The sequence below is a fragment of the Myzus persicae genome, unplaced genomic scaffold, assembly GCF_001856785.1.
Source record: "Myzus persicae strain clone G006 unplaced genomic scaffold, MPER_G0061.0, whole genome shotgun sequence".
In the NCBI taxonomy this organism is placed as follows: Eukaryota; Metazoa; Arthropoda; class Insecta; order Hemiptera; family Aphididae; genus Myzus; species Myzus persicae.
In genome coordinates this window covers 57,817-201,995 of record NW_019101513.1, presented here as the reverse complement: position 1 = coordinate 201,995, position 144,179 = coordinate 57,817, and the positions used below count along the sequence as shown (strand labels likewise).

Below are 144,179 nucleotides of genomic sequence, written 5' to 3'. Positions count from 1 at the left end.
TACTTTTGGGTTCAAAATATAAAAACTATTGTAACTTTAAAAAATTTTAAGCTACCCCAAACTACCAAAGCATAACCTGCCAAGAGCCAACCCTTGAATGGCTATTATTTGGAGTGTTTAAAAAAATTGTTATTGTTGATAACTCTAAAGCAAAACAATTTTAAAATATTTCTTGTTTAATTTAAGCTCGTGATTTTACACAATAATTTATCTAACACCAAATAAATGGATAATTCTAATAACGAACGTGGAAATAAACAATCATATTATAAACAATTTTTATTGACATATTATTATAAAAATAAATTAAGATATCTCAAAACTAGTAATTGTGACGATGAATATTACTTAATGAACAAAATAAGACAATTGCAAATTTTGTACTCATTATTAACTTAACCTTAGTCAAATTAAGAGATCAAAAAAAAAAAATAATAATAATAATATCAAACAGTTTTATTGTAATGGTTTTTTTTTTTTTTATTAAATAGCTTACTCTTTGTACATCTATCAATCATTTGTTTGGCTTTAAGACGATGTTATAGGAACAAAACATCAAAACTGTTTTTCCATGCATTAAACACAATCAGAGTTTAATACCCAACAGCCAACAATAATAATAAAAAAAACATTGATCATTTTGTCCCTAACATAAATCACAAAAGGGAAAGTAACTTAAACATAATACTTTCCTGGTCTATAATAATAATTAATTATTAATTTGAGGTTGTTTGGGTTTTAATAAAAGGCCATAAGAGTCGGTCAAAAATTATTTAAACATTTTAGAATATATAATCAACAATTGAAAGAATATTGTGCCTAACCAATTGATTAAAAAAAATTGTACAAAACAAAAAAAAAATAATTATAAAAAAACTTAATTCTATTGATGAAATATGAATAAATTATATTTTTTGAAAGACTCTTATCATACAAATTTTAAATCGCTCATTGGAAAATCATTTTGTTTACAAGTGAGAAATATTGAATGTAATTATACATAATAGTACAAAAAATAGTAGCTAACATTTTTGTTCTAAAGTGAGTAATGAATTAAGTACAAGGTAGGAGATTTTAATTTGTGTAACTTGCTCTATAGTTATTCAATTAGATTTGAGAAAAATATAAATTTCAACCAATAATGTAAGTTTTACATTCTTTAAACTTTAAGGAAATTTGAAAATGTAGCATATAAAAAGGGTCATTCAAAAATTATCTAATATACAAATAAATTTTAAAACTTAATAAAAACTGTTGATCTCATATAAATTCATACAATTTCATTATTAAAAAAATATATTGTTTTATTTTATTTATATATTCATTCAATTAAAAAATGTATATACCTGATTAAAGTGCTATTAATTAAATTTTTATATACATACTTTTATAATTGAGGAAAAACTAATTTCAAGATAGGGAATGGACAATTATACATTAAAAAAAAAAATAATTTACATAATTTTTGAATGACACCAAATAAAATTAACTTTTTGGTATCACAGATTTAATAACAAATTTGACAAAAAATCTGAGGTACAAAAAGTACAATACAGAAAATTTTTTTATTAAACTATGAGAAATTTAACTATATTGCTAATAATAATTCTATTTGTACGAGTTTTATGCTTCAAACAAAAACAAAACTATTGAAAAAAAATAGAAAATAAGTCATTTTTCAAGGAATAATGCATATGGGACATAAAGCTTTTAGTACTTTTTGGTTAGAGAATAAATAATTTAGAAAAAATATTAAAGCAGTCTGTTAATATGTACAACATTTGGTTAGTATGTACATACATATAAACAAAGACTATATTAAGTTTTTTTTTCAAAATTAAAAAATAAAAATTGTATACTCCAAATTCCTTTTCTCCAAATGTTCATATCATATCACATGTTGTAAGGGCACAGATAATCCTTTTGTATTCGTGGACTTTATTCTAAGAATTTTTTTAGTGTAGGACTATTTGAAAACACATTATTTTCAATTTAATTCTCTATCTTCCAGATATTTATACTCGAACGTGAAGCCTTCTTTTTTTCGTTGACCCCATTTCTCATAGTCAAAATAAATGTATGTGCCCTAGGTAAATAATAAATAATAAGAAAACAGTTTTAAACAGAAAATAAAAACATATATTAATTTTATCATCAAACCTGTTCATATTCTTCATTAATTAATTTAGGTTCTTCGTGTCGTTGAAACCACATCATATATTTGGTATGGAATCTCCAACTTTGTTTTTTTAACGCCTTGGCAGCTAAATACTGTGCTTTAGACCCCTCCATATAATAGAATATAAAAAAGAGGGATTCTGTTGAAAGCCTCTGGAAAAATTCTAAACTGTCAGAATGGGGAAGAGGTCCCTAAAAACATAAAAATAAATAAATGTTAATAATTATTATAGCAATTTTTTTATCAGTTAATTACTTGATTATAATAATGAGGCGTTGAACATGGATTTCGAGGTAAATATAATTTTATTCGTTCAGAATCTGATGGATGAGGTAAATGTACAAATGCGGATTCAAGCATTGTGAATTGAAATTGATGGTCCTTAGAAAGTGGCACTGGACCCAGTGGAGCTACTCCTAATAAAGGAGAAATATTAGCTTCAAACAAAGCAGGTGGCTGTTGTGTTGGTTGTTGCTGTAAGCTTAGATGACTACTTGAATTTTGAACTATATTTGAACTCAAACCTTTAAAATAAAAATTATAAAATTAGATTACAATAAATAGTTTATTTAAGTATACTATAGTGATAATTTAAGATGTTAATACTATTTACATATTTGTAATTAATATAACATAATACCTTACCGATTTTATGAGTTAAGTTAAGCTAATTCATGGATAATTTTAACAGTTGAAAACTTAAAAAGGTAATGTTGCAGGTTGGCTAGTAAAACTTTTTTTTATATTTGAATATGCCATAGACACATTTACAAAATTGGTCTTATTTCTTGTTTTTTTAGAAATATAGTTGCTATTAGAAAAACATTTATGAAAACTATGAAGAACAAAATTCAGGCTTATCTTGGTAATATTTTTAGTAATTTGTATTGCATGTTTGAATTAATGAAAATTAAATAAACCAATATGACAACTACGGTATTGAGGGTAAATAAGTGTTTTGGATTTTACAAAAAAAAAATCTCAGAAATTAAATTGAACATTATATCCAATCAATAACAGTCAAATTCCCCCTCCCTGTATCTGAATTGAACACAATAAAATACACTGAACTGAATTTTACTCTAACAGACACTTATATCAAAATACACTGGGCGCCATATCCAATCCACCATAGATACCCAAATTCAGTTCAAACTTCCATTTTTTACATACACAAAAACCAAGACATGCAAATAAGAGTACCAAATAATTAGTGTATTAACATAAAAGGTTAATTTATAATGTAAATTAACTGGATTTCTAAATCATAATTTAAAAAATATAAATTTATAGTTACTTCTAGTATCAGTAGACTGTTGTGATATATCAATCCCAGCTTGATCAATAGCTTTTTGGGCTATAGTCTTTAATGATGACAGGGCTGTGTTAGAATCCACTTGTACTGGTGATGTTGTAGAACTTAATGACGAAGGTGTAGTAGACACACAATTAACCACACTATCAGAATTATTCACATTTCCTTGTGCAGTTGGCACATTAGTATGGTAAGATGATGGAGAAGTAGGTATTGATGTAACAGATGTATTTTCAACAGATTGTGCTTCTATGTAAATAACAGTTCAAAAATCAAACAATACTCTAAGCAATCATTCAAAAATACTGTTATAGCAAATACAAATAATTGAGAGGAAAAATTAAATTAAATACCTAGAATTGAACAGATATTTTAATTGTTGCCCGAAATAAGCATTCTAATAACTTATAATTATAATTAATAAATTTAAATATTTAAATATATTATAAGTGTTTAACGAAGAAAATCATTATTTAATTGGTTAAGGAAAATTAACTTAGAATTTAAATATCATTATATAGTACATTATTGCGATAAAATCTAACTTGATAAAATACTGTAATTCAGTCGGATTATAAAAATAAATCGAAAACATGATATTTAACACGTTGACTGCGTATGTATTTTTGCATTTCTCGCCCAGTGCGTTAAGGTACATATTTTTACGTACCAAAGGAACTGCTCCTATATGGTCATACATCCAAACGGTGTACGAATACATATTTTAAAACGTGCGTTTAATCACGCTAAATAATACAAAACCACATTCAGCCATGCTTAACGAGTAATAAACCATTTACTTTTAATATATTGTGGACGCCATTTAGCGTCAAACACATTGCTGATTGATACTCATTACGCCATTTGGCGTCAGTACGCAGTCAACGTGTTAAGAAAATAAGTTTTCATAATATATTAATTCATTAATTGTGCTATTTATATTTATATTAAATTAAGACTTACGTGTATGCTTATTGTGAATATTTGAAGCCGCTACAGTTGCAAAATTACCAACAGTAGTAGTACTTGTTTGAGTAGTTATAGATTGAGACACAGTAGACACACTAGATGTTGTGGTGGTATGATTATTAACAGATGATTTAACAACTGCAGCTATAGTTGGGCCTTTACTGTTCACCGTAGAATTAGTATTATTTGAAGGATTTGCTTTCACAGGCGTAGGTTTAATTGCATTCTAAATTGAACATAATTTTAGACTGATAGTAAATTATTGTTTTCTAATAATAATATTATAGTGTGTACAAACTTTAGTGGTTTCTTCTTTTTTCTTACGAACTGGTGCTGCAACAATAGAAGCTGGAGTAGCAATAGTTACAACCGTAGATACTGTAGAGATCATTGGAATTGATTCACTAATTGTAGCGATAGTTGTTATTGATACTGGTGTAGAAGTTGTTATTACAGCCACTGAAACTGGCTCTTCAATGGAATGATTGTGTGACATTGGAGCAGGAGATGCTGGACAAGAACCACTAAGACTTGCAGTTTGGCTAGTTGGTGATCCTATAAGTATAAGTTCAATGATATATAAAAATACAATATATATATATGAATGTATAAATGATCATTGATCATACATTAAGTTCAAGGAGAAAAATTTCTTTTTAAATCTGATCTTATATATATAGTTGACAATTATTATTACATAAAAACTTAAACATTTTATTATTATTATTTTGACAATCACTATAATTGTTACCATTGGCTTCTGCGGAATTATTTGCAGCAACCCCTAATTCAAGTTCAGCTAACCCAATTATTTCATCATACAAATCATCACTATGCATAAAATCTTCTTCATGTGATGCTTCAATATAATATTCTACATCATCTTTTATCGACCGAATCTACAAATAAACTCATTATATAATTTGTTTAGAGAATTATATAATCAATAGTTTTATGATACCTTTTTGACTTCCACTGACATATTATCTAACATTCTTAGCACAGTCTCTAATTTTCGTATATGGAACCTATGTCGTACTACTCTTGCTTTTAGTTCATCTAGTTTTTCTTGTTTATCTTTGTCCAACCTTTTTTTCTTCCCAACAAGTAATGACTCCATTTCACACTCATATTGGTCAATCTATAATTTAACATTTTGAAACTAATAATTAAATACAATCCACAAAAAAAATATATGAATTAAAAACTATAAAGGTGCTGTCAGCACACTAGTTTTTCTCTCTTTGACTGACAAGCTACATAGCAAATAAACATTTAGCAAAATTAACCCTGTGTTTGTAAAATTAATAGTAGAGTGAATTCATCTATTAAAAAAACTCAGTTATAAGCATTAGAGTTATAAACATTCCCTAATATTAGGTCCCTATATTGGGCTATTTTATGATCATTTGATTTTTATGTAAGATATGAGCAAATATTATTACAATTTAAAAATGCTTTTAAATTATATACGAATTAAAATATTGTATAACAGGCAACATAGGGACATAGGTTCTTAGTTTTAAGTTTTGTAATAGGTGAATTCTTTCTAGTATTAAAAGTAACAACACAGGATTGGTTCTGCTTAACATAAACTTGTTATGTTGTGTGTGGATCAGAGAGAAAACAAATGAGTGTTGACATCCTCTGAGTTAAATAGAAAATTGTTATCATAACATTATAGTAGAAGAGGGAAATAATAATAAAGGTAATTAAAATCTTAGGTATGTAATGTAAATATATCTTTTATAAAATAATGAGATTTAAAAAAGCACCTAACTAAAAACCTAACCTGAGTTTTCAATTCATTAGACCAAAATCATTAATTACTTGAATATTGAGCGACTCAATTGATTGTGTTAACCATGCACTTATTTCTTCTCTTTCTTTTTGAGCGGGATCTAGTTTTTGGGCAGCACCCAACCCTTCTTTAGAATAAGCTTTAGTCTTTGTTTCTCGTTCGACTACTTTAAACCTTTCCATTTGCTACAAATAAAAATGAACATGGTTTAACATTTAAATACTAAACTATGTTTTTAAATGTACTAACAGTTTCTATAAGTTTGCGGTAATCAAGTAATGCACTTTTATCCTTAATTTCTGCGGACGCAATCCAGCTTTTGATTTGATCGCGTAACCTTTGCAATTTCTTGATTTCCTTTTTGAGGTCAGCCTCATATTTTTCTTTTTGATTACTATTTGTAGCATTGTGAACTTTTTGCCAAATATCCTCAAATGTTTCAACACCTTCGGTAACTTTCTTAAGGCACCGATCAATTTCACCTAAAAATTATATACAAGTTATTGGATTATTGTTCTTGAGTAACTACACTTTAAGTAGAAAAAAATATAAGTTTATTAATATAAAATGGATAATCAAAGTCATAATTGACTGTTTCATATTTGTTGCTGATACAAAATAAATTAATTTTCTATTTAAAATATGTAAAATTATTTGACTAACGTACATGTATTTAGTAATGATAATTAACATTTTACACTATAATAATTGTATTGAGAATGCAGTTATTTTATAAATTCTTCACAAATAAGAACAACTTAACTAAATTATTTTTCATAGGTAATTCCCCTAATAATGTTTTTTTCAACAGTTTTTGAGTATATAAGTGAACAATAATAAAATGTGCATTTATGATATTTACCTTGAAGTTTTCTAGAAGCAGCCATAACTAAGAAAACATTTCAAATACGAATATCAACATAACATTATTTAAACTAAATAGAATATAAAAATTTGTCACAATTTTGGACTAAAAAATTAATAAAAAAAATTACAATTTTTATCATACAAATTTCACCACTACCACTGTTTGTGTTTGTGTGTAAACGCTTTGTTCAAGATGGCTACTGATAATTTTCAGGTTATTCAAAATTGGACAAACGACTAAACGAGTACGGTCAAAATCTAATTAAATTCAATATTTCAGAATTTAATTTTTATGAACTTGAAATGAAAAAACTACTTCAGTTTATAAGAATTAAGATCATTCATTTTTTTTAAAGATATTTTAACAAACATAAACATGAGTATTTTAAATATTATTTATTTTGTTGTTGTCTGAATACGTTTTGCTGATGCACGGTTTTAATGAAAACAGCTGTTCCATACGTTATCTATTATCACAATACACAGATTATATAACGAGATGTCAGAAGACGAGAAGATTTTAAGGTATTAAACATAAATACAATTTGTAGTTGCTAGAAAATAAGTATCAACGTCAACTACACATAACAATTATTTAATAGATATTGAGTATTAGATCCTTAGAAGATATCTCATTTTTCAGGTACTTTTAGAATTAAATTAGAGTATATGTGGTATAGTATAGGCATTCATAGTAGTGAAAACAAAATACTTTATTATCAATGTGTATTCAGCAAATATTTTACTACATATTACTTTCGTCTGCATTTATTTAAAATTATACTTGTTAAGCAATAAAAAAATGTATCATTGTAGTTTAAATCTAATTAACAATTATGATATAATTAAGCTACTTTATTAGTATCATTTTTAATATCTAAAAGGTAGTATGCTATAAAATTTGTATTTTTTTATAAAGTGAATACATGTTATAAGTAGTGTGTTAAATAATAGTTAATTTTATTCATTAAAATATACTACCTTTCATATTGTGTTTTATTGACTTGTACATGGTTTAGAATCATTTATCACGTTTTTGATTACTGTGCTTCGGAAAGTTTTATTGATAACAATCACTATTTATATTTCATGTATATATCGTATTGCGAAATTTAATTTTTTTTATATATTGTTTGTTTCTATAGACTTGCTATTTTTTATTTTTATACTTTCGAATGAAATATTTTAAGAACTACCATTTATCAATAGATTTTATTTTTATTTTACGGTTACTGTTAAACATTCTTGATTGTAATATTTCATGGAAGTTTCATACTTTTTAAAATAAATTGTTGTAATTTTATTATTATTCACAATACGAAATCTATTTTAAAATTCTTGTGGGAATTCTTTAATATTAATAGAATTTCTGGTTCTGGAATTGATAACCTCAATCTTAGAAACAAGGGTAATCATTTATAGTTGTATAGTTATTAGTTACTAATTTCTCATATTACAGTATTGTACCATTGATCGTTGATGTGATAAATGACAGGTTTTTTATTTGTATGATAGTATTTGAGAGCCGCTAGGGGTCGTTGGACTGTTTTAGTAAAACTAATTATTAATGATTCACACAACTCTATAGAGAAAGTATCTCCTCTACGCTGTGGAGATACGTATAAAAAATACTACTGGTGAACTGTCGTAGTCCAGCGACGACAAAATATAAACCAACGGTATCGTAGGTAATGAGTATCTACCGAAACGTCGAAACGATCATAGTTGGAAGAGATATTAACGAATCAGATATCTACCCATGTTTAATTTATGCACAAAGATAATTTATTGTATGGATTATGTTAATGTCCACGTTTCTATCGTGCGGACTTTCGTATCTAGTCTCACGAAATGTCGCACGCGAATCGTAAACTCGTCTACCGGGTGACGAAACACGGTCAATATCATTAGTCGTTTGCACTCGCACGATTAGTAGGCAGGATTTTTTTTGCATTTTTGTCTGACGACTAAGGGACGTCGAACGGGTCGCACAGCGTCCTGGTATACTGGGTTGACTGTTGACTCGACCGGAACACACATTGAAAAACATCGCGGGTCGGAGCGATTGGACTCCGTGCCGTAACAATTCTGGCTGCGCGTCGGGGGTATATTATATTATTTTATTGTTAATATTTTAATTATTATAGGTCTGTCGCAGGCCACAGCTTTGGTCCGTGCCCGCGTTCAGGCGTTCTGTAGGTAGTTTTATAATTGTGTCGATATTATTGCGACTGCGAGTGCGTGCGTGCGTATATCCCGTAGTTGGTAGTGGTGCGAGCAGCTATGTAATATATTATTTTCTATGCTGCGAGCGGCGAGCCTCATCACTTTCGTGTCTGTGTCGAAGTCTTGTGTGTGTATGTGTGTGTCTGTTTTGTATTTGTGTGTTTCTGTGTGCAATGTGTATGTTGGCTGCATTCTATCTTCCATAGTTCCATAGTGAAGTCGCTACTTTTAAACAAAAGGCCTTAAAATTAGTTTTTAACTATTTCCGTGCGTATACCTACGGAATTGTTATTCATTTCTGTTTTGTCTGGTTTGGCGCAATAGAGCAACGACGACAGATCAGAAGACTACGCGAGGAACGCGGAAGATATTTTTTCCTTCCTTTTTGAAAATCATTAAACGGATCACCCGCCGCAGTAGCGTTGGTGTAGTGGAGGTGGGTAGTGTGGACTACGTGACATTTTAGAAATGTGGGATGGACGTCCATCGACTCCATCGTTCAAAACGCAATGCTTCTTGACTCTTTAAAATGCAACGTACATTTTCAATTTTTAACATTCGATAATTTTATATTGCAAGTGTTTTAATCTCTGTTAAAGTAAGTAATTATAATTGTCTTTATATATATTCGTATATATTACCTTTATATCATAGCCTAATATTAAAATGAGTGTAAAAAGAGATGTAAAGTGTAAACTTGAAATTGATGAACCAAAACAAAAAGAATGTCCTGAAGGAAAATTTATTGATCCTGTCAGTCTTATGGAAAAAGGCAAATTCGTTTTCAAGGTTCCTCCGGAAGCTCCAGTTTTTGAACCTACTGCAGAAGAATTTAAAGATCCATTGAAATATATTGCTAAAATTAGAAGTGAAGCTCAAAAACATGGAATTTGTAAAATTAAACCTCCATCTAATTGGCATCCTCCATTTTGTGTTGATGTCGATAACTTTAAATTTACACCAAGGATTCAAAAACTAAATGAACTCGATGCAAGTACTAGAGTTAAACTCAATTTCTTGGAAAAAATTGCCAAATATTGGCATTTACAAGGGATTCGTATTAAAATACCAGTATTAGAACAAAGAGCTGTAGATTTATATTCTCTTTATAAAATTGTAGAATTTGAAGGAGGTTTTGATGAAGTATGTTTGGCAAAAAAATGGGGAAAAGTGGCGAGTCGTATGGGTTATGTTTGTGAAAAATCTTCTGGTACAGTTTTAAAAAGTCATCATGAGAGGTGGCTTAATCCTTTTTCACTTTTTCATGCCACCATTAAAGATGAAATTTATAACAAACCAATTAAAAGAGAGAATAAAGTTGTAAATATTAAAGAAGAAAGTTCATCTGTTTCAAATTCACCTACTAAACGAGCTAGACTCAGCCCAGATGATGAAAATGAATCTGATGATTACATAAAGGATCCATTTTATCTAATGGAAAATAAAGAATTAAGAAAATTACAATTTTTTGGTGCTGGACCTAAGATGGCCGGTTTCAGTTCCAAGTGTAGAATAGGACATTTAAAGACAAAAGATTCTAAAAAGTCGAAAAGAAAAACTAAACCTGCTGTAGATTATTTGGATAAATATTACTGTCAAAAATGTGGAAGTGGTAAATCTGAAGAGACTATTTTAATTTGTGATGGCTGTGATTTAAGTTTCCACATGCACTGTTTAATTATACCATTAACTACTATTCCCAAGGGTGAATGGAGATGTCATAAATGTGTGATCAATGAAGTGATCAAACCTAGTGATGCTTTTGGATTTGAACAAGCCCAGCGTGAGTACACACTTCAACAATTTGGAGAAATGGCTGACCAATTTAAATCCAAATATTTTAACATGCCTGTTCATCTTGTGCCTACCAGCAAAGTCGAACAGGAGTATTGGAAAATCGTTTCATCTATTGACTCTACAGTAATTGCAGAATATGGTGCTGATTTACATACTATGGATCATGGATCAGGATTCCCTACAGGTCTAGCACTTTGTGGAAATGAAGATAATACTTTTTACAAGTCATATATAGAAGACCATTGGAATTTAAATAATATACCAATACTCAAAGACTCTGTTCTTAGTTTTATTAATGCTGATATATCTGGTATGAAAATTCCATGGATGTATGTTGGTATGTGTTTTTCCACATTTTGCTGGCATAATGAAGATCATTGGAGCTATTCGATCAACTATTTACATTGGGGTGAACCAAAAACATGGTATGGAGTTCCAGGAGCTTCTGCTGAAGCGTTTGAAGAAGTTATGAAGGAGACTACACCAGAATTATTTCATTCTCAGCCAGACCTCTTACATCAGTTGGTTACTATTCTGAATCCAAATATATTGATGAAAGCAAATGTCCCAATTTATCGAACTGATCAGAATGCTGGAGAATTTGTTGTTACTTTTCCGAGATCTTACCATACTGGATTTAATCAAGGATATAATTTTGCTGAAGCTGTGAATTTTGCTCCTGCTGATTGGATTTCAATAGGTCGTGAATGTGTTAATCATTATTCATCTCTCAAACGAATATGTGTATTTTCCCATGATGAACTTATATGCAAAATGGTGAATTCTTGTGATGACTTGGCACCAAAAGCAGCTGAACTTGTATATGATGATTTGAATGAAATGGTGAAGTTTGAAAGAGTTCAACGTAAAGCACTTTTAGATTGGGGTGTTACTGAAGCAGATTTTGTTGAATTTGAACACCAGGTAGATGACCTTAGACAATGTATGATTTGTAATACCACTCTATATATATCTGCTGTATCCTGTTTATGTGATCCAAAAAGACTGGCATGTCTTCGGCATTTTAAGCAACTTTGTGATTGTCCTGCACAAATGCACGTGTTCAAATATAGGTACACCCTTGATGAATTTCCACCTCTATTGCGAAAGGTCAAAGCTAAAGCTGAACAAGCTTGATCATTGAAAACATTAATGTATATTCTTTTTAAGGTAAAAACCATTTAAGCAGTTATTGACAAATATAACCAAAATGTGAAAATAAAGAAACATAAAACTAGGTATAGTATAAAAATATGTTAAAAAACTATATTTTTGCATCTCATAATTATGTTTATATATTTAAGTCTTCTTAGTCTAGAATTGATTGCTTACCTATATATTAAAGACAATTAAGTATTTTATAATCTAATTTAAAAAATAATATTACATTATTAAATATTGTACAGAGTTTGAATATATTTGTGTATTCTAGATCCCATAAAATAGTTGTATCTTTTTTTTCTCGCTGAATTATTTGTGTAACATTTCTATTGATTTAATTTTATATAATATATTTTAATGAACTTAGTATTATCTTTAAGTATCTGCTAGATAGGTTCTAATTATTAGAAATTGATATTCTAACATTATAAATTGCTATGTTAATGTTGATTTTAAAATATGCTTATTATTATTATTATATAAATTAAAGTGTATATTTAATAATTATAAATGTTAACAACCTAATAGTATATTTAATTTATTACCTAGAAATATATGAATAAAAATCATTGCCAGACATCACCAAATATATTTTTTTAATACACAAACTGCTGATACAATTATTTAAATTGGCCCATTAATTGATCTCTTCAGTAATATTATCTTGTTTAGTATGTTAATGTTTGATTGTGTGATTTTTTTTCAAAGTTAGAATTTTAAGTTCCTATATAAATATTAACCTTTTTTTATACATCAATCTGTCATCTTCCTGGATTTTAATTTTAGTTTTTTCTCCTATGTATGATTATGTAATTATAATGTTATTGTTCATATAATATATCATATTTTATTGATTTATTATGCCTATAATATTTTTATTTTAATTAGTATTAATCTCAATTGTATTTTAGCTATTATGTATTAGATAATTTCTTTGTGCAAATATAATTCTGTAAAAGTTATCAAGATCAAGTCGATATTTTATCTCGTTAAATTACATGTTTATTTTACCTTAACTTTCATTATAATTTTAAAATAATATACACTTAAGTATATAAATATTAATCTGAACAAATTTATATTTTTTCTAAAAAATAGAGCTGTAATAATTTTTAAAGGTAATTATACAATCAGTTTATTCATTTTGTGTGTATTATATATAATTTTATGGAAATTAATTATTGAGAAAAGAATTATATTTTAAATGAAAAACAACTTAATTTACTTTTTTGATTTTTAAAGTGTATTTAATAAGTTTACACATCTTCGTAAGTGTATAGCATACAATGTAGTACAAAATATTTTATTTTTACTTTTACGTGTAGTTATAATTAATATTAACTTGTACCGACTTTAATTTGTGTGTACTTAATGTTTATGTCACTGTTGAGGATTAACTAATAAAAATACTTAAAAACACTGTTTGAAACTCTAAATCATGCATTACTCATTTTCAATTGCCTGGAAGAAAATATTTTAATGACCAGGGGTAGTAAGTTAATGCTCTAAATAATACTTGTGTATTATTTATTCACCCATATTTCTAAAAATAATCAAACGTGTACCAAAATTGTGCATTAATGCTTCAATAAAAACAACTATAAAAAACAAAAATTGTATTAATTATTTTTTGATATATCAACAATACCTAACTAAACCTAAATAATTCTTTTATGAATATTTTTATTTTGTTAATTAATTTGTTTTTAGTTGTTTTTATTGGTTTTCTGGGTCGACCATTATTTGGAAACATTTTATTTTTAATCATTAAACTGTTAAACCATCTTCTGTATTATAATATATTGATAATATTTTTAAAGTTTTCAAACAAATTTTGATGTTCAAAATAATTTTTTCATCTTAAAATAAAAAAAAAATCCACTATTAAGCAAAAGTTGATGCTGAAACAAACAACACCCTTGAAATCAAAAAAATGTCTGTTCACTTGTATTTTGCGAGATTGGTCTGCAAAAGCACAAACTATGAGCCCAGGCAAATTACATAACATAATATCTAGTTATAATTTATTTGACAATAACTAACTTTAAAATGGGAAGAGATTTTGATGTATTATTTTAATATATACTATTGTACACACTATTCTCATTAAAAATATAAATTTACACAAACATAGGTTTAGGTAACCTATGTATTGTATTGTGAAATATTTTAGTTTATTTTAATTAATTATGTAGATTGTAAGCATAGCCACTACTGCCTGTAATATTATTGAGTAATCTACCTCTACGAGCACAGGATAGAAAACTCATTATTTAACAACAATACATTTCATAGTGTACCTCCCAAATTCCAGTTTGGGCAAGTTTATTAATATATTTGACATTTTCATTATATATTGTCATTACAGACTTAATTTTGGTTCTAACTAATAAAACTGAAGGTTGAAATATTCAAATTTGTTTTTTTTTACAAAGTTCTTATTGAAGAACTCCATATTAATCTTTTCTTATAGTAATAAATCTTACAAGTTACAATATCTGTCATGATTTGGTTCATACTAAATGCACTAGTTAACTTTTTTGCAGACCCAAATTGATGTTAATATTAATTAAGCATCAATTTTTGACCATGGACTAATTAGCTTATTAGTTATTACAGATACAGATATGAAATATACAAATATATTTCAATAATTCTTGAGGGGTGGTGGTAGTTAGGGCATATATGTAAGTATGTAACACATGAATATTTGAAATGTTGAAAAAATAGTTGTATTAAATCATTTCCTATTGAAAATATTATAGTTTATTTAGACCATAAGACTTTTAAAATTGATTATGAAATGTTGTAAACTATATTATATATTCCATATAATTGGGTGATATCAGACATTCTTAGTATATTTTAATTGGAAATTCGCCAAAATAAATTACATGTCTATATTTATAATAAAGTCGCTTCAATCGACATTGTTCCTTATGAACTACCTTGAAAAGTTGAAAGTCATACTAAGTTATCCCATAAACTGGCCAAAATTGGATACGCACTAGTTATAGTTGAAAAAATTTAAAATTTAAAAAACCTATCTTTAGGAAAATCAAAAATTTAATACATTAGTGATAGTTAACATTTTTTCTTTGGTTTTCTCACTTATTGTATCAGTTACTTTTCTTACAAGATCTTTTTGATAACTCTGAAACAAATTTAAAATTAATTAATTTTTTTTTGTATTACTAACAGCAATAACATGGCAATTTAATTAAAAGATTTATCAAAAACCCATGCCAAAGACAGTAATTTATTTAAAATACAAATGTGGAATATAGTAATACTTAGTCCAGAAATTGATGATTACATAGTGTGAAGCGGTATTTTCAAGCAAGTTATAAATTATACAACTTAGTAGAACATTTATGAAAACATCAATTTTTTAAAATAAATAAATAAATAAGCTATCCTAGTTTCAAGATAGTTGCTTTAAATTCATTTCTGTTGTGTTATATTTATTTTATCTTATAAAAGAAAAACTTCAAGATACCTTCAAATCACGGACTAATCTTAGTCTGTGCTTTAAATATATTGCTTTTATTAATTTGTATATGTGAGCTTAACACTTTTTGAAAGGCAGAGTTATCTTTGTATCATTAAATTACAAGCCTGGGCATAAATGAGTTAATGCAATTTAACTTTAATTTATTTTTATTGATTCAGTGAAGTTAATTTATAAAAAATTATAGTAAATATAATAAAATTATTATTAATGATGCATATTGCGTAAACATTCACTAAAAGAGAAAATTTAATAAAATTTAATTCTGTTTTCACTAACCAGAATTGTTCAATAAAAATAACTTATACCATACCATACCTAAACTATAAGCGACCGCGGCTCTCAAATAGCGCACAGCGATAACATGAGATCTACGGTTGGTAGGGGCCAAAACCTGGTAGTCCTAGTGTCTTAAGTTTTTAAATTAAAAATAATTAGGTAATGCTCATATATATATATAAAGCGTTTAGATTTATAAACAGCCAATATTGTCATTAACATTTATGATTTTTATTATTTTAAACCATATTACTGACTATTTAAATATATTTAAAAAAATATTTAGGACAACTATTAACTTTAAACTTTTGAAAATGTTTTCTATCAATAACTTAACTCATTTAAAAATTATGATTAATTGCCCAGACTTATTAAATTATTATTCAATCAATTATTTAATACTATTACTAAATTTATATATTTATATCAAATTATACAAGATAAAGTAAAGTTAAATTACCTGAATAAATTTATAACATTGAAACATGGAAGCACCAGTATAAAGTGTTGATAATTGAATTTGTTTCTCTTGAAGTTTATTAATGAAAGGTATAACAGAAGAGAGAAATTGATGAGGACCGTGTCTGGTTTTAAAAATGATAATTTTTGTTGTTGGATTACAATACCGAACTGAAAAAAATTAAAAACACTAAAATAATAAACTTTAAACAAAAATTAATGACAATTACCATTCACATGTTCAATAATTTTATCAGGTGTATAACTTATTCTAAAGTAAAAGTACTAAACATACTGATACAAGTTCTAAGAAAATGTATAATAACTGTCACTAATAGTAGGTAATTAGTAATTGTGATATTAAACAGATGTAATTTAATAACCAAGAGGGAGCAGTTACTCATATAGTATTCAAAGAGATTAAATGAATATATTATGAAAGATATTAGATTATGAAGATATATTGAGAATTTTTTTAAGAATGTTATAAAATTTTCAATGAATTGAGGTTTTAGATCACAAGTCAATAGTCTTAATAGTTTGTAATAAATATTTTTTTCTGCTAAAAGTTATAGCAATGGTTTATGTACAGCTCCGGATAGCCCGAATAGGTTAAGTACCGGACCACAAAGTTGTAGAATCTTAATTACCTTTGCCTTTACTGAAATGGGTTATAACAGTTAAGTTTAATACTTATTATACAAAAATATTGCCCAGTCCACAGTGTTTAACTCATTGGTTCTATCCTGACCTTGTTATGTACCATAGAACTGAATCAATGCAAGTTATTACAGGAGAAAGTGTGAGTTTATTAAAGTTTTACTCAAGGCGTAGAATTTGAAGTTAAGCTCTTAGATTAATTTCTGAGTTAATTTATTTACTGATTCATACTGATGTTTAATAAATGTTAAAAAGAACATTATATATTTAGTTTATTCTAATTTCAACTGTTAATTGTATGGGAAATAAAACAAATTGTATTTACCTTTAAAACATGTTTTAATAGCTCCAGCTCCAAAATCTCCATGTAATGATTTAATCATGTTCAATACTGTTATTTGTAATTCTCTATCAGAAATTTTAAAATCTAAATTATCATCTTCCAATGTTCTTAATTGGACAACCATGTAACTAAAAACGAGATATATGTTTTATGAAAAAAAATAGATACTTATAAAACATAAGGAAAATGTGTATATTTTTTTTTCTCTATTAATTAAGCATCACAGGTTATTAGATTACAAGTGTTCATTTTAACATAAAATGTATATTATATTAGAACTAGGTAGGTTATATTATATAAAGGTACATTTATATTAGAGACCAAGCAAAAATTACAAGCGATTGCTATTGAACAAACCAATGTAAACAGTCTAGCCGAACACGAATAAATGCATTTGTTCACATTTGGAAGTGTTCGGCTCAGGGGAAATCTGATAAAAATGATGAATATGTGTTGCACTGTGTTTGAATTAGTTTGGTAGCATTTGCTTGCATTTGTTCGTGTTCAGCCTCAAATGTAAACAGACCTCAAAGTGTACCTACTAGATGAGTCAGTCCAACTGTAATAACTATCAACCACTCTTTAATGTAGGTAAAACATTTTATAGTTAACAGCTGGACGGTTTACCTACAATACAATATAGGGTAATCATATTATTTTGATCTGTGAATGATGAAACAGCAATTGACAAATAATAGACTACACAACAATTATTTGAAGTCTTGATCTAGGATTTTATGTTGATATTAGTTATAATCTGATATATAAGTAGGTTGCTATGTACTAACCATATTTTCTACATTCTATTACAGGGGTAGGTATTCAACCATAGTGAATTTGAATATTTGATTCAGTATTCTTATGGTAATTAACTTAAAAAAAACTGATTTTCATGTATATCAAAACCTGACTAATTTTTATTTAATTGATTATTTTGATAATTCTAATTGCTTTTCAGCCTACTAGTTGAAAAATATTGCTTTTGTAGATGAATTTAAAAATTTAGAAAAAAAAATTCTTAAAATTAAATTTTAAAATTAATAGTAATAAGCTTTAACTTGGTTATATTCCAACAATTCAAAAGTTGATTAAGTAAACGCTGTTGATACTTAATAATTGTTTTCATAATTACCGGTTTTTATATCGTACCATCCTTAATTCTGGTTAAAAATAAACAACACTCATAATTATTAAGCAACAAAATTAAAACATTTTGACATTTGGTCCAGTTATCACTTATCATGTTATCAATGTATATTAATTTAATAAAAATAATAAAAATCGTATCATGATCTGATGATCAGTTAAAATTTGAAATTAAATTTTATGATGGTCTAAAATGTAACTTAAAATTTATCTTCGAACGACTGGAACGCCTGAACTATTGTTTATTACATTGTCTGAACTCAGAAAAATAGTTTTTGAAGTTTTTATTAAAATCATAATATTGGGATAATTTGCTAAATGTTAAGGGACGAGGACCTCTTTTTTTTACTGAAATCACGTAAAATAATAACCCTCATAGATGGCGTTGTTTCAAAATATTTTATTGGTTAACAATTTCGTGAAGAATTTGAAGTACATAATATGCTTTTTATTTGTTAATATTAAAGTGTTAAGTCGAAGATAGTTAAAACCTTAAGTACTTCCGATGTTAGATGATTACTATTTACTGATTTGAATGCATTTATGAATTTACCAGTATTTTATCTAGGTTGTGCAAAAAAAATATTCTTATATTTTAAATTCTGAGTGGAACGATGAATGTATTGATTTAACAATGAAGTATAGTAAAGTAAGATAATGCATCGCAGAAAATAAGGCAACGGAAAAAAGCTCAGAAAAAATTAAATATAAATGTGAACACATGATGTTCCTACACTCATGTCTCATACATAATTAGTACCTAATTAGTAATTACCATGTGGCGTGTACCTATAACAAAATATAATATATTATAATGAAAAGAATGTCATAAGTTATTATCATATGCAATTTTTATATAAATGTAGTGTATTTATACCTAAGATGTTAATGTTATACTTATAGCCCTGATATTTTTTGATTTATAACTTAACACTGTATATTATGTATAGATCAGTTCAAATTTATGTTTAAATTTTTTTTTTTATTAAAAGTTGTTTTCTACATATAATTAATAGTTAGGCATAAGCCATATTCGGACATAAAATTATTTATATTCGAAAATCTCCATTGAATAAATAGGTAAAAAAAAGTTTCTTATTAATTGAGTCTTCGCATATAAAATTACCTATATTGGCTGTAATAATTTATGGATTATGAATTACTAATTAAAACTAGGGTATACAGATTACAGGTAGATACATGTGGTCACAATCAAATTATTTTTCTGGGCTTTTTTTCCGCCTACCAAATTAATCAAATTCAATAATATTTAGACGAAAATGATCCAGATGGTCAAAGACGTGTGGAGTTAATAAATTCATTTTATTTTTCAAAAATACTATTCAGATACAACAATTGTTATGAATAAAATTCATGTTATTTTTTTTAAGGGGCCTCAACACTAACATTTATTAAGGAAAATTATATAGGCAATCTCTAAACTTCTGTTGTGGATGTGTTAGGAATTGTATACTCGTAAATGGGACATTAGGGTTAGTAAGTCAATTTAGATGGTTTCTGGGTACGACGCGTCGACGGCGCGACCCCGAAAACAAGATAAGATAATATTATTACGTCCCAATATATTACAGATTCTAAATGTTAAAGGAATCATCAAACATTTTTATTTATTAATTTTTATACTTACCTGCAGACTTTACCGTAATAATAAACTGCTTGATACCTAGTAAGTTATGGTGTGAACTTGCTGTGTCCATGGGCACCCACAGGTAACATTTTTGGGGGGGGGGTCAAAATAAAAAAATTCGGTAATAAAGCAATATTGTGGTAATATTTATTGAGCTACAAGTTCATAATATTTTTTTCCAGGGGTGGGACAAGTGCCCTGTCTTCCTCCCCCCCCCCCCCGGGCGCCCATGGCTGTGTCTGATAATCATAATATCACTTGACAGCGGCGATGGCCAGGCTGANTTTATTGAGCTACAAGTTCATAATATTTTTTTCCGGGGGGGGGGGGCAAGTGCCCTGTCCTTCCCCCCCCCCCCAATGGGCGCCCATGGCTGTGTCTGATAATCATAATATCACTTGACAGCGGCGATGGCCAGGCTGACAATGAGTTTAATACATTTTATTATTTCATTATATTTGTAATTGAAAATTGGAACTTATTGTTCATATAAAGAACCTTGTTCAATTGTAATTATAATATGTTTATTGATTATGCAGATTATGAATTATGATTTATTACAACTAATTGGCATTAGTTCAAATATAAGCAACCGAACATCATATTTATAACATAATATTTGAATAAATACAATTAAACATAAATTGAAATATAAATATAAATATAAAAAAGTAGAACAGAAAAAAATCTAAATATTTATACTAATTCCACATTTTTTTCTTTCTTCTGTTTTGCTTCCAAAATATAAGTAGGATTTCTAATCTGCATGCTTCTGGAATGTCTCGGATCAACTAGTTCTGGTAAAAGACCGTTAAAGAAAAAAATTTTGCAGCTTCGGAAACATATTATTTTCCCAAAATTGATCATCATTTTCAATAGTTTCGTATTTAATACCTTTTTTCCTCGTATATTAATATATTTATTTTGATATAGCACGACGACGTGATGGTTGAGAATGCTGCGTGGGGTCACTTTATGCACTTGCGAGTCGCAGGCACATGTCAAAAAGCTTGTTCGAAATAAATGAAAAGTAAAAATTTAGCTCTAAAGACAGGATTCTACTTTTAACAGTACGCTCCTATAAATACTCCGATTTAAGTTTTGAAAAAACTTATAAATTCTTAATAACATTTTCAAGGCATCGCTCGTGATACAATTTAAAAAATATTTGTAATTATTTAATTATTTTGACTTGAAAAGTTACAATTTTTTAAGTTTTGTAATCATTTAAAAAATAATATTGACAATAAAAATTCAAAATGTATCCCGACCGATGCATCAACCAAGTATTGAAAAATCTAAATCCGTTTTCAAAACTTATGGTTAAATTTACAATGTGTTATTTTCAATCAAAAACGGGCTGGTGCATGTAGAGGCCCCTTTAGTAGGTATTAGGTACTAGCCTAAAAATGTGGACAAATTTAGTAATATAAACAGTTAAAAGTGGCTTGGCTGCTACCAGTCGTGGAATGCCTAATAACCTAACCTATGTAACGGCCACAGCTACTAGCTCCCGGATGGGTGACCACCCGGGTTCATAGTAGTTAAAAACCTTGCCACACATACACGTATTTGCTACCTACCGTAACAACCCAAAACAAACGTAAAAACAACCTACAGTACCAACCTTACCCCTACCACAGTTCATAACCCTTACAACAGCTAATGGCCTTAGTCGCCGGGCTTAAGTTCAATAATAATAAAAAAAAAAAACAGTTAAAATATTTTCTGTCCCCTCACTCCTGCCAAGACGGTCTAGTACCGCCTATGGTCGCGGTAACTTAAGTCGGATTCAAAGCTCAGCGTCGCGACTGCAAAGGGGTTACAGACGTGGCTTACACAATCTATGGGACCAAAACTCCAAACAGACGATCAGGTTTTGCCGGCCGGTCGCCGTGTTCCTCCTAGCGCAGTAAATATGCCCCTGAGGAGGTGCACTGGGTGAACTGACCCTATGTATCAGAAACCGGACGGCACATGCCGGTCTACAAAAATCCAGTCGATTGTTTGAACCACTTTCTTTGGTGCCTAATAAATAAGTCTACAACGCGATTGAGCAAATTTGTCGGCAAATAAGAAGATGCACCTATATAGCATATAGAAATACAAATGAAAACATACACAATTGAGCATATGAGAAACTCCGTGATTCTCTTCTTTTTTAATTGCTGGTGTGAAATAGATAATAATAATAATAAATTAAATTGATATACATATACCTATATCATAATATCTGTTTCCAAGTTGGTTTAAATAAAATATACTATAGAGTAGAGATCTCGTATTCTTACACGATTTGGAAATTGGTGGAAAGCTTTTTTCGTAAAATTTTAAGTTTTTTGGTAATATTTTCAATAAAGCCGAGCTTGAATCACAGCTCTTGGCTCGTTAAGGTTTGATAACCTTTTTTTTTTTTTTTTCGAGGATTAGAGGAGGAACTATGGTGCCAGTACTTCTCCTTCAGTCTCCAAAAGGTTTGATAACCTAATAATTGGTGTAATTATATTTGAAAATAATAAATAAGTTATACTATTTTGGCAACGTCGTATATAATATTCTATGCTCAATCGTATGTTGCAAAAATGGTATATCGTACTTTACCTATCAACTTGTTTTATCTTTGTATAACAATAATAAATTCATTTCAATTTCAATATTTTTTTTATTTTAATGTTCAAACTCTATATTGTGCCTTGATGAACCTTTTTTTCATACCCCCTGTAAAGAAATTTTTACTTTATCCGCACGTACTATTGCAACACGTACGATTTTTTTTATTAAAATATATTACCTACATTATATTTTATTAGCTATAGGTACCTATAATAATGTGCTTTATTCATAATGCTGTATTGTCTTGTGTATTTTGAGTTTAATCTTAAGTTATATGTTACTACTAATTAATTATAAAGACTTTTTTATTATACTTTCTCCAATTAAATACATTGTTGGACTCAGACTACGTGGCCTGACCTAACCCGGAAAATGATCGGTCGCCGGTCAGCAACGAAAACTCACGCCATTGTAATAATATTATAATAGTACGGTGGATTTTATAATAAAAATTTCAATGAGAGCATAATAAGTAGGTAGATGAATAATCAATGTATTGCGACTTGCGAGTGAACTCCTCGGTGAAGGATTCTTAATCATAACAGTGAATCCAACAACTTGCGCCACACGAACTAGTGTAGGTATAGGTCAAGTATAAGTACCTACGACTAATTTTTTTATAAAATCAGTGACAAATTTGTTTGGTGCATAATGTACATATTGGAATATTATTATGATTTATGAACATATTGTAGTTCGTTATAACTAATACTTAATAGTGAGATACGGCAATAGCATATTGATATTAGATGCATAGACATTAGACAGTATATTATAGACCCATAAAGAAAGGAACTTATCTTTATAGGTCTATGATTTTGAAGAAGTTGTAGGTATATATATGCTGATATATTATTTCTGATATCTCTGATTCCGCTTCTGTTTATACTTTATCCGACCATCCATGTTTTTTGATTTACATAATTTTTTTTTAATGTTTATGGGCATATGTTACCTATATGGTTAATAATTTGAAATTTGAATTATTGTTATTAATTATAATAAATTCAATATTTTCTTTATTGATGGTAGAGTGAAATGGATGAGTATACGCATTGCAGCAATGGTACAATTCATGTCTAGAGAGAAAAATTCTTGAATGTAGGTACCACCAAACAAAGAACTATAAAATGAACCCTATTTTTATTTAACCAAATGGAAATTGCACTTGTGGCTGCATCTATATACAGTTATATTATAATAAATTTAAATATAAAATAATATATAGGTACCACCAATTTACAAAAAAAAACTCTCGTATGAGGAATCGAAGTCTAAATAAATAGCTACAAAGTAGAAGATAATAGTATATACAATTTTACATACAATTATAAAAAAAAGGAAAATATCATATGAACACCTTTTAAAAATGCATTTTTTTTTTTTGTTTTCTCAATGCATCTAATAAATTGTTTAATTGATCTTTACGGCTTAACGTGTCTTGTGAATACGTATTTTGGTTGTAGGATTTATTCGAATAATTAGTATCAAATCCTACATCATTCTGCTGTCAACTGCTTTGTATAAAATTATGTGCATTTCTAAAACATACAACATTAATTTAATATATAATTTATAAAGTACATAATCTAAAGTTTGATTTTCGAGTTTATTGGATGGGAAAATATGATCAATTAAAAATATTAATATTATATAAATAATATATATAACTAGAAGTAAATCTGCTATAACTAGATGATTTGATAATATATAACTACATAATAATCACATATTCACATCTTAATCATTATAACAAAGTTATGAATACAAAATAGATTGGTACTTTAAAAAGTAAAGATTTTTATACAACCAATTTATATACAAATATTATATATGATACCAACCTACTTGTTTTATATACAAGTCGTGTGATGCCATAATGAGTAATGAGTATATGTACAGCAATTTTACAACTTCTCATTAAAAAAAAACGATAATTATCTTACTTGCTTCCTTGACTATTTTTCAATAGATACGTATAAGAAGAAGCTAACACGACGCCGATTACCTGAAAAATATTAAGTTTTTAAATTTTAAGTATATATAAAGCTAATAGCTATACACTATAATTGTATTTCAGTTTCATACATAGCTATATTCTACATTACATAATTTCATATCATACTATATGTAAATAATACACTATACAAATATATAATTTTGTTTATCGATTTATTCATTCATTCTCAATATGAGAAACTATAAAGAAAATTGTAGGAGATTTATCTTTATTTTATTTATTAAAATAGTTAAGCTTACAGTTAAAAACGTTTGAGAAAACAAATGTTATAACTAAAGTATTTTTAAGCTGTTTAAATTGCCCATCACTAAAAACAGCACCTATTTCACACTATAGTCTATAATATTAGCTTTTTATGAAAAATGTGTAAAAAATTGATTTTTTTTAAAGATAGGTCTTATAAATATTGATACTTCTATTTTAACTAAAAAAAATAAGCGGAAAAGTAGATTACTGCTGTACAGTAGACGTCGAGTGTACCATGCAATGGTGGTTAAATGATTTTGTCAGGAGAGGGGGTATGTCACTGATTTTTTAACATACACCATTCATATTTAATTTATGGTTAGTGTTTTATAAAAATAAATTTGGTTTAATATAAATCAACTATATAATATACTTGTATTAAGTATTACGACTTATGACGAATAACTTTATATTTTATATCTTACCAATCGAATAGCATAGGTAACCAACAAGTAACTACTGAAAAAGGATGCAAAAAGTTCTAAAGTAATTTATTTTTATATGTATAGCCGTATACCTATGTAATAGCTTAATTATAATATAATACATAGGCGTAGGTTTATTATTTCTATAGTCATTATTACCTATGGGCTATGATTGGAACTGATAAAGAATTTTTCAATGTTTTATTTAAAAAATGGATTTCAATCTTCACGAGTAGTCGCTAAATGCCAAAATATAAAACACTATTTATTTAAGATTTTAGAGTTTAAACATAAACAATTTACTAAAACAAACGTAATTTATATTCAAATCGAATATAGTTTTCTAGTTTTCTATAAATTATTGTAGGTACTAAGAACATTTTAATTACCTGGAAAAGACCAAATGCCAAAGCAACATACATTATAATGGTTAATCTAGTTTTCACTCGATTGTTTAATCCATTATAGCATCCTTTTTGATAAATTATTCTTTCGTCAAACAAATTCCTGCATAATGCACCTAATTCAACTGGTAAATTTTGACAACATGAAACAGGAACTAGATTTTCTGGGAATATAATAGACCAATCTCTAGGTGCGTCTACACCACAACATTCTAGCTGTATTAAATCATATTAAACTTAAATTACACATGGTTGTTACATAGGTACCCAAATATTGTTTGAAATAAATTATGTTCCAAACGGTTCAATTTTCAAAAACGAACTGAAAATTGAAAGCATTCAAACCAAATCAATCGTCAAATCAATCAATTGAACTAAATTTCTTATGTATAGTTTACCTTCACTATTACCTCATGCCTAATCCAATTCAATTCAATTATGTTCACTATTTATTTTAATAGATTAATTTATTATTTAAATGTATACATGTAATTAAGTGATCGAATTGAAAATAATGCATATAAATTATGTAAAATGTTGTATAGTAACATAAGTTTTGAATTTCGATTCAAGTTTGAACAATCATTTAAAGTTTGGTAAACATAAGGTTCTTACTCTAACATTAAGATTCAAAACATTACTATTTAATAATTAAATGTATGAACATACTTTTCGTTGAATCGTAGACCACGACTGTCGATCAGTTTCATCAAATGAATATTTTCCCATGGACGTTTTTAGAGAATATCTTAAATTATTATTAAAATTGTCTTTAGATACTGATGACATAATAGATAATAATACTTCAATTACCAGAACCGATAGTAAAATTAATGTAAACTATAAACAAATATAACATTTAATTACTCAATAATATTCAATATACGTTTATATTATTATGGTTATTGAAATAGGTATCCCTACCACCACTGATAAATTGAAATTTTGTTTGTTAATACAATAAAATCCAAATATACATGTTGCTATAATACAGAAACCCAATATAATAAACAATATTGGAGGAGCCATAATTGAAGCACTTAAATAATTTGAAAAACGTCCCAAATCTACAATAACTATGATGCCAATTACTATTAAAGCCACTCCTGTAATCTAAACATTTAAATAGAAATTTTAAATATAGTAAATATTAGAAAACAAAGGTATCTACATATACTTTATTCAGTATTTTAAATATAGATTTACCCCATATATCACATTAAAGATGAGTAACAAATATTTTACAATATTAATACTTCCAGATTCCATTATATTATCTTAACAAATTGTGTATGTGTTCCTGAAATTGATTAACATATTATTCATTAACATAATTGTACCTACGTATAATATACGTAAAGAAATACATACAATTCTTTGTGTGCCTATGTGTGAACTACTAAATAAAAATAATGTGTACTTTTATGTGAATAATATTTTTAAGTAAGTTCTAGTAATGTACATTAAATATTTAAATCATACCAATAAAAATGTAAAAAAGGTAGTAAAAAATGATTTATAATTATATCTTATTCTCCGCGTCGTGTTGCTATTCAATTTAACAATACAAGTACCTATGCCTAGTTCAAACGACAATATTCGAATAGTGTACAAACAAAAATAAATTCGACGAAACAAAATATAAAGTACATCGGCACGTAGGCAGTTATAGCCACCAGGTGATTGACACATTTTTGATGTGTTAATATATGTATAACATATTATAAGCCTATAAAGGCTATACTAAACATTTATTATTCTTTTTTAACAACAGTTGTCTAGGTGATAGTAACTATACACACGTATGTAACAAAAATACCTACGTTAAAAAGAAAAATGGAAGTCAATAATATTAAGCTGAGTAATAATGTTATGTAAAAAAAGGTCAACACTTTTAAATTATTTTCTTCGGTAGGTAGGTAAGTGCTCTGTAAACTGCAAAGAGTATTACCTATCTTAAAATAACAGTTACGAGTTACCTATAATGTTCGAAATAGAGTATATAAAGCCAAATATTAGATGCCATGTGTATTTAAATATTTTGTAAGAATTTAGAGGTAAGAATGGCTAATAGTTTGGGAAAGCAGGTATAAAAAGAAGAACAGGATTAATTGACGAAAGTCGATGAACAACACGATAAAAAGATATTCCTTACTGTAGCGTGCAGCCCAAAAATACAAATGTTAAAATTATGTGACTACCTAGTTCAAAGTGAAAAATGTGAGACTTGTATAAATGCGTACGAATTTCACAAAAGATATTTTTAACTTCGCCCTTCTCGGCCACCCCACGTTTTATGTTTGACTATGAATATAATATACTACCTACATAGTGTATACAAAAGTGTACGGGAAGAGCGAATTTAAAAAAAAGTACACACGACATACGTGTATTTCTAATGAATTTTTAACTTTGACTGTGATTAAAATAATAAACCGAACTTGACTAGCAGATCGATACCTAATAATTAAGAAAAACAATTCCTATACCTATTGCCTATATAGGTAACCAAGAAACATATTAAACGAAGTATAGCGCGTCCTCCTTGTTTTCAGGCACAATTTACCCTTCCCTTTAGCCTTCACTTAATAGGTTCTCATTCCCTCTTCGACCACTGACAATTATCGGCCAGTACAGTTTTCTTTAAAATTAAAACAATTTAACTTAACAGTTTTTATATTTAATTAAACATGATTGTATCCAAAAGTGTAATTTTTAAAAAAATTTTGGCATTACTCTATACGACTATACTATAATACTATATACTACTATATATACTACTATATACTTTGGAGTGTTTGGACACATCAGTACAACTAATTGAGTGGCGTTCTACAATATATTATATAAAACAAGGAACAATAATTGTTTGTCTTCATTTCCAAAAAAACAACTATGAATGAAATCAAACTTAGGTACATTGAATAGTAAAGACTATAAATTAGGTAGTAACATTTTTCAAACAAAAATTAATTTTTAATTTGACTAACGTAGTAAGATAATATGTTAAATCATTTTATTAATTTCTCTTTCAAGCAAGTTGTAAATACCTAATAATTTTTATTAAAAAAATCACAACTTTGAGTACAATTAAATTTAATTAAATTGTTAAGTTTAGTTGTTATAATTGAAAATTTTAAAGAAAACTGCACTAACCGAAAAGGGGGCACACCCAAAATATAAATAAAGATGAGTTTATTTTTCACTTTAACGGACAACTCGAATGCCAACCATAGGTATCAACGATTGCTATGCTTTTCTTTCTGATTCAGACAAAGTATTCTAATCTTTCACGTGTTAAAGGTTAAGACATATTGTAGATTCCAAGCGGACTGTAATGATTTTATATAATGTGTTTCTGGTTTTTTTAATTTTTTCTGTCTGTACATGATAAGTAGTCGAAATAATGCTTTGATGTTCAACTTCTGCATCTTTTCCGATGGAAAGTGAATTTAGTTAGTGCATTTGGGCGGAGGTCAAAATGTTTAAAATTCCCAGTATACTGGGATATAATTTATTTATTCAAAAAGGCCCAGGAAAAATAAAAAAAATTTAGTAAAACTGGAATTTTTAAGCAAAATTGGATTTCAGTTTCTTCGTAACTCTAAAACCATTACTGTAAATAAATGCAATTTTCCGTGAATGTTTATATTAACATTTTCTCTACATAATGAGATTTCCAAAATTGTGTTGTTAAGCTATGTATAGGCATATGAATTTTTTGATCAATAATAGTTTTTTTTTAAATTAATGTTGATCAAAAAAAGTACGCCTTGTAAAAAAAATAAAAATTGAAAATTTAATATAAGGTTCCTCGTAAGTTTTTCTACCATTATTAATAAAAATGTCTACTGGAAAGTCAAATTTAATTTGTATGAGTGTTAAAGTTCAAATGTTCGCAACATTTGGATATTTACTCAACTTTTCGTGGAGTGATTTCCTTATTTCGTTGTAATTTAAAAACAAACAACCGGAGGAACTCGACACTTGCAATTTACAGTATATGTTTATTTTATAATTTTCTATGCTTTAAAAATAATAAAAATAAATAAGCAAGATTTATTTTGTATAATTATTTAAAGTTCAAGTGTTGACAAAATATATCAAATTTAAAATTTAAAACATGGCGTGGCCACATAAGTAATTTATTTTGTAACCCAAAAAGTATATACAAATACAGGTTTTTATAGTTATCTTCAGTTAAAAATTAGCCGAAATTACATATTAAAACATAGAATAACGATCTTACCATTTTCACAATGTGTTTTTAATTTTTAATTTTTTTGTGTATGTACACAATTAGTAGTCGAAATAATGCTTCAATTTTAAATTAACTTATCTGATAGGAAAGTGATTCTAGTTGATCGTTGGTGCACTCGGGAGTCAACATTCTCAGTAATTTTTAAAAACCATGGGGAAAAAAGCGGCTTAGTGGATTTTACTTTGATGTACATTATAGGTGTCTAGAAGGTCGCTGTAATGGACGTTATTTAATTTTAATTCAATGATATGGTACAATAGTATACGAAAAACGATTCTGATCGGAGACGGTATATCAGTCTAGAAATGATATATTGTTATACACTTATACCTATTATTATTAAGGCGGAAGCCTGTAAGATTAAGAACGACAAAAATCGTTATTTTTGTGTTAGTATGTAATTTCGTCCATAAATTCATTTTATGTCCATCAACAGCTTAAAACGAGTATTATTAAACGAGATTATAATTTAATTTTTAAAATTTTATCAAGTATATGAATTGATGAAATAAACATAATATGATGGTGTAAATTTCAAGTGTCTACAGTAAGTCGTTTTTGAATTACAATAAAATAAGAAAATCGCTACATAAGAAATCTAGTGAATCCAATGTTGTAAAAGTATAAAAACTTAATATGATTATAAAAATGAAATTTTAACTTCCAGTAGACATTTTTTTTATTTGATATAGGTGAGCAAACTTATAAGGAATCTTGTATTACATTTTTAAATTTTAGATATAAAAAGAAAAATTTTCATGAATTTCTAACTCAAAATAATTTACAAATTTTCGTGATTCTTACCTATTATATCGAAATTTGAATTACGGGCGCTCATAAAAAATTATTGTGGGCTAAACTCAACTTTTTTTAAAATATTTATTAACAATACTTTCGAGGAACCTTGTATTATATCTATATGTTAAAGTTTTTATTGAATTTAGTTTAAAAAAAAAACAAATAATAATCGAAAATTTCATATGCCTATAAATAGTTCAACACGAGTCAAAATATTTTGAAAGTTGTAAGGTGTACAGAAAATGGTAACACCAACATCAGTGAAAATTGCATGTATCTAGAGTCATTTTCTTTAGAGATTAGTAGTTATACTGAAAAACAAAATCAATTTTTTCGAAAACTAGTTTTGCGTAAAAGTTCAGGTTTTCCATAAATTTTTGTTTGTTTTTCCTGTCGCTCTGTAAAAATATTGGGAATTCCAAATTTCGGCCACCCAACAAGATTCACTTTCTTACCAGAAAAGTTGCCGTTGAAGAAAATAGAAGCACTTTTACTGCCCCAAATCGTGTAACAACAGACACACAAAAAAAAACATAAATCATTGTAAAATCAATACATTCATCGCTCCGCTCAGAATCTAAGAAAACAGTTTTATACACAAAATAAATTTTTGACAATAACGTTTTGTTTTTTGGTACCTATAACTATAAAAAAATTAACCCTAGCTATTTGTATTTATAGAATATTTTTATTTGTTTTTCTTTAATTATTGTCGATAAAATATTTTCTCTCGGCCGAAACACTTGAAAATGTAATACAAGATTCCACATAAATTGTTGTAAGTGAAAATTAAAAAAAATTCTCAAAATGACGAAAATTTGGAAATTATTTTAAATTAAAATTTCATGAAATTGTTTTATGTAGGTATAACCAAGATTTAAAAATGTAATATACGGTTTAATACAAGTTTTTATACAACTACCAAAAAAAAAATGTTTACCGTAGTCAACTTGATGTACTATGAGCGTTTAGAGTTAGGCATTTGATAATCTCCTGTAAATAAACATATTCTCAGAACAATTTTCTTATTTGTTGTAATACTTACAAAAAATCTGTCTGGGTGCTTTAGTGGCCAGGCTCACTGGTTATCCTATTCAGTGGTACCTACCCTACCCTTTTCGAAATTTTTTATGTACCAGTATAAGACAGGTTTAAAATGGTAATATTGCTTGCACCTATGGGGGGTTTTGAGGCTTCAGAAATACGTCTATGTGCGATTTGAGCCAAACAAAATATTTAAATATGTACTTACTATAATATAAATATAATATATATAATACACAAATACTGCACAATTTAAAGTTGAGTTTATACCTCAATTCCTCCCCCATCCACTAATAAAAGGGCCAGGGAAGTCTTTTGGTCTAGGTACCTAAATATAGTATCAAAAATAGATGCTGCCATTTATAAAAGCACTATTCAGTTGGTACAAGCATATTAGTTGTTTACATTTAAATATTTTAAATGTTCTGCTAAATATGTACCTACTTAGGTAAGTAGTAAGTACTCCATAACTTGTCAAAATATTCCGATTCAATGAAACAGAATTAGTCCATGATACTTAATGTTGTCTGAAAAAAATATTCTTAGTGTACATACTCGTAATCACTGCATATAGTAATTACAAAAAAATGCATAGGTACAATTTGCAGATGGAGATTAAATTGAGAAAGAAGACACTTTAAAATTTAATTCCAAAATATAACATAATTTTTACATCAAAAAAAATAAATAAATTTAAACTTAAATATGTTTATACTAACCTGACAAATGACAATATATATAATAAAGTAAAATTGAATTATATGATGTAATATTAATTAAGTTATAATGAAAGAAGTTGCCAGTTTGTGTATACATTTTATTAATATCAGCATGCTTATACTTAATATTATACATTTAAATAGATACCATTTGAAGATATTACAATATTTGAATGCAACTGAATTTGATTATAAAGATAAATTATTTATTAACTTAAAAATTATAATTTTTGTATTTTTATACTTATTTGTTCATCTGGTACTGTAATCAAATCTAATGCAATTTTAACTGGTTTCATTGTTTCTATATTATATCTTTTGATGCACTATATTAAAAAATACACAGATTATTTTATAGATTATAATATATTTATGCTAAATAAAAATATTTTGAATAAAAGTTTAGAGAACTTTATTGATGTTATGATAAATTGTGTTATTTTTTTTATTGTGTACACATGCCATGTAACCTATGTATTTCACTATAAAAAAATATAAATCTATTATAACAAAAATAAGATGTAATATTTTATAGTTGTAACTACTTGTATGTACTGTACTGTCCAATCTTAAATGATAAGCTCATAAACAGTCTATATACTACAGATGAATCTAGGACGTCCTCCTCCCCTCAAACAAAAAACAGAAATATTTCAACGATTTCAATAAATATATTAGTATAAATATGATATAAGTAAATAATACAAATAAAACATAACGTAACTTATACTTTTTATTCTGATAATATAGCTCACAGAAATTAAAAAAATCATCATTTGAAAAACTTTTACATAACTTTTTTTAACCTGTCTTCTTTATCTAAATTATAACAAAAAACTCCTACTCTATGATTTAAAATGTTTATTGATGCACTTGAGTTAATCATCTGTAAAGCTTCAATAAAAACATGAAAGATGATAGTCAATATATATGATGATTATATATTTCGGGTAAAACCATAGAACCAATTTTCCAACCTACTATATTTATACGTTTCATGTGTAAAAAAAAAATATATATATATTGATTTAAGTTGTAAACGTCTTTGTCTGAGGGGAAAAGTCCAGTAACGCTAAAATTTACCAGTGGGGGGAGGCACGGGTGGAAACGTCCCAATACCACTACAGATATAGCATGATGGAGTAAATATTGTTTATTAGATAATAAATATAATATAATTTTTCTCCATACAAAATACTACCACTTTTTACATTCAAAAACTACTATACTTCGCTTTGTATCCAGTTTAATCTATTCAGTATTTAATTCTTGACAATAATTTATTTCAGTTCAATATTGATTAATACATTCAAAATGTATTATGTTAAAATTAAAATTCAAGTTTCAGGCAGGAAAACAATTTCAAGTGCGTCATTTAATATACCTCTCTACTTAAACAATTTAACAATAGTAATTAGCTTTTTTTATGAAAAACATCAACAATATTATTGTTAATTATATTAATGTTAATTTAATTATTATAATTTTATAGCGTTCATTAAACTGTCAAAGAATAATGTAGTAACATTCTTTTTTTCGTAATTTTGATAGGATATATGCCTACCAATATATATATTGAGAGGACGATAGACTTGCATGTGTTAGATTTGTCTTGCAAACATACTACAATATATCAAATTTGTGTTCAGAAATTCTTATTTTGTGCAAAAACTTTTAATTCTAGAAAAAACTTGACCTATTTTCAAAAACTTTAAAGTGAAAACATTATCTATGCTTTCTCGCAGGTATTTTAAAAGATAAATAACCAAATTAGAAAAATGTACAATATTAGTTTAAAATTTCTTATGATTCACTCATAAATGAAAATATTATAAGAAAACCATGAGAAATACAGATTATCTTCTTATCGTAAAAGGCTTATAATAAATCAATTCACTCTTTGTTTACTACACAAAATTAGAACTGCTGAATACACATTTTCTAGGTTCTATATTAAATAAGTGTGTTTTCAGTTTTGGTTTACCTCTGCCAGTGTTAGACACATCTGAATATGTGCCATTTTTTGTCCAATGCACGACCTTGCACCAAATCCATAAGGAAGGGTTGCAAATGGCTCATTTACACCATTATATTTATTACTTTTTAGGCGGTTCCAGCGATCTGGTATAAATTCATTAGGGCTATTAAAATATTTTCCATTTCTACTACTTGTGAACATAGACATAACGACTAAACTCTAAAATCAAAAGCAAAAGCAAAATCAAAATAATTATATACATTCATAAAATAAAAGTGTTTTTACATTGACATACATTTGCAGGTATTATGTGATCTGTTAAATATGTATCACTCGGAAGAATCCTTGCAAGAAAAGGTGCCAAGGGATACATTCTTAGAACTTCTTTTAAAATATTATTTAGATAATCACATTCCAAGAAATCAGTTTCTATTAGAGTATGTCTTAAATTATTTTGTATACTCTTATGAAGCCCTAGAGTATATAAAGACCATTGAGTTGAATAAGCAGTCTATAAATACACAATTAACATTTTCTATTAGTAAATAATAATTTAATAGATTATAAATAATTAAATACTACATCATTTTGTTAAGGCCTTACAGTATCACCAGCTGCGATTATAAAATCAACTATAAGCCTCTTGATCATATCACTAGGTATGTCATGAGCATTTAGTAGAGAATTTAATAAGCCATCGCTATTAAAGCTCATTAATTTTGATACTAAATTATTTGCTAAAAAAAAAATATATATATTATTACTAACTGCACTCAGTGTGGTTAACTGGAATTGTTTAATTGTGGTGATTTGTATTGCAATACTGCCATTAATATAATTGTTTTTATGTACAATAACTTTTAAGAAGTAAAACGTTCTCGATCATGAATTTCTTTAGTTTTAATACATCACATACAAATCACAATATTACAGTCTGTTATGGCAAGTTTCACTGTAAAACATCTCTAATTAAAAAATAATAAATTCTTACCACTTTCAATTGAATTATCAACAGCAAGTACAAAATCATTCCAAATATTCAGTTTTAATAATTTAGAAGTTTTAGCAGGAATAACTGTAAATTTGACAGTAGACTGAAATACTTTTTGTATAGATTGTGCTAAACAATTAACATCATTTGATATGTCGTGTTTACAATCATCATAAACTCCTCCAACTAAATGTGCCACCATAACTGTAAACCATTCAATCAATTAACTGAATATTTCTGTATTAAATATTTTCATAACTATTAAAATTTAACTAAGATTAAAGAATTTAATATAAAATATGGATACCCTTACACAAATACAGTTCAGATGATACATAACATGCAACAGATCCTCAATATCTCTGAATGACAAATAAAAGCATTTTTTTTTTATCTATTTATAAGTTTTTTCTCATAAAATTATAACTTATTTTTATTCAATTACTATTTGCAGTGCCAGATAGGCAAGGTACCCGCCCACCGAGTTTTACGATTATAACTGGCCCTAAAAAAGTTGATGGCCCATTTTTCAATAAGATAGTCATTAACAGCTATCCATATTTTAAGAATAACATCATATATCATATAATATAAGTTATACATATATTAATAAGCAGTTGACATAGATAAATAATAAATATACTACTAAGCCGGTGCAAATGTTAAGCGGCCCATAGAGTTCAACTCGATAACTCGGCGGCTCTATCCCGGCATGATTATTTGTAAAATATTTTTATTTCATTGTTATCTGTAAATACACAAAGAATAGGAAACATATAAAAATGATCAACGCAATGAAATTAAGTAGGCCCGAGACCTTAGTAATATAAAGTAGTATTTAGTTATGTAGTATGTCCTGATGCAAATATTGAATTCTTTATAGAAAACCATATTTTATACCAAATTGTTTTCAGTAAAATGAAATGACTGAGATTTAAGTTATATAATTATGATTTGGTGTTAATGCTTTTTATTTGTTTTATTATATTTAACTAATGTAAACAACATTTTAACATGTATAACTAATTAATTAAAAATTAACACTAAAAGCTTACACGATATTGAAATTTTGTATAAATCTGCAATAAGATTTGGAACCACTTGTTCATTACTCAATTCCCATTCATTTAATAAATCATTAATTACAATTTTATAAGATTTGATAAAATTTACATTCAAATCTTTTAACAAAACTTTATTAAATATCTGTCTATATTTCCACCATTCTTTACCATCCCTGAAAACAAATAAAATATGACATTAAAATTAATAAAGAGTTATAGATTAGAAATAATATTTTAATTTATATCTATGTAATATCTGTTCAAAAAACTATATTATTTAAGTTGTGGATTTTTATATAATATATTAATGTACTTAATAATAATTATTGATTTTATAAGTTACCATATAAAGTTATTAAAATTATAATAATTTACATAAAATAAAGTCCACGTTGTTGGCCATATGTGTCATTGTAAAGTAACCATGCCTCTGGTAAAATATGTTTGGGAAATTTTCCTTCTTGTGCAAATAATAATTTCATATCCAAAGGGTCACTAATCCAAATTGCATCAATAGGACCAAGTTTTTCTCTAAATACTGAACCATATTGTTGATGGCGTTTGTCAATATATTCATGTAATTTACGACCACCACCAGCAGCCAAAATTGAAAACATTGTACCAACTACTGGTAAACCCTTAACAACGGGTATTTCTTTTTTTGATTCAGTTCTTAAATTTTTTGAATTTGATGTGGACATAAATCTTGTTTTAGTAAAATTTACTAAACCTAATAAGCAACACCGATTAGCCATTTTAAAAATACTTTCAAATGGTGTAGGCTATAATTCTGCTAGTATCTAATCAAGAAAAAAACAATGTTTTAACTTTGAAATTAAATTAATCGGATAATTGCATTAATATAAACTACACAATTAGTGAGCAATGACAATATTTATCCTGATTGGTACCTGTGTAAGAACATATGATTTAAATCACATAATAAAAAAAATATTTACATAATATCTATGAAATGTGAATTATAGCATTGAGTATAGATAGGACAGTTGTAACTTGTAGTCATTGAACTCTATATATATATGACACTCTATCAATGGTTGGAGCACAGGCTATAGTCAGTGGTTGTAGTATTATTATACTAACATAGTACTTTACATATATCTATACTCAATATCACAGTGATTATGGTTACAATCACGAATTGAAGATATATAATATCTAACATTTATGCGACTTAATTTGTGGTTTCAAATTACAAAATTGGCTTGTGCTGGAGAAAAATTTAATGCAGATATGTGTAGGGGGAAATGCAGCCAGTGCAATTCCAGTGTTACCTCCCTACCTAGATTCATCACATAAACTAGACAATGAAAATAGGTAGCGCTAGATTCGCACTTACTGTATTTCCCCTCGCACAAGCCAGAACTTGTTCATTGTTCAAACTTGTGAAATGATATTGAAACTGAGTACCGATTATGCTTTTGTTTCCATTTTTTGAGTCCACTCTATCTTAATCCGTACTTCGTGATCATAAATCATAATATTACCAGTAGCATACAATATAATATAGGACAAAGCATTAAAGGAGCAGTTGCAGTAGTCACGGACTATTTTAATATTATGCATCAAGCCGTAGATTCTATAATACTATCCACAGTTAATTTATTAGAGGTTAGATATATTAACCGTGGATTCTAACCACATCGTGCACGAATGCAGCATGCACTATAGGCAGTATAGTCAACATTTTAATTAATTATTTTATAAGAATTTCAATTACCAACACTGTTTTGATTTTTATCACAATATTATCATATGATTTATTTTGTCAGGTGAGGGAAAATGGGTGTTATCTGGTTATCATGTGATTGCAAAGTGCAAATTGCAATTCATAAAGTATAATAATAATATCTAATACATAGTACAAACTACAAAGTTCATTTCGGTTTTCGATTTTTATTTAACCTATTTTATAGCTTTTTATGGAATGGTTGAGTTCTCATTTTTATGTTTAATTGTTGGTAAACAGTGATTTATATTTTACAGTAACAACTATGAATTTATAAATTTAACAATGTTTAAGATACATGGAAACCATTTAGCTTTTATTGGTGTAACTGGAGCTGGATTAGCATTAGTAGCCTATGTATTATTTGGTCCTTCAAATAAACCAAAATCAACGAGAAAAAGTTAGTTAACATAAATTAGTTTAAATATTTTAATAAAATGGATTGTGATAGTTGTATAAAAATGCACATAATGACTACCAATAAAAAAAAGTATAGAAAAAAAATTTCTTCATATTGATTTTTATTAGTACATTTTAAACAGTATTAAGAATGTATTGAATACAACATTTTACTAAGTATAAACTTAGTGTATTAACTGTTAAATTTAATCATACTTATAAGAGACAAAATAATATTACCTTCTTTCATATTACTTAAATGTAGTTCATGTAAGTTTTATTTTGATTTGTTTAAATTATGCAAAAATTGTAATTATGTTTATTTGACATGGCAATTATAATTAGAATAACTCTTTTTGTTTTACTATGTGAATAAGCATAACATAGTAAACACTTAAAAGACAGTGGCCTATATTATTATTTATTTTTGTCGAGTGTTACTGCTGGGTTAGCTACTCTCACGCTTTCACAGCCACCTTGTAATCCAACTTATATGCTCATCGTAACCACTATTACAGATTGTATATTGCCTAATAAATGTTTAAAATAAAAAATAAATTTATTTTTGTTACATTATTGTAGTACATATTTAATATTCTTACTATTATATTTGATGATTGATTTACTTTATTATCAAAAATGACGGAAAGAAGCAAAACCATTTTTGTGCATTCTATACCTAATTTTCAGTTTATTATTATTATTTTATGTTATGACTGTTATGTATAACCATGTAAGACAGTCAAATTTCAGGTATCACATTATCTTTGCTTAAAATAATATGCAATTTTATAAAATTAATAATTTTTGTTTACAGGTGGTTTTTGTGGATTACAAAATTTAGGAACTACTTGCTATTTAAATACTTTATTACAATCGCTTGCCTCTTGTCCTATGTTTGTCGAGTGGCTTGATCAACAATCTAAGTCTTCAACTGTGTCCTACACATTGAATAAAACACTTAAATGTAAGGTTTTTGAGTATTAAATTTGTGTTAAGCTAGTTTTATAAAAATATGTTTTCAATAATAAAAATGAAGAAACAATACAAACTAAATTTGAGTACTAAATTAAATATTATATAGTTGCATTATATGTATACTTTGATTTATTTTATAGTATAACCAAGCACCCAATTGTATAGAAATAAAATTAAAATTGTATTGTTAAATATAATGTTTTTGATCATATTCAAATATTATTTGTATTTTATGTAATATTTTTATGGAGCTTAATAAAGCTAATAAATATTTTGATAAACCTAGATTTTCTCATCCATTATAAATGCTTTTCTGTGTCTATACATTATTCAACTATAATAATTAGTTATTAAATTTTATTTTCAATATTAAGTTTTAACAGGAGCTAGGTACAATGATGATGGTATACTTTCTCCAATAGAATTAGTAACTATATTGACAAAAGTTGGATTTCATTTTAAACCAAACCTTCAAGCTGATGTTCATGAATTGTTTATTCATTTATTTTCTGTGATTGAAGATGAAGCATACAAATCAAGTTGTAGTGTAAGTTTACTGCTTTATCAACTGTGTAATTTATATACATTGTGTGTAACAATACCTTGTACTAAAATAATTTTTTTTAGTTGGCTGATTGTTTAGAAACTAATGGGAATTTAATAGAAAAAGGAAATATACAAAATTCAATGAAGATTATAAATAATATCAGCATTAATGTATATAATCCATCTAAAGCTGAAGGAAATTTATTAGAAAATACAGCTGTAATGTCTAATAATATTCTTAATATTTCTGGGTAATATAATTGATAAAAGTAATTTTTTTTATTAAATTAATAAATTTTAAATTATTATTTTATAGAAACATAGTCTTACAAGGTGATAGGAAATCATTGGATAAAAATCAAAATGTTAAACCAGCACCATTTTTGGGTTATTTGTCAAATAATATAGAATGTTCTTTATGTCATCACAAAGTATGTATTTAATTAATAAATAGAATATTAATAATAATATCAATTAATGTTATAACTCTTATTCATGAGAGAACAAAGCTGTTTAGAGTTTGCACATCTTAAATGAACTTAGGGCGGGATTTCCCTCTTCACAGTCAATGTACAAACAAAACACCATGACAAGAATGTCGTTTCAGTATTATGGTTCTTAGTGAGATATGTATGGTAGTGACCAGTTTTGGCCAAGACATGTGGGGGACATGGTGAGCGAACAGAGCTTAGGTTATTTGCGAGCCACTATTTCTATTTTTGAGAGTAACAAAAATGAATAACACAAATTATTGCATTTTTATTTATTAATGTAGCTTACATTGTTTTTGGTATTAGATTAAAACAACTTGATGCATTAAAATTTTTTTTATGAACAAGTGAAGTGGCGTTTGGTGCTAATACAGTATGCCATCTATCATAATATCTCTGCAAACCCTGTAGCCCTGAGTAGATTGCCCAGACAACTAGATAATAGGTAGACTTTAAGAGGATGTCAATGCAGTTTATTATTATGTTTACCATGTACGGAACCCACAAGTACATCAAATTTTAGTTCAGCAAACCCATTTTGTGATGTCAGCTTCAATATTAAAGTGAATTGATCTATTGTCAAACATAAAGGTAACAATATTATCTTGGCATATCTTTTATTGATATCTTAGTTTTAAAGTGAGATATATCTAGGTAAAATATTAAAATGTTTAAATACCCATAACTCACCTTAAAATTAAAATATGATGATCCTGACTATAATGTTCTTACCTTTAAATTTAATAACAGGTCAATTCACTCTAATATCAAAACTAACAACAACAAATTGGTTCTGATGAATGCAAATTTGCTATGTTGCTTGTGAGGTAGACAGAGAAGAACATATAGATCACTGATATCATCTTAAAAAGATTTAGATTTTAATATTAATTTAACTATACATTGTTCCAACTTGGAACTATGCTTTAAAAATTACTACATCTTGAAATCCTATTTATGTATAATCTATAAGTATTTTCAATAAAAAAGAGTTAAATGTTCATAGTTTAAAGATTATTGAAAAAATGAAATACCTGGGTGGTATTCTCCATATTTTAAAATATAGTTTGTATGTATCTGTAATAATAAATCTAATAATTATTTTTTTTTTCAGTTGTCCTTAAATTATGAAAAATTTTATGTTATATCATTGAGCTTACCTGAATATCCTCAACTGAAAATTGAATTAACAGATATTTTAGATCAGTATATAAAACAAGAGAAGCTAGAAAATCTACCATGTACAAACTGTGATGAAAATAATACTAAAACTGATGGAAAATCATACATAAAAAGTGTCAAATTTGGAAAAGTAATCTTTTGTTATTTAATTAATTCAAAAGTTGAATACTAATACTTTATCACATTTTTATAATATTTTAGCTACCTTCATGTTTATGTCTACACTTAGTAAGAACTCAATATTCTAGAGATAGACCATTAAAAAGAAAAGATTTTGTGGAATTTCCAGAATATTTACACATGGATAAATATACCAGTGTTTATGACCAATTAAGCAAGCTAAGGCAATCTAGAGAAAAAAGTGCTTCTGAACCATTAGAAAGGTTATAATTATGCATTATTATATACAATTATAAGTTTTACATTTGACGATTACATTTGAAAGTGTTCAATGAGAATAATATTTATTTCATAGGTAATGAATGTATAATTTTATTGTAATTTGCAGACAAAAGTGTTACCTGTTTTGAAATTCCGTAAAAATATTCCATTCTTTTTTAACACCATATTTGTGTATGATTTTAATTTTATCTCAAAATGGAATAATTTTTAATGTTGATTTCTTCATTGGATTTATTTTATAATTTTTTCACCATGGCTTGTTGATAAACAGCTTAAGTATACATTCATGTCTTGTGTACTTTAGTATTGTGCTGTTGCTTATTTATATGTTTTAATTAATTTACCTTAATTTAAATAGTATACATTGTATAGGTTAAGAGGAAATAAGTATACATACAGATTAAAAGCTGTCATTGTCCATGCTGGTGAGCATAATTCTGGTCATTTCAGCACTTACAGGAGAGGAGTCACAACAGATCATTCTAGACACAGGTGCAGTGAAACAAGGTATTTCAATATTTTGCATGCCTCCCATTTTTAAACCCCTTTGTTAAAATCTGCAAAATACAAAATATATATAATTTTTAATACAATATTAGGAAACACATTACTAACAATTAACAAACAATATATATTTTATATTTGTGCATTCTTTTGCGTGATTAACAGACCTTGCCAAGAATTATCAACTAAGTATACTTTAATTATTGTATGTGAAATTTGAAAAATAATATAATTATATGATATTTTATTTGTACAATTGTAGTTCATAATGATCCATTAAAAGAAAAAAAAATTAAAACTTAATATTGCATTCAACATAACTAACCCATAGCTGATTAAGTATTATGCATTAAAAGTATGTAAAACTTTAACACCTATATGTCAATTAGAAAAAATCTCATTTAGTTTATAATCTCAATTCCAAATCCAGTGACAGATCTTTTTATGCTACTTTAGAGTTTCTGACAGTTTTTGAGTTGGTACATAATAATCTACCTAATTAGAAACTATTAGCCCAGCCCACTTATATCATGTACTCCTCATTAAGCTTCCTGTATAAACTTGCATATGTGTAATCTATAAGAATAATGATATTAACTCAGATTTAAAAAAAACCATTGCATATCTAAATTACAATTTATTTGTATTTTTAAGAAATAAGAAATAATAGGTTAATGAACCACTAAAAAAACACTATAGGTATATTTATTGTTGGGCGTATACCTCAATAATTTTTAGTTAAGGTTTTTTTCAAAAATATTTGCTATAAAGAAGTTATTGACATGGGCAAACACTGAATATAAAAAAAAAATATATGTAAATTAATTTAATTTAGGATTTGAGATAATATAAAACAAATGTTATGTTTAAAATATTTAAATTAAACTATAGCCTATAATATAAACTGTAGCCCTTCATTAACAGCTTAAGCTATCCAGTAAAATAACTGATTTAAGTCATCTCAGCAATTTTAATATTATTACTAACCATAACAACAAAAAATAAAGCGTAATATTTAGAAAGTCTACAAATACTATTTTAACTATGAACATTTCAACAATGGCTTAAAATTTATTTATGTAACAAATCAGACATCTCTTATTAAATTATAATTGTAAGATTACAAGTAATTTAAAATATCATACAAATTTGCTCAAATAATTTGAAAAGAAATCCTGTTTTTAATTATGTGGTGTGCAGATGCGAGTTACACATATTAATGTGTATATAGTTTCAGAAATATTAAGCAAATTGTACAATTTAAATTATAAACTAAAATAGAATGAACTGAAAACACATAGACTGGTGGGCGGGTGGGTTACAGAGAGCCGCAAAGGTTTATGTTGAGTTTGTGTGGGGTGAAATTCAGCAAGTACATATCGAGTTCTGACTATATTCATCAATCATCATATAAGCTAGTTAATATACCTAAGCAGTCCAGTGATTTGATTTGGCTTTCATTTCTAGTCATTTTCTATCTTATTCTGTGATTATAACTAATGGAAAATATTAATTATATTTGTTTTATTTAAAATTTGTAGATGGTTTTTCACTTCTGATGCACACATTGAAGAAGTTACATTACAACAAGTTCTACAATCAGTTGTTTATATGTTATTCTATGAAAAATGTGACACGTAACCAATTTCCTGAAGTATAGGAACAAATTAAAAGTATAATTATAGTATAATTTGTTTTTCAATTGAAGACTGCCTTATTATATCAAGACTTACAATAGTTGTTTTCTTATGTACAGTAATACTGTTTTGTTATAAATTATAATGCACATGTGTATTAAATTATAATTTGTTTAGCAATTACATGGTTGTATTTTTATTGTTTAATATAATTCCTTTTCTTTACTAGATAATATTCTTACTTCCAAATTGTATAATAGGTCAATTTGCTCCAATGTTAGTTATAACTAAGTTAAATAGATTATGCAGAAAGTTCAATTTGCCATGTTAAGAGTTTATAAGACCGTGACAGCGCATGTGGGAGTAATTTCCCATTACAAATTTTTGATATACATACTATTCATTTTCTTACCATTTATGTTGAGATAAGTATTTTATAATAATGATGATATTTGTGGCAATTTTAAGTCTATAGTTATTTTAATTAGTATATATACCGATATAAACGCTCATAAAAAATTAATGTTTGTTTTTATTAAAAGAAGAAAACGCTGTGGAGAATCTTCTATTAAAATTTCTAAAATTAGCTATGAAAAGAAAAACTTGTATGAATTTTGCGAAAGTTTTAACTTTAAATGCGTGTATTATAAAAAATAATCATGCTTATGTTTCTTTAATATTTTTTAATTGTCATTAAGACAACTTAAGAGGACCCATTAAATTTAAAAAAAAATGTTAAAAATTATATATAGCTAATAAGTCAAAATATTTTGAAAATGTTACCATATGTGGAAATAATTAATGTAAAATATAATTTGAATTAATATAATTAAGTATATTTGGTGAAAATTTCAGGTTACTTTCAAGTGGCTACTGTTATTAGTTTTTGAGTTGCACCAAAAAAATAAAATCGATTTTTAGTTTCTGAGTGGAGTGATTTTACAGTGATGTATGTTTTTTTTTTGTAACTGTCATAAGCTTTTGGCATAGCAAAAGTGCTTTGATTTTCTATAACGGTATCTTTCCTGGTTGGAAAGTGAATACAATTGGCACTTTATTGGAGAGGAGTTTGGAGGTCAAAAGTAAAAAAAATAAGGAAAAACTGAGATTTTTATGCAAAACTCGTTTTGAGTATTATACAATTGTAAATTTAATGTACATCTTAAAATATCACATCTTTCTTTAAAATCAAAATAAAATAAAACGCCTATGAGATGCCCTTATTAATAATCTTACATTTAAATTGTATAAGAAGTAATTTCACATTTTCACCCTAATTTTATAAATTATTATGATTATAATCATTACTGCGAACGTTAAATTTGCTGTGTTGTGCTTGGGTCCGAGAGAGAAAAAAAATTAGCAGACATCCTCTTGAGCGTTTGTTTAAAATTACAAATGAAAAACAATGAGTAATTAGGTAACTCTCGGCTGTATATTATAAGGTATAAAACCAAAAACAAATAGATGTACAGGGTGCGGCAGTCAAACCCGACGATTTTAACAAGAACTGGCGGGCAGAGCTAAAGTGGTAGAGATTTCGGGAATGTTCTTATCGCTTTTAAATACCCGGAATTTAGTAATGATAGTTTCGTAGGCGCTCAAAGTGCATTTCGCCGACAATTTAGTTTACCTCCTCGCGATCCTGTGCCTTCTCGTGGTACCATCGACCTGTGGCTAAAAAACTTTGAAACCACAGCTAGCATGACTCAAAAGAGGAGTGGTTGTAAAAAAACTAGACAGACTCAAGAAAATGTAGAGCGGGTGAAACAAGCAGTAGGGAGAAGTTCTCGAAAGTCAGCCAGGCGTCACAGTAAAGAACTTGGCTAAAGTGATTCGACTTTGAGGAGAATATTGACAAAAATAAGAAAATTTTGAAAAAATGAAGTTTTTAAATATATAACATAAAATTCCACTTGTGTAGTTTTTATTTGTTTGGCGAAAAATTAATAAAAAAATGTTTTTCTATTTTTATTTATTCTTTCAAATCGTCGGATTTGACTGCCGCACTCTGTATATGTGACTGGGGAGTTTCTGTGATGAATATGGTAAATATGAATTCAATTGCATAAAACTATAGTAAAGGAAAACGATTCAGAACGAAAACGGTCCATCAGCCTAAAATATTATTTATTCAGTATATTTTATGATATTGTTGTGATTAATGTGAATATGTGATGTATTTTACTGTGTAATTGGCATTAGCTAGTATATTATCTAGTAGGTTAAATTCATTTGAAAATGTCATTGGGTGTACAATATAATATTTTACATACTCTAAATGTTTCAAGTACCCTTGAATAATATTTTCAAATTACAATAAAATAACTAAAATAGTCATTCTCGGTTTAAATATGTACCTAATTTTGTAGAAATTCGAACTTGAAATAACAAAAGGACTGAGTTAATATACTTTCTTTTATTTATTTTTTACCTAATTAACTCTTTATATGCAACCTTGTTCTAAACTTTCAATCCTTTGCTATAAAAAGTTGAATATTTTATAAATCGTTGTCTACAAAATAATTTGTAAGTTTCAAATTGACAATTTTTGTCCAATTATAACTAAATGTTTAAATTAAAACAAAATGTAGATACAACAAATCATCACATTCATTCCAAAATACTATTTATGTGTTAAATAAGGCAAAGAATATATTTTTTATAATTAGTATTAAAGTGGTCACATAGTTTATAGCTTGTTTTAATAACTCAATAAGACTATATACAATGTTCAAACCTTTAGAATAAAGTGGTAAAACTATTAAAAACAAAACTGTATATCTATTAAAATTAAACTATGTGAACTCTGCGTGAATGACTTGGTTTGTTAATACTGCCGTTTCAAAGATACGAGTTAGGCGAAATCGTGAGTTCGATTGGCCGTGAAGTAGGTAATTTGACTGCCACCGTACCACTGCCAGTACAACCCCATCGAACTTATTTGGCACAAGTCAAAGGAGAAGTGGCAAAAAAAAAATTATACCTTTAAAATGGTTGGAGACGTCGAAAGAATAACAAACGAAGCATTAGATTCGGTATCGAAAAGTGATTTGTAGAAATTTGTCGAATATGCTGAAGAAATAGAAGATTAAGATAATGAGAAGGATATTTTGAGGAATAATTTGATGGAACCAATTATTTTTACATTTACGTCTTATGACAGTGATTCGGTACAACTGACGAAGACAGTGAAACTCTTGATTAAAAATTGTTATTTTATTATTGTTATGCTAGTATTATATTTATTTTTAACTACTTACAATATTTGTACATTTTTCTTCACATTATGAATTAAATTTATTTGTGAGTGTATTATAAAAACCCATGTAATATACAAAAAAATCAAAATTAATTATCCTCATAAATTAAATGATGTTATTTCAAAAAAAGCGGGCATCTCGTTCGATGATTTGGTAATCACTAGGGTGCGGATTTGTATGTATTCAAAATTCAAAAATATGTACATATATATAATATATGCATTTAATTTTATCCAAATATGTAATTAAAAATACAAGATATGTAAAAAAAAATGTTTTTATTCTTGAAAAAAAAAATTATAAAATTTGTACATTAAATAAGTAGGCAAATATAAATTATACAACACTACATTTTGTTGCTATTTTATTTACATTAATTAGGATTTTAGGAATACATTCAAATTGAGTATTTATTCATTGGAGTTAGGATGCTGAAACAACATCAATTTCAATTTTGGAAATCACATTTTCAATGACACTAAAATTGTCGCAACAATATACAGCAGCATGTAACTAAGTACCCCAGCGAGTTATTGCTGGTTGGGTAACTTGGGGGAAGAGGTGTTTGGGAGTAATTTTCTTTAAATAAATTTACATGACAGGGTGCTTTAAGGAAATTTTTTGTTTAGTTGATATCAAAAAATCAACTTCGGAAAATTCTGATCTAATTTAATCCGAAGAAGATAACACACAATATAAAACGGTGATACATTATTAATTTTATAAATTGCTCAATATTTAACAAAAATATGAAACACGAGTAAAATATGTAAAAATATGCAATTAAGATTAAGTATGTGAAAATATGTAATATCAACCATAGCTTAAAATAATCAGAAAGTCCTGTAACGTATTCATATTATGTTCTATAAAGGAATCATTCGAATATTATCATTCGCCACAAATATGTAAATACCACGATTTATATCTTAAATCGTGGTAAATACATACAAATCCGCACCCTAGGTATCACTAAAGAAAAACTGCCGCTTGGCACGTCATGACTCATAACTCATGACGGGCAGACATCATTTAATATTTATTCATTTATCGTGCTTGCGACTAAAAGCTACCCATAGATAATGGAAGAATTCTTCTAATATCTATGGACTTACCGTGTACTTATAAAAATCACGTTAGCAAGTAGCAATCACAGATATGTGCAACATGATCAAGTCAATAGTCATGATTATAGAATACAACTCCTCAGGTTTCGAGTTAAGAGTTTAAGTTGTTAATTAGTTTGTTTATGAAATTTAATAAAAAAACTAAAGTTATTAGAACATTTAAATTGTATACGAACTGTGTGCTAAAGTAATAATACTATATAGCATTTGGTATTTTTTTATGTCACACCCGCACGTGTACCTTACTGGTACAGCGATTAATAGCGCAAAATAAAATACGTTACAAGCACGAATTAAGATATACTTATATCTTAATTTGTGGTTACAAGCGTATTATTATTATAGTACGATTGAATACAATAATTAAGTTTCGAGTTTATTAACAAATATTTAATATTAGATCATCTATTATCAAACTTTAAAATAAAATATTTATAATTTAGGTTAGTTAAATTTATAAAAAAAATGTTCTAAGTTATTTTGCTTCTAATTTACTAAGTTTCACCCCGTATTATAATTATATTCCTCATAGGTAGAGGCGTAAGCTTGAAAATGTTCAATACCACATACCACAATGTTTCAAGTTTTTTCTTATTTTTAGTACAAGAGTAGCCAATAGGTACCGGCATAGTAAAATAATTATTTTACTATGGGTACTGGTAGCTGATGTAGACCGTAGTAAACTTTGTTATCAAAGGACCCGCCTTCCCCCCCCCCCGCCACAGAATAAATTCCAAAAGCTGCCACTGGTGGAATCAGCCATTTTAAGTGCTTGTAGAAACGGTACATGCCACTGTGGTTCTGTTGGTTACTTAGTAATGCGGATAGTTATTTAAGAATAATATATTCTAAAATTAATGGTGGTATCAAGGTGAATTTAAGAATCTACCTTGGGTAGTTGGTACTGTATTCGTGTTCAATCATATATATTGTATTGATACACAAGTCTTAAAAAAATAATTATCGCCTCTATTTCAACAATATTTTTGTTAAATTTCTATTTTGATTTGAGTACCAAGCTCCGCATATCCCAGTACTACATTCTGTGGTTGTTAACCATAAAATATTACCTTACATGCAGCAAACGCAGTTTAATTTCTCAACAAATTATTTAAAACCACCTCAATGCCATCATTCCAAACTAAAATACTATATTCTAGTTGGTTATATTAATTTGTTTAGGTGAGCATCTTCAATGATCTCTTGTCAAACAATTTAAGCATAATATTTAACTAATTGGCCAATATTAAAATATCAACTAAGTGTAATTTTGTTTATGGTCTTCGATAGAAACCTTTACCTGATGCAGATATTGTACAGAATTAGTTGATAAAGTGTTGATTATATAATCATCGTTTGTAACTTGTAAGTGTTTGTTTTTTAGTTTATTAACAATGAACATCAGAAAGTCAGAAGCCAGTGCATTTCAATATACAATTTGGACCCTGTATACTACAACTACTATGCAAATCTAGGTATAAGCTTTAGTACAACTTAGTAGTAATTCAATACTTATATTTTAACTAAATTGGTATGATGTGAAACATAGGTATAAAGTATATAGATACAAAATTAATTTTTGAATTAAAGAACTATCAAGATTAGCTGAGTTTTTAGTGGGACTACTAACATAACTCAAATACTAAAACAATAAATATTATAATATATTTTTGCCATTATTTTTATATCGAAATGGTTTAATACTGACAAAAACTAAATGAATGATCTTTAGTAAAGAGATATGTATCCAAAACTAATGGACTATATACAAAAAAAAATTAAAAGTATTAATTAATTAATAAACAATTATTATTAACAAGTGTTACAAGATTTATATAATTCATATTCTCATATTCAAATTAAAAAAAAATTATAAAACATCTCAAGTACCTTCTTCTGTTTACAATGCACAATGAACTATACCGTTCATTAAACAGTATGAATATAAATTACCATTAATGATGATTAACTCATATTTTTTTTCCAATGAAAATATCTTTTACAATATTAATTACAAAGTTGAAAATATAGTAGCTTCTTAAATTATTCACATAATTTAATGTTAAAAACATTTTAATTGTAATAATTAATTAAATATATAAAAAAATAATTATAATTATCAATACTTAATTATTACAATAACCTTAAGACCAAAAATCAATTTTTACTCTAGGATGAAGTACATAGACAAAGTAAAAAAAATTCAGTCATTTAACCTTTTGAGTTGGTTCAAATTTGTTTTGAACATCTTATGTCATTTGTCAACTGGGCGAGATTTATCATAAATGTTGGTAGTTCCTACAACAACAATATTAATACATTAAAAATATTTTTAAGCCCATACTAATATAATAATAATTACTTTGACTGGTTGCATGCGTTTTTGCCTCAAAAATTGTCTCTGATCATTACGTATATTGTCTGTTTGTTTCAAGTAATCTGGCAAGAATTTAGAAAAGAAATAATCAAAGTCAACACTAGCCATGTTGTAAATAGTCATTGATATTTCGTCTGATAGTATTGAATGACTTTTGTTAACCATAACATTCAATAGTACAGTCATGTATTTGCTGAGAAAATAATGTTTGAAATACTCCTAAAAAAAAAATAATAATAAAAAAATAATTTTAATTCTTCTGTAATGTAAATTACTTAATTTACTTAAACTAATACCTTTGCATATAAATTCCATTGGACGTGTAATTCTTCAATTGCTTTTAAATTTTGTGAAAAAATACTTATATCATTTGTCATAAATGAGTATCCTATTACTTCCAATATTGTAGTGAACTGTTCAGAATTATCAACATTATTATCGTTAGAAGGATGCAGCACAGTGAGAGATGGAGAAGCAGGAAAAAAATATCTCCATTTATACATCAAAACACTAAAAAGAGACAAAAAATAATTACTGTGACACTTAATAATATATGCTAATGAAATAATAATTTTACCAAAAGAGCAAATTATATAGAGCAGAGACTGTTGGTGGGTAGCAGTTTGAAGCAACCAAAGGAATTAATTTCTCTAATGCTAATTTAATTATTACAGATGTAAACTCTTTATTTGACTTAGAGGAATGTTTAACAATTAATGATAGAACTTCAAGCATTTTGATTGTTAACATTGTACTAGCAGACCAGATCCTAAAAAAAAATTTTTATCAAAATAATTACCTTATTTTTGTTAGTATACTTGGAACAATGATACTTACATGTCTAAGTCAACAAAAGTTTGCATAAGGATTTGTACAAACTGAGGTGACATAGTATCATGCAACAATTCATACATCTCAGACAAAAATGTTATCACTCGTTCACATTTCTCCAGTTGTGGATAGAGTGAGGATTCTGATTGCATATCATTTTTCAGATGTGTAACCGCTTCAATCAAACATGGCTACAGAAGTTTGATTAAAAAATAAAGGTTTATAACATTTAAAAGTAGTATGATTATTGTAGTTACTTCAACAGATCGATAAATAATTCTTCTAGTAGACATTTTGTAAGGACCACTGCTGACAAGAACATCAGTTAACATTTTCAAATCATTTAATCCAGATGGTGCTAATGACTTTAAATAATTCATGAGAACCAATACTTTTATTTCTTCTTCTTGACTGGGACAAGTCAAAAGAAACTTTAAGGATGTTACCCTCACTGACAAGCGTGTCTAAAAGTATGACAGTTGTAAATAATTTAATAAATATATATTTTAAAAAAAATTATACCTTCTTATTTAAATGATTAAGTGTAATAGAACCATCTAAAAATGGTGATAATAATTGTTCAAGCAAAGATGTGTACTCGCTAATATGAACAAGCATAGGTTCAGTGACTGTTGGTAGTAGAACTCCACAAGCATCATGTATCTGAGTGGGTTGACTAGTGTCTTGTAAAGATGTAACCAAAACAGAAAAAAGTTTTTCTCGATTCTGTTCCATACAAAATTGTTTGTTATTATTTAATAAATGCATCCACCTTGATAAAGCCGTGAGGATTTCGCTCTGACTAGAAAACACAAAATAAAACATTAACTTTCTTCTGTTTTTCTTTATTATATGTGTAGTAAAATAAAAAACTTAATTGTTTACATTTGAATCAGAGTTTTTGTGGTTGATTGTGACACAGGTAATTGATAAAGCGGTGTTGTAGCGACACCTTGAATTGCAATGTCATTGAGCATTTTTGTAATTGCAATTTTCATAGAATCTTCGTAATAGCCACTCAGGCTTGTCAAAGTTCTCGTAGATGGAACTAAGAACATGCACTTGGAATCCTTAAAGTTTTCCAGTAGCATGGGTGAATTCAGTATAGTAATATAATCATTTATGTAGACTTTCCAATTATCGACCTAGAACCATTATTATTAGTTAAATGAAATGTGCATTGGTACTTTAATGAAAATAGTTATTACAATAAATTATCATATTATATTTACCACAGGCACAGCAATAACTGGATAAAGATGTGCAACATTTGATATAATTTCAATGTTTTTATTCAAAAAAATTTGGCATTCGGTTTGTCCCTGTAAACATATTAATAAAGAAATCATTAAAACTTATCAATTGTAATTAATTAAGAGCATTGAAATTTTTTTTTTAATAAGTATTAAATTATACAATATTTATTACTCATAGATAAGTATTAATTAAAAAACATAAATCATTTTAATTGCATATTTCATTGAACATTCCAATCCTGTCTAGCCAAGCTAGCTCATTAATGTCGGTTGATAGAAATTCTGGACAAAGTACTTAATAGTATTGTATTTTGTAAGAATACATTGTGTACAAGGGTGAACTTAAAACAGTATACCAGAATGTACAATGGAGTACTCACAATAAACCGAACAATTTTTCCACAAAAAAAATTTAATCTCCTTTAAAGTACTCTAAATTGGAGTTAATACACTTGTTAGAGACATCACAACTTTTAATTTCACTGTTCCAGACATTTTAAAATTAAATTTGATGCCTGACAGCGCCTCGTCATTTTTGTCTTGATATTGTTAACCTCAGTAAAATGTTTTCTTTTCGTTCAAAGGAAGTCAAAGGGGGTTACATTGGATGAACAAGGAGAGGGTAAGTAGGACACAATGGTCATAACATTTTTGATCGCAACACAGAAAGAGCTACTTGAGATTGGGCGTTGATAAACTTTGCAGCCATTCTCCTAATCACCAAATCTTCACTTACAATTTTACATTTTTGTTGGTTAGGCTGTTGAAGGTCCCTCCAGAGTGAAGTTGAACATCAAATGACCCTCCCCTTGTTTATGGCGGGAAAATTCATGATTTTTTTCTAGAGCATCATCCTTGTGCGCAATATTATTTCTTTACAATATACCTATTGGCCTATTGGTTTCGCAATATTTTAGTGACAATATTATAGTCAAGGGATATCCCACTGGTGATACTTTGTACTATGGTACTATAATAATGCACTAATAAGAGTGCAGAGGGAGTCATTACTCATTACAATGTTTGCATTCGGCATAACTAATTTTGTGTTAGGTATAATATTAAAGTAAATTGACTTATTATAAAACTTAAATGTAAGGATATGTTTTAGGGTAAATTTTGGAGTTTTATCAATATTATCATTTTTGAGTTTCCAACCAATAGCCTGCTCTTTTTGTTCCCCATCCTCTCCCCCAAAGGTTCAACAATAGACTAGTGAAGTAAAATACCTCAGTCTAGTGCAGGGGTCTTCAACCTTTATATGAAGTGGGCCACGTATTATTTTTTAACAATCTTGCGGGCCCGCATTCATAGTAAAATGTATTTTATACAAAATTTCAGTTTTATTATTACAATTTTTATGGTTACATTTTAAATTACAAATTACAAATTATTAATTAATTTACTGATTTATCTTATCGCATATTTCCAATAGCGATGGCTTAGCCGTTATAGTTTTATCAAAATAGAAAATATACATGCTAAGTTTTAAATGTGATCGCGGGCCGCGGGTTGAAGACCTTGGGTCTAGTGCTTGACCAAAGAAACCCCTGGGGCCTGCCTACACCTTAAAAATACAACCAAGCAATTGAAATCAAAAATGAATACCTCTAATTTTCTATTATAGAAAAGCTAACTTAAATATATGGTCCTTAAGAATTATCCTCTAGGGTTCAATGAAACCAGCTAGCACCTGAACCATCCAAGCTTTCCAAGGAATTTCCCTACAAATGTCTGTCAACGCCCCTTGGTAGGTTACCAATGTCAGTCTTCATAATGAGTTAAAAATTGCTTCTATCAAACAAACAACTACCACATACTACACTTGCCTCCAGTCAAAAAGGCCAACCGCCCCAATAGCCTTATCGCTCAACTTCACTTCAACCATTTTCCAGAAAACCTAATGAGACGCCTCAAATGTAAATGGCCTAAAGACCTACTGAATATTTGATGCATACCTTTTAAGTGAATAACTCAAGTTCAGGTGTTTCTAATGTGAAGAGCATTCAAATTTCACAATTCATTCTCTTTGTATAGCTAAATTTTTTACTTATTATACACCCTAGTATAGATTGTAAATAACTTATGAAAATAACCAATTTTTAAAATTCCTATGACTTAATTAAAAATATCAATACCAAAAAAGGTTTTTTTAGATATTTTTATTTTTAAGTTTTAATAATAGGTTAGTTTACTCCAATATTAAATCTAACCTAACTCCGGGTTTGAAAACCTCTTTATGGTTGAACATAAGAAACATAAGAAAAAGTCTCTTAATAAAAGATTCTATATTAGTACAAATACTTACATCATCGTCATATGTTTCATCATTTATACTGCCAAAAGTATTAATTTTTTGTGTCACTCTTTCAACAAGATCTAAAAATAAACGACGATACCTAGAATATATACAATTATTAATTATTATCAAATTACTTGCTAAAAATATAGTTGAATAGCTATTGTTTAGCATCTAATATATCCAGTAAAATTATAAAAGTTTTAATTTCTTAGCAAATCGTTAATTTTCCTTTAATATTTAATATAAATGTATCAAGTTGTATGAAATCATTAATACATATAATACATTGTATAATTACTTTTCAATACATCCAGGACGATCAGATAATGCTTCGAAAATGCTACACCAAATATCTAAGCATTGATAATAACAATCTAAAACATCTTGCCGGAATGTAAATTGTAACAGTAGTTCTAAAAATTCACCATTATTAAAATGATTATCAAGATAGTTCCAATATTTTCTAATGACTACAGATAGAATTTCAATGACTATAACCATATAACTGAAAAAATTTAAAGTTTATTAGATAAATGTTAAATAGAAGTTGCACAATATATTATATTGAATACTTACGCTTCACTCACAAAACCAATTTCAGGAACAGCAATAATATTTTCAACTAAACGGAATGTATAAAGACATAACTCAGACAAAATGAAAAATCTATCTTCTGTTTGAGTATAAGATTTACTAAGAACTTCATTAAATATAGTCAAAGTGTTAATGGATGTTGCATTCTAAACAATAGTATTAATGGTTATATATTATTCATTTTTTAAATTTCCTAATTATATAAATTATACCTCTTTTTTTCCTAATGGCATCAAGACATGTAATAAATCAGGAGTCAGGTGCTTTTCAAATGGAAGCCAAGTAAACATATCAGAAAATACTTTTGTTACTGCTTCGTATATTTCATCTGAATTTGAAGTTTTATGGGCATTTTTCAAAATATCTATAAACAAAGTATTATTAATATGAATTATTTATAATAAGTACTAACTGTTATAATAATTATTTAAATTAATAATGCTATAATATTTAAATTTTTCCAGTACCTATACAAGTAAAATGTATAATATAACAATAACTATAAAAAACAAACAACAATAATACATTTACCTGAAAGTATTTCAAACAATTTAGGAATGTGCTTCAAAAAATTTACTTTCAGTTCATGTTTTCTTTTGCCTAAAAGATCTTCTTTGGGGCTAATAAATTCTTCAGATGATAAAAGCAAAAATGATAAACCCAAAAGAACTTGTTCAGGATTTACAAGCAACTATGTGAATTACAAATATTATTAATAATTTATTTAAATGTTTTGTTCATAATTTATAGAACTGTTACTTGTGCAATGTGATCAATAAAATTTGGATACCGCAAGGGCCAATCATTACGGGCTATATCCACTAATAGCTTGATCATTTTGCTAATCATATATTTCGGATATTCTTTGTGTTTCATCACAATATGATTAAAAATTGCTTCTCTCAATGTTTCTTGAGATTTGAAAGTCATTTTTTCCCACTTCTTATTAATAATCATCTATTTACAAAACATCCACATATGATAAATATCACATTTATAGCAGCTCGCAGCTATAGTCAGTAATAAAAAAAAACTTAATATCTTACCTCCATTATGTTCAGACTGAACATTAACAAATATTGGTTTTTACTGTTCTCCAGATTGTAGCAACATTGCACCCAACATTTGTCTCGCTCGCCAAATTTGTCAAATTCTTCCTGCATACACAGCTTTACGGCGTTGCTGGAATTAGCATCGTAGAACTCTGTCAACATCATCTCATAGTTTTTCATTTCGTGTTCGTAGACCTAAAAAACACGAGAAAATAACAGTCAATCGTATTATTTAAACTCACTCCTGGCATATGGAAAGCAGAAGATATACTTACGACCATGTCTTGACCGTTCATTATGATGGTTATTGTTTGTAGTGACAGTTCAAACTTCCAGACGATCAGGAAAACAATTTGTTTGGCCAACGATTCCCGTGCATTTGACGATCAACCGGCGGCGTCAGATTATATTATTAGTAACGAGGATACGAAGCTTACTGCACTACATAATTCACAATTTACATGATCGCAAATCTTCAGAAACCATACCGTTAAATGTTAATTTACAATTAATAAAGCCAGTAAGCGGTATGCAGAAAGCACAATGAAAACTGTGTTATAGTATTTTTAATTTGTAACAAAATTAAAAACATTTTCGAATGTTATCTCAGTTGCTATCAGATCAGTGTAACCAACCACAAGACTACGTGATATTATGTTATTGTCACGATTTAAGATCTCAGATCATAGAACAATAAATACTTAAATCGTGGTTGTTGTCATTGAATGTGTACCTATAAATTATAATACAAGTTACAACTTACTAAGTTGAACTTAGTAACTTACAACCGGCATCTCTCGCTGGACGGGGTACATACATATTTTACCATTGATAAATAAAATATTAAAATAATAATATATTATATTACACACAACTAAATACTAATCGGAGACTATTCGAATTTCGAAGTATCGAACTAAATTATTTAGTTTTTTTATCATGTATACTGTGCAGTAAGCCAGTAAACAACAGTTATATTTAAATTTAATTCTGAGTATTTAGCCATGGTATAAATTATGATAATTATTGATCATATTATAATCAATTATCAATGAACATATTGGTAATTGGCATTAAGCGATTTGCCATGTAGTATTAATTCATTAAGATTCTTTGACTCTTCTTATTATTATATACAAATATTATTATATAGTACCTATATACGATAATAAGGGAAACTCGTCAAATGTTTTCGGAAACACCAGGGTCTGGCGAACAATTCACTAGTGGTTGCCTATTCATTTCCTTACAATACAATATGTTATATATTTTATGGGATTTTGTATAGACAACCAGTAGTGAAATTATCGTTTTGTCGCCATTAAGTTTCCCGTATTGGCGTATGTAGTACATTCGTTATTAGTTAATATCCCTTAAGTATCTAGATTTGCCTATTTTCTATTAAAATAGCATAACAACCGTACCTATTTGAAATTTAATCGAATAAAAAAAGACATTTTGGATTATTTAAACCCATTATATATATGACCACATGGAGACTTTATTTAGTCATGAGATCAACGGTGAACTTGTCAATATTATCGTAGTTACAGAAGATATCACCATCACTGAATCACACAATCATCGCAAAGACACCATTGTAATTTAAATTTTAAAGTATATTCTATACACAAAACATAGTCGTTATTCATTAAATCTCTTTTCTATTGTGGTATTCGTCTTTATATTTTCACCTGTCGCTTAATACATAGGTACCTACCCGACCACGTTTTAATCTCATGAAGTGGTCAACTATTTCAAAGCTTTTAAACCACTCGATAAAAAATAAAAATTATTTTTAATTTGGAAATTTAGCTTACCAGAATCAAGTAAGTATTCCACTATAAATATGAGAAGGCCAACTAATTACGAATAGATAGTAGTGAATCCTAAGCCTGTGTAAAATTGAAAAATGTGTTTATTAATTGTTTTTTATTTTGAAAAATGTATAACTTATTAATATAGACAACATTATTACAGAAAACTAATCAAATAGGTGATGACAGAAAAAAAAATAACACTGTGAAAGCAATACATTTCACAATCCACTCATCTCAATATATAAAAGTCATTTGAGTATAAGTTGTTATTATGCATTTGATCATGTAATTTCATCAAAATTTAAATAGTCACAACAATTAATGTGGCTTAAATGCTTTAAACTAAGGTTTTTAAAAAAAGTTATCGTGTACCTAGTCTTAATGTACAAGCCTTAAGTATTAAAATAAAATATATAAGTATTTAACTTCAAAATGCATATGAAAGAAAACTAGAAATTTATTTTTTGAATACCACGAGTTCAACTTCTAAGGAACCTTATAATGAACTTTTAAGCGGTTTGACTTAGGAAAAAGAAAAAAATTCAATAATCTTTTTTCTTTTTTGTAACAGTTTTTTTTATTTACAAAACATAAATGTACAAAGGTAACTATAATTTATCATAGGGAACATAAAAATACTTACAAAAAAATGCTTAGAATTAGGTTTTTAAAAATAATAATGTTATGAGATATATATGATATAAAGTTTCATATTAAAAGTAAAAGTCAATATTTTAATGTCCAGGAATGTAGGTTACAACTACATACATTCATATCCGGATACTCGTTGTCTTAACATTATAATGGCATTGGTTATTTTTAATGCTTGACCTAGTGGAACTTTTAATTTTTTCATGATATCATCTTGAGTTAACATTAAAAATGAATCACCATCAATTTCCTATAAAAATAGTCATGTATTAAGTTATGTACAAAATCACAAAAAAAAAAAATTAAAAAATAAATACCTGTTCAATAAAACGATCAGATATACTCATTTCTTTGTTGGTATTAATATTTGATTTATAATAATCCACCACTTTTTGAACATATGAAGCTACTTCTTGAATGGACCATTTTCTTGCATCAGTTGAATTGAATAATGGTATACCTAGTTGAGCATTATGTATGGTCCAAAAACTGGTTTGTGTTTCCATTGATACTGAGCCCAAATTATACCCCAAAATGCTCAAACCAATTGTTTTGCTCAATTTGTTGCAATGGTATCTTGAAATGTCGTTTCTTATATCAGTATCACATTCTGGTTCATCGGCTGCATTCAACAGCAAATTTAATCTAAATAATTTTTTTAGTATCCATAATTATTTTTAATTAACTCAGTTATAAATAAAATAATGACACTTATAAATTGTATGAGTTATAATACCTTTTTCCATTTATTTTTTCTCTGATTCTAGCCATATTCATATGTTCTGTATTTATTCTGGGTTTTTTCTTATTTTCATCAGTTTTAATTTTTGAACTATACGACATTCATTTAATTAAATTAGTTGTCAATCAATAAGAAAACATAAAAAAATAAAATGTATAACTACCTTGGCAATGTTGTGTTAATTATAACATTATGAGCTTTCAATCGATCAGGCATCTTAGCCAACCCAGCAACCGCTGTTTTCCATGAATCCATTTCATATGGACAATCTATTAATTCGTCATGATCCATTTTCAAATTATTTGATGAATTGCCTTTACCTTTACAACCACGAATATTGCAACTCCAGAGTGTATTATATGCTTAAATTAATACATAAAAAAATAAAATAACAATCATTATAAGGTTAATTACTAAAAATTACACATAACTTTTAATTAAATACAGAATAAATGAGCAAATGAAACATTTCAAACGATCAATGTTTTTATGTATTTCTTACATTAGTTATGTGCCTATAATTAATTAAACATAATAAAAGAGAGGCGACTAAATTCAGTAATATTTAGTAACATAATCAGTAAATTTATACCTGGAGGCAGTTCAATTGGATGGTTAGTTTTGGACGACCATCCAACAGGATGTATATCTGGACTATCATCTTCAACCCAGTATGCATAATCATTATCAAATCCATCATAAACAATTTTTAGTTCATCGCCTCTAACATCTACTACCTTAGCAATTCTCAATAGTCTTGGAACAACAAGATCAACAACCTCAATAATCATATTGTTAGAAAAATCTCGTAAAGGTCTACGAATAAATGCATCTTCAGGAACAGGTTTACTATTTGTCTCTACTAAGTATTCAATCCAATCAAAAGGTCTTCTTCCTTTCATATCTAAAGAAATTATAATGTTTTAATACGCATTTAATGATGAAAAAATAACAAGTTACCATTATAACCACTAGGCGGAGACAGGGTTCGACCATTGTTATCACACCATTTTACTGGATGTATATTAGTTGATGTAATATCTACCCAATAATCAAAATCATCTGTCCACCCATCAAAATGAATACGAACACGGTTACCCAATATATCAGCAACAGTGGCAACACATATTAACTGTTTTGGAAGTGTACGAGTTAATTTATCTAATGCTTCTAATTTACCTCCAATATGAAATTTGTGTTGATTTTTACAACTCTATGTATAAAAAATAATACATTACATTTTATAATATAATTTTAAGCTAACAAATTAATCCTTTAACATCTAGGACAAATTTTCCACAATTTTCGGAAAACTTGCAAAAATAGTGCCAGCAATAATTTTCGCAGTATATTATTTGTATGAAAATATGTCCAACTAACCTAAATAAGTAATTTAAAACTGATGACAGAATACATTTAAAAAAAAGCGGGTAAGTGGATGTTGCTCTGCTGTACAGTAGGTTACAAGTGGGTCACTGTATAATGGATGGAATTAAATTTGAATTCAATGATACAATATCATTGTATAAGAAAAACGATTCTGAGTGGAGACGGTATGTCAGTCTTGGTTTAAGACATATTAATACCAATATATCCGAGTCAAAATTCGAAGTTTAAATGCTTATAAAAAAAAATTGTGCATATGTATTTTAAATATTTAACAATTGCTATTGTAAAAATATATCAGGAGCCTTGTATTAAATTTTCAAGTTTTTTTAACCAACAAATAAAATTGTATTGATATTTATAGAAAAAAAACTAAAACAATTGAAAACTGACAATGTCCCTAAACAGTTCAAAAAGAGTCAAATTATTTTCAAAATTTTACCGTTTATAGAAAATGCAAATATAAACAACCTGTGAAAATTTCATATATCTACGGCCATTTGTTTTAGAGTTACACCAAAAACCAAAATCGATTTTACGTAAAAATTCAAGTTTTTCCTTAATTTTTCTTTTGTTTTTCACGTCGCTTTTGAAAACTACTGAGAAATTTTTACTTTTGACCCTCCAAAGTACCAACTAGATTCACTTTCCAATCAGAAAAGTTGCTGTTGAAGAAAATCGAAGCAGTTTTACTGTCCTAAAAGGTGATGACAGACACAAAAAAAAATCAAAAAAATCTTTCCACTCAGAATCTAAAATATGAGATATTATGTGAATAAAAAAATTTGTTGGTTTTTATAACTAACCAATATTAAATTAAGGTTGAAGTTGTATTTAATTATTTCACAATTTTAAATACAAATTTAACCTTGTTGGTTAAAGATCATTAATTTTTACCAGTATAAAATAGTAATTTACTATCACTTACATTAAGGTTTTTAGTTGAGACGAAATTGCGTTTTGGAGCAGGTAGGGCTTGACATTCTCTAAGGTAACTAATCCAATCAAATGCATTTTCATAACTGTATGGTGGTTGTAGAATGCGTGAATTCATTTCACACCATCCCGGATGAAACAAATCTGGACAATCTGCATTTACCCAAAAATCATAATCATCCTCATAACCATCAAAATGTAATTTGATGCGGTATCCTAAAAAAAAATATAAACATACCAAACATTACAAATTTAGTTAATTAAAGTCATTACTCATCACCATAAAAGAGTTATAAGCATAGGCACAAATATGGAATGGTTTGGGGGGAGGAGATTAGCACCCTAATTTACAGTATATTTTTTATTTTTAACAGAATTAAGTAAATCCATCTCTATTAACACAATATTTGATATTTTATGTTGTATACAGTGTTTGTTTATTTAAGGTTTTTTTATTAGTAATTTCAATACTCCAATTGATACAACTAATATACTAACAAATTAATGTGTAATTAAGACTACATAATAACTTTCAGGATTTATTCAGAATTCAAAAGATAACTTAAGACCAACATTTATATTTATTAAAATATTAAGAAAGAAAACATTAATTTGTAAGTAATGCAGAACCAATTAAAATGCATAGAAGAATTTAATGTAGCAATAATTTAATCAATCAACTTGTCTACTTGTGAAAGGCAGTTATCACTTATCAGCCGTAAAAAAGTGAACAAATGTATGAGATAGACAATGCTACTGCAATTGTGATTGAGTTGATTAGGGTTACTTAATATTGAAAAAGCTATAATTGGTAAATAATCAAAAAAAGTCCAACAGGAAATCACTTGTAATGTTGTACATAAGTAATAATATAATTTTTCTTTCAACTATTGTAAATTAAAGCAATATTTCAAGTCAAGTCAGGAGTTTTTAAGTAATTATACTATTTATTTGTTAAAAAATAGAAGTGCTTAATCTCCTCTCAATGTAATTTTCTATTTGCACCGATGATACCAAATGAAATTTAGTTAAAAATTACCACAAACTTCTGATACAGTCATAACACAGAATAGTGCTTCGTGTTTGGGATCAATGCCTTCTAGTTTTTGTCCTACTACAAAGAAGTTCTTTTCAGTGGGAAAAGGTCTATCAAACAATTTTTTAGGGGCAGATCTAAATTGCAGCCCTGTCATATATTTTAATACATCTTTATCTTCTATGAGAGGCTAAAACAAAATATAAACATACAGACTTCATCAAAAATTAAACTGTTATGTATAAAGTATACTTTTAGATCAAAATAGTTATCATCCTCATCCTCATCCTCATCATCATCATCATCATCATCTATCACTATTGGACAACTCATTGGCAGTGATGAGTTTAGAGATTGATTTTCATCTTCTGATGGTTTATTAAAAAAATTTTTTAGCTGTGTATTAAAATCGTCATTTTCTGTAATTATTTCTGCTGGACAAGAATTTGTTAACAATTGTTTCCTTTTATGTATTCTATTTTCCAATTTTGTTAAAAGGTGTTTTCGGTCAACAGTAGTGTTTTTGGATACATTGGAAGATTCATCAACAAAATGTTCTTCTTCAGTTGCTGTTTCAGTTTGTTTTAAGTCTAAATTTTTACATGTAAAACTACAGTATAAATCATCAATTAGTTCAGGTTCATACACCAATGTATCACAATATTCATATTTGCAAGAAATAAACTGATCAGATGTATCATCTGAAAATAAACATTATAAATATGTATTAAAAAAATCTTATGCAATTATGCAGATTAAGCTTATAATAAACGTTTTACCTTCATCAGAAGAGTCAGTCTGAGCATCTAAATCAATAATTTCGTCACACAATGGTACTTTATACTTATTTGAAGGTTCTTCAACTGCTCTTCTAAAATTTGAATTCTAAAAAAAATTATTAATTGTGTAAATAGAATATTGACCAACCAAAAATAATTAACAAACAATATCTGTGATGTACGAGTTTCAATATTATTTACATTTATTATTTCATCATCAGGGCCACTTGAATCATCACTTCCATCTTTTAGCATTTCATAAGAGTTCAATTTTGTATTAGATTTTGTAAGAGAGTTTGCAGATAAAAACTGAATTGTTTTATGATCATTTTTAGTTATTTTACCTGAATTGAAACAAATGATATGTAATTTATGGAAATAAAATAATTTTAAATAATAATTTATACCAACCATATCTAGCACAACTTAACGGTAGACTATCTGATTGCTTCAAAGATGCTGAATTTGATGACAGCTTAATAAACCTAGGCGAAGTACTCATTTTCTGGTGATAATTTGTATTCATTTTAACCTCCCCATTTTTTACAAAAATATTAGAATCCTTTTCTATTGAATCTTTACTTGTAACAGTATGAGGAATAAACTTTTTATTTCTACTCTCATTGCTAAGTTCATTTTGTCTAGACATTTTACTCCAAGAAGACTTTACAGCTGGCACATCAAGTATTTTATGCTGAACATTTCCAGTTTCCTTAATATTTGCAAATTTATATGGATTTCCTAAATGAAAATAATCAACTTTATGCCCATTTGGAGAAGGATTTGTAGCCAATTTTTGTTTAGTAAAATTATGGTTACGTTTGAATACACTTTCAAAACTATTGGGTACCTGTCCTTGATTTGTTACCATTTTATATTTTCCCTCAGAGACTGGTTGCATTCGAGATATGAACTTTGAGTCTTCTTTATTTTTACCCTTTAATGCATCTTTTGACGACATGACCATAAATTGTTTTGTTTGTTCATTTGGTCTAATTACAGTACCAGATGTTTTTAATGTAGGTGATAAGGAAGAATTAGACTTTAACAATGGTTTTGTAGGCATTCTTTTGCTTATCATATAATTCATACCATTGTGTGGGACAAAATAAACTTCTGATTCTGATTCCTTCGAAGATGTGATTTTCAATTGTTGTTTTGGTTTCAAACAACTTTTTTTACGACCAACTTCAATATTACCTAAAGACTCTGGTCTTAAGCGTGTAATTATAGTTTTTGGCCTGTCAGCTGTAGCTGTGGATGCTATTTTAAATTGGTTAGATTTTATCAAAGGATTGAATTTCACCAAAGAGGAGTTATGTTTTGGAACAAAATATTTCTTTACGTTTAAAGAATTATTTTCTTTTTGTCTTGTAAATAAGTTTGTATTTTTAGTAGCACCAGATACATTATTTTCCTTTATTTGCACCATTTCATCATATATTTCAACATCAGAATCATCTTCTGAATCATCACTCACTATAATGTTTTCTTCGGGTATTTTACCTGAAGTACGCTTATTCAATTCTTTTCTTGCATCTATAATTCCACAATCACTGTTGTCACTCAACAAATCATCATCATCTACATCATCATCATCATCTTCAATCACCATTAATGATTCATTACGCAAAGAGTATCGAGGTAAGTCGTACTGAAAACTAGTTTCTCTTGTATCATCATAACCACTATACAGCAATGAATCACGATCATTATATGAATCAACATCCATTATGGTTTCTATATTTTCATCAGATTCTTCCATGTTTTCTTCAGTAAAGTTATCATATAAACCCTGGAAAATATCTTCAATTATTAAAATAATTTCAATGCATATTTTATTATTCTACAGTAGTATTATTGAGAAAATGTTAAAGGTACAAAAAACACAACAATCTATACATTTAATCTGTTAAGCTTCAAAAAACTTAAGAATCAAATTGATAAAATAATATTTCAAAAATAGTTAATGTTCAATCAAAATGTTTAATCAAAAATACCTAATGTTATTTTTAAAAAGATAGTAACATCATAGGTATTAAGTTTGTGTTAGTTTCTATCTGATCTATCAACAATATTTCCAACTTTTAATTTGTTGTCCTAAGTTGCCAGTCCACAATATACTTTATATACCTATCAAATAAATTGACTTGCTGAAAAAATTGCTACTAAACTAGAAAAATATCAAAATTCTACATAATATTGTATTTTTATGACTTCCTGGCAAAGCTCAAGTATTTGACATTCTAACACACAATAATACACAGCACATTGTGTGCTGATCAGTTATATTCTCTGATCCACTCTATAAATAAACAAACTAATATCTTAGTCACATCACATTTGCTATACTAAAATTGCTTAAAACAATAACCAAATAAGAAACATTCAATGACTTCCAAATTTTAAATTGAAATAGTATTTAGATATAAAGTTCATTCTACATGGCTATAAAATTTCATCTGAATATACATCACTATTATAGTTCTACCTTCAACCTATTTTTAAAGGGCTAAAATAAAAACAATTTTTAAGTGTTTGATGGTTTTCTAAAAAAATTGCTAACCACCAGGCAACTTATATCAAACGTACCTATTTATATTTGTATGAACCAATTTATATTCATGTTGAATAAATTGTAAATTTTAAAGTAATAAAAAGTAATGAAAAATATATGCACTAAGTAGCTAACCTACCCTAAATGTTTAAGTATACTTAAATAATATTTTTTAAATGCTAACACTAATGTATGTTACCATAATTTAATTCATGCAGTTCAAGATTTATATAATAAAAACATTAAAAATTAAACAATGGGAATTCAAAATAAAAACAATATTATTAACATTTTTATTATACACTGAAATTTTAAAATCAGTAGATTAAAAACTATATAAACATATTAAATTGCAAAATTAACATAAAAGTTAGTATAAATAGAATTAATTAGCGTAGAGTAATAAATAATTTATTCATATTTTCAAATAACGAATGATTTTAATAATATTTATCCCCATATTTAGGTAGTTAGGTTAGAGTATTAAGTACAATGAGAAGCATAAATATTTATTTAATTGCATTGGCAACAAATCTTTCATTTTAAATGGGAAAAATTAAATTATTAAATTACATTATATTAAACAATTAAAAAATATCAAAAATTAAGAATGTTTGAATTCTTGTTTGAATTTGTTTTATCTGTAATACCTTATAATATAAGATTTTGTTATTATTTATTAATAATTGGTGTAAATAATACTTCAACTTACATGTAAACATCATTATTCATTAAAATGTCTCCATAAACTTCAAACACAATAAAAATAAAGATAGGTATTAAAATATAGAGTATTGTTTTTCAAATTTGCTCCATAAAATAATTATGTAAAAAACGTAAAAAAGTGAGTAGAGAAGATTAAAAGTGAATGTATTATGTAGTCAGTAATGTCTATTTTCAAATTTCCATCCTAATGTATGGTGTCTACTTATAACTGTGTTATAACTAATAACTAATAAAGTCACTGGAAAATTCTATATAGTACATACATTAACCATAGACGAAGATGAGTTAAATGATAAAAAGTTTATAATAAAAATTGTATTGGTTGTTGGTAACACGAGTGGAGCCGAGTAGAACGAAATGTCATGGAGTAAAAACAATGACCAAAACACGAACGACGAACGTCCAATGGTCTAATATTTTTCGAACTGATGCTCCCCAGTCCCACAACTGAACGAAGAATGCTGGTAGCCGAATGACTACAACTACGAGTTACAGTCTACAGAGTTTACGCTTCTTACGAGTGATACAATCTATACAATATAGTAGGTAAAGGCTACCGTATACAACAACTATAAATATACAGATTATACAAGCAAATGTATAATGGTCTTATAAGTATCGATAATATATCATAGTACATCGACAATATGTCGTAGATTCATTATTAACATGTGAGTACAGGTGTCAGGTGGATACTCATTGTTAGGTTAATTTCACAGAAATTAGAAAACACAATTCGTATTTTGTATCACACTGTTGATGCATAATTGTATTCGTTTGGGTATTGGACCTTGGGGGCGAAGACGTGAAATAACAATCGATTTTTGTCTATACCCCACCACTTGGAGGGGGATGGAAAAACTATTATTATTATATACAAATAGTATGCCTAATGCCTTGAAGAAAATAAGAAAATATGCCACCCGGCGCAAAACTGTAAATAAGAGAAATTTGAAGTAATATTGCTAACACTGGTAAATGGTCAGTTCAACATTGTTTTGGGCATTAGGCTTATCGTAAAATGTTCAAAATTCAAATGCGAATCATCATCATGAGTTCGATTTTCCGCTAAGAGGCAAGCTAATTTGGCCCCCTATAAACCGTGAATATTTTAAAATCGAACATAATCGAAATTCGTCAATTCCATTGATAATGCATGTAAACGTATGGGGGCCTTAGGCAATGACCACTTGACACTCGGATCTCGAGAGTTAGGAGTCAAAACTCAGCCAGTCGAATTCAGTTTTCAGCGACAACTGACACTATACATAACACTACAACAGTGTCAAACGTCGTCAACCTCAAGCAAATACATCCGCGGTAACATAGTGCCTGTCTAATTAATCAAAAAAAGATGGTAACTAAATTCTGAATAATTTTAACCATAAAAAGGCACCACCCCAAACCCCTCACTATATTTTTCAATCCAGCGTATGTAAATAATAAACATATGCAAAACACGTAGGTACGTCGAAAAGACGTAATTTTCAATTTGTTAAAAGGAACACAGGCTACACAGTGAAAAAATACAATTGTAAATAATATAGAGAAGTAGGTAATTAATTTGTTAACACAATATTTCCTAAAATATTGACTTTAAAATGGCACCATTTCGTAATTAGGTACATTGATTGTATCATCTTTGTAATTTTTTTTCTATTTTAGCAACGATTACTACGAATACTATTATTTTAATTTTGAAATCTATTATTTTATCTAGTACCTTATCAATTATCATTGTTATTTTTATTTCTTAGTATAAACAGACTAACTAAAATAAATACTTTGTGTTAATGTGTTATAAATAGCTCACTTATATTATCTATCTTTCTATTATTAAGAGCTACGACCCTTGAATATAGTTTTGGAAGAAAAACTAGGAAATGAATATAGAAGTTTTAAGTATTAAAAAATGCTTTATTGTTGTAAAAAATAACATAATGGTATGACAATTTAAAAATTTAGATACACACTTACTTGCAAGTGATGAATTTATTTTACCCAACAATAATTCAAATAAGTAGTAGGTAAATTGGCATATCGGTCTTCTTTTGAACTTTTGAATTAAAAGAAGTGTGTTTCCCAGTTTAAATGATTTATCATATTTTTATCAAACTCGCACGAAATGTTATAAGCGCCTGCGCAGCATCGTTTTTAGTGACACGCTCCAGTCGAGAAAAGAAAATTGAAAAATAAAAATTTATACAGAGAACTAAATATGTGTAATATCATTGTATATGTTATACTTATACATATTACTAATATGTATAAGTATAACATACATTATTATTTTCATTGATTTACAAAGAATATAGCCGGCAGTGGGGTTGTTTCAGATAACATTTACTTTACCGCTTAATTGAGTGTAAAATAGTATATTATATTCAATATAATATTTTAATTTTTAACAAATAATTTTTTTGGATTTAATTCAGAAAAGTTTTTAAAAGATCATTAAATTCGGATTTTAAGGGAAATATTAAAAATATATTTTTTAGCTCCCTATAATATGAACTACTCAACTATTTATGTGAAACCTTGTCTTAAATTTTCAATCCTTAGTTATAAAATTTAATACTTTAGATACAAAATATTATACAAATGTTCGTGATTTTGATGTATTTTGTACTCCTACTCACCATTTGTACTCGAGATGCTTATAAAAAAATCGTGCCTATGTGGCTATGTATCTTAAATATTTGTCAACTACTTATAACAACTTATGAGAAATCTCTTGCATTACATTTTCAAGCTTTTGATTTATCGATGATAACAGAAAAAATTTAAAGTTAAAATGTCTATAAATAGCTCAGAGCTATATTTTGAAAATGTTGCCACGATAGAAGACGATGGATTATATTAATATTTGCCGAAAATTTCAACTTTTTAAAATTACTAGAAACTTTTACTAAAATAAATACATTTTTCCTTACCAGAAAAGTTTATTAAGTAGAAAATCAAAGCATAGTTACTGCCCCAAAGAGTGAAGACAGACACAAAAGAACTAATAGTATGCATATTTTATTATAATTAGTGGCGTGTACAACTCATAGTATTGTTATACCTGATACTAACCAATAAAATATCTTATTTTCTTTCTATCCATACCTACCCATCCATTTTTAATGCATTTCTTGAGCAACACTCGGACCATTCACCCTATGTAACACGACACCGAGTATAATATTATATACCAGTATAGCAATTGAGCTTCGGCAGTACCCAGTAACCAGTGTAGGGGCGGCTCCAGGAGGAGGCCCCCTACCAAGCACTATATTATAATTATGTTAAAAACAAAATTAAGAAAAAAAACATATTGTAATACAGAAAGTTTTCTGAAAATTGTGCCCCTTTTCCTCCATCCATGACTCTGGAATCCATCCCTGTACCAGAGTTACTTGTACAGTCAACAACTACAACAGCCGAACATAATTTTAGTTCGTATTTTACATTCGCAGTATCAAACAAAAACAATACAACTATGGATATTGAATGGGGAAAAAAGGTAAAAATTGTATCAAAGGTCAAACCCAACAGGATGAATATTATGAAGCATTGATATGTAAACATTATGTCACCATAAAAAATTACTTTTTCTTTAGGCGAATACCTAGTTTTAAGTTTTAAAGACGTTTATTACATTTTTATAATTAAAATTAAATTGAAAAGATGTTACTTAAGTTATCTTTTAGAGTTTTAGCTGGAACATAAGAATATCAGTTTATAATTAATTCATTTCAACTTTCAAGTTGGTTTATCTATTGGCGATCGACATTCACTGTTGGTTCTTGGGATTGAGATGGCACTATGGCAAAAACAATGTTATACATACTTTTAGAGTTATACTACTGTTACCACATGTTATTATACATATGTTATTAAAATAGTAAATAGTAAATTACTTAATCATTTATCATACCTAAGTAAAATAAGTATATACCCAGAGATGATGGAGATGGATTACCTATAAGTATTAGTACATGTTGTAATAACTACTATATTAGTGTAGTAGTGTAATGTTGTATTTGTTAATTTTTTAAGGTTAAAACCCATGCATTTACATTTTGAAGAAACAATTTTTTGATAAACAATGTTCAGACTTGGATTGCATTACTTCATTTTTTTTAAATGGGTTTTTGTAGCTTTTTCTTTCACTTAAAGAAATTAGTGTTCACAGAAAAAAAAATATTTGTAAATGACAATATTAATGTAAAACTGTTGATCATAGAATAGACTTCTCTGGAATCAATGGTAAAACCATTATAATTATTCTGTGGTATAAATAATACATTCATATTTCATTTCTTCGCTCAAGTCAGAATTCAAAATAAGAAAACTAAAATATTAATTTATTTAACCAAAAATGGTGACCTTATCTTTATCTACCTAGAGTAGTTCAATGGCTGTGACTATTATTTTTTCTATACATTTATTTAAATTAGTATTTTTTTTTTTTTTTGTTAAAACATATTGTTATTTATTTAATAATAATTCAGAGTATTAAAGTAACTTTTATAGTGTGTTATTTACATACGTATATATTACAAATTAAATGCACTTCAGCTGTCTCCAAGTAAATCAAAATATTGTCCATAATTAGTTGAATAAGTGTTACCTACAAGGATCTACAAATTATAATTACTAAGAGTTATGTCTTTGGCATACATAGCTAAGCAATCCAGATAATTCAATGATCATAAGAATCATACTTGTAAAAGACAAATTATGATTTTCCGGTTAAATATAGATTTCAATAGATCTTTGGGGACTATTTTATACTACTTTATTATAATTGTTGGTTAAAATCAAACCTGTAAGTACATCAATTTAATTATTCTAATAAAGTAATGCTTTAACTGTACAAACATACCACATTATTAATACGCCTTGAGAAGCTTTTAAAAAATATGTAGCTTAAAATTGGAGATCATTAAATACACATATATCTATGTTCCTACATGTCAAACTGGGGCCCTATTTTGGACTCTGGAGCATTATCGAAATACTGAAAGCATGATACAACAGTCAACAATAGTGTTATTATTTTTAAATAGGCATAAACATATTTAGTAACATGTTTTTATAAAATGTTTGGTATCTACCTTACTATGATTTTTGTACTTATTTTTTTCAATTGGCAACCTAATTTAATTTGAAACATTGTTTTCTTTCGATATTAAGTGTCAGTGAGCAAAACTTAAATTCCAACTATAATATAGCTATAACGAGTTCTTTTAAAAAATAAATAAATGTTGATGTTCTTAAAGAAGAAAGCAGCAGTTTCATAAGGTTGTTTCATATGATTTTATCATTACAATTAAAACAAATCTATTACACATTTATAGTAGAATAATAGGTTTTATTAGTTGAGACTTATGGTTAATCAAATACTCTATATTTTGGTATTTAGCAAGGTATTATTTACTTGCATTCATATTTACCTTTAAAAATTAAAAAAACATACGTTAGGTCATTTTTATAATAGAAAGCATAATATAGGAATAAATGAACTTTGGCACCCAATGCAAATTTTTCGATTTTTTTTTAAACTTGTATTAACTATTTAAATACAATGGTGCAATCACAATTTGTTGGTCGGACTTAGTTTCGAAGTTATTGCCTTTGGAAGTTACCAATTTTTGCGTTTTTTTACACCCAATGATATTAATATTAAATTAATTAATAGTTTCTAACTGTGTCAGACTTTAATAATAAGTAATAGTAATTCCAATACATACTCACGTTTGATAATTTAAAGTAAGTACCTAATTATAAAAGAACGTTTAAACAACATATTTTAAACTTCGATAAAAGCCATAAAATTAAAAAAAAAAAAAATTGGTTGATTGGAATTTAAACCACCAGAGCGCATCTGATTAGATTGTTTTCAAGGAATTGTTAACAATAATATTGTGAACACGATTTTTAAGTTTTTATAATCGTGATTGTATCGTGATTGTAAGTAATTAAACAAAATAACGCGAATTGAATAATAAGCTTCCTAAAATTAGGCGTCCAAATGCAGGTGTACCACCTACGGTTGTTTATCGGAGGTTTATCTACCTTCACCCCACGACGCAGCCAATGTTCAGACTGGCGAACATGCCGGTATAGAAGATTTCCTGTACATTAATTTCTCATCAATTTGCTGCATGCCTGCATCTCACAGCAGCGGTATTTTCGGTGACCAACCTGTGTGGGGATGTGTTTAGTGTTTACTGTTTGGGCATAGGACAATAAAATTATTCTGTGTAATGTGTATTGGGTATTTAGGCATTGCCTGTAGACAGTAGACCACTCGACCGTTTTGACGACATGTCATCGATCAGCTGCATGTGTTGCACTGGTGCGCGGACTGAGACCAAAACGTCTCCCGATCTTGTCTCACACTGACATACGTCTGTATTGCCGTGTATAGTTTTGTAGATGCGTGCATAATACTTTTTATTGTTGTCTTGCCTACGTTAAATGCGTCCGTCGATCGTGAATTGGTAACATTCCGTAGTATTCCGTTACGATTATTATGTGAAAACAATCTTACCAGTTACCTTCATCATTAATGTCGTTGAAATACATCAATTCTTGTTGCATATAAAAACTACAATAACAACAGCAGTTAATATTGACGCCAACGATAGCGCTTCACCGTCGACCGTCGTACAGACTCGACTCCACGGTATAAATACAAAAGGTAGTATATCTAACTTATAATAGTTTTAATATGACATTGTGATTAGTATTAAGAGGAAAATAAAGCTACTTCGTCCTGTCCCGGCGTTTTGTGTTGTTGCGTAATTTTTATCATTTCGTTTACGCGTCTTGTGAGATTTCAAGATGTCGTCGATGATTGTTGGCATGCGACAACCTAAACTACGAGCGATAGGTACTTGTGTGGATATTGTAAGTATGTGTAGGTAGGTAGGTGTTTTATATTTATTTACAAAGGTTAATTTATGCTGTAGTCTGATCTCATAATGAACATGATCCTACATTGTGTACCCGTTGTCGACGATTTTCTGAAATCGGCGTACTTTTTTTTTTTTTAATGCAATGTTTACAATCTACACAACAAGTAGTACAATAAGTAAATTTGATAATAAGGTAGTATAATACATGACTTGAATGACTTGAGGGGGGAAAACTGTCCATCAACAGTACCTCCTAATAATGATGGGTTCTCAATGGAGACCGTTTTTTTTTCGGCGTACTTACTACGAAAAAAAGGCAAACGAGGGGTTCTTATATATTTTCAGATTGCAATATGTAGGTTAGGTATAGGTATAGGTATGTCAGAAAAATTACAAATTTCAATGCACCCACATAACATGCTCTGTTCAATAAATGTGTAATTATTCTACCCATGTTATAATTTATTATTATGCTTTTAAATTTATTTTTTTTTTTGACTTGTAATATCTTGCTAAATTAACAAATTGCTTTATTTTGTGCCTTTTTGTTATTAGTTAATTTTGTCATTTCACTACTTAGTGTTAACTTAAATTTGTGTTTTGGTTTACAGTTGATTACAATATATATTGTTTTCTTAACAATCGATAAAGATGGGTCAATTTGTAAGTTCAAATCGCAATGACAAATGCAATGATGAGCTTGTTAATACATTAATTAAGAGAGAATATATACACTCAACTATTGTGGAAAAAGTGTTCAGATGTGTAGATCGAGGATTATATCATACCGATGATAATAAACTAAACGTCTATAGAGACTCAGCTTGGCAATCGGGAGATATTCATTTGTCTGCCCCAAGTGTTTATGCTACTGTTTTAGAATGTTTGGATCTCCACAAGGGTGAAAAGTTTTTAAACATTGGTTCTGGAATAGGGTATTTCAGTACTATAGCTGGTCTTCTATTGGGTAAGTTTTATCTTATTACTTATTTATTGTACTACCCCTAACCAATTTATAAAGCTTAGATTGATCGTCAACATATTTTTTCTTATTTTTATAGGTGTTAATGGTGTTAATCATGGTATTGAAGTTCGTGCTCCTTCTATAAATATTGCATATCAGAAGTTGGAGGAATTTAGACTTAAGTCTGCAGCAATTGATTATTTTGAATTTTGTGAACCATTATTCATCGAAGGTACAATATATCTTATTCATGATAAATAAATAATTCAAAGTGTCTAGTAATAATATTTAACATTTGCTTTACAAAATCCATGTTATAAAATAAATTTAAAAAACGAAGGAAGTTGCTTTTCTGTGCAGTAGTTATTGAGTCTTCTTTGTTGTTTAACAGGACACTGATGAATGTGTGAATCAATGATAATTTATTGTATCTGTCGGTCAATATTTCTAAAAATATTTTATTATATAATATGTTTATTGATATTGTATTCCTCTACCCTGTGCACCAAAACAACGCAACTAGCTTTGATGTCTCAAGCCCAAATTGTCCACGTCATATGACCAGTATTTGTATCCCAGAATATGATTTTGTCCAATGTATTTTGGCATAAAGGGAATAGTCCTAGCTTTCTTGAAGAGATAGATTTGTAAATATTGATTTATTTAATGTGCCGCCAGATTGTTTTCTCTCGTGGCACAGAGTATAGTAATTTATTTCGTATTCCTTATACAGTAGGTTAAATTAATTTTTGCCAAAAACATAACCTTTGTTACATATTAATTATTATAATAATATACAAGTATCATCATTATTAACTTATAATCAATGTTGACATGCCCTAGAAGTTTAAAATTAATATAAATATTTTTTAATGTCGTATGTATAGGAAATGCATGTGAACTGTTGACAGTGGGTTATTATGATAAAGTCTATTGTGGAGCTGGAGTACCGCCGGCAGAAACTTCATTTATGAAGGCTCTTATTAAAGTACTGTTTTATTCAATTGTAAATTTTTAATAATAATTGAATTAATTAAACTTTTCTCATCTGTATTCAGGTTGGTGGTGTATTAGTTATGCCATTGGAAGGGTTCCTCGTGAAAGTAATAAGAAAAAGTGAATACTCATGGAAAACAATTGAAGTTTTGGAAGTATCATTTACAGATCTTGTTGTGCCAGATAAATGTAGTGTTATGAAAGTTACAAAGTTTCGTAAGTTAATATATTATTGTAAATTGAAAATAAATATTATATTTTTGTTGTTTTTCAGCTTCTGTTGAACCAGCGAGTTTACAAGAGCTATGCAGATCAAACATTCGTTCATTCTTCCGAGATTCCTTGAATAAAACTCATCCTGGCTTGAAAATACGCACTAAATGTAAACCAAGTAAAAGTTATGATGATAAATTTTTTAATTCTGATCCGTTAAGTCAATTTGTCCGCATACAATATGGTGCAACTGAAGGGGGAATGGTTAGTTTACGGAACATTGTAGATACGTTTGCTGGTTTGGATGAGGCAATATCAGATCTGGGTTCTACATCAGAGAATGAGGCTGTTGATGAAGATAACAATGGCAACGACAGAGATGATGATGAAGAAAAAAATACAAGTGAACAACGTGATAAAAGTTTACCTAAGAAAACTGAATCAGATGCTAAAAGAAAATCATCAGAAGCTGGATGTTCTGAACAAAATAAAACATCACCCGGAAAACCAGAAAACACAAAAAGAATGAGAATGAACACATCATCTTCTACAGCCAAAAGTTTTTTAAATAGCCAATCTACCAATAGCGGTAGTAGTTTATGGGATACTTTGTCTAGTGATTCATCCGATTCTGATGATTCTGATGATGGTCGCAATCTCATTGATCCTGAGTGGTTGGCATCTATGAGAAATAATGCTCCCAATGGCTTGAGGCATGATGATTTCGGTGGAATCTATAATTCTTTGTTTAACGGTGATAATATCCATGACAGTGATACTGAGAGTGACATCGCTAGAGAATTGGTATTATATCGCTTTCTGAACGAACGCAAAGAAAATGAGTTGAGTAAATTTCTAAAGGGTAAAATTGATAAGTTACCAATACCAGCTATGCTCAAACAGTTTCTCAACTATAACAAAGAAGATTAATTTTATATTCGACTTTTTATGAAATATTTTTTTTGTTATATCATCATTCGATTATTTAGTTCTTAATATTTTTTTTTGTATATAATATATATATCTCAACTATACGTTTTTTCTAGTTCAGTTGTTAATTCTAAGAACTTTATATGATTTGTATATTATTAACTATTAATTACTATGTCTTAAGCATATTCAATTTTTTAAAGTATTCAATGTTTAAACAGTGGGCAACAATAATTTCCGAAGAATACAATTTTCCCCTCCAGACTCATAGATGCAGGAAAATAAAATATAAATTACACATATATAAATATGTATTATATCAAATTGTGTTGTGTTAAGATTTTTTTGAGATTTTTTTAAGATACAATTTTTTTCTGAAGATTTTGTTTAAATATTTATGTAATTTTATTTACCTTTATAAAAGCCAGGATATGATATTATTATATTATTCTGTTTGATCCATTTCATTTACAATAATATACATTTAATAATATTGTCAGACGTGTAAATGTCACAAGGATTATTATAGATTATAATCATTAAAGTGTACTAAATATTTAAAATATAATATGTAAATATTAATAAAAGAAAGATTTCATAATGACTTTCAGGATTTTTTATGAAACCTTTATGTGGAAATTCATAATAATAATTAGTTAATTATGAAATAAATTAGTCACGATTCTCAATAAGACTAAAATAAACGTTTATTACTTTTAAATTATAAGTATTTAGGACTGGGTAGGATTTTGTTATTTTCATGCGTTAAGTTAACACAGTAAAGCAACATAGGTAGTAGAGAATAAACAGTATGTGCCTGACAAATAAGGTTGCAGTGCTTTATACGTGTCCTATAATATTTATCCAACATCAAAGGTTTTCATTTAGACTAGTAGCTATATTTTAACAGTATAATTTAGGTACCGTTTGAATAATGAGAGGAAAACAAAAAAAAATATATATCAGCATTTGTAAAAATAAAAAAAAAAATAAAAACATTAATACTTAGGAACAACATGTGGACCTGTGAACTGTTTGACCTTGCAGTCAATGTTCATTGATTTACTGATAGTGTAAGATAGATCATCGGGATAAAGTTGCGCTAAGTCATTAATCGGAACAAAAGCGCACAATTCATGACTGTAATGTGTGAAAAACTTGCCAATATTCTTAAAACTGTAATCGTAGGGTTTCAGTTGTCGCTGCAATTTTTCTGTAACAAAATGTTTATGATGGATCAGAAACTATACTTAATACAAATGTGTAGTTTATACATAATTAATAGCAACATAGCATCAAGTTAATACAAAAGATATAATTATTTGTTAAACAAAAGCATAAAAGGTTGTGAAATAAATAATAATTATAAGAATTTCATTTGGTTCTAGCAATAATATTTAAAGTAAGTTGATTAATCGATTCATTCAAAATATGTATTGTGTAGCATTAAAATATCATAAGTCATAACTATCAGCAGCCAAACACATAATTATATTTATAAATAATGTTAACATTATTTTTCAGATTGTATTAATGCACTCATACTTTACCATGGCTATTAACAAATGGCCACACATGGCAATAATAATTTACAATGAATTAAAAGTTTTTTTTTATGGATTGTGAATAGTATTAATTTTCATTAGAAGTATAGTTCAACTAGTTAATGTTAAATTATGAACCTGATAATGTTTATGGGCGAAATTTAAATTTCTGTGTTCTACCCATTATCCTGCATCAGTTTACAACAACACTAATTTACCCTCTTGGAGAAACTGTTGTTACTCCAGTAATATTTCTTTACTTTCCACCCACATCTGTGTGACTCAATTTCTCTTCCTTAAGTTTTAAAGTCTCATTGCGTACCAATATGTTAAAAGTTAAAAGAACCTCTTGCACATTCCTTTCTGTCCTACCAATTTATTATCTAGCAAATAAACCTTTTAATGACATAAAAAACTAATGAGATCACCAACTAAATCTAATATGGGAATATGGTTTTAATGGCTCTTGTGGTTTTCAAGATTACCAAATCTATACTCATAAACTCAAAATCATTAAATTTTTTAAGAAAACATATTTCAAATGCAAACACACTGCAAAACTATGGAACAACATGGGTTTTGGGACACTGTATTATGTAGTATATATCAGAAACAGCTAAGCAATCGATCTCGGACAATTTCAAAGTCGATCCCTCCCAATAATTGTTAGAACTTATTACGATATATTATATAGTAGATAGTTGCATACATATTTTGCATCGCCTTGTTTGTGAGAAATAGCTTATTTTCACATGAAAGTGTTAAAAGCTAAATACCGAGCTACATTTTGCTACAGTATAATTTGAAATGTAGAGCAGCATTTTTATAGAGAGAAGATAGCGATTATATCCCAGATTATAACTAACTGGTCAATGAATGATATGCAATGACACGATTTAACGCCAACAGACTTATGTTAACTCATTTTAAAATTATTTAGAAATTTAATTTGAAACCTAGATTTTTAGAAAAACCTATAATAATATTATATTATTTAAAATTTTAAAAATATATTTTATTTTCTATTATTGATTGGGGCCACATTTATACATTAGCGCCCTTGGTGTTCCCTCTTCTTTTGGTTTTGGACTTCTCTAGGTTGTAATCTGAGTTATCTAACTGATGAAATAAATTAAATTAAGAATCAATTAATTTAAATGATACATGAAAAAGTCATTATGATTAATGTTCAATTTTGAAATAATGAAATTATTCATTAAGTTTGGTTTATTATTTTAGAAAAGCCATATATTTTTAGTGAGAACTTAACACACTTTGTCTTATATGATGTATAAATACTTTTGAAAAATATTGTCATGCAAAAGTAATTGATTCAAATAGAATAACCATAAGAAAAGGCATTTAAATGCAAGAATAACATTTCTTTGAAAAAAAAACATTTTCAGCCAATAGTCAAAAACAATTCCGACATACCATATCTGCCTTCCCATATAGCTTTGATAACAGGGTTTTGATATTTGGCTGTACTGAAATAATGATCAGGTCTGATCAGCACATGGTAAATAGTTGGATTTGGCAATGGGTTGTTACTGGGCACCCTTGTCCAGCCCACAACAACACCACGTTTAGTCACTATACTTGAACAAGAGCCATTACCCATTGTAATAGTGTCAATCATCATGCCAATTGAATATTTTGGATCATGAATCTCACCACGTTTTTTAGGTACTAGGGGGAAAATTTCTTCCCACTGATCGTTAAAAGAAGTTACATGTTAAATATTTCAGTAATCAATATATACAATAAGTTGTATCACTTACATCTGTGTACATAATGTTCTTCTCATCTACATGGTTTGGAGCCTGGAAACAGTTAAATAAAAACTATAAATATATCTGATAGTTATAAAAAATTTAAATGTAAGGTATTGCAGAAAAGTAGAATACTCACGTAGGGATTGGATGGATTTCTGAGTAAGGGACATCGACAATAGTCATAATATTGATGGAATTTCTGACATTTAAATTCAACCTCAGAATCATCAGGTTTTAAAAGTTTTTGGAAATCCAACACATATTTATATGTAGCCATATTTTCAATAGTGAGCTGTTCCACAGTTTTACTAAATGTCCAAAACAACTAAAAAATATATACATAGATCCTACAGTAAATTACATTTTTCTTTTTGAAATATATTATTAGTTTAATTTAAACATATTGCTTATATAATTATAAATTACATAATATTTGGTAGTCCAGTAGGTATGAGTTAGATGGACAGATAGAAACTGTTGTTTTATGTATACGACTAAAATCATTCAATTCACTCACAATTGAATGATTTAATTTTAAATCATGTGTATATTTTGGCTTAAAACAAAATCAAATTCAAGGCAAAATAAATAGATTTTTAGAAATGTGTAAAATATACTATGCTAGTTAAAATAAATTTGATTCGGTTGCCAGTGAAAGCATTTGTTGGTTACCGAAGTATCACCCCTAGCGACATTCAGGATTTGTTGTGTGGGCCCACCGAGAATGATGGACTACAGGCTGCCTCCCAACAAGCCACTCAGTATTTTTACGGCATGGTTAAGAACATATTCTGCTGTAAGGAGCAGAATGAAAGAATAGATGAGGCTGAAGGAAGAGTCAATTTAGTGGCAGCTGCTCCGATTGACTGACACACATACATAGATGCATGTGATAGTGGACCGAGATTCAATTTTATTTTTTTATTGTAAGTTGAAGCAATCATAATTGCATAATTGTATTTATAATAGACAATAGTATGTATCTGTATTAGTGTATGCAAACAGTTATAAACGATGGCAACAGAGGAGTAGTATTGTTCATACAGAGCCTCCTTTGCTATTGGTTAAACGAAAAAAAAAAAGTTAAGATAAATTTTGATCGACAGTTCTAAAGATTTTTAAAATTATAATAATTATATTTATATAAATATTAATATTAATATGGTATTATAAGTTTAAAAATATTTTGTTATGTTCAGAAAAAAAGTTATTTTCTTCACACAATACTTGTGGAACTAAAATTTATAAGTTTAAAACTCTTATGGGATATCAAATTTAACCTATTCTTATTTCTAAATACCTAATTTACTACAGGGTGCAGCGCAGCCGACTGACGAGTTTAATGGAGTCATTAGTCTGAGATAAGATAAGTGCAGGCCTTTATCAGTGGTCTATTTTGAATTCCACAGTTATGCCGTATTTAGTCGTAATCATGGTTTGGGCGGGAGTCTATCGAGGGTCACTTGCTGTTTTGCGACAAATGTTTCCTGGCCGATTAGTCTCTTTGATGGGTGACCTAGGCTGGCCAGCACGTTCTCCCGATTTAAGCATGTGTGACTTTTTCTTCTGAGGATACCTTAAGGATAAGGTTTTCAGACATCGTCCCTATACTATTGAAGACCTAAACGAAAAAAACCTCACAGTTAATCGTGGCCATACCCATCAAAATATGCCAAAAATCATATGCAAACTTCAGAGAATGTATAGAACAGTGTATTGATGCTGATGGTCGTCATCTTAAAGATATTATTTACAAAACATAATTTCAAAAATGGAGTTCTTACTGATTTAAATAAAACAAACCGTTTTCATCTAAGTTTAACTGTTTGTTATTTACAGCCCTTCAAAAATCGTCAGTTGGCTGCGCCGCACCCTGTATTTGAACTACCTAAGTGATGTAGGATCTTTTACACACAATGCCTACATTTGTATTATAAATTCTTGTATATCCAAAACAACATTGGCTGAACTCAGAACTTATGCACGCACTGCATAAAAGGAATCTAAATATAATCTCAGTTAAAAAAAACTCATAACTAGGTAAATTTGAGTAAATTGTTGTAGAAGCAAAAATAGTAAATGTTATTTTTCAAATAGTGAGAGTAAAAGATTTATGCATTTTTATCCTTCAAATAATGTACTAACAATAAATCTATAGATGAAAACACTTAAATGAAGTTTTGTAAAATCAGCCAAAATTCATCAAGTTAATAGGTATATATTATTAATATATTATTGTGTATAATTGTAAGTGTACCTATAATCTAATATATTATAAATATTTTAATGACTAATTAGAAATTAGAAATTACAATAAATCACATACAGAAAAATCTCTAATTAAAAAAATAATACATGTGTTGCAGCACACAATGAATTAGAAATGAAATGATATTTTCCTCCAATAATTATTACTAAAGATGTCTATGATGTAACCCCATTAGACTGACTGTGAAAAAACAGTCAACTTAATTATTTAATAAAATAGTATTACCACTTCATTGTTATAAAATAATATTGACATGATTTTAATTTGTATCTGTTATTCTAAATTCATTATGTTATTATTATATTGTTTGTTCACAGTGTCTTGGAGTGGGGCAAGTGATTAGCTTGCCAGAAACACTATAGTAATGGGACTATTGTTAACTCAATTGTTAATAATAACAATTAATGTCCATGTAAAAATAATATTTGAGCACCAAATAATTCAATGGTAATAATTTTGTGAATATTAAATGAACATAAGTAAATAGTTATCTAAAAATTAATTTGTGTATATTCATTTAGCATAGGCTTGTCAAAAAGCGCATGTGCTTGTTCAAGGGGAAGGCTCTGCTTACCGTTCTTAGGGACAACTCTGATAAGGCACTACCGATAATGGTAATGGAAGTTCACAGTAATATATTTTGTATACATTCATTTGATAAACTCAGTTCTTTATATTGGTTAAAACCATTACATTTTTGATAGTTATAAGTAGTAGTGCAGAAAATAGTGGAACTTCAATTGGAAAATTAATTGTTGCAACACATTTTAATAGAATCACACCAGAAATAGATACAAAAAATCAGAAATGGGTCCAACTTGAATTTTTTTCTGAAATTTTAAATATTTTATTTTCAATAACTTTTTATATTTATTTTAAATATTTCAAGCATGATCTTGATAAAAGCCTTCAAACTTGTCAAAATTCAAAATTTCTCGAATTCTGAACAGTTTCATTGTCTGAGAGTTCTAAATCATATTTACTTAAAGGTAAAGACTACCATAATTTTCAAAACTATGATTGTCAACAAATAGTTTCTATACTCAATTTAAGTTAAAAACCATACTCTACAGTAATCAGTATTCGTTGGTCAGTAGTCAAGCAACACATGTTTGTCAGTCCCTGCCCACAAGTCAGCAGCTGAGTACAATTCTTAACTTGAATAGAGTATAGATCAATGATGACAATTTTCTATAGGGTAAATGAATTAGTTAATATCTTAAAATATTGTTCATTCGGGAGTTTGAGTATTAAAAAACATAAGCAATATACAAACAACTTAAAATGTCTAATTAATATCTTAGAATTATAAGGAGGGCTCTGTCACTGGACAGCTTTCCTTCTCATAAATATAGCTTCATGTAAATATCATTTATCCTATTTGCTTATATTGTACATACTATGCTACGATTACACATTTTCTATTTAATAAAAAAAAAAATTATTATATCTATCTATATGTAAATAAATTATTCACTATTCTATGCATAACAATAATAACAGAAAAGATGTATTTTTTGTTATAAAGCAATACCTACGAGGTGTAAAAATTCAAATTGTACTAAAGCAATTTGTTTATACAATGAATATTTACATAATATTGATAATAAAGGCATTTAACTAAATGAAAAGATATAATTTTTGTAATTATGACTTATGAGTTAGGTGCAAGCATGAGCATAAAGTTTTCAAGTTGTAATCTATTTTTATAAATTAGGTGTACTTACGTCTAGTATAGAATTTCCATTATAATGTTCGGGCAATTTTCTTGTGACTGGACAAACAGTAGCCTTCCGCATGACACCAGCTCCAGCAATATCTATCAGGTAGCATGTAGGGTTCTTACGTTTGTTTCCCGGCCACGAAGATGACCAAGATACAAAATTGTGAACAGATGTAGCAGTTAAACGAACCTTTACGCCTAATCGTCTAGCAACTGATTCAAATATCACACATAGCAAAAACACAGAACCTTTTCTCCGATCAATAACCTAGGTTAAATTCATTGCATCATTATTAACTATGAATAACAAAATCAATAAGATAAAATTATACCTGCTGCAACAAAAAGCAGTTTAAGTCATGGTTACAATAACAAACCAATTGATCTTCTGAAAATATGATTTGTCTTATGTTGTCAAGTATAGACATTGTGCTGGTTTCATCAAATAAATCATGATCGAGATTGAATTTGCCACGTTCAACCACTTGTTTTAAACAGTTTTCATGCTCAAACAGAGGATGGACTGGGTTTGTTGAACGAATGCGATTACACACATCAATAGCTATGTTATTCAAACTTTTGTCTGTAAAAAATATAAGTAAAACAATTATCACCATTCATTACAAATGTATTTAATTACTGGTTTTTTTTGTGTAGACTTACTTATATCACGATATGGTATATTAACCGTAGGACACCACCAACGTCCAAGTAAGTAAAATCCTCGTTCAATAATTTGTTCTGTTGGTGGTAAACTTAAAAAATTATTTAACTTGTAACCAAAATACACTTGGCATGAGTAAATAAGAAATTGATGTGCCATGTACAATAGATCATAATTTTCATTATGACTGAAAGTGATAAAAATAAACGTTAGTAAGTCAGACATTATTCTACTTTACTTTGAACCATAAATACCATTCGTTACTCTGTAGTTGCTTATAATAAGCTGCAATTGCTGATAGAACATAATATCTATGGCCCTCATTTTTTGAATTCAAATATTGACTAAACGGATACATATGATATGGTACATTCTTAAACTTCATATACTTGCATGGCATTTGTATAATTTCAGCAGGTACAGCTTTATCCAGACTAATACGCAACATGATCTCGTCCTTCCAAGTGTTTTGTTCGTCGATAACAACTTCATATTCCTCATTGTCCAGCAAACCATATCTAATACAAATAAAATATCCCTTATAAGTAGGTACGTAAAAAAAAGTACAACACACAAGTATGGGCATACTTTTGTATGAATTTAGATTTCCAAAGGCAAGAGTTTCGTTCGTGGAACAAACAGTTGTTGAGCTTGGAATGCGAAACGGCAAGGTTGAAGACGTCATTCAATTTCAACGAGTCACAGCAGCAAATGTACTCAATCAATTCGGTGGGTAAGTCCAGGATAGTAGTAGTGGCAGTATTGGTGGTCATAGTATCGGCAGAGTTGGTGGACAAGTTGGCAGGGACGTCGAAGATTTCGTCTTCGTCAGGTTCACGTTGTCTTTTCAAAGCGTTGGTCGTCATCGCACCGGATTTTGATCTTCAAATTTCCATTCAAACGGCTAGTGCAACTGTAACGACGATCGAAAGAGCTGACATCAAGGGTTTTCCCTATTGTTCGTGAGAAACGTTCCACAGATCAAAAATTGGGGCACCGGGCCTCTAGTAGTAACTACAGTGTTGTACCGAGCAGTACCTGTGCAGACGTGCCGTTCCGAGTGCACTCAATGTTATGATTAACCCCGAGCAGCGGCCCGTAGCAGCGCCGCAGAGCGATAGTTGCAATACTGTGTGATGATGATCCGTTTGTGCGTCGTCGCCGACGCAGTGTCGCAGTCCTCGGTCACGAACGACGCGCACTCACGGTTCACACGCGGAAACAACAACAATAATAATAACAAGTAAACGTCGGGCGATAAGACGTAAAAGATGAAAGAACTGAAGAATATTGTCAAATGACGAACACGGATTACGATCAAAACGTAGTCTGTCGCAAGTTAGTTACAAGTTACAATTTTCAGCTTTGCAGCATATAAGACTGCGATCGAAATTACTCAAAACTGTGTAGAACCTAATATTAAAAATATTGTAATATAAACAAATAATACTCAAAACGTACGGAGACGCCACGGATGTACATTATACATTTTAAATTATAAAAGAATCATTTTGGTAATAATTAATAACTAAAAGCATTGATTATAAACACTGAATTTAAAGATAAAAGGTATTATTTTTTTTTAAAGCTGTTGACTGTAGTTTGTCTTGGGATTGTGAATCTTTTATTATCTATGTTGTTGACTTCCTAGTTCCTTGAAAGAAATTTGATAAAAGAAAAAATATAAATCAGTGATAACGTCGATATAGCAAGACAACACGCCTATATAAACATTTTCTGCTTCTCTCTGTTTCCTATTGAGTTGGTTATTTTTTTTAATTTCGCAATTGTACCACAACTGTAATACCATATTAGCAAGCCTAAGAAATGTCATCAAAAATTCCAAATAAAAAAATGATGACAATATGACATCAATATTTAATAGTGGTCCACGATAAATGATTATAGGTCCAATGATGATTTTAAAATTAAACTTTTCAGTATACCTAATAATTAATATTAATACATTAGCATTTTATGTTAGAAAAAATTGTCTGAGTATTTTAAGTGTCTATAGCCTAGTGTACTACCTAGAGTCTAGGGCTTGGAGACGGCTTGGTACAAAAGAAAAGATGTCAAGTTTCAAGTGCAGCTTAAAAATAAAAATTATCAAATATTCAAGCAATTTTTAAATTATAATTTTTTTTTAAGTTAATGTTCATCATATTTTTTCAATGATAATTTTGTAGTAATAATAAGTCAAATAAAAACCAACTACTTCGTTTATATTTTTATAAATATTTTTGGTACCTAATAGTAATTATAATAAAAGTAATTTCATAATTTATTGAGTCACATTTAAATAAATGGATTTTGTATGTATGTTTGCCTTCATTTTGTCTTTAGTTTTTAGTGTATAAGTATAAAAATGACACTTAAAATTTGGCCCTCGAATTTTTTTAAAAAAAATATACGGCCCGTAGGTAATTTGAGTTTGAGAGCATCGTCCTAGACTAAAAATGTGCTAATGAGTAATTGCTAATGCTAAAGATAACAACCATTGTATATTTTATGTACAATCATTATGGCATTTGTATTAAGAACTATTATTTATTAGTTTATTACCTATTCTTAAACCATTCAATTTAATAATTCAAAAACTACTCTTTAGAATTTAAATTTATAGATGTATCAACATTTTTGAAAATACCATGTGCTTAAAATTGTATAGTAAAAAGGGGTGATTATCGATTGAAAAAGATGTATACATATTTGTTACTGAACCTACTCCTCAAATGGTATAAATATTTACAATATTTGTATCTGAAAAATATGGCCTATAAGTATACCTTAAAATTCAAAAAATCAAAATTAGATTTAATACATAGAACTATAGAAGAAGACTTTTTAAAGTCTGGCAATTTTATAATTTTAATCCACTGCCCTGCAGTAGAAAAATGGGTATAAATAATTTCTACTAAATGAACATTCATGTTCACCTACACAGCTATAAAAAAAAACTTCGATTTTGAGTTAATATTGCCTGATCAAAATCATTACGGTTATGACATTACCAATACAATTATTTTTTTATTTTTATTTATAATAGTAAACGGGATAGGCCCTTGACATTTATATCAAATTAATAATTAACAAAAATATAATACACTATAACATACATAATATTATCAGATAATAATGTAGTACAAAATAATTACACACAATAAGATGATTAGATGTTATAGGATCCATTATTAGCTAGTGCCATCATACGCAAAATGGGTTCATTATATAAGTAATTTGTCGCACAGAACGGGAATTATACAAAATATATACCATCACACTGTTATAAATTGTTTTTAGTAAAATCCGAGGTAAAATCCATTATGCACATACTCAAAAAAAAAAGTCGATAATCACATTTTTGACAATTTTCGGAATAATATTTTGAATTTTAGACTTGATGTATCGTGTAAACTTTTAACCACGGAATTTGTTTTTGTTAAATATTTACAGGTATGTTTAGTCGCATAGGTAGGTATATAAATTGTAAATATATAATATGTGTTTACATCTAGGTATATGTTCAGATTATATAAATATAACTAAGCCATGGTCATAATTAGGTTTCAGGTAAAATGCTAACATTTTTAAATCATCGGAGTATACATAAATATATATAGAATATAAATTATAATACATACTTTATATTTTATAATGGCATATAAAATATATTGTTTGTATGTGTTGGCTGTTCATTGTTTCTGCAGCGTCGGCCGTTGATTTGTGATTTATTACCTACTTATTTTTAACAATAACATTTTATTTTTGAACCTTGGATGCGTTTAACTGCAAAGTCCAACTTAAGTCAATACAGGCTGTAGCTAGACACTATATACTTAAGTTTATATATAAAATATAATTCTTATTTCTAATATTCATGGTCCGTTCATATTCCGTATTCGTCATCATTATTTTATCTGTATACCTAATTTGAATTCGTTTATATGTTTACTTCCTTATTTTTAAACTAAAATTGACGTATATCGATGAAAGAAATATAACCTGACAGGAAGTATGTATTTCGATAATATTCGTTAGAGAAATGACGTTTTTACGTTTATAATTTATTATTTTATATAGTCAATAAAATAGTTTTTATTTCATTAAATAACGTTAATTATTGTTATCGACGATATTATATAGGTATTAATAATGTATGTGTATAAATAAATGATAAACACTGCACAGTGTTTACACAACTATTCGTCTGCTGATATTGTTTTCATGCTACATCTATACGTTCGACCTACGCCTCGTATCCTCTGACTAAATATTATGTTGATACATAATGATATAAATTTAAGTATTTTATTGCACTGTGGCGTCGTGTGAAGACTATATAGTTATAGTAATTAATAATGCTTGCTCATCATAAATTTTAACATAATAAATCATGATTAATATAGGTAGGTATACGCATTATAACCTACTTATAGTTTTTTAAACTAAAACCGTAAAGGACCATTAAATCCGATTTTTTTCATATAGATTACCTACTGTTGATCATTGAGTAACCTGCATTTAAATAAACTGATTTGACCCGGACTTTAGAAATAAATTGGGTGGCCGTTTTGAAACATATTATAGTGTATTAATATTATTTTATAATTAGTATTATACTTCCTAATGATGAGTAATGATGCATTCCTACACTTAATTGTTTGAAGTTTTTTGTATAATTTATTAGAATAATTTTATAGTTTATTTGAAACTCGAGAGATTAAAATATAACCGATATTGCTTAATCTATACAACAGAATTGATTAAATATTTAATCAATGACAGCAAACACAATAAAAAGTAAAGCACATAATTATACCACAATATTACAATTACATGTTTTTAATGCGGATGGATGACTAAACAGATCAAAACAAATTAAAAATGATCGAATAACATAATATTACGTACAACACATTGTTGGGTAAAAAAAATGTTGTTGGACCAATAAATCATTGGTACCTAGTAGGTAGTATCCACGTATACTCTTTTTTAAAAATAAGAATGCACCGAGCCGTGATCAAAAATTGGTTCTAGTTCGAGTATCACAGAACATTACCGTTGACACCGTGCATTCGTGATTAATTAAAAAATAAAATAAGTATGGTGACAATAATATTGAATATAGGTAAGTGAAACCGCATCAAGTCGTAACCGACTCGTAATAAGTGTATAACTTTTACAATAACCTGCAATAGGATAATATTATTATGGTACTGGTACAGTTTAGTGTGTTGTCGACATTATCGTAAAGGTAAAATAATAAATAATTTATTCGTAGTCATAACCTGCAAATTGAAATTATAGTGTGCATAGAATTTTTCGTTTTTAAAATGCTTATATTTATGTATTTAGTTCCTTACACTTATTTGGTATACACAGGGAAAATCTTAAAAAAATATCACGAGGGGTGTAGTCTTTAAAAATGCTGACTTGTTTTGAAATGTCTAACAAATTTATCGTGTGTCGACTGCCGGCTAAAAGTCTGATATTGACATATTACTGCTGAATTTTGTTGGTTGTAGACGATGGCGGGGTGTTGACACACCCAAAAGGGACTTAGGTTCATTCCTGATGTGTAGTGTGTACCTATAATGTGGAATTATATATTACACAAATTGTTGATGTAACGATATTGAGTTTCGGCTAATGGATGACATATCACGCTGTAGAGTAGCTGCCTTATAATAATAAATGCATTTACCATGCAACTGTACTAGGATAACAGCGAGAAAGTTTTCTTACTAATTATCTATCCCCCCTCTCAAAATACTTAAGTTAACTCGTGCAGGCAGCCAGAATACTTGATACACCGGGTATAGTATTGTTTGGCATTGGTGCATTGCTTCCTAGTCCTATTATATAATATTATTTATAGTTAGGTATTATAGGTACCTATATCTATATTATGCTCATCAACATACACGTATAAGTTTATTTCACGGTTTATCATTTTCAATTTTCATGGTCACTAAATATAATACCGGGTGATCCATTTAACTCAAGATAATCATTATTTTAAAAACTACTGACATTTTGGATAGTATTATTTTTACATAATTTCAAGTCATTATATAACAACATTTTTGGACAAAATGATATTATTATTTTTATTAATAACGTGCATTTATAATAATTCTCTGTTCCAAAGCATAATATTTGCTGGAGTACTTCGATAGGTACTCGAATTTCGGGAGAGTAGTTTATGAGTTATAACTTATAAAGTATAAGTATTTATAAGATAAGCTGAGTGGAGTGGTTTTTGGGATATCCCACACAATGTTGGTCCACTATGCCTTTCGTCTAACTAAAAAAATAGTTGTCCGATATTTGATTTTTATAGATGGAGAAAAGTAAACAATTTAAAAAAAATAATTTTTTTCCCAAAAATGTTGTTTTGGGACGACTTAAAATAAAATTTTCAGAAACGTTTGTGTTTTCTGAAATAATGAGTGTCTTACGTTAAATGAATCACTCCGTATACTAAAAATCATGGACGTCGAGTAAACAAGTTGTAATACCGGTCTTTGGTAGTCTTTAGGTATCTTCATTCTTCGGTGCTCTTATAGTCTTATATGTAATATAATGCATTGTATATAAGTAATATTATGTGAATAATATAGGTGCATACAAGACGTTTTTGTTTTTAACACCATTTTTACTTTTATTTTTAAAATATAAATTTAAATGTATGTATTTAACCAATATACTACCTAGGTACTAACTTATTTTTTAGTTTAAATAATACCAAATAGTTGATACTCAAATGTTTCTAATATGTTTTTGGTTTTATCAATTTGATTCTCTGCTGCTGCAGATGTATAGATCGAATGTTGGCTAGACGTATAATATTAATATTTAACGTTTAGTTATAACAATCAATAATCATGTTAGGTACACTGAAGTTCAGACTGAACACTCGCTAAAGATGACGGCGCCATTTACAATACCTAGTTGATAATTCAGTTTCACTGATTATGACTTATGACGAGTAGGTAGGTGTAAATATCAAGTTGTCATAGTTTATACTAGTAGCTTATAGAGCTTATAATAAAAATAAAAAGCTTATAATATATATTATATACCAGTTGGCAGGTGGAAATTGCAATATACACGTATTTACTGTGCATGCAGTGTTCCAAAAAAAACTCAATTTTTTTTATCACCACTATTTAGAGTTCGTTCTTAAGTACATGTATATAGGTGCAGTATGCCTTATTTCCTTGACGCAATATTTCTCCTGCATGTTCTTATATACCGCCAAGTCATAATAATATATTTAAATATTTTATATTTTGTGACAAGTTGTGTACGTATAACATATATATATATATATATATATGTTTTAATTATGCATTTTAACAAATTGTATAATGTAGGTATGTATCAAACATTTTCTTGTATAGGCATATAGATATTAGACTATATTATACAGCATATATTTATTAATATACTTATAAATAAATAGTGGTCACAATAATCCATTGTAACTAGTAATAGTATAGTAGTATACACTATCCTCCTACATATTAAATCCACCATATCAGCACAGCTCTGAATTTTGTGCGTATACAGACATTAAGTACCTACAGGAACACACTGTTGTATGATGTTTTACCATTTAATGCGTGTACAATATGGACAATGGACATTGGGCTCAGATATGTAACGACAGTCTACCTCTACAGTTCAATATTTGGTAACGCCCGGTAATTTCCGGCCTTGCCTCTTTATTGTCTGTTATTTTTTATCACCAAAAGTTGCATAACATGATATAATTATGTGTATGAGTGCGGTGTTGTACTGCCCGAGAATTCGATCGAAAAGCGCACAAAAGTAAAAACAGTTACATTGTTTTTCATAATTTCGTTTTTTTACTTGGTAAACGGGTCTGTAAAATAGAGAAAAAACGAACGAGACGTTCTTTATAATATTATTTATATATATATTTTTAAACTTTATTTATTGAACTAAAGAATCGGCGAGGATTCGTAATTAAAAACCCGGGTGATCTACGCCTGAAAATGCTCGACCTTAGCACACATCAGTGACTGCCGCCAACCATCGGGCCACTGCACCAGGCCTCAAAATATAATATATTTATATAGGTATTAGGTATATGATATATTGTTATTGTACATGCGTTTAAAATACAACAGCTCGTATGTACACTGCATAATATAATGATAAATTGATAACAATTCTAATTCATATTGATTCGAGATCATAAATAGGTATTAAGGTACCTACCGACAATAATTCTTATTGATTGTTTGCTTAAGGCCAGTACACACCATTCGCGTATACTTTGCTACCACTGAGTACCACTCGTGGTTAGACTATTGTTTGACTAATTAGTAATTATGCTTGTATAAAGTATACCTGCAGAACTCAACCGGACGAAGCAATTATAAGGGTGTTTATTACACACGCTTACTAGGCTTTGGAAAAGGAATTTTTGTTTGAATCATTATTATTGGAACGGTTTAATACCAGTATACCACCCAACAAACAAAACTCCATAGGTACACGGTATTAAAATCTATGTTGCACGTTATATATTTGTGTTGTATGCACCTGCAGTATACACTCTACAGCTTCAAAGTTGTGTTGTATATGAGCTGCATAGTGATTGATTTCACGTCGACTTCGCCAAATGAACACAATATTACGTTAAATTATTATGTAGTAGTCCGTAGTGTGATATTATATTTTCCACGTCTGAACAGTTCCCGTAAAATTGAAATGCCGTTTAATATGTGTATTATATTGTTATTGTTGTTGCTGTTAAAGTATACCCGTATGGCAATATATCCGATATCGTATACTAATTATTGATTGAATGCCGAACGAGTATAACTATCGTCACCGTGTACAATTTTTCCTGTTTGCGCCACTGTGCAAGGTTGATGCGAAAAAAATTATGTAACATTAGTTAAGCTGATTATGTTGACGTATACAAGTTTAGTGTACCTATAACATTATACGAGTATATTATACAGCTATTTATTTATTTATTTGGTTTAGTTTTAGACTTTTAGCATAACTACTCCGATTTGCTTTGGCAGTTTTTGATGTAAAACATCTAATGCGGTGGGTGAGACCGGCTGTTGGCGCGAAGACGTCGCAAAGCACGCCATGCACTCGACGCCCAAACCGCGAGTATCCGCATGCGCCTTTAAAGTAAGTAAAAAATAATTTTGCTCAAAAAAAACCGGATATTTTGTTTTTGATTATGCCATGTTAATATTTTCTTTAATACATACTTTCAACTTTCACGCCTATTTTCTATACAAAATAATTCAATGTTTGAATGTTTCACATCTGTCAGGCGTCCCACGACTGCTCACTTTTTTTTTCATATATCTATGTTTACTGTTTATCTTTTTTGGCACGTCATGTTGCTGAGGTAAATTTCAATATAATTTACTAATATAACTACAGACATACTATTATGAGTAAACATTAGACGGTGATAAAATAATCACATTTAATAAAAACCATAGACTAAAATATAATATATAGAGATATGTGGAGCACAAAACTCATGAAATGTTAAATAGGTATACAGGCATGCAATTTTTTATAGAGGAACTACGAAATTATGAAACCAACTTGGCAACTCGTTGTGCACTACTTGTACATTAAGTTTACTATTAGGTAGTTATTATTTGGTCCCTTGTATTGATTCGATGAGTATAAATAGCTAATGTGATAGTGGGATGTGGAAATGGGGTAGACCCTGCGGGCAACCTGCAGCAGAATAACTGGTTAAAACAGCTGTCGTTCTGACGAGGAGGGGGACTTTGTTTTTTGTGGGTTAAACTTTCAAATTTACAATTGTCCACTTAAGTTGTAACACTATATTACAAGTGTGTATGATAGGTATATTACTACTTACTATATTATTTTCGACTCTACGTGTTATAGTAATGATACGTATAATTAATAATACAAATTATATTATAACGCTGAGGTTTTAGCGATTATTTTTCAAATATAGCAAATCACTTCCACCTTATTTCTACACTGAAGAGTGATGACAAAAATCATTGCATTATTGAAAAAACCATGTATATAACTCATTGTCTACTCATCATGTAACATATAACGTGCAATATATCCAATATATTATGTACTAAATTAATCGAAAAATCAAAATAACGTTTGATTTATTACTAAAAGTGTTGAGGGAATGAAAATATTCGTAACATCCATTGTTTGCTAATTCCCAAACGGCTTCCGTCGAAAGAGATTTCACCAAAATTTACTCAATATATAATTTTTTAAATATTAAATAATATATCGAAATTGTTGAGGTCAAAATCAACGGCCTGTATGAAATGAGAAGGAATTTGTTGTAAAAACCAAAACCGTTTGGGAATTCACTTTTTGGTGAAACGGGAGCCGAATGGGCCATGTCCTAAATAATAGATGTGAGGCAGTGGCAAGTCCTATTGTATATTATGAAGTACCGCGTAGTCCCTCTCGGCTTCATATAAAAAACAAGAAACGGCAAAAGGAAAATAGTTGCTGTTAAAATATCACAAAAACGCCGAGTTATTAAAAACACTTCAGAGCTCAGACAATAATAATATGTGCCATGTGTGTACACGAGGTAGATAATGATTAATGACCATCATATTTTGTATATCAGTGCACAATTTCAGATCTTCGCGGTACACTCTGTATAATATACACGTCTGTGGGAGCAGGGTCTGTTCTGAGGGAGCAGCAATCGCCGCGCGGCAACCGTTAGCTTTATCGATCGATCGCTGAAGCCTGCGTATCTTCGCCCTATCATATATTCATATATCAGTATGGATCGGTGGTGGCTTATATACGTCATAATGCGCGTCCGTAAGACGTTTATGTAGGTATACAATTGTAGTTGAGTATGGTGGATATATCTCGAGAACCCCGGTCCCCGATGCATAATTATTTGATTTGATTGCCTATATAAAATATATTTGCAAAAGTATAGCCAACAACGCTGACACGCTTTACCTACTGAAAAATCCAAAAACTAATTTTCTGATAAATTTATTATATAATAAAGCAAATCAGCTGTGAATTGTGATATTTAGTAATGACCACCATTGCACCATAGATACATACCTATTATTATGTAGTCTGTCAAGGCTGAAGTTTAAAATCCCAAACTGGGATATTCTTGTTCTTATCCACATTTTAAGTCTATGTAAATCATTAGAACGAATGTATCAAAATCATTAAATACAAGAACTATTGGTGAGTATTTATAGAATTAGTACAATATTATATTTATATACCTATAATATTTAATACATTAGAACGTGCATGTATATATTAATAATATTACCTCCTTAAAATAAAGAAACTATACGCTCACCAGAAGCATGCTGCGTGTCCAGGTGTATCACCGTTATAACAATTCAAACTTACATAATATTAGGTCTTAGCCCTTAGGATAGATGACATCAACTTATAATAAGGACCAATATAATACCAGCAAAAGCCTGATCTGGAATGTTTTAACAATTTTAATTACTACATTTGTCATTTTCGCCATGCTATACTTTCTATATAACAATAGCAAATTAATATAATTAATTTACCTCTTTCTTAGATCTAGCTCAGGTTTGATAATCTCCTTTGGTATACTCAAATTTACAAGTTTTTAATTTCATCTAAACTTTAACATGGCGTCAACTGATAATTCAACCCTTCCCTTATAAAACTACCACTGCTTGATCTTGACATCTTGTTATCATACCTATACGGCTATACATACCCTTATCTACCTAAACATAGTATACAATACAGTATACATCACTTCTTGTCAATCTTGTAGTATATCCCACTCTCATGTGTACCCACGAACAAAGTATATATACATAAAAATTAATCTTTGTTTGTCCTTCATAGACCTAAAAAATACTAGACCATTTTCAATAAAAGTTATATCAACACATTCTTTGAGACTCGGAAGGTTTTAATATTTTAGCTTGTTGTACCTTTATTATAGGTTGCTCATGTGAATTTAGTTTTTGGCTCACAAAAATCGAATGTTTTTTTGTTTATTTAAATGTTTGAGACTGGTTATACATTATATTACTATTATAATAAGTAGAAATATCAAATATGGCATATAATAATGCTTATAAATATATATATAAAAAAATTAAAATCAAACATACTTAAAGTATCTATAATTACAATAATTACTTTTAGGATTAGCTTTCTTTATTCTATACATATACCTATTTTTAATTTAAACAGACGAATATCAATTATAACGATATTTTATTTACGTCGGCATTTAAAACATTTCCAGTTTTTAGTTTTTATATCAAAAAGATTTCTAGAATTAAGAAGTGGAAAATCATAAAATGAATCGTTATTATTGTGTTTGTATTATATATTTCAACTGAATCATAACGAAAAACAATAGGAAGATAGATTAATTTTAACCCATCCGAAGTTAGGTAATACAGTTGTAGTATTCATCATTCAATATAATGACGTACTACAGTCTCCAACGCTGCGTAGAAGCCCCCTACGCAGTAATTCGACTGCAAAATTCGTTAGGTAGTAAATCGGACAAAAGCAGCGCCCCATTAATTACGATGTAAATTAAATGTGCTCGAATTTTCGTCATCAGGCGCGGATTCGGAAAATTTTAACAGGGGTGCTTAAAAAAAAAAAGTTGGGCCTTTTTATTTTAGTTTACGTAATTAATAATATAAATTTATTTTATTGGTGGCTTAAACGATCGAGCGGCGAGCATCCATAGCCCCCCTCCTGAATTCGCACCAGCAGTATGATATTTGAGTGTATCAGTGTCGAATTAAGGATATATCGCAACCTAAAAATGCTCAAGTGACAGTGATGTACGTATTTAATAAATACCCTATACAAAAAGCTATCATAATTCTACGACTGAACAACAAACTATAAAGTATGTGTGTGTTGACGCAGTGGTGCGATAAAGGGGATTTGTGGAGGGGAAACTAAGCCCCTTCAAACCACACATGATGAGTGATATACCTACTATATTATTTTTATACATTATGGGTACACAATTAATACATGTCACGAGTACTATTAATAATGAAGGTTGGTGTGTTAATATGACAGTATATATGTAGCACTTGAGGACGATGTGTATTGCGTGTTCAGGGGCAGCAATCATAATAGGCGGTTGCATAATGCATTTAATGTAAATTAAATTGATGCTAATATTATTAAGACTAGTTTAAGAATTTTGTAAAGAAATATGTAAACCATACCTATGTTACCCATGGATAAAAGGTGTTACGGGAGAAAAAAGTTAAAACTACACTAAAAAAAAAAACTAATCCGCATCCGTCGAGCATTTCAAAAGGCTCTATAGTTGATGCGTTTCCGTTGCTCGGCGCACAGCTCGGCATCGATGTGCAACGAATTCTGTTTGACTTTCAGCTGCCCATCGATACGGGCGATGGACTGTTTGAGACGTCTCCGACACACCACAGATTCGGCCATCATATTTTGCAGACTTTGCACGTCGTGTTCCAGTTGGAACACTTCGTCGTACAGTCTTAATTCCAGCTCATCTCGGCACAGCTCGACTCCCTCCCTGCGAGTCCGGTTCGATAGCCGCGTGTGCGCCAGCGCTAAATACGCCTCCCTGTCGCTGATGGTGTTTTTCAGTTTATCGATTGTTTTTTCTACTTCTTCGACGTTTTTGACCGTCTGTAAATCGGATAGGAAACAGATAATATACGTTACTGCTGCATGTCTACTTATGTATAGGCCCACTTCATAAGTATACGGACAATAACTATGTTTATAAGTGAACGCAACACGATACAGTTACGAGCTATTTCACAGTGTCAAGAATGTGCAAGATTATGACCAATTTGATGAAATTGAATTGTTGTTAACCATATTTGAATATGTTTTTTCTTTAAATAACCTATATTTTGATTTCATAATCGAGGGACGCAGAAATCTTATTCAAAAATGTTGATGTTGATTATTGACTATTGTATTATTATTTATTGTGTTACCTACTCCTCTAGTAATATCGACATATCGTAGTAGATACATCGAAATTCGAAATATTAATTAATATGTAGTTTTCAACAATAGACAGTAATATTATAAACAAAAAGTTTAAATGAAAAGAGTAAAAATAATGCACTTCGAGTCTTCGTGATATTTCCATCGTTAATTCACTCCACTCAACCAATATTTAATCATCAACAGGATTTTTTCATTTTCAAAATTACAATAATTGGCTAAGTAAACGAATCTAATTAGAACGTTGTATTGTCTGTGTCTAACATACATACACATCGGGCCAGTGGCGTAGTCATGATTATGAAACGGGGGAGGGGGTTAAGTATAAATTAGAATTAAGTTTTATATAGTACAGATTACGTGTATAAATAATACATTTATTAGGGGGGAAATGGTAATAACTATATTAGGGAAGGGGGTGGACTATTCTAATGCATCTGATGAAATGCGTAAGTCATTTATTCGTTACCTACAGGGGTGCCTATACTTCATAATATGTGTGTATGTGATAAATCGAATAGTAATTGTCTGTCAGAAACAAATGTTCTCATATTTCAGGCCAAGGTAATTATCAGCATCCACTATACACGATTAGGATTTTAGTGTGTTCAGAAACATACTTCGTCTCTTTGTTTATTCAATTTTTCAATCACTTCAAGATATTCTTCCACTCGAAGTCTAAACGCCAAGTTGACTGTGTCCGATTGGCCTACCAGATCGTTGATCATTTTATTCAGACATTTGTCAAAAAATGCACGAATTGGTCGTCCGTCCACTAGTACTTTATTGGCCGCCGAAATAATGTCTAAAGTGAATCGATCCCATTCCGTGGTCGAAATCGTGCTGCATATAGGATATAATACGTACATGGAAAAATTATAAGTATAATTGAGTGTGCACTATATATACAGTTATATTATACCAAGTTTAAGGTTTATATTTATTGTATGAAATGTGTTCAATGATAAAGATAACACAAAATATTTCAAACGCACTACTAAATTTTAATATTATACATTATATTTTTCTCTATTTTAAAAATTGACTGATCGAGATTTGAGAGCGAGTTAAATTTTTGATTAGTGTACGTATAGAATTCATCGCATTTTTAATAGTTAGGTTACCTATCTGATATTTGCTGTAGGTATTGATTTAATAATTTATTATGATTTTTTGAAACTTTCGCATTTGAAATATTTTGTGTTATATTTATTAAATTAATATATGTAACAACTGTTAGGCATAGAGTCCAAGGCTCAGGGATAGGTACATATAAAGGAAATCACGAGGGAATACCTAAATCAGCATCTCTAATAACTCAGTACCTTTTTAAAAGTATTATTGTCTTATAATTTGGAATACTTAGCCAATATAAGACCACATTATTATTTATTTAGTACCTACATAAGAAGTTAAGAACTAAAGATAATTTCAAAAACAAAATTTAGTAGGTTTCAAAAGAAATCAAGGGAGCGAATAGACACGTGTAACGTACACATCAAGTGGATGATCCTTGGATCTTCGCTAACCTCCACGGATGGGGCAAATCTCACAGGAACGAGAAAATACTTACGCAGGTTTGAATATGTTTTTGTTGTTCAAAATTGATATTTCGACCATGTTTTCGTTGAGATTTTCATTGTACTCTTCAATTTTTAACGCATTTTTCTTACAACGCAAATCCACAGCCAAGTTGTAAACGAACGCTCTCAATTTCCTTATCTGCAGCTCGACCTTATCTTGCAAATCTTCAAGTTGATCGTTAATACCCAAGATCAGTTCGCGTTCCCGTAATAGTTCTTTCTCGACGTCGTCAAACACCAAGTCTATACTCTGACGACAGTTTCTATATGTAGGGACGTAGAACATTATATGGAGGAATCAATTTAATAAGTACATTTTTGAGTTTTTGAAAAATGGTTTTTTTTATAGTTAGAAGTATTTATTAGGTACACTACCTAATGGGTAGACATTTTTACAAAAAAATTTAGTATTTTCTATATTTTATTATTACCAATTCAGTGAGTTTTTAATTTTATATATGGGAGCAGAATACTTAAATATTACTAAAACATTGTGCATAATTAATAATGTATTAAATATTGAATAATAATAGTCTTTTCTTTAAATTTAAAATTACCAAAAGTGTAGATGAGTGGAGGAAAAAATGGCAAGGATTAGGATACACAAACAAATATTCAGAATTGTTTGTCTGTTAAACAATTCAAATATTTAGAAAACATCCTAAAACGTTGTAAAAATTAATTTTTTTTAAAATCAGTATTAAATACCGAAATTCAATACCTGGGTTGATACAAAAAACATTTTTCTTTTTCAAAAATTTAAAAATTATAATATAATGTAGCAACTAGCTTGTTAAATGGATCATCCTGATATTCCACAGACATTTCATATTCATATTACATATCATGTAATTGTAAATTTTTTATAAGTAATTCTCACCTGAGTCTAAGACACTCAGCGATGACGTCAAGTGCGTCACCGACAAGCAGTTTGTTGGAGTTTTTGATGCGCACTTGATAGCCCAACAGTAAACAAATTTCTTCATCCAGATCGTATTTCTGTTTTTCGATTTCCCTACATTTGTACTCTATGTCTCTGACTTTCACCTTGGATCGGTGGTCAATGTCCAACTTGTTTTTCATCACAGAGTCCTTAGCCTGGCCAAATAACCGATCGGCTTCCAATGTCAACCTTTGGGCTAACTCTTGTTGTTCCTCGGCTGCTGTGATTTCCTGTTCACTATTATATCGCCACTCTGTAGGTGTATGATAATCATAACCGTACACATTGCAATAATTATTACAGCTCATGTTGATAAGCGGATGATGGAACTCAAAAAAAAATTAAATAAATGAGAAAGATATATTTTAATGTTATTCTTTTCTTTTATTGCTTAAGCGAAACAAGCTGATGTCAGATACAGTTTATTGCTTTGTTTACAATAGTTACTATGGTAATACGGATGAGAAATGAGGGGTGTATTGATTTATTATATAAATTGAGAAAGTAAAAAATATAGAAATGTACATTTGTCCTTAATATAAATAGAATACAATAACATTTAACATTTCATATTTATAAAAATATTTTTTTTTTTTTTTAAATAAAATGTACATTGTATTTTATATAATTCAGGCCACTGTGAATTAAATATAATTTTTAAATGCATTACAAAAAATATAGTAATTTATTTAAAATATGTACCCTTATCAGTAAAATTCTTTCTTAAGATATACAAGTTATCACAGATTATTAGTTTTGTCAACCAATACATATATTGGCAACAAACAGAATACAATTTCAATTGAATGGATTCAATGAGTTTAAGTACATCAGTATACATACATATAAATAATAATACTATCAAGATTTTTTTAAATAAAAATCATAAAATGTGTAGGAGATACATATAATTTGAAAAAAAAACATTAAGGATTGAGGTCAAAACAGTGTTTTAAAATAAATGAAATAATAATAATAACAATAATATAAATGAAAATGGAAAAAATAAAAAAATAATAAAAATAATAATAATAATAATACTTACACATAAATCGAAAACTTTACTATTAGATTCTATACGAATCCATGGAAGTTTAATTTTATTTTCGACATTCAGATATTGACTCGTTGATATGAATTTCTTAATCAAATAAATTAAGGCTATATTCAAGGAGATGCTAGTAATAATTTAAGATCAACAACCACACTTCACACAGTAATCAGACCATCAATTCATAAAATACTGTAATTGCAACATTTGTAGGAATATATTATGCCCCACTCCCCTTTAAGTAAATGTTATCAAATATATTTAATACTTAAATATAAATTACAATTTTGTAGTTTACTGTACTTAAAAATATAATAATAACTTAGCTTGGTGTATTATTGGACAGAGGAATTTGAGCACGAACTTTATAAAGCTCTAGTTTTATAAAGTAAATAATTGTTTTGTAGTACTTAGATCATAGTTAATTGAGCTAAATCAAATCCGATTTCTGTTCTTTGTTCTTCAAGCACATTGTCAAGAGTTTTTAAAACATTTTCCGGCAAATGATCCAATAGCATACGGGGCATTACTCTCAGTTCTTTAAAATCTTCAGGTGTAGCCCATCGCATTTCATAATTATATTCATTACTGTTTGTGCCAGATTTTCTATTAACAATCAAAACAAACATGTTTATAGTATGTTAAGTATTTCAAATATAACTATGAAATATTTGTGAAAAGTGAAAACAAAAATTCTACTAGTTGCATATGACACATACTTATCAGCTTTTTTTTGTTCTTTACTTTTCTTTTTCTTAGTTATATGTAGTATATGACCAGGAGTATATAAACGAATTTTTGAATACCTTCTGACAGCTAATTCCTAAGAATAAGATCAATAGGTTCTCATTAATAACTTACATTACAACTTGAATACTTCAAATAAAATACATATTTCTTATAGATTGTATAAGTGTACAAGTTATAATTACATTATAAGTAGGCGAAACAGAAATTGGTTGTTCATTAGGATATGATGACGTTGTAGGGACTAGATGATGATTACTAATGGTATCAGTTGGGAAGCCATCATTCTGTGTAATCATAGACAGAACGGGTGAATGCATAGATAGCAGTGGAGAGTTACGCATTTCCGAAGTAGTCCGATGGCGCCATGTAGATTCAAGGTCCCTCGATGGTACACCAAATAATGCATAGCCAAATCCATTTAGAAATACTCGGTACTAAAAACAAAATATAATAAAATAATTAGAAAAATGTACGTGATTAAAATGATTATTAGATATTAGATTTACCCAAAATATATAAAGAAATATATTAAGAAAAGTAATTTTACATTTTCAATATTTATCTATAAAATTCATTAATTATTATTAAAAAAAACCTTACTTTTGGTAATCTACATGATTGTAGAACTTGTAACATGTTTGTTCGTAAATCTTCAACATTATCAATTGTCATGTGCATAACCATATCATCACCAACACCTACGGACAATGTGAACTCTTCAGCTATTCGTGCTGCTTCCCGACTTAATAATCCAGCTAAAATCAATGTTTAAGATTTAATAAGTAATTTTAGTACACTGTATACAGTAACTGTGTTAATTACCTGGTGTAGCAAAAGCATACACTTTGAGATTAGGATAGAGTGGTCGCATATAAAATGCTAAGAGCACTGCAGTACCTGCACCTAAACTATGTCCTAAGGATCACACATTAAACATTATTCATCAATGATAAGTTAATAATGCCAAATTTATTCATAGTTAAACTTGTAGAGTTCATACCTGTGATTACAAGATTGTATTCTGGAAAATTGGTATAAGCCTTTTCTATAACATTATGATCTTCTAATTCCTTTTTAATATACTTTGCGCTGCATAACATTCCTTTATGAGCCTAAATTGAAACAACATATATTTATAGGACCAGATCCTAGTTATTTCTAAGATTTATTAGTATTACATAGCTGTCAGATGGAACACCATAAGCGTCTAATTTTTCTACTATGGCAGTCAAATCCGTAAATATATCCCGCATTGACAATGATCCTCTTATAGCGATTACTATACTACTGGTTTCATGATCAACAGTAACAAAAAATGGTAATTCAAATATATGGTTGACAAACGAAGCAAACAAAATATCTTTAGAATGTAATTTTGACATGTATCGAATTGCTGCAAAGTTACACAGACAGCAGTTATCCTCTTTGACCACAGTTGGTTTAGTTCTATGCAAAAAATTAATTTTAATTGATTTACTACAGTTGAAATATAATATTGAACAATTTACCTAAAGCAAGCGCAGCAAAAAAACTTTGGCATCATTTTAAATAATCCTGTTATACAATAACGATAAATCAAGAATGGCCAACCATAAATAGCAACAGATAATTGGAGGTAATGCCTGGCTTTTTTAAGACACATCCAATTTGGTTTTCCAGTAAAACATTCATTTACAACTGAAAAACAAACATTAAATTGTTTAAATTATTTTATTTGAACAATTTTATTTTGACTTACTAGAGGTACAATTGTATCTTTGCTCAGCTAAAAGTGCAAGTCGTCTTTGTTCTCTAGACTCACGCTTTTGTTTTACTCTCAGTAACACAAAACCGGCAATAAAGTCTGATGGTACAATATCTGTATTTCTAAACATAGAACTCATCAATCCTAAAAATAAGAAGACGAATAACAATTTAATTTATGTCTTATTTATATAAATGTGTGATTTAAAGTTTTCATTACTAACCAGCGGCTTGAGAAAACGCTTCATGCGAATGTTCATCTCTAATCAACCAACAAAAGAACCATCTGAAGCGTCTCACCCAAATACGGGTTACTTTTCGGTGTAACACCACATCTGTATCTATATTACCATTAGCTCCTTCTTGAAGTTTTAAAGATCCAACTGGATCTAACACCATGGCTAGTACGAATATCAAACCTCCCAACATGACCCAATTGAATAGTACTCCAACTAAAATAATCAATACATTGTTTAATCATTAATACATTAGTATTTTTTAATAATCAAAATTAATAACACACAATGAATTATATTTACTTTCCACTACGGTACTCGTAAAGTGTTCATTATCGCATTGTATACAATTTGTATAGGTCCATATAGTTCCGAGCACATTTAATGCAATCTCTGGTAAGAGTAAAATGATTCTATAAAGTAATAAATATATTTTATATGAACTATACAAGTTTGGTCAGCTGTTTTTCATGATTCATACTTGGCAACTAGTAGATGTGGAACGACGCGTCTAGCTTTTGTGTCGTATATAGCACCCTGGGCACTCCGATTCACCAAAACCATCACAAGTAGAATGATTATGGAATGCATTACTACTATACCAATTAGGTAGACTCTGACCAACAGGCCGCCAGTCAAACATTTGAATGTCCATTGGTAGTAGCGACACAACACGCAACTCATCAATGCCAGCCTATAAATCACAAAATCAACTTAATCAGTAAATTATTAACAACTAACTCACAATAGGTATATACAAAGCCTAGGAATAGATCATTTTCAATCTTAAAGTAATAATTATGTATTCATTGGTAACATAAGCTGGATTAGCCATTAAGTATAGTATAGGTATCTGGTTGGTATATCGTATAATATTAAATGACGACGTTACTATAGATTGTTTAGTACCTACGTGCGCAGTTTTAATTAGAACGAGGAAAAGTTTCGTGATGTGCGTATCATAATTTTGACTTATTGTTGTCTTTTAACTTCATTGCAAAGCCGACGTCCGGCAACGACCATTGTGTTGTAAACACGATAAATAATTCATCTACCTATTCAAATGTTCATGGGCTAATAGATTCAGTGGCAATACCGTAATACCGCGGCTTATTTAATCGATCGTTTCGAACCGAAATAGTGTACAACAGCTTACAGCAGTTGAACCGTCTTTACAGAAACGTACGTGTTCAATCTCCACTGTTTCGAGCATCCGACGATAGTGAAATAGTAATATAGCCAAGTGCCCGAGCGACGAGCATAGATTAGTATACCGATTACCGAGGCGCCGAGTGAGCTGCTCTCTGCTCTCACCTAGAATTCCCACTTCCCACTCGATACATCCCAGGTTTATAAATTATATTATAGGTACCCCCACTATGTATATTAGCTACCGCCTAACAGTCTATCACTATACCGGAACCAGACGGCGTCGTCTTGAATCGTGTGTTACCGTCTCTTCCGGTTGACTACCCATGTCCGCAGCTATCGCGCATTGCTTTCCCACTATGGCACTATACATAGTACATACTGACATACTACATACAATTTCAGTACTATAAGATTTTAATTTTACACTTCCGAATTTCCCTTCTTGTATCCACATTATTCATAATATATATCTTGTATCTATGTGCTATAATTTATAATAACATGCACGCGTTTCGCTTTTCCTTTAACCATCTTAACTCATGACATTTTCCGGTATTTTTTTAATATTTGACGCCTGACTTTCTATAATTCAAAAAGTATAAGTGTAGGTATGTAACAATGTAACGTAATTCGTATGATACTGTTTACCTAATTCAATATATATATATAATATATATTAAAATATTATGTAACATAAAAATATGCAATAAGCGTATGTGAAGTGAAGCAATATATTTTATATCACGGCAAAAGTGTCTTCTAGGACGACGGGATGTTGAGTGGTTTTGGGCATAGTTCTTTCAGTATAGCCGTATAGGTACCTACATTTTTCAATCAGAGGATTAATATTATATTAGATCATCGAAGGGTGACAATATAATAAGCAGACAGCTGTTTCTTTTACATAGGTATAATATGAATATCGGAGTTGATGATTTGTGGTCCGCGACATAAGTATTAGCATTGAGTATCGTCAGTCTAGTTATACACAATGATAATAGGTAATAGGGGAAAATAATAACAAAACGGAGAGTTTTGGATTGAAAAGTTTGAATATTAGATAGACTTCATTTTCTTAATGACCCACAAGCCCATACTTGTGCCTAGCACTTATAGTTTTGTGTTAGTTTTGAAGAATTGGAGAGAAGGTGAGGAATTTCTATAGTTGAGTAATTTATCTTCGTAGTACATATGAGAACTGCAAGTAAGTCGCCTGTCAAAAATAATGTCAATAATTTTAAAAAAATTAAAAAAATTCTCAAATTTCTCAAATTTATAAATAACTCAAAAAGCATCAAAATATCCCAAATGTTACCATGTATGGAAAATGCTAATATAAATATTTTGAGAAAATGTCAAGTGCCTAAGGTTATTAGTTATTGAGTTAAATGAAAAATATTAGATACATTTTTCAGAAATTAAAATTACTGGGAATTTTGACCTCTTTAAAGTAGATTCATATTTCTATCAGAAAATATGCTGATGTCGTAGCATTTTTACTACCGAAATGTTGATGACAGACAGAAAAAAACACACATCATCATTGTAAATACAATGCAAAAAAATAGTTGTAAATGAATAAATATACGTAATAACTATTCAAAAGTTAAATTTTATACTTAAAAACGGATGTAACTATGTAAGTAACTACAATTTGGTTAAATGTTTTAAAAAATGTAGGTACATTGTATATAATACAACAAATAGCTTTTATCGTCAATGCCAACACAAAAATACATTTTTAATTAAGGGCGCTAGATATTTTTAAGCCTAGGGGTTACTTAAGGTAAATTCAGCCCCAACCGTCATCAGCCTTGTGGTTGACATTAACATATTAATTTTAATTTTAATATAATAGTAATGAAATCAGATATATTTTTAAACGTGTATATTTACTAGAAGAGTATAGTACTATAGTCACATCATCATCGAAAATGTCCATGATTCATTTTTTATCTCAGAACCAAATCTGAAAAATCTGAACCGTTTCGATTAGGCGTTAAACTATAAGGTGGCGTAATGACGTAATAATATTATGAAGAAAACAAATTGTCGGTGTGAGACAGTTTTTATTTTTAGCATAAAAATAATGTGTATCTGATAAACTATAGCTGTTTCTTATTATATTAAACAGAAATCAAACATGAAGATATAGTACGTATCAAGTAGTGGATATAATAAAGATTTTAAAATTAAACATATGCGTAGGCAATTATCTTAATATTTAAATATGTCAGCCATAGTGTTATAAATATATTTTTTTTTTAATATTTATTAAGTACTCACACTAGTGACTAGTCACACTGATACACTTCTATCTTTAACATGTTTTTCCTAACCTATATTGGTATTATAAATTGATTTGATTATATTTTGATAATCATAAATAACATTATATCAAGTTGCATCTATAATGTTGTTTAAGGTTTAACAATGTAGTTGTAAATTAAAAATATGTGTAACAAAAAAAAAGAACTTTAATTTTAATTTATTTTTAGAAAAATAAGTATTTATACAAATTAAATTCCAATGATCATTTGACCTCCAAATATACGAAGCTGTCAAGAATTCAGACCTTACAATTACATTTGTGTTATATAGAAGATACTACTGACTATAAAGCATAGACTTTGCAGCATAGGCACTGTTTATTTATAAGTACTTAAGTTATTAGAAATTTAGAAATTGTATTAAATAAGTCACACACAGTTAGTATAAGTCATTTAACTAATATGATACTAATACATTATAATGTTAAGTATTCTTTCTTAATATCTATTTAATAAAAACATTTAATTAATTAATTTCAACAAAATTAGATACTTATATAGTTATACGTTCTAGATATTATATATTTGTATAGTAGATACACTCGTAACATAATTTCATTGCCTTAACTGTTTGTTCAAATAGTCTAGAAATTATATAAATATTAATAAAACACAGGGTTAAATCGTATGAAAAATGTCCAAACAATTTAAACACACTAAGTGTATAATAGTTATTTAGTTATAGCAGTGAACCAGTGGCATACCGACGGAGAAACTCCCACCTCTTAACGAATTCTACGTACGCCACTGCAGTGAACCTAACCTTTATAATGTAATGACTAATGAATAATAAAAATATTATAACTTAAAAGTAAGATAGTAAAATACATTACTGTATCACTTAAAAATTAAAATTAAATATGGCCAAGGACAATTTAACATGAATAATTAATATATAATATTATTTCAAATTATAGTTCAACTATAACAATTTGTTTTTTAAAATAAGTTTTATATTTTATTACAAATCAATAAAAGTAATAAAAATGTATTCATGTACAAGTATAGGAAATTGTATAAAAACTTTTGTGTTTAGTAACTTGCAGAATTGCCTATATTTATAGATTTTAAATTTCATAGTTTCAATCACATAAGTACAATTGTGTAAATTACTATAGTGACTATAGTATATAGTACTGCGGACTAACTTTTAGTATAATTTACTACATTTTCTGGTAGTTTGACAAGATAATTTAGTATTTTTAAATGTGTAATATCATATAATTACTCATGTATTGCTCACGAACGTAAATGTTAAATAATTGTTATAAAAAGGGTAGGAAACAAGATTTTTATTTATTTTCATGTTCATTGATATGCATATTTATTTACTGAACGAATAAAAAATTAATTTGTTCTCATACTATCATTCTCGTAGCTACCTATTTGAATAATATCTAATACAACGAATAAATATAATGTAATTACCTATATTTTTAAATTTTGCAGGTAGTATTGAAATCTTAACGTTTATTTAAAATATAGTAAAGTAAAAATTAAAGAGGGGGACGGTTAAATATAAATGTTTTAGGTGAATAATCATATATCATACATTTTTCAAATAATAAAATGTCAGTAATATCTGACCTTGGATTTAGAATATGCATAGGTACTTTAGACATAAATGTATTATTTATTTGTGTATACTGTACTATGCTACGGTTTTGATTTTATGGTCAATAACATAATTGACAATCATACCTACTTATCTATATATAGATAACAATCTGTTTGTCTGTCCTTTATGCCTGCCTAAACAGCTGGACAGATTTTGGTGACATTTTTTGGGTGTGTTAGAGACATTTGAGTGATTCCATGGAAGATTTAGACTTACAATTGGACCCGGTAGGCCCGACCCGAAGAGTAGCTCAAACAGGGATTTTGAGATTTACGAAGAAATTTTTGTTTATATCTATGGTTGCTATTGGTTATAAAAGACATTTAAATATATTTAGTAAAAATTGGTATTTTTTTTTTGTTTATTGGTTGCCAGTGCAGGTTCATCGGGCAGATCAGGTATAGGCATGCATAAAATTGCATTTTCGCACATTGGCTACCAAAGTGGCTGAGTTGCACTTATAGCCGGTCATCGGCGTGTCCGCAATAAAAATAAAAATAAAACATATTATTTATAAAGAGTACCTACGCATCAAGCGGGGTCCGCAATGCACCGCAGGTATAGGCATAATATACTGCTCCCATTTCACAATCGAGTCACATGTAGAGCCGGTATTTTTGACGAGCAACAAAGTGCACGGGATCAACTATAGTGTATTATAAAAGCAAGAGTTCCTAAATTGTACACCGAAAAATTAAATTATGTACACTGTGTACAAAAATTTCATGTGACAACAATACATCGTTGAGATGATTTTTCAACAATTGCTCGTGGAAAGGAAACGTTGAGAAACTCTGCATGATTATATAAGTGCTCATTATGAGTCTTGAGCCATGATGACATGTACCTATTATCGATATACACAGAACTTTTTGAAATATTTATATTTTAAGTGGAGCTATATGGACTTTACAGCAGATGTAATTTATTCATTACTAATGTTATTTTGTAAAATAAAAAACGAGTCTTACATAACATTTTTATGAATTAGAAATTTAACAAAGGTAGTACTTTTTATAAAAGTGGCATTATTAAAATTTCAAATGTGGCATTATTAAAATTTCCTTATAGATTTTTAAAATACTTTAAAAAAATTCAAAGAAAATAATATACACTTGAGTGTTTTTATACAAATGTAGACTATATTTTTTTTCAGAAATTAGAAGTGTTTGTTAAATGCAATCATTTGTTATTGCCTATACTGTCAAATTTAAAGCAGACGACCAAGTACTTCACTTTTCCTCCTTCATTAGTATTTTATAACATTTTATTCTTGAAATTTTAGGTGATACGTTTTAATAACATATAATGATATCGTAGACATATATAATTCATCGATATTAACTAAAAACACATAATAATGTTTATGAACCAATTAATAGCAAAATCGCATACAGCCAATAAATATATTTTCAGTGACCACAGTTAAAAAATAATAATAACGGTTTACTAACGGTAGGTATTGAAAAATATAAATTTCAAATTAGATTAAAATGTTCAGATACTATTAGGTATTAGTGTTTCACTTAAATGTATAACGAATGTTTACCTAGTATTTATCCTGTAAAATAAGTGCACTTTTTACATTTCGATAATCCTTACGACATCTGTGGCTATATTGGGTTTTAATTTACTATATTGTATTTACAGTACAGTTAACTTTAAGTTAATTAGAAAACGAATGAATTAAGATTGCATAATATGGCATTGCACTGATTGAGGGATTCAGGCAGGGTGTTGGAAAACTCGGCTTTCGGTTATGAGGGTATTGCCATTTGCCACACATAAAAAATTGTTTGTTGTTTTAATAATTTTTACGTTGTTGACCGTACAAATGTAGACCTTACGTACATTTTGTAATTGAATTAATTCCAAAAAAGGGGTAATTTAAATGCATTTGTTGAACAACAAATTATCTTAAAATAGCAATAGTGATATTGTAATTTTAAAGAAGTTATATTGTTAATCTGAACTTAATTGGGCCAATATAAAACAATAATTTCTTAAAATAAGTATGATATGCATTATAATTTAAATTATTTTAAATTTAATGATATGTATTTATTATTTATTATTAATACAATTATTAATGTGTTATATAAGTATGCTACATTATTCCATATATTATAAAAACATGTTGCTGCACTATATTTTAATTATTATGCTCAATAAAAAAAATGTATTCAAAAAAATCTAACGTCTTGTTTATTTGCCCATAAAACCCCAACCAACCTAATCAATCTTTCATATAGATTCATTGACACACTAAAGTATGGTGTTATTTTTACATTATAGTTCTTGGGGATTGATATTAATAACAAGATTGATATAACAGAGGAAAAATGTTATTTTAAAATCGAACCATTTAGTTATTTCAACTTTTTATTTGGAGTTCACGTAATAAATTATTGGTATTCATTCTACACCTACGAAATAGTTGATATACCTATGAAATAGGGTTAATGTGTTATGAAAATGGTGTTAATTAAATAACTTAAAAATAGTTGATATAATAACACTAATAGAGTCACAGCTCATAAATAAGGTGCAGATGTGTATGAGGTTTACACCAGTGGTTGGTAAATCAAATAGGTACAGTTTTTTATGTGTATGTTCACTGTGTGAGAAACTTGAAACATTTCTTTGGGGTTAATTTTGAAATTATACAACACAACAGTGGTCGTTGTTGTTGTTGTGTACCTACTTCGTAATAAATATTTGGTCAGAGGCATCATAAGGACAAAGATAGCTAGTTCATGTTATACTTTTACATGCATGATGTCGGTAAAAAAAACAACATTATTGTGGACATTATACAATTTGTTATTACGGGCATTATGGATATAATATAATAGGTATACACATTACATGTATTATTATATACGATTGACATCAAAATTAGATGCAATTACGTTGGTAACATACCTACTACTAACATTTCTTATATATTATACATATCAACCTAGAGGCGTATTATCAAATGTACAAATTAGACGGCCACCTTGAAATATTCGTATAGTTTCCGGTGGATATGGCGTATAGTTAGTAATGATGTTAAATACATATGTAATGTTATAAATTGTAAGGGTAACATTTTAAAATTAATTTTCACAATAGGTCCAATAAAAATTGCATCCTAATTAATCGCATATTCAAGTATATAATATTACATTGTATAGCATTCCGTAAATATCCAACGTAATAATTGCCATAAATCCATAAAAATACACAAATCGTCAATTATTTCAAATATTTCCCAAAGTCAATCTACGTTTTATGTGTTTGTTACGAAACTAATTTATAAACTATTTATTTCGTTATGTGACAAGCACATTCAACTTATTGACTAAGGGAAATGATTTAAATAGTATAATGTATATATGTATTTTCCTGGATACATACATAAGACATGTACTATTATAATAATCTTGTAACACCTAATACAGAGCCAGTCACATAGAAGACCACTAATCGTTGGAAACAAAATATTTTTTTCTGGTTCTGATTTGTAAAAGAAAGATGCCTTTTATCAGATATTTGAACGTTTTTATTACCTGATTATGCGAGTAGATAATTGTATAATAGTTCTTATTAGTAATTACTTATAAGTTATAAATTATAACGGTGAAATAAGAGACATTGGTAAACGCTTGTTGCTATATGCCTGCATAAAAATTCGGTTTTTTATGATTGTTGATTAATTATAATAGATTATAAATATGTATAGGTACCTATTACTTGGGTTGTGGGTACTATATTTCAATGTCACCCGACCGATGATTAGTTGCACCGAATTTTATGACAAACGATATATTTAGTTATTAGTAAGGAAGCTTCCTATTATTCCTATTATTAGACTTCATGATGAACAGTATGATGCTTTTTGTTTTCCCATCATTATCGACGGGTTCGTGTATTTATTTAAATTGTCATTTAATACATATTATACTATGGTAGTTTTTAACGATTTCTATGCCACGTAGGTTACAACCTAAATACTTTATGAAAACCCGTGTACATCATATATTTCGTATTAATTCCATATATAATAATGTATGTATAGAATCTGTCAAATTTTAAATGTGGTTATTCACCTAACTTTTGATACCGGCAACAATTAGCGAAGCGAAGCGTCGTCACTATAATGATTGGGCGAGTGACAATCATACTATTTTTAATTGGCATTTTCTCACCAGATTCATTTTTAAATCTTAATTATTAGGTATGATAGAATTTGGAATCATTTATTTTAAAAATTTACCTTTTTTTAATTAACTACTCTAATAATTATGTTGCAAATAGGAAGTACAATATATGTTTACGAAAACACAAAGTGTCTCTTAAATGATTAATAATATTAAAATATTTGGCATTTATAATAAATAGTTATTTTCTATTCAGATAACTCACCATATTCCCCGCATCAAAAGTTCTAATAATCCCGGGAATACCAAATCGTCTGTACCGGCAAGCCATCTACGTCCAAACATTTGCATAGACGGCATCGTGGTAGTTCGACGCCCTAAAAAAAAAATTATTATTATTATTATAATTTGTATTTTTTTATAACTTACATAACTGTAGTGGGTATCGGGCACACAATTTAGGATGTTACCTATAGGTAACCCAAAATAGGTACGTAATTTTAAAGCCTGAAGGGTATAAATGTCTCAAGTTTCCTTGAAACTTGAAAGCTCCATAAAGCATACCCCCTATTTATCGGTTCTGTCTCTATATATACATCTTTGAGATTACGATTTATTGTAGGCGAAATCGTTTTGTAGCCTGAATTATGGTAGTTATTCCAGTATTTTTTTTTTTACGGTTGTTTTCTAAAATATAAAATGAACAAAAAAAAACTGTTGTGTTGTCTTAATTTGATTGTTTGGCATAATATTTGATAATCTTGGAGATCTTATTTGGGGTAGTCTCCACGAGGCATTCAAAGTAGTTAATTTTATTGATTTGTACGATCTCAATGACTATAAAAGTAATCGACTTTTAAAATGTTTTTAAACTAAATGGAAATGTGAAGCAAGGTCGTTTGTCTATAACACGTCAGAATGATTCTCAGTAACAATTTAAATATCGACAGCACAATCTGTAGCATCCGTGCATACAATATATTCAGGTACGTATGCGACTGCTTTTATGTGAGAAAAAATGCATTTAACTCATAAATGGTACCTATAATCTATATATTCTAATGGATTTTATCTTTTTATGTTTTAGTTATACGTATACTAAGTTAATGTAATATTATTTATTATTATTTTAACGTTCAGTAGAGGAAAAACAAATGTGTTAACATTTATACCTAAGTAAACTTGTTATATAGATATAAATTACCTATATAGTTTATAAATTACATACTTTATAAAGTTTGAGTTAGGTTAGGTTTTGCGATTGAAGATACCTTGGATGGCCTTGACTTCAGTTTCAGGAAATGAGTGTGCTTAGAAAAAATAAACGATTTTTAACATTTCGTATACTTAGTTATATATTTTACGATAAGTCATTAATCATTTCTTTTGTTACGAGAATATTCAAAGATGTTTAAGTTGTTGAACAATTAACCATTCGTTACTATGAATTGCATACCTAAATATTTGTTTTATATTATGAGATATTGTCAATAGAAATAATGTCAACTATTAATTTTAGATGATGAATTCTATTACTACAGTTGAAACTGCCATATATATTTTAATAAGCACGTATTTACATTCACGAATATTATAGGAACAACACCATGTAGTACAAAAGCCATTTTAATGTATTAAAGTTTTTAGAAAATGTAGTGGTCAAAAAGTTTCATATAACACCTTTATAAATCAGAATTCATGTATTTTAAACAGGTAATTTTTCTGTTTTATCACTAATTTCTCTAAGCATAAGAAAAAACCATCGAAAACCGTAGAAATATTTTGAAAAAAATAGAAGAAACTAGAAAGTGCTGTTTTAATCGAGCTCCAGCCATAAATATTAAATATTCGAAGATATAGTTACCATTGCTTTCGAAGATCTCACGTCAGAAATTTGTTATCATATGCCCAATTGAACGAAAAGAGAAATTCCAAACCCCAACAAATTATAGTAATGCTTAATTACACAAGTTATTAAACAGGCATTGTTATGAAACACCAGCTAGATCTAATTTTTGTTTTAGCTTTAAATGGCAAGTATTGATCATCAAAAATTAGTTATCTTAACAGTATATATTAAAAACATGGGTACGATTTTTCTTTACAAGCATTTAAAGTTCAAATTTTAATAACATTTATCAGACTGAATATTGCAAGTTATTTAGAAGTTAAAAATGTATAAAATATTATATTTTTATAGTTAAGGATTGAAAATTTAAAACAAGGTTCCATAATTGATTATAAATACTAGTATTCAATAGTTCCAAGTAAGTAATTAGCTCATAGTATCAGCTCATACTGTAACTAAAAAATCTAAAAAAATGTATAAACCGTTTTTAATTGACATTTTAAGTTCACGAAATTAGTTATTTAAACATATAAAACATTTTTAGTGGTTTTATTGCAATTTAAAAATAGTATTCCTGGGTACTTGAAACTTTTAGAATAGATACATTTTTATAATTACCTATTAAATTATTCTTACAACATTTAAAATATATGATTATCTTTTATACACACAATGATTTTATTTGCAATTATTTCGGCGAAAATTAATTTATCCTAATTGATTACTACTATACGTAAAATAATTTACTTAAATCAGAATAGTATCATAAAATAAACCTAGTAATATTATAGGCTGACAGACTTCAACCAGAATCGTTTTCGTACACAATGATTTTTTTTTATTTGCTTTTAGTCGGTAACTATGCCAGCTCGACAATCATACAATTATACTAGATAGGCTTATGACAAACATAGAAGAAAAAAATAATATATAGTGACATTAAGACACTTAAAAGTATAAAATAAAAAATGTACGAAAGTAATATTAACAACATAAAATTACGAAACCACCTTTCAATATTAAGTTCATAATTTTTTTAATGACCAATTCAGTACCTATAATCATCTTATATTATTAAATTAAAATTTAACACATCCATTACAGTGACTTATCTAGACATCTATAATGTACAACACAGTTCTATCCACTTGTACGTTTTTTTATTTATACATCTCTAATCTCTATTAATATTATATATCAAAATGGCCAATAAAATGTCAAGTTATAAAATTATAGTATTGTATAACTTATTTTTTGTAAATACATCTACATTCTACATAAAATATAAAATTAGAATTTATAACGATACATTTGAACAAGTACAATAATATGTTAATAATTATTGAATGAATAAACTTTGTGTAAAAAAATAGAATAACTAAATGTTTAATTGGCAGAATTTACTTTTAGTACCACATAATAACTAAAAACTATTAAATATAACTATAGTACATATTATTTTTATTTCAGAAAATTGGCCAAAACAAATAAATAAATTAAAACTAACAATATAATTTATTACAAATTATCTAAATTTGAATCATATAACAAAGCAATAGGTTGTAATTATTAATAATTTTTTGTTAATGTTTATATTATATGTACATAAATACTGCACAATTTATCATTATTTACCTCTAGTTGTAGAACTTTAACTTGTGTCATAATACATATTGTGTGGTGCTATCGTATTCATCTCCTTTAAAATGGCTGCATCTAGAAACAAGTTAAAATTAAGAGCAATTTTAAAATTTTATTTTAACAAATTTTGCATTTATTATCAAAAGCTTATAAATAATATGATTAGATCCATACCATTTCTTTCATATTATATCCATACAATAATATTGATTTACATTATTTATACCCAAAAATTACCGACATTATATGTTATTTAAAAAAAATATTTACATATAGCTACGTATATGTAGACTGAATTATAGTATACATATGTAAATACTAAAAAATAAAAATAAAATATACTTCTACAATTTTTCGACCACGTGCAATAAAAGGGAAAATATTAATTCCGTAACTAATCTTCCTTAAACTATGTTTACTTTCTACCAACGCGTGAAAAATGTTATTTGTAATAATTTCCGACACACTTAGTGCTATTATATGCGATGATCTATATACGGAGAGATCAATTTAACGTAAAACACTCATAAACACTAACGTTTTTTATAAAAATTATATTTACTACTATTTTTAAGTTTTTTTACTCTTTTGAATGACAACATATATTTTTTATATCATATTCTGAACCTAAATAATATTCGGAATAGATACTAAGATCTATAAAAAAAAATTAAATCAAATTTTAGTTGTTTATAGTAGTAGTTTATTAGTTATAAGGTATAAATGTTTAATGTAGTGGAGCAAAATTTTTCGGTGTGCCTAACCCCTTAACACACCACTTTGCTCAACTTAAAACTGATTCATAGTTATATAACAATAACACATAAAATATTTGTTCGAAATTCGATTTCTATGTATCGAGAAATTAAAAATGCATGCCATCATAAAAAGAAGATAAAAATATTGACAATACAATTTTTTTTAATGAGTGTTGTTAAATGGATCACACGGTATTATACATATATATTCATAACATCCAAAACTTCAAAGTTATTTAACTGTAATTGAATAATAGATATAAATCGATAGGTATGCTAAATTTGATTAACATAAAAATCCTAGATAAAAAGTTTTGAAAAGAAATTAAATTAAAATTATACGCAAATATTAAAAAATGATAATAACACAAAAAGAATCATCACTGGGCGATTTCTTTTATCTAGTGTCCATGTGATTTGAACATAATTTTTTATTACAGATACTAGTCCTATATAAGTCTGTGGTAACTTCTACTCCGACTATTCTTATGGTAAAGTAATAAAAATTAAAAATAAAGTAAAAATGTATTGTATAATTTTTAGGTTAATAGATTAACAAATTAAAGTACCAAAACTATTATATAATTCAAAATTATGAATTAACTGTTTTTAATTCTACAATATTATTATAAAATGTTATTTAAAATAAACTATACAATTTTGTATTCTTGCAATACTTTTGTTGTCAATCAATAATAGTTTTAGCAAATTTAATACTTTTAAGAAACTCAATTTTTGTTTTTTGGTTTCCAAAGTACATTACAACGATAACCATATACAGTACAATAAAATCGATAAGAATTAAAATTATAATTTAATCGACATTATGTAAATATTATTAAGGAAATAATTTATTATTTTGGAATATTAATATATCATTATAGCTCATTTATATTCAACTAAAAATGTACAAGTAATCGCTTATAATATTCATTTTCGAGTAATTAATATTCGCAGTACCTACCTATGTATATAAAATATGTTTTTAATGTAATTATTAGTTTTTATTAACATGATAAATAATGATGAATTAGGTACGCATTTTGAAGGCTGTATTTCAGTATATAAATATATTATTCATCAGAAATGAAAAAATACTAAATATTATTACAGTTCTTTAATAGTATAAACATTTAAACTTATTACACTGTATGAAAAATATAATGAGAAATTAAAATTATCATCTAAAAATAATTGTTTTTCTATAAATATCTTAAATAATATTTTAACACCGTCACACAATTTTTAAAATCATTTTGATTATTCAATTATCTTTAATATGCAATTACAAAATACAATTTTTTAATTTAGCATGAGCATAATTATTTAATCATACATAGTTTACACACGTTGTATCAGTGGTATATTATGTTTAATCAAATTGTGTTTACTTTAATACTGCAATCATGAATGGAATTTAGTTTCAGGAAGCCAGGAAACAGACACATGAATATTTAGCGAAAAATAATTTTATTTTAAAGGATGCGCGGGGCAATATTGGTTTTATAAAGTGTGTTTGTTTTTATGTCTGCATGTTAGAATGACGCACCGTCACTGTAATCACATAATGAAGCAGACAATTTGCTTCAATCTTCAACATTGAGGGTGATTTAAGACATTTTAATGTAGATGTTCTTGGGGAGTCTAAAATTAAAGTATAATTATTTGTTGAATTATTTTAAACAAAAGTAAATAAATGTTTGTATTGTGATTCAGAAAGGAATGACCGTAGAAACTTGAAAAGTTCACTAAATATTTATAAATTTTTATAATCTTCTAGGCATGATAACTAATTTTCAAAATATTTTGGTTCTTTTCAAAAGACATCTGAAATATTCGACTTTTTTTAGTGTTATATTGATACAATTTTTATTTGTCGATTAAATATTTAATATATACCTAGTTTCGTTATTATCATCAATTTTTCTTAAAGCAGTAAAAAAATATCATTTTTTTTTCGATAAGTATTTGGTGTTCAAATATTGATAAAATTCGTCAAATTCAAGAAAATATATACAAACTGTTAAAATATTAACCTTAGAATAATATTTAAAAACATCAAAAATACACTAATATGCCGCAATTGTTTTTTTTTTTTATAGTAAGAAAAAGAAGACCCTTGGCCACATGGGCCATTGGGCTTACAGTAAATGACACAATTGTTTTTTCAAGCATTCCAAGTTTGAATATTGACGAAAATCGTTAACGGTTTTTCCTGAATAAATCTTAGTTATTATGATGGATTAAAAATATTAATCGTAGGAATTAGAAAATTTCCACCATTAAGTTCAACATTTTGTACATACATTGACATTTTCTAAATTATTGTGACTTGTTTGAAGTCGTTTAAGCCACGAATTTATTCATATACGGTTTGTCGGCGTGACGCCATTGCCATTAAGTTATAGATTATATTATTATGCAATGATTTTACTAATTTCTACAAAATATATATCTAGATTATGAAAATACTAATACTAATATAAATATAATATTAAATTAACTAGATATCCGATAAAACTGATGCTGATCTTGTCTCTTACCACTCAGAATCATGTTTCGTGTATAATGATTCATCATTGACTTACAATGTAACATATCCATTACGTAGTGCTTACTCAATGATGAGGTACATTTGAGAACTACTGTACAGTATAAGTAAGTTCACAGGTTTTTAAGCGATTATATATCAAATATTTGTGTATCGTAATATTGTAGAATGTAAATATCTTACAAATATATTGATTTACTTAAAATCATTATAATTATAATCATAATCATTATTATTATTATACGTAATTTACTGTGATTAACATTTAGGTTAAGGTACATCAAAAATATATCATATATATTCATCGAAACCAATTTAGTTATATCTAATAACTAATAATACAATAAATTACATTACTTAATTATTTTTACTACATTTGTTTAACTATCGTGAAGAATATTAACTTTTATTAGGCAGTGTAAAATACTGATTAAATAAATTGTATATATTATTAACTGTGTGGTGTACTATGACTTTAAAAATAACTATGACATTAAAATATAATATAATACACAATTTGATAAAGTATTGTAACTGAGATGCATTGAAATGTCTAATGAGATTAACTTAACAGTTAACATCGTTCGAAACGAGGTTCGAAGTGTATTTAATGCTCTATGAATAACTGTATAAATCATATTCTATGATGACTTGGGTCTTGGTCATTAATTATAAATTGTCTTTAAAAATTAGTAATGAATTACAGTACAAATATTTTATATTATTATTAATAAGTATAAGTTAAACTAGTAAGCAACTCTATTCTTATTAGGTATTATTAGAATAGAAATAAAAACTATAAACCTATTATAATATTATAATATTGACATAATATCATGGATATAAATAAAAACAAAACCGGTGTGCTTGGTAACTTGCTATTATACTGTATATCAAGTAAGTTTTGAAAGGCTAAAGGCTACCAGGGGGGGGGGGACGAAGAGATCTCTCCTCTTGGTCTTTTTTCAATGTTGAATATCTAATAACCATAAATTATATTTTTAATAATTAATTAGTGTATGTTAAAAAATGACAAATCATTTGATAGTGGCGGTCAACCTAACCTAACCTAAGAAAATAAAGATCCTTGGGGGGATTTATCCCCCATATCCCCCCCCCACGAGAACGTCCATGGACCACTGCAGGTCTATACCGTATCATTGAGTATATTTCGAGTACACAGTACGAGTAGGTCACTAATTGGATATAAAATAATGGCATACATTATTTATTTAGTTATTAGAATATAAACATATTAATATATTATATTATTAAGAGGACGCTACACCCGCATGTATTGTCTCCGTCTTACAAATGTAAAACAGCAAAAACTATTTCGTAGAGACCGAAAAGGCTACAGTTATAACCACGAATTAAAATATACTCTGGATACCCAACGATACATGATAAGGAGTTCCTAACTGAATTTTCAGAAGTGTAAAGCACGATGGAGAAAAGATAACTTCACTACATTACGGTGGGTATACTAGCGCTCCGGGGGAATTTAATATATACTAATGGATTGACTTTTTTAATATATAAATAATGTATAAAAATATGATTTAAAAATTTTAGGCTCTGAGTGAAGTGATAAATTATGTATTGATTTCATGTGTGTCTGTCATCACGTTTTGGGGCAGAAAAAGAGCTTTGATTTTCTTCAACAGCATCTCTTCCGGTAGGAAAGTGAAACTAGTTGATACTTTGAGGGGGCAGCAGGAAAAAATTCCCAATAGTTTTCAAAAACGGCCGGAGAAACAAAAAAAAATTAAGGAAAAACGGGAATTTTTACGGAAACTCGGTTTTCAACAAAATCGATTTTAGTTTTAGATATAACTCTAAAAAAACATATCGTAGATACATGACATTTTCACTGAATGTTTATATCCACGTTTCCTATACACCATAAAATGTACAATGTTCAAAATATTTTGACTCGTGTTGAACTATTTATAGGCATATGAAATGTTCGAGTTTTATGTTTTTTTTAAACTAATGTCGATAAAAAATATTTTTTTTTATAAGCATTAAAAGTTCAAATTTTGACAACAATTTTACTATTCGAAATTTCTAAATAATTGTATAGTTAAACATTTTTTAAATGTTCAACTTTTATAGCTAAGAGTTGTACATTTAAAACAAGGTTCCGCTTAAGTATGTTATTCTGTAACCAAAAAATCTAAAAATATATACTTAGTTTTTTTTCTTTAGCTGTTATGTTCAAATGTGGATGAAGTCACATATTAAATAACCAAGAATAATGATTCAAGTTATTTCGTTGTAATTTAAAAATATTAATTGTGGGTACTCGAAATTTTTAGAGTATATTATTATATTTTATGAACACAATGACTTTTCAAATTTTGGCAAAAATGAATTCAATCTACAGTAGTACTAATGCTTAATAGTAAATTAAATTACTTTAATCACAATAATATTATCAAATATACGAAATTACTAAATATTATTATAGGCTGACAGACCGTCTTCGCTCAGAATCATTTTCGTACACAATGATTTTATATCATTGAATTCAAATTGAATACCATCCATTACAGTGACCCATTACTGTATAGCAGAGTGACACCCACTCACCCACTTTTTTAAAATGATTATTTGAAAGTATTTAAACATTAGTAAAATTCGTGATATTTACAGATTTTACGTTAAATTATTTGGTAAAAATTGTCACTAATATGATAACACGCGCTGGGTGTAGTTTTCAACATCTATTCTGTTCAGTCAAATCAGTTTGAGTCCAAGAAAAATCGTTGTTTATGTGGGTCGTTGGGTATCCAGTTTATTTTAACTCGTGGTAATAACTAAGAATATTATGTATAGGATACCACATAGGCTCATTATTGCTATGTTAATTTAAAAGTGAGTTATATCTATGTAAAATATTACAATTTTGACATGCTCATAGTTGGCTTTTTAATTTAAATATTAATGAAAACCTATGAGATGCTAAAAACAATATTCTTACCTTTAAATTTGATAATAAGTCAATGTATTCTACTATTAAAGCTAACAACATAAAATTGGTTCTGCTGAACGATGTTTTGCTACCTACGTTTGCAACACGGAGAAAGACACGTGGTTTCGGCGTCCTCTTCAGATATTCAATTAAATTATATACCCGTGTCCTATATAAAGTTATTAAGATATCAATTATAATTTAAGACCTAGGTTCAGCTACACGAGGTCCTTCCAAATTGCACGTCATTTTAAGTGCTAGAACAACAGTAGGTTTATTTGATATTTTATTTGTGAATGTATGTGTAGGACTGTAGGTACCGAATAATACAAAATAGCAAGCAAAAACAAGTTGACCTTGGATCTGAACATTTAATTTTGTTTGCAAAAAAAATGTATTATACTAAAATTTTATCACAACATTCGTGTTGGGTACAAGAACATAAAAATATAAATAGGTATTTGAAAAAATAACATTCATGCATTTCTTATTCATTGATGTATCTAAGTGATTTTTCAAAGCATAATATTCGTAAAATACTGAACGTAGTGTTCCACTATCATATGGAATGAACATAAGAAAATCGATCTTTTAAAGTTGATAAAATGATAATAATAGTATAATATATACATCGATCAATTATAAAAAAAATTATATGTACATGTATGTTGATGACATAGTTGCATCACGTGTTCGCGAGAGAAGGGTGTGCTACTGTGAAAGTTGTTCAGTCAGTGTTCACCTCCAAAGGACACGCATTATAGTACAAAGATCTTCTACATATACACACAAAAGACGAATATATGTACACAACGAAAAAAGTATTTAAAGAAAATGTAATGATAATAGTGGATATTATTTAATATATCTAAATACACAATATTAAGTAGGCATTAAAAAGAAATAAATCAAAATTAAAAATGTGACTAATTATGACGGATTTCATAATTATATAGAATGCTATTGTACATTTTGTAAATAAAATACAGCTATGTTGGCCACTTTCTCGCCACGTCATACCAACATATAGCGATGGCTTGTTCATCTTAATGGATTTTTTCAATCATACCTACAAAATAGACTTAGAAATGCAGATTTAATTAAGTTTTAATTAACTAATGGTCGTAAAATTTGCCTACTAGCCAAATCAATTTTTACTACAATACGTTTTACTTCAATTTAATTAAATTAACATAATATATGATAGAGCCTACAATGCGATAAACCTTAACATAATACACGGAAGTAAATTATATTATATTGTAACAAAATTAATAAATATAATAAATCTAATCTACAATTCATAACTGATTCATAATCATTTAATATTATTTGGCAAAGTAACTAATTTGTTTTACACAAATAGGTTTTTCTTATCTGTAGTGTAGACATTTATTCAATTTCTTTAAATTATGTTATAAGTATTATTATATTTCCATTTAGTTTATACAATACTATAGTAAGTATTTAAAATCAACGATTTTATGTATATATATAGTTGATAATAGAATCTTGATAACTCGAAAACATAAACAGCATTGAAATATTTTTACATTTAAATAATAATTTAAAATGTTAATTATTGCTAATTATATTTAATTTATATCCACTAGTCGATGACTTGAATTTATTTTTATTCCCTGGGCATTCGAGGTCAAGATTCTAGCGAATAATGTATTTATATTAACTTGTTACAACTCTAGGCATGTAAATAAAATTGCACACATTATTCCCGTATAAAATTTCCAAATATATCAACTTATTATAAAACCACACATAGCCAGTACAAATAATATTTTTTTTTGCGGCTTTTCCAAAATATGGATTTATGTTAAGTGTAGATAATGTTAATGTTAGTGTAACTCATTTTACCTATAAATATTACTATAACAATTATAATAATTTGAAAGGATAGTTAGGGAGTTAATTATAATTAACACATATTAAATTTTAAGATAATGATTTTACTAACATTTTTAATATTCTTTTTTTTATTATTTTGTGTATACTATACTCTAAGATTTATAGACTGAAAAATTGACACAATCATGATGGTAGAATGTAATTGTTTTACATAATTTATAATATATAAGCATTTAAATAACAAAGAAATGTGAAAATTTCTAGATAGTTGGAACTCCACTAAGAATTTTTAATAAACCTACATTACTAAGTAAACAAAAAAAAATCAAAAATATTTCTCAGATAAAATCTTAATAAACCAATTTAAGTTGGTATTTCTGTTTTATATAGAGCAAAAACGGTTAAGTTATCCTATGTACCTAATTTTTTTCTTAGGACTATCAAGTATTGTAGCCTCATAAGTCTTAAGTAGGGCCCGGGATGTTGATGACTTAGGCATTTCAAGAAAAATCATAAGACGATGCTTTCCAAGCTAATGTTTTTCAATAACATATAAATTAATTTTAATTTTTAATTTTTTGCGTTTTATTTGTTTATAAGGCATTGTGAGAAAAGTATGGGCTAAATATTTGTTATTATTAATGTTTTTATATTTTCTAAAACTAAAACGTATGATTATTACCATTAAACTTAATTTAATTATATTTACCTTACAATAAACAATGCTTTAAATTGTTTTCTAGATGAAAACCAGTTTTAAAATCAATAAATAATATTATTAACTTGTTAAAAATTGTATGATCATTTTTTAAAATTATTTATGTCATTAAAATATCATTTTTATTGTGTGCGTAGATAATTAAATGTTCATTTTTTTTAGAACTATTGTTATATTATTCATATATTAAGTTATTGTGTTATTATTTTAAATAGTTAAAAATTATTAGTACATTTGGAATCATATAAGGTTGTAGAACCTTCATATTGGTTTTCAGTGAATATTTCACTCTTTGACAAATTATTAATATAAAAATTACATTGATTAGATAATAAATTATCTATCGTTAATCTTTAACTTTGATTAAACAAGTATAAATCAACATAATAAACATAATATACCTACTTATGTGAGAAAATTATAATTACATTTAAGGAATTACAAATTAATACATACCAATACCATAATATATTTGAATGTAAATATGCAACGTGCAATGTTATTAAAAGCCGAACATTATAATCTGTATCAATTAAAAATTTTTTTGGTATACGATTTCCTCGAGAATTTCTTATAAGCAGGGTGCAGAGGTGTAATACGTTACTAATAATAATCATTGGTAGTAAACAATTAGTATCTTAATTTAGATAAAGATAATTAAGTTTAAAAAAATATAGGTAGGTAAGTAGATTCAAAATAATATGTTATTCTCACAAAAATACATAAATATTATAAAATATATTAAAAAGATAAGACATACCAATATTAAAATAGTTATGCATGGTAATATTAATAGGTACAATATTTATATAATCATTTATTCTGTAGTACAATTATCAAAGTAAGGTTAGATTTTATTATTTTTTTTTTTTTTTTAATTCGAAGTTGTATCACAAAAAAATTTTGATTTAATACATACATTTTTCTAATATTTGATCAACCATCATACTATTAGAAGAGATTAAAATATTCTATAGCTGTACAATGTATGAGTATCATGTAAAATATAATTTTTATAGTGATTTTATATTCATAATTTAGGATTTTTTCATAAGTTATGAAGATAAGAAAAGATAATGAAGCATAAAATATGGTATCTTGTATGTATAATTGAGATGTGTATAATGTTTGTATCTTGATACAAACATTATAATTGTTGTGTAATGCGACAATGAGAATATATTTTGAAAGGATTTAGATAATAGAAATAAAATTTGAAAAATGAAATGTATATTAGGAAAATTAATTTATTAATATCATTAGAAATACATTTACTGTTTAAAAAAATGTAGGTGAGTAATTTGTTTCATTTTAAACGTAACTATGCAAACACATTACAGTATCATTTGCTACCAATAAAATAGATATTTTATTTGTACAGTTAGGCACTTTACTAGATCAGAATATAGAATATTATTCCTCATAAATATTGTAGTGTTAGCATTTAACTATATAATTGTAAATTTCATTTGATCAAACAGAAACAGCTATTAAATTTTATCAATAAATGTTCTGTCTATTGATTCTAATTAAGTAAATGTTCTACATGCACACATATAAAATATATTGAGGTATATTTAAGCTCTAGGTTTCCTGGACTATAATAGTAGATTGAAACCTTGATTATAACAATAATGTAGAACAAATATTGTAAACAAGCCATGTTTAAACATAAATTAATGTAGGTACTTAAAAATAGGTATACATAAATACCTAGTGTCTGTCCATAACACATCACTACATGGTTCTAAATTCAATAATTTTAAAGAATTGATACAAATAGAAGAATATGTAGATCAAATCATTTTCCTAGCACAAGGCTTTAAGTCTATACCCATATTTGCTAGACAATAAATAAATATTAGTAGGCACTATATAGGTATAGACTAAAGGTGCTTACTGAATAACATAGTAATATGTAACTTGACAATTGTATGCAGCCAATCATAATAAAATACAATATTGATGATTAGTGATTACCAACAAATTAGGCTACCTACTCACCGAAATAGATAAGTCCACTGTTCAATGTTCCCCAACAAAGACGCGGGCGACGCGTCAACAGTAATAGGCTGTTTGGTGTTATTAACTATTAGCCTACTCAGAATATTGAACACTATTATATTAGTATGTCGCGAAGAAAAAAAAAAGCTATCGATGCGACCTACTTCGGGAAAAAAACGCATTTATTGCACTAAATTTCACTGGGCAAAAAAAAACGCTCATAGAATGTGCAGAAACTGATCGCAAACAGTCGAGCAGGAAAATCGTCTGTACATTTATGGCGGCCAAGCCGTATGAAAACCGTTTTCGATTATTTAAATTCTTGAATCGCTCAGCAATGGAAATTTTTTCGTTATTGTAATCGTGAGATTGATAAAAAACGCGAACGGCTAGTGATAACGAACTATCGGCGAAAACGTCGTCGTGACAACTGTTGCGCGCGCAATTGCAAACTGCGGAGCGACTAAACAGTAAACAGTAAAAAAGTGAAAAACGGAATGTAACTCATAAACCGTGCACGACCCAACACCGGGGTGGAGGTAACAGACACGATTCGCGGCGGCAGTGCGACCGACCGCTACGACGGACGGCCGCAACCTTAAAAAGAATCCCCACCGTCATCGTATACTTATTGTTGTCACTCCGACATTGCAGTACAACAGCACTATAATACCTATACCTACAGACCTACTGTATGTCTGTATACTGAAGTCACTAGTCTGGAACTCAACTGTAAATAGGTAAAAAATATACCATAATATAAGCAATCTACTTGTCTAGTGTCTACTACTTCTTGTGTACCTACTTCTACAGTTCTACGTCTATACCTACATAATATTACACGGTGTGTTTGGTGTGTCATGAATTCCTAGTTAGCATTCTTTGGAGTTATTTTTTGAAAAGGTGATGCTAAGCGAAAAAAAAATTCAAGCGCAGCTTGAAATTTGGGTTACCTATTCATAAATTAAATGTGTTACTATACCCACTACATGAATTTGTGTAACATATAAAACATATAATTCAATGAACTGTATATTATATTATTCTTATATAGGTTCATCCTATTCATGTAGATGCAATGGCGTATGGTCAGTATGGACTATGGGCAATTTCTATAAAGCTACAACTCCGTTAAGCGCAGTTGCTCAGCCATTTTATGGATAACCTAGACATTGAACTACGAGAAGAAAATGTTTATGAAGTTTACCTGACAATATTTTTTTACTTAAACAATGTGATTTATTACACATTTTTATATGTTAAAAGTTATATAATTGTAATTTGAGCATTTTTGTAACCTTAGTTTTAATCTTATAATTTATTTTTAGTTAGACTCAATTAGAAACGCTACAGTTTCTATTATTATTTCCTTGTACGTATGGCATACGATTATACAAATAATAATAATAGGCGACTTTAACTTTATGTAGCCATATAGGTATGATCTAAATACCGACTAGAAATATCTTATTTTATACTAATAAAAAGAATAACAATAAAATATAACATACATCAATGCTTATTAAATCAATTATTATTTTATGAACCGAACATGCTAACTGATAGCTGTCCTACTGACGTCTCTTGGGGGTCAGGCTGATGTGATTTTTCATACCCTGGAAATAAGAATAGACCTTAGAGTCATCATTGGAATACATGGTGATTCTATTATAATATACGAGTCTTAATATAAATATATAATAATATATAACTGACTAATGTATCTACGTTTTTGTTTAAAACAATTGAATTTTTTTTTAAATTATATAATTTCGAGTACTTAACTATTTAAATATTTAATGATATTAATTTTCTTTTTTTTTAAATTTAAACTTTGTGATTACAATTAGTTTCAACAATTATTTAATACAAAATAAAGGTAGCTTGAAAACAGTAACAATATAAAGACTTAATATTAATTGAAGAATAATAATAAATCTAAATGGTTAAAACACTTAAAACATGGTTTATTGATATGCCCGGTATTATAGATAAGTACCAACAAAAATTTAAAAATGCACCAAAAATACCGGATGCCACAGTTTTTGCCATAACTGTATTTTCGTATCAGGCGTTACCTCCAAAATGAAAAAAAGTTATTGGTTTTCGTTTTTGCCGAATAAATTTTTTTCAAAATTATAGTTTGATAATCGTTATAAGACCACCTAGTCATAAATCATAATTCAGGTTCTATGTAATTATTGTTTAATGGTATTCTGAAAATTATATTTTTCAAAAAATAGTACATTTCAACCTACAGTGTGGTTAGGTTACTAAGGATTGGACCATATTTTAGTGATAGATTATGCAGAACAACAAATAATTGTGAATAATTCTTTGCACATTTCAATGAGCAGAAAATAGCAGAAAGGATTAGTGTAAAAACAAAACAACTCCATTTTTCAAAACTTTTCAAGAAACAAAAGAAACCTCCGTAGCCATCCTGTTTTTCAACTGAAAAGAAACCAGACAGGCAGACAGCTTCAATTAGATTAAATTTCTTACACGGGTGGTCAGATTTGTCTACTTCTTGCACAGACCCATTTGTTCTAAAAATCACATCATAATCTTAATATATTTTTTTATTATATTTAAATTCCAAGTGCTCAAATTAATTTATACAGATACGCAAAAAAAAAAATTTAAATTAAATGTACTTAACCAAAACCCCAAAAAGAAAAAATATTCAAAACAGATTAATTAGCACTGCAGTCTGCAATATATAGAGAATACAACTATAACCGTATCTGTATGGACATTTTTAAGACACAACCGATAAATCTATGTAAAAACTATTGTACCAATAGAAGGTACTTATCTACATTATAATTAGAATAATTCAATTATAAAGACTAGACAAATATATGGATGCATACGACAAAATTAAATCAACACCTAGATAACACGTGAAACAATTCTTGGGTGTCAACGAAAACCATCTCCTTCTAAATGGTTGTCTCAGCATAATTTATAAAAAAAACTAGATTTGGCGGAAACGAAAATCAAACACTTTTTTCATTTTGGTGGAAACAAAATAATAATTTCCAAGATACCTGATTAAATTTAAGTTAAATATGAGCAGCATATTATTATTTATTGTATTATAAATTATTTAGTGATACTTTATTTATTTACATCAACTGCGGTCTGCAGTGTATGTGTAGTGTATACTCAGTAAAATAGTTGAAGCTCAATCAAGGGGGGGGGGGGCTATTTAAATACTATTTTATTTTATTATCTCAGTAACGCCAATGTTTATAGTGTATGCCTATGTATTTCTGTATAGTATAATTATGTAAAGTAGCACATAAATACATAAACGATAATTCAGATAATCCTATAATCTATGAGTGTATTATATATAGTTACTAGTTTCTGCCATTTGTATATAGCATTACAGTCGCACAAATATGACTTATTTTCTGGGGGTGGGTGGGGAGGATACCATTTAATTATATTATATATATGGTAATTATGAAATTTTAATTTAATAAAAATATTTTGAGGAGTAAGGTCACAACCACCATACCCTTCCCTCCTCGCCATTAGTTGGTCACTATTTGTTTATCAAAATTAATATCATTACGTACAGGCGTAAAAAGTGTACATAGGTATTCATCATCACTCGCATCCGGCATCCCATGTACGATAAGATATTTTCATCTTACCTCGCTTAAGTTGCCCGTTCTAACATTGAGTAAACCATAATATTATATAACTGCCTGCGTACTCATATAAGAAAATATATCTGTAAGCATACTCGCTATTTGAAGGAGGTGGGCTCAACTTTAAATTTTTTTTTGGACAAATTCAAAGTAACCAATTTTTAAATCTAGTTTTTAGAAGAATATTGATTATTTTATTAAAACGTAATATATTACTATATTTTTTTAGTGTTTATTTATTTGAAACGGAAAAACTTTTTTCAAAATATTTTTTCTGGGAATTTTCAGACAAGTAAATATTAAATAATTTATTGTTCATATAATTTTCATAATTTTTTTCACACTTTTAACTAGCATTAATTATTCATTTTTAGTTCATCCGATCTTTCTGTTACACCTTATATATTATATACTTGTTTCTGTGGTCCGCCCTCGGATATGTCATCTTGCCCATTGAACAAGCAATTTTCATAATTTGTTCGTTCTTTTACATTAATTTGCCTACTTTAAGTAATAAAATACTATATCCAAATAATAAAATAATAGCTGCCATCTGCTGGATTGTACAGGTATAATAGGTATATATAATGTAATACGCCTCTTTATTAGTATAACATTTTTTACTTGCGTAGTTGTGTGTTACGTTTGCACTATATAAAGGTAATACTTTCGTTCGCTAATGTGCAGGTTTTATATATGCACAATTATTGACTATTTTTGTTCATATTTTTGTACTGGAAGTCTGAAATCATCATCTAAAAAGTTAACAATGATGTAACAATATTTTGCACTTATGAGTGGTACTTTTGAATGTGATAAATAATTATCATTAAAATATTATACGACTATTTAATATTCTACTTAATCCAGTATTATGTACGAATTATAAAATATATTAAACACCTATACATGAGTTATAAGGAACAAAATATGAAGCTGAATGTTGCTACATGATGAAATCCAATTTTATGATTTTTTTTCTGACATAGTTACGATCAAAATAATTTATTGTAGTATATATCATAATATTAATAAAATAACAATTAAGTTAATGCACTTCTACTATAATTAATATAACTATAACTTTATATTGAAGAGGATCGATTATGTAATGTAATTATGAACCATTATATTATTGGAACCACTTAACCTTTAAACCTTACAATATATTGTATTTCTACTGGCTACTTGCTGTAATGTACAGAGTGATTAACTAAGATTGGAATATCCTGTGGCGATAAAAGTTTTTTGAAAGTAAGTATCACCCTTTTTTCTTGTTAGTTGGATAACTTTTTTTGAAAATGTTAATACATCTAAATATAAATTTGAGCATTTCTCGAGTTATTTAACTTTTTCTACTTCTAGATCTATGTCATATGATAATATAGGTTTGAAAGTTGTGAGTATTATGATGATTTTAAAATCATCCTGATCACTAACTTACATTATTCCATTAAAGTTTAAAAAATTTTTATAATTGCCCGAGTATAATAAATAATAACTAACAGGTGATAAATCTAATATTAGACACAGCACATATTATACTATTCATTTTTTAAAACCATTTTTAAGGATTTATTACTATGCAATTACTCCTTAGTATCTACGTACATTCTAATAACTCAGAAACTAGGAACTCATGCAAATTTTGATTGAGAGACATCAACATTTTCAAAAACATTATTTGCTTAACAATTAAAATAAAGAAGATTGGTTCTCATTTAAAATATTTGTTATGAAGCATTCAGACTCAGACATCGTGTTCGAAATAAAAACTATGAACATAATAAATCATGTTATTATAACAATTAATTTGATTAGATAATGGCTTTTATTATAGGTATATATATATTAATGTATAATATTTAGATATACCCATAACAATCATTTAATGATTAAAAACTCGTTTTAATATTAATTGAATTAATTTTAATAGTCAATTTAGTTTGTATTAATAAAATGTTTAATCTAAATTATTTAATTTTAGTTATATTCAGGGAGACTCATCAAGCATATTAAATTAAGTAACTCGCATTCTTTTTTTTTAATAATGAAGTTATTGAAAATATGACTAAGAATTTTTAAATACATTTAAAGGCTATATTTTTAAATACTTTAGGTTTTCGTATCACTTAAAGAGACATGAAGATACAAACGTCTGTTTACCTCAGATTAAAATTGTTTTTCAATTTAAATCGCCTGTTCTTATTTTTTTTATTTTTTTTTTAAATCAATGCATTTATATCAAAATTCAAACTAGTAGTTTCAATTTATTTTATATTATTTTCTAACTGAAAATAGTTGAACATTTTCGTGATTTTTACAAATTTTGATAAAATTTAAACTTCAGACCCTCATAAAAATATATTGTAGATTAACTTCTTTATTTAATTTTCACACACAACTTATGATTGATCTTGTATTACATTTTCAAAATTTTTGATCCATCAAATTTTTTTTATCTACATCAATAAAAAAAAACTAATGCCAATTGAAAATTTCATGTGTCTACAAGCCTAATAGCTCAACACGAGTCAAAATATTTTGAAAATATTATAGTGTATAGAAAATTATGAATAAAAATTGTATGTATACGGTCATTTTTTTAGTGTTACACAAAAAACCAATATCGATTTTGTTCAAATCCAATTGAGCGTAAAAATTCCCGTTTTTTCTTAATTTATTTTTTGTTTTTTTCTATTTAGAACTGCTCCTAAAGTTGAAAATCAAATCATTATGTCGACTTCTCCTATCGTATACAATATAGACAAAAAACAAAATAGATCTTTGTATAATCAATACATTCATTGATTCCCTCAGAATATAAAATAAAACAAATTCGATAACCCTATTATAATAAAAAAGTATAATATGTTCTTCGTTTATAACAATTTTTGATTTATAATATGTGATAATTGCAAATTTTAAAATTATAAACAATAATATATTAGTTATATTACCGCTCTAGTTTGCAGCGACGAGGCCATCGAAGATAAATTCCCGATGGCCAAGATATAAGCTAGCTGGTTGCTTATATAGTCAGCTTATTTAGTAAACTATGACGTAAAATGATTAATTATAAATTAAATAAATTAAACAAGCAGTGGATGATAGTTTAATTTTTAATATATTAAATCATTTCCATATAATGAATTGTATATTTGTCTACCTACAATCTACATACAGCCTTGAATAAACTCCATCGTTTTACAGGTTGTTTATTTGCATTGCCAATGAAACCACAATTTTCATTGATATAGGTATTCATGGTCACTGGTCAGAAAATTTACCAATTTATTGCTGGTACCTATAAATAAAATGTAATAGGAAAACCCTGTATCATGTTGGTTAATTTGTAATTTTTTTCGTAACATACATAATTGCATAGGTATGTAAAGGAAATGACTCAAATTAATGAGTGATAAAACATTTTCATGATGTAGGTATGAGCCGATGAAGCTTTGTCACGGCACATTATGCGTCAGTATTGTAGGTATATTATAGATATGTATATGCAATATGCATACACAAAACATAAATATAAACGATATGTCGATATACCTACCTGTCCTACCTATATCAATTTTAAATTAATGTGTCCTTGTGGAAACGTTTGATAAATTAAGCTGAGTTCCTATCTTTTAGGCCCATCGAATAACACTTAATAAAATGTTAATAATAGGAAGATAAAACTAATTAGGTACACCATAATAACTTAACAGGAAAATCTTAAAATAAAAATATAGAAGTCAACAACAGAGAATGTGAAATGATCTCTTGTAAGATTGCTGTATACAAATTAACTATTTTCCACCAGTAGGCAGTAGTTAATCAGGTAGGAAGTCATAACGAAGTCAGAAATCATTCGGAAAATAACACAGAGATATGAATATGGTATTATATTTTGAATATCAGTATTTCGATAGGGAATCTTACAGATTTTTGAATTTATGTAGCGGAAACGCGTTTTAAAACTTGAGAGTTGAGAGTCAGACTTTATAGTTATACTCATTGGTCATTAATTGTTTAATGATATTATATAAGTAGTGCTGTATAAGTTTTTCTTGGTTTTAGTGTAGGTTCAAAGGTAAGTTGGAGTCAGTGGTCCTCGCTTTGTCAACTAATTTATAAACCGAGCAATATTGAACAAATGAAAAATTTACATGTGGTGGATTGAATATAGGATTTGGTATAAATCAAATGTGGTACAAACTTCTCTTTAAACTTTCTTGATATCTCTAAGAATAGTTTGAAGTTTTCATCAAATCGGTCAAGTAGTTTTTTGGGTTTTAAGCTAAGAATATAATATATTCAACTCTCGTTTTTGTTTTAAGATATCATTTCTTTATTCGAGGCCATAAACAAGACAATTTGTATGCATCATGCTTTTATCTCATCTGCCTAAGTAACCAATAGTAATAAAATATACCAACAAATAAACACTAATTTTTACTAATTATAAATAAAGAATTTCAATTTCCATCGTAAATCTCAAAATTCTTGTCCTAATCACCTGTTTAAAATGTGAATTTTAGAAAATCCATTCTTGGTTGGTACATTGAGTAGGGACTAAGGACGATGAGTTTTGCTTTTAAAACCAGGTAAAGATATTAGTGAGTTGCCAGCTTAATTGTGTAAGGATAATGGGTTACACTTACAAAACCGGGTAATGATGTTTAGGGTTGGAGGTTAAATTGTGTTAGGAGGATGGGTTTTGCGTTCAGAACCGGGTAATATTGTATGTGAGTTTTGTAATATGTCTTAAAATGGATAGAACATAGAAATCAATTAGTTCTGAAAATAATAAAACTCTTCTATTATTTTAAACATTTAAAAAAAAATACTAAGCAATTAAAATAGGTTTTTATGGACTTGTAGAATCACATAGGTCATAGGTATTGGATCATTGCTTGGGGTAGAGCAAATAAAACAAACCTATAGTACTGAAAAATAATAAAATCAAAATAATTTTGCATAAAAATTATTTATTTCATAATGATAAGTTATTTATTGAATTCAATGTATTTATAACTAAAATACTTTTCTTTAAAGTCATTGTTGTCTTCATAATCAAAAATATTTTAACCAAAGTACCTAACCACAAATTAAACACCAGAAATAAAATTAACAATAATATTATCGTTCCTAGAACAATTAAAGCCACCACACAATGATTATAGGTACTGATACATAAGACCAAATATATTTAATTCGCTGCCCATAGAAATTAGAAATTAGAAATGAAAAATTACGGAACTTTGTTATGGCTAAATAAATGGTAAAATCAACAAACTGTGGACTTAATGAAAATATTATCATTATTTAAATTGTTAATAACTAATTATGTTAATTAATATCTTATAATTTTGTTTTAATATAATTTTATAATCTATTGTGTGTCTTATAATTGTTAATATTTGTTCAATGTAAATAGCAAAACCATATTAAGATAAACTATAAACATATTTTGTTGAAAAGACTTCATGCCTTCCCCCTCCATGACCATGCTCAGTGGAGCCTATTAATCTGTTGAAATGAATAAAAAAAAAAGGTATAAAAAAATTTATCGAGGTATCTCGGTTTAAAGTTTTAACATTTCTATAGTAGTATAGTATCACCACTATTCACTATAGATGCCTATATAAGAAATATAACTTAGTATTAATAACTCTATTGTATAACTGTATCTGCCAATTAGAAGAAATTTAATACGCATTGATATTTGATGATTTAAGTTTGGATAAACATTAAACGAAACGCTTGCAGTTTTATACATAGGTACGTACGACGTACCTATTACCATTTACCATTGATTATAATAATTATATTTAAAATAAATGATATTACATGTTTATAGAAAATGTGGCCAAACACAAAAAAAAATATCTTGTTGTTAATAAGAAAGTAGATAGATATTATAAAATAATAGTTAAAAATAACCTAATGATGTGTGACTACAAATACATTTTTTATAGCAAATTATTATTGTTACTTTAATTTTTATTTTTTGTTAAATATTATGTCCTCTGATAATTTTACCTATTGGCTATTGTTACCACGTTATCCAATAAATATGGCCACATAGGAGTACAATATAAGAGGTAGGTAGGTAAAACAATGTAAAAAACAAAAACATAATGGATACATTATGTAACGGATACTGGGAAAATCCTCCTACCCTACCGTATAATAAATAATAACCATAATATAATATTGTAATCATAATAGGTATTTAGCGTTTTTTTTTTTTTTTGTGTATCGTACGTAGTCTACTATTATTACATATCTGCTGTAGGTTTGCTATGTTTTAATTCATGTGCCGTTTTGTTACCTAGGTTTTGTGTATATCAATCTGTCCTTCAATTGGTACTTGGTACAAACGACGGCTTAAGGACTATATATTATTCTGGCATACTTCATATTAAATTGTCTTGATTTGTATAATTTTCGCACCTTTGAATTGTAATAATACGATTAACGAATGAATACATCACGAGCTAGTATTACCATAGAACAAATGTAATAATCTACCTGTACCTAGAGTCTAGAGAACATTAATAATGGGTTAGGTTAGGTTATTAATACTCTCTACCTGTACCTATATATGTCATTAATCATTATACCATGGTAGTAATAGTAAACCGATTATTATTTTATTTATTTTTTGGCTTTATTGTCTACAAACATTGACACCAAAGCTATTAATTTAAACTTATTTTTAATTTATTGTAATGTTATCAATATAATTTATTTAATATTTCCAAAATATCATACAAGTACACTCCGCTTAAATATATAATTCTTTGTTTCCAAAAGCAATCTTGAGTGTGACACAAGAGTTATAAATTAAGTAAATCTATGTGTATGTAAAAAAAAAAGAAAAAGAAATGTGAACATTTCTATATTAACAATGTTACTTACCTATATTTTTTTATTAATATTATTATCAACTTAATGTTTGTAAATTTGTAATAATTTAAATAGCTTATTTTTAAATCAAAATATGTGTACTGTATAAATTATTATTTTTGTCAGATACCTAGTTATAGGTATGTATTTTTTAATTTATTTTACACTTCGTCAACATTTATACTTTGCTAATAAGCCAGAAAATAAATTTATTTCATTTCCACATCGGTCTCTTGATGGATAATAAGTATTATTTATACCAAATATTAAATCAAAACTAAAATATAAAATAAACTTAATGAACACTTTTTGGTGTTTTAATTTTTAAATCTCCATATATCTAAGCTTATTTTTTATTAAACTTACAAACAGCTACTATCATTGTTTACAAGAAAGTAATATTTTATTTTGTCATTATTAGTTAATACATATTATAGTTCCTTGGGTATTTTTTCTTTAGTGGTCAATAAGTTATTTTATATTCTCTAAAAAATAGATAATCAATTGCAAATATGTAATATATTTCACATAAGGTAAGACACGTAATATAATGAAAGGGGACAAATGCAGTTTAGATACTATAAGATATTTCTATATTTTTTTATAATTGAAGCATGTGCTTTAACGAGTTAAGAACGATACTGCAAATCATTATTTTGAAAGTCCTTTTTCAAGGTTTACAATTATACGTTTTTATGCATTTTGATTTTTTTCTGTGTATTAGCATACTAACATAAAATGACATCCCAAAATTATCCCTAATATTCAATATTAGCGAATCACCTATTATTTTTTGAATACAGTAGCTTATGGGCTTATAGGTTAGAAATACTTCATAAATCCACTATTTAGAACTAAAAGTATTAATTTTTATGACCCTTCTTAGTCCTTTGCCTCCACCCTCCTTAGACCTTTATCGACTAAACAGGTTCTTAGCTAATCCAACATTCGTGTAAGATCTACGGTATACGGTAGACGGATAATCTAACAAGTGAACCTAATATCTAGGGCCCGGATTTTTATGCAAAAATTATTGTTAAATATGCACATATTTATGCACTCAGAAATTCAAAAATATGTAAAAAAATATGAAAAAAAATTTATTGTGTGTTAAAAAGCAAACATTTAAAATAATTTAAAAATATTATAGTATTAATTTAAAAAAAATACAATTTAAATATCAATATTTAAAGTGTGTATAAAGCATAAAAAATTGTATTAATTATTGAATGAGTACCAACATGATGTAACAAAAGATGCTTTTAAATTATCAAATAGAAAACTTCTACGATTGTCACGTAGCATCTTGTATCTCCGAAAATGTCTTTCCACGTCTGCTGACACAATGCGTATTTAAAACAAGAAATATTTTCTGGTGACAACTCTGAAAGATCTTCATCATCGTTTCTTATTTCACCCCTAAAAATGTCAATAACATACGGGCGGTACTGGTTTGCGCACAAATACCAAAAAGACAACTTTTTTGGGCACAAAACTACCACTCGTTTGGGAACAGTTGAGCCGTAAACATGCACATGGTTTGCGCACAGTTACCTTTTGGCCTGACCTTTTAATACCATCTTAATAAGTAAATTATTAAAGTACCTACATACATTTTCCTTCTCACTTAACAGACTTAGGACTGTCTATGAATATATTCATAGGTGTGGTTAAAAATGTATGTTAATACTTGCTTATTATTAATAATAATTGTTAATAAATTATGTTAAAAATGCATATAATATAATGTTTGTGTAAAATGAGTTAATTTTAATTTTAATATAGTGATATAGACCTATAGTCGATATGATTGGGAAACGTGTCTATTATTTTCCGTAATAACAGTATCCCATTATTTATAAGTATTTCATTCGGTCTATTTCGCCAGATCTATATTTTGTCCATAAGCTTATGCGATGTTCGACTGATTCTATTGACTCCTTACGGCGATAATTATTTATACTTTTGTTGATTGATGTTATTTTTAAATCTGATTCCGTTTGTATTTTAAGAATAATAAAATAATAAAACTTCACTAATTTCTAAATCCATGTTCAGTAAATATAGGTTAGAGTCATAAATTCTATGTATGCACACTATAAGTTCTCGAGACGTACTGATTGTAAGGAATTTAATAACATTTCCGTACTCTTTATCGATGATTATCATTGCCTACTAAATATAGTTATTTTCCGGTGGAAGACATAAGCACCAAAATGAGATAAGAAAAAAAAAGTGGTATCGTACAAAAGCGCCAAAATCGTGTATCGTACATAAACTCATACTCCAAGTTCATACTCAAAAGTTTAATCTTAATCGACAAATGTATAAGCTGATTGTCACATAGACAGTTGTGTGTGAGCAGTTTTGTGTTGTAACATATTGTTATAGTACCTATTTCGTAAGCATTCGTTAAAATGGATTTTACAAAAATTGTTAAGAATGAAGGTGTTGTGTGTATTTTGTTTAAAGAGCAAAAATATAGAAAATATTCTATATTCTAATATTCTATATAAAAATATTCTTATAAGACAGCAATTTTCAAATAACTATTTATAGAAAATAATATTAATATAATATAGTATACATATATAATATCATTTTTATAAGATATATCAAAACAGTTAAAAGTTAAGTTAATGAAAAGCCAAAAGTAACTAGTTAAGTTAAAAAGTTAATATAAAATTAACTTATTAACTTAACTTTAACTTTTTAACTCGTTATTGCCCAGCCTTGCATTTTTGCACCTTTGGCGCTTATGTCATATAGCCTTATTTTCGTGTGCGCAAACCAGTTGTACATTTAGGACAACCGTGTGCGCAAATGAGTTCCTATTTTTCAGGTAAAAATTATAAAATGTGCGCAAACAAGTTGCAGCCTAACATACTTCCGGTAGTTTAACTCCTCCTTCACTCAATTTATTTCCAACATTTTGAACCAATTCTAGACTTTTTCCAAGATTAACACCTGATTATTCTAAACCGGCGATGGTGTCTGTTATGCGTTGGTCATTTAATAAAAATATCGAAAGTTCGTTTTTTATCGAGTTATCATTAAATAATTATTGTGTATCTGAATAGACTTTGCATAACTTGAATTAAATGTATTGACAACTTGAAATATTTTGTTTTATTCGGTCGAATTATATTTTCAGGAATGTCGGCAATCAACATGTACATCAAACTATGAGTAAAATATAAAATATTTTATTAAGTATTTATTATATGTACATTTTGATGCAAATATGCAAAAATATGCAAAAATAAAATTAACAGCAGAATCTACGTGTTACGAAACGTTAAGATATTTAATCAGAATCATTATAAGTCAAATGTAGAAAAATATGCATTTGCATAAAAATTCTGGGCCCTATACTAATACCTAACGTTCGGTCTTCCAGTAGACCTAAC

General features: G+C 28.0%; 12 protein-coding genes across 21 annotated transcripts; 3 read left to right on the top strand and 9 right to left on the bottom strand.

The window, feature by feature from the left end:
* Positions 1 to 1,453: 1,453 nt before the first annotated feature.
* LOC111029390 (CCR4-NOT transcription complex subunit 3) lies at positions 1,454 to 8,208 on the bottom strand. Of its 2 annotated transcripts, none has more exons than XM_022308366.1 (11): positions 8,113 to 8,208; positions 6,514 to 6,746; positions 6,294 to 6,449; positions 5,425 to 5,604; positions 5,215 to 5,362; positions 4,762 to 5,018; positions 4,458 to 4,689; positions 3,477 to 3,743; positions 2,435 to 2,703; positions 2,161 to 2,370; positions 1,454 to 2,086 (listed from the first exon to the last, which is right to left on the bottom strand). In XM_022308366.1, the coding sequence occupies exons 1-11, from the start codon at positions 8,141 to 8,143 to the stop codon at positions 1,988 to 1,990; spliced, it is 2,082 nt and encodes a 693-aa protein (XP_022164058.1). In that variant the 5' UTR covers positions 8,144 to 8,208; the 3' UTR covers positions 1,454 to 1,987. The 2 variants fall into 2 exon arrangements, with proteins under 2 accessions (XP_022164058.1, XP_022164059.1); XM_022308367.1 differs by lacking the exon at positions 8,113 to 8,208 and adding an exon at positions 7,127 to 7,537.
* Positions 8,209 to 8,475: 267 nt separating this feature from the next.
* Positions 8,476 to 12,849, top strand: LOC111029381 (lysine-specific demethylase lid). Its single transcript, XM_022308357.1, has one exon. The coding sequence runs from the start codon at positions 10,024 to 10,026 to the stop codon at positions 12,289 to 12,291; it is 2,268 nt and encodes a 755-aa protein (XP_022164049.1). The 5' UTR covers positions 8,476 to 10,023; the 3' UTR covers positions 12,292 to 12,849.
* A 1,915-nt stretch (positions 12,850 to 14,764) lies between these two features.
* Positions 14,765 to 18,813, bottom strand: LOC111029401 (ribonuclease P/MRP protein subunit POP5). The gene is made up of 4 exons (XM_022308386.1): positions 18,700 to 18,813; positions 17,550 to 17,695; positions 16,566 to 16,735; positions 14,765 to 15,469 (listed from the first exon to the last, which is right to left on the bottom strand). The coding sequence occupies exons 1-4, from the start codon at positions 18,717 to 18,719 to the stop codon at positions 15,374 to 15,376; spliced, it is 432 nt and encodes a 143-aa protein (XP_022164078.1). The 5' UTR covers positions 18,720 to 18,813; the 3' UTR covers positions 14,765 to 15,373.
* A 5,200-nt stretch (positions 18,814 to 24,013) lies between these two features.
* On the bottom strand, positions 24,014 to 28,571 carry LOC111029393 (tetraspanin-9-like). 3 transcript variants are annotated; one of them, XM_022308372.1, is made up of 7 exons: positions 27,441 to 28,571; positions 27,276 to 27,369; positions 26,994 to 27,182; positions 26,739 to 26,909; positions 26,055 to 26,285; positions 24,819 to 24,982; positions 24,014 to 24,515 (listed from the first exon to the last, which is right to left on the bottom strand). In XM_022308372.1, the coding sequence occupies exons 2-6, from the start codon at positions 27,336 to 27,338 to the stop codon at positions 24,917 to 24,919; spliced, it is 720 nt and encodes a 239-aa protein (XP_022164064.1). In that variant the 5' UTR covers positions 27,339 to 27,369; positions 27,441 to 28,571; the 3' UTR covers positions 24,014 to 24,515; positions 24,819 to 24,916. The 3 variants fall into 3 exon arrangements, with proteins under 3 accessions (XP_022164064.1, XP_022164063.1, XP_022164065.1); XM_022308371.1 differs by having other exon boundaries at positions 27,552 to 28,571; XM_022308373.1 differs by having other exon boundaries at positions 24,823 to 24,982; positions 27,552 to 28,571.
* A 4,408-nt stretch (positions 28,572 to 32,979) lies between these two features.
* Positions 32,980 to 38,607, bottom strand: LOC111029372 (cytochrome P450 315a1, mitochondrial). 4 transcript variants are annotated; one of them, XM_022308342.1, is made up of 8 exons: positions 38,285 to 38,607; positions 37,300 to 37,724; positions 36,916 to 37,097; positions 35,861 to 36,064; positions 35,473 to 35,606; positions 35,165 to 35,380; positions 34,876 to 35,088; positions 32,980 to 33,217 (listed from the first exon to the last, which is right to left on the bottom strand). In XM_022308342.1, the coding sequence occupies exons 2-8, from the start codon at positions 37,677 to 37,679 to the stop codon at positions 33,113 to 33,115; spliced, it is 1,434 nt and encodes a 477-aa protein (XP_022164034.1). In that variant the 5' UTR covers positions 37,680 to 37,724; positions 38,285 to 38,607; the 3' UTR covers positions 32,980 to 33,112. The 4 variants fall into 4 exon arrangements, with proteins under 4 accessions (XP_022164034.1, XP_022164037.1, XP_022164036.1 ...); XM_022308345.1 differs by having other exon boundaries at positions 38,356 to 38,607; XM_022308344.1 differs by lacking the exon at positions 38,285 to 38,607 and adding an exon at positions 37,836 to 38,271.
* Positions 38,608 to 38,765: 158 nt separating this feature from the next.
* On the top strand, positions 38,766 to 44,996 carry LOC111029373 (ubiquitin carboxyl-terminal hydrolase 30 homolog). Of its 2 annotated transcripts, none has more exons than XM_022308347.1 (9): positions 38,766 to 39,074; positions 39,891 to 40,040; positions 40,426 to 40,598; positions 40,679 to 40,848; positions 40,914 to 41,028; positions 42,203 to 42,400; positions 42,472 to 42,653; positions 43,045 to 43,164; positions 44,718 to 44,996. In XM_022308347.1, exons 1-9 carry the CDS (start codon positions 38,960 to 38,962, stop codon positions 44,815 to 44,817), a joined length of 1,323 nt encoding a protein of 440 aa, XP_022164039.1. In that variant the 5' UTR covers positions 38,766 to 38,959; the 3' UTR covers positions 44,818 to 44,996. The 2 variants fall into 2 exon arrangements, with proteins under 2 accessions (XP_022164039.1, XP_022164038.1); XM_022308346.1 differs by having other exon boundaries at positions 38,770 to 39,074; positions 43,045 to 43,179.
* Positions 44,997 to 51,304: 6,308 nt separating this feature from the next.
* On the bottom strand, positions 51,305 to 58,208 carry LOC111029359 (exportin-6). Its single transcript, XM_022308327.1, has 17 exons — positions 57,891 to 58,208; positions 57,610 to 57,810; positions 57,323 to 57,520; positions 57,095 to 57,254; positions 56,776 to 56,927; positions 56,546 to 56,709; positions 56,268 to 56,474; positions 55,976 to 56,066; positions 53,644 to 53,733; positions 53,297 to 53,556; positions 52,934 to 53,213; positions 52,669 to 52,875; positions 52,418 to 52,602; positions 52,158 to 52,349; positions 51,877 to 52,090; positions 51,566 to 51,799; positions 51,305 to 51,501 (listed from the first exon to the last, which is right to left on the bottom strand). The coding sequence occupies exons 1-17, from the start codon at positions 57,909 to 57,911 to the stop codon at positions 51,433 to 51,435; spliced, it is 2,925 nt and encodes a 974-aa protein (XP_022164019.1). The 5' UTR covers positions 57,912 to 58,208; the 3' UTR covers positions 51,305 to 51,432.
* A 1,868-nt stretch (positions 58,209 to 60,076) lies between these two features.
* On the bottom strand, positions 60,077 to 70,331 carry LOC111029358. Of its 3 annotated transcripts, none has more exons than XM_022308324.1 (13): positions 68,512 to 68,535; positions 65,377 to 66,760; positions 65,167 to 65,309; positions 64,966 to 65,071; positions 64,439 to 64,887; positions 64,190 to 64,376; positions 63,143 to 63,366; positions 61,789 to 62,041; positions 61,421 to 61,732; positions 60,992 to 61,190; positions 60,823 to 60,918; positions 60,404 to 60,731; positions 60,077 to 60,336 (listed from the first exon to the last, which is right to left on the bottom strand). In XM_022308324.1, the coding sequence occupies exons 1-13, from the start codon at positions 68,518 to 68,520 to the stop codon at positions 60,196 to 60,198; spliced, it is 3,831 nt and encodes a 1,276-aa protein (XP_022164016.1). In that variant the 5' UTR covers positions 68,521 to 68,535; the 3' UTR covers positions 60,077 to 60,195. The 3 variants fall into 3 exon arrangements, with proteins under 3 accessions (XP_022164016.1, XP_022164018.1, XP_022164017.1); XM_022308326.1 differs by lacking the exon at positions 68,512 to 68,535 and adding an exon at positions 70,226 to 70,331 and having other exon boundaries at positions 60,196 to 60,336; XM_022308325.1 differs by lacking the exon at positions 68,512 to 68,535 and adding an exon at positions 68,235 to 68,256 and having other exon boundaries at positions 60,196 to 60,336.
* A 4,120-nt stretch (positions 70,332 to 74,451) lies between these two features.
* Positions 74,452 to 78,261, top strand: LOC111029362 (protein-L-isoaspartate O-methyltransferase domain-containing protein 2-like). Its single transcript, XM_022308329.1, has 6 exons — positions 74,452 to 74,939; positions 75,768 to 76,123; positions 76,218 to 76,352; positions 77,008 to 77,108; positions 77,179 to 77,332; positions 77,391 to 78,261. The coding sequence occupies exons 2-6, from the start codon at positions 75,808 to 75,810 to the stop codon at positions 78,257 to 78,259; spliced, it is 1,575 nt and encodes a 524-aa protein (XP_022164021.1). The 5' UTR covers positions 74,452 to 74,939; positions 75,768 to 75,807; the 3' UTR covers positions 78,260 to 78,261.
* A 680-nt stretch (positions 78,262 to 78,941) lies between these two features.
* LOC111029360 lies at positions 78,942 to 87,857 on the bottom strand. Its single transcript, XM_022308328.1, has 9 exons — positions 86,823 to 87,857; positions 86,489 to 86,752; positions 86,234 to 86,421; positions 85,903 to 86,153; positions 85,575 to 85,838; positions 81,715 to 81,903; positions 81,585 to 81,626; positions 81,238 to 81,514; positions 78,942 to 79,472 (listed from the first exon to the last, which is right to left on the bottom strand). Exons 1-9 carry the CDS (start codon positions 87,098 to 87,100, stop codon positions 79,258 to 79,260), a joined length of 1,968 nt encoding a protein of 655 aa, XP_022164020.1. The 5' UTR covers positions 87,101 to 87,857; the 3' UTR covers positions 78,942 to 79,257.
* Positions 87,858 to 98,376: 10,519 nt separating this feature from the next.
* Positions 98,377 to 103,385, bottom strand: LOC111029407 (tektin-1-like). The gene is made up of 4 exons (XM_022308391.1): positions 102,747 to 103,385; positions 101,857 to 102,129; positions 100,904 to 101,126; positions 98,377 to 99,953 (listed from the first exon to the last, which is right to left on the bottom strand). Exons 1-4 carry the CDS (start codon positions 103,115 to 103,117, stop codon positions 99,597 to 99,599), a joined length of 1,224 nt encoding a protein of 407 aa, XP_022164083.1. The 5' UTR covers positions 103,118 to 103,385; the 3' UTR covers positions 98,377 to 99,596.
* An 806-nt stretch (positions 103,386 to 104,191) lies between these two features.
* Positions 104,192 to 130,740, bottom strand: LOC111029391 (sn1-specific diacylglycerol lipase beta). The gene is made up of 15 exons (XM_022308368.1): positions 130,196 to 130,740; positions 119,319 to 119,399; positions 116,100 to 116,211; positions 107,071 to 107,283; positions 106,893 to 107,002; positions 106,578 to 106,805; positions 106,349 to 106,498; positions 106,119 to 106,287; positions 105,789 to 106,056; positions 105,611 to 105,722; positions 105,433 to 105,525; positions 105,211 to 105,365; positions 104,793 to 105,044; positions 104,580 to 104,683; positions 104,192 to 104,466 (listed from the first exon to the last, which is right to left on the bottom strand). Exons 3-15 carry the CDS (start codon positions 116,192 to 116,194, stop codon positions 104,271 to 104,273), a joined length of 2,145 nt encoding a protein of 714 aa, XP_022164060.1. The 5' UTR covers positions 116,195 to 116,211; positions 119,319 to 119,399; positions 130,196 to 130,740; the 3' UTR covers positions 104,192 to 104,270.
* Between the last annotated feature and the right edge of the window lie 13,439 nt (positions 130,741 to 144,179).

Coding starts and splice junctions, on each gene's coding strand:
- LOC111029390 (XM_022308366.1), bottom strand. CDS start 8,143: ATGTACAAGTCAATAAAACACAATATGAAAG. Junction 2,704..3,476: donor ACAGTCTACTGATACTAGAA/GTAACTATAAAT, acceptor TTTATTTTAAAG/GTTTGAGTTCAAATATAGTT. Junction 2,371..2,434: donor CGCCTCATTATTATAATCAA/GTAATTAACTGA, acceptor TTATGTTTTTAG/GGACCTCTTCCCCATTCTGA.
- LOC111029381 (XM_022308357.1), top strand. CDS start 10,024: ATGAGTGTAAAAAGAGATGTAAAGTGTAAACTTGAAATTGATGAACCA.
- LOC111029401 (XM_022308386.1), bottom strand. CDS start 18,719: ATGGTACGATATAAAAACCG. Junction 17,696..18,699: donor ATGGTACGATATAAAAACCG/GTAATTATGAAA, acceptor TCTCGTTTTTAG/TTACATGGTTGTCCAATTAA. Junction 16,736..17,549: donor TATTAAAACATGTTTTAAAG/GTAAATACAATT, acceptor AATTTTTTTCAG/TTCGGTATTGTAATCCAACA.
- LOC111029393 (XM_022308372.1), bottom strand. CDS start 27,338: ATGGAATCTGGAAGTATTAATATTGTAAAATATTTGTTACTCATCTTT. Junction 26,910..26,993: donor ATTTCAATTTATCAGTGGTG/GTAGGGATACCT, acceptor ATTTGTTTATAG/TTTACATTAATTTTACTATC. Junction 24,983..26,054: donor TGGCATTTGGTCTTTTCCAG/GTAATTAAAATG, acceptor AATATTTTTCAG/GTAATCGGCGTCGTGTTAGC.
- LOC111029372 (XM_022308342.1), bottom strand. CDS start 37,679: ATGGCTAATCGGTGTTGCTTATTAGGTTTAGTAAATTTTACTAAAACA. Junction 36,065..36,915: donor ATACAAAATTTCAATATCGT/GTAAGCTTTTAG, acceptor AATGGTTTACAG/TTATGGTGGCACATTTAGTT. Junction 35,381..35,472: donor TAATCGCAGCTGGTGATACT/GTAAGGCCTTAA, acceptor GTGTATTTATAG/ACTGCTTATTCAACTCAATG.
- LOC111029373 (XM_022308346.1), top strand. CDS start 38,960: ATGTTTAAGATACATGGAAACCATTTAGCTTTTATTGGTGTAACTGGA. Junction 42,401..42,471: donor AAAGTGTCAAATTTGGAAAA/GTAATCTTTTGT, acceptor ATAATATTTTAG/CTACCTTCATGTTTATGTCT. Junction 43,180..44,717: donor CACAGGTGCAGTGAAACAAG/GTATTTCAATAT, acceptor TAAAATTTGTAG/ATGGTTTTTCACTTCTGATG.
- LOC111029359 (XM_022308327.1), bottom strand. CDS start 57,911: ATGAACGGTCAAGACATGGTC. Junction 53,734..55,975: donor ATGAAACATATGACGATGAT/GTAAGTATTTGT, acceptor ATATGTTTACAG/GGACAAACCGAATGCCAAAT. Junction 52,603..52,668: donor TTATTTATCGATCTGTTGAA/GTAACTACAATA, acceptor AAACTTCTGTAG/CCATGTTTGATTGAAGCGGT.
- LOC111029358 (XM_022308324.1), bottom strand. Junction 65,310..65,376: donor GTTAAGTTGTGCTAGATATG/GTTGGTATAAAT, acceptor GTTTCAATTCAG/GTAAAATAACTAAAAATGAT. Junction 60,919..60,991: donor ATTAACACAACATTGCCAAG/GTAGTTATACAT, acceptor AATGTCGTATAG/TTCAAAAATTAAAACTGATG.
- LOC111029362 (XM_022308329.1), top strand. CDS start 75,808: ATGGGTCAATTTGTAAGTTCAAATCGCAATGACAAATGCAATGATGAG. Junction 76,124..76,217: donor TATAGCTGGTCTTCTATTGG/GTAAGTTTTATC, acceptor TTATTTTTATAG/GTGTTAATGGTGTTAATCAT. Junction 77,109..77,178: donor TTATGAAGGCTCTTATTAAA/GTACTGTTTTAT, acceptor ATCTGTATTCAG/GTTGGTGGTGTATTAGTTAT.
- LOC111029360 (XM_022308328.1), bottom strand. CDS start 87,100: ATGACGACCAACGCTTTGAAAAGACAACGTGAACCTGACGAAGACGAA. Junction 85,839..85,902: donor ACTGCTTTTTGTTGCAGCAG/GTATAATTTTAT, acceptor AATTTAACCTAG/GTTATTGATCGGAGAAAAGG. Junction 79,473..81,237: donor TATATGGGAAGGCAGATATG/GTATGTCGGAAT, acceptor ATTTTGTTACAG/AAAAATTGCAGCGACAACTG.
- LOC111029407 (XM_022308391.1), bottom strand. CDS start 103,117: ATGAGCTGTAATAATTATTGCAATGTGTACGGTTATGATTATCATACA. Junction 102,130..102,746: donor GCTGAGTGTCTTAGACTCAG/GTGAGAATTACT, acceptor CCCTACATATAG/AAACTGTCGTCAGAGTATAG. Junction 101,127..101,856: donor AAAAACATATTCAAACCTGC/GTAAGTATTTTC, acceptor TCCTATATGCAG/CACGATTTCGACCACGGAAT.
- LOC111029391 (XM_022308368.1), bottom strand. CDS start 116,194: ATGCCGTCTATGCAAATGTTTGGACGTAGATGGCTTGCCGGTACAGAC. Junction 106,057..106,118: donor TTTTGCTGCGCTTGCTTTAG/GTAAATTGTTCA, acceptor TTTTTTGCATAG/AACTAAACCAACTGTGGTCA. Junction 105,526..105,610: donor ATACAATCTTGTAATCACAG/GTATGAACTCTA, acceptor TGTGATCCTTAG/GACATAGTTTAGGTGCAGGT.